The sequence below is a fragment of the Microtus pennsylvanicus genome, chromosome 1 (assembly GCF_037038515.1).
Source record: "Microtus pennsylvanicus isolate mMicPen1 chromosome 1, mMicPen1.hap1, whole genome shotgun sequence".
NCBI classification, from domain to species: Eukaryota; Metazoa; Chordata; class Mammalia; order Rodentia; family Cricetidae; genus Microtus; species Microtus pennsylvanicus.
This window is the reverse complement of record NC_134579.1, coordinates 35173418-35316165: the sequence shown is the minus strand read 5'-3', so window position 1 is coordinate 35316165 and position 142748 is coordinate 35173418. Positions and strand designations below refer to the sequence as shown.

At 46.5% G+C, this 142748-nt stretch overlaps 2 protein-coding genes across 4 annotated transcripts; one reads left to right on the top strand and one right to left on the bottom strand.

Annotated features, from left to right (window-relative positions):
• The first annotated feature begins 24661 nt into the window (after positions 1-24661).
• On the top strand, positions 24662-45042 carry LOC142843632 (integrin beta-2-like protein). 2 transcript variants are annotated; one of them, XM_075961295.1, is made up of 16 exons: positions 24662-24746; positions 29320-29380; positions 29560-29648; positions 30472-30652; positions 32137-32307; positions 32780-32937; positions 33824-33979; positions 34770-34865; positions 36764-36853; positions 38200-38340; positions 39513-39700; positions 40344-40588; positions 41075-41306; positions 42172-42359; positions 44255-44407; positions 44687-45042. In XM_075961295.1, the coding sequence occupies exons 2-16, from the start codon at positions 29323-29325 to the stop codon at positions 44752-44754; spliced, it is 2214 nt and encodes a 737-aa protein (XP_075817410.1). In that variant the 5' UTR covers positions 24662-24746; positions 29320-29322; the 3' UTR covers positions 44755-45042. The 2 variants fall into 2 exon arrangements, with proteins under 2 accessions (XP_075817410.1, XP_075817400.1); XM_075961285.1 differs by having other exon boundaries at positions 44684-45042.
• An 11347-nt stretch (positions 45043-56389) lies between these two features.
• Positions 56390-98401, bottom strand: Igsf5 (immunoglobulin superfamily member 5). Of its 2 annotated transcripts, XM_075954560.1 has the most exons (9): positions 98266-98401; positions 94657-94734; positions 86968-87285; positions 81851-82150; positions 72193-72333; positions 68751-68775; positions 64659-64759; positions 63372-63445; positions 56390-57158 (listed from the first exon to the last, which is right to left on the bottom strand). In XM_075954560.1, exons 2-9 carry the CDS (start codon positions 94712-94714, stop codon positions 57063-57065), a joined length of 1113 nt encoding a protein of 370 aa, XP_075810675.1. In that variant the 5' UTR covers positions 94715-94734; positions 98266-98401; the 3' UTR covers positions 56390-57062. The 2 variants fall into 2 exon arrangements, with proteins under 2 accessions (XP_075810675.1, XP_075810683.1); XM_075954568.1 differs by lacking the exon at positions 81851-82150.
• Positions 98402-142748: the final 44347 nt, after the last annotated feature.

The window sequence follows — 142748 nt, the reverse complement described above, 5'->3', positions numbered from 1 at the left end:
TCGATTTTATTCAGCCATAGAAGAAAAGGATTCTGACATTTGCAGGGAAATGGATGAAAAAATGGTAAGTGAGGTAGCCGAGACTCAGAAAAACAAATGTTCCTGCTCATATGGGTATCCTGATTTCAACTTTTTACATGTGTTTTTATTTGAATGAGGGAGGGTTCAAGGGATGGGGTAAGGATGGTAAAAATAAAATTATATGAAAGTGGACGGGGAATACTGGTAGGTGGGGGGGGGCATAAATGAGGAAAAGGAGCTAGGAAATGGGAGAGAAGAGAGGAGGGGAAGGCCAGCCAAAATTAAGGATTATGAGAAGGCCATAAGGAATACTGCTGCTTTGAAAGTTTTTTTTTAATTTAAAAGAATGATAAGCACAAGAGTCACGGCCACACAGGTGGCCACAGGACCCCACTGCTGATGACGTATTGGTGTATTGGGAGGTGTGGGAGTCACACTCTGGGGGAATAGATCTCACATGTAATTTACCAGTTTGGTTTTCCGATGAAGAGCAATGGGAAGTCCTCCTGAGCTTCCAGGAACTGCCTCCTACCTCCCTTTGGGGGCACCAGGCTCAGGCTTTAGAGTTTACCATTTCTGTCCACTGTCCCCCATCTGCCTGCTTGGACCCTAGGGTAGAAGGACATGAATAGGTGTGTGTTGTGACCTTTGGAGTCTAACAGTCCTGAATCCCACTTGGCAGTGGTGGGGTGGGGGCAGCTTCTTTCCCTGAGGATTCTCAAGCTCTCCCCCCCCCCAGCAAATGGGACCCCATGAAAGGGCTCCTCACCCTGATCTTGTCCAGCCTCATGGGTTAGAAGCTCTTCTTTTCCCTTCAGTCCTGACCTTGGGAGTCTTAATATCTACACTGGAGGTGTGGTGTCTGCCAGATGAGTAGCAATCGCAGGCTACATCCTAGCTAATCCCAGTGAGCAGCAACGTGACTAGAGAGACCAGGTCAAGAGCCCCCAAACCTTTCTTAGAATCCCAATACCTGCCCTAGTGCCTCCCTGCACCCAGAAGGGCCCACATTGCACCCCTGTCTACTGATTTCCTCTTTGCAGCTCAGCTGTGTCCTCCCCAAGTTGTCTGCCTTATGTTCCCACGATCATCTTCCATGTGTCCCCAGTTGGAAAGGAGCAAAGCCAGGCACTCTGTCTTAGCTCGAGTCCACGCGCGTGGGTGGGAATGGGATCAGAGAACAGCAGGCCAGAGTCTCAGCTACAGTTCCAACTGTTGCCCAGCCTAACTCAGAGTCATTGTCATGGGCATCATGTCTTCCAAGGGGAAGCATTGGTTGTTCACCAGGGTACGTATTTTAGAGTGAAAGCTGTGGACAGCATGGGGCACAGCATGTGTGTACACATAGGCTACTGTGTATATTATATACAAATTAGTCATGTATCCCAACCATATAAACATATAGACAGCATTGTCTTCATCCTCTTCATCCACCCCCCTATGAAGGCTCAGTATCATGACATCCTTAGGTATCCCCAGATCCTGGAAGCAGACCTGGGACCATAGTGCTATCTGCTCAGATAAAAGGCTACAAACAGCCCAGATAAAAGGAAGCTCACCCATCCTCAGAGGGGAACCAGAAATGCAAGCACTCCCTCCCTCCCAGCAGATACCGGACTTGGAAATCTGAACCCCGGGCACCATATGGTGATTCTGCAGATGGGGAGCCCATGGACAGTCAACCAGAGACTTCCCACAATAGCACGGCACATAGGAGATGCCATGTGGACCTTGGAACCTGAATCCAGGGTGTCAAATAGCCTCGTACACAACTTTATCAAAAGTCTGTCTGATCATCAGTGTCCACTCTCCTCCACTGGTTACAAGAAGATTAAGACTTTGTCTCTGAAGACTTAACCATGTGTGTGTGTGTGTGTGTGTGTGTGTGTGTGTGTGTGTGTGTCTTTCTGTCTGTCTGTCTGTGATCTGTGTGTACTGCATATATTGAGTTGAGCTGGTAAATAAATGCTGGAAGAACCTGAGGAGAGTGAAATTTATGGCTTCGTGTATTACATCTCAGTTCATGTTTCACTCTTGCTACATTAAAATATAGGCAGCTTTTGTAATTTATAATTTATGGAACTGTGTAGAGTGTGAGTGTGAGTGTGTGTGTGTGTGTGTACTCATGCAGTAGAGACATGCTTTTGCCTAAGGGGCAGAAGTGGGCCAAAAAATTGATGAAACCATAGGCACACTCTATTTTTGATTGGGGCTTTTAATCAGACATTTATGTCAAATGCATCGTTCTTCAGATATGGAGAAGAAGTTTTTTAAACCAGGCTAGTGTAATGCCAGCTACCCGAAGGCCTGTTGTCATCCCAGCTACCTGGGAGGCTGAGGTAGGAGAATGTCGATTTCAAAGCCAACCTGGACAACTTAGTGAGCCTCTGTCCCAAAATAAAAAGGGGGGGGGGAGGGAGGCAGATATTGCTCAGCAGTAGACACCTAGTCCGGCATTGCAGGGCTCCAGGTAAGATCCCCAGGGAGGAAAAAAGAATTGAAGGGAGGGAGGGAGAGTGGGATGGAGAGAGGAAGGGAGAGATGGAGGGAGGGAGGGAGGGAGGGAGGAAGAAAGAAAGGGAGAGGGGAAGGGGGAAGGGAGGGAGGGAAGGAAAAGGAGCCACCCCCAGCCTCCTTCCTGCTTCTTCTGATTCTGATGCCTGGCATCTTCATACTTTATGGTCCAGATGCCTCTATGTTTCCACCCAGCACACACAATCCCTGCACAGGAAGCTTTGGCACTGTCGAAGGGGCTGCAGCAGGGCTTGACTATGGCTTCCAGCTCCCAGGATACTCCTCCTTTCCCTACTTCAGCTGCCCTCCAGTCAGCATCCAGGACAGCCCTGTGCACCTCTGCCGTCCCTGGACCCCAGCAACCCCACCCTAACAGAGGCCCATGGCTCCCACCTGGTTTCTCATCTTTCTGCTGCTCTGAACATTACCAACCTGCTAGATGTCACTGAACTCTGAGTCAGGGGACTCTCTGGTTCTGATGACTCCGTGGTGTTCTACAAGCACGTGACTATGGTCTTGGCATACCAATGGGTGCCACTACCTATGAGTCTTGTCTTTCCATCTGGGCTTGGCACCCTTTGAAGGGGGAAAGGCCAGGCCCTCCCACCCTGCTCATGCTTCTGCTGCTCTTAGGAGTCTCATAGTCCAGCAAGGAATGGACACCGAAACTACACACAAACCTTCCAGCAGCCACCAGTGTGAAGCTATGCAAGAAAGAAAACTCTAGATGCGCTTGCTTCCCAAAGACATATAAGAATTCTCTCTTTTGCAAGTGGTAAAGTGTCTTTCAAAAGTCTCTACGCTGCCAGTTTCAACCTTGCTTTCTAAAACTTATTTAATTCTAGCATAGTGAACTTCTTCTAGATCACTGGGCTTTGCTGCCTTTGTGGGAGAAATGGATCAGCAAAAATAGAAGGTTGTGGCCTTGCCGAGGTTTAGCAGATGATGTGGTCCAGCCATCCTTCTGTCCTACCTTGCCCTCCATCTCCCTAGGCTATCGGTCCCCTTTACCTAGCTGGTCTGTATAATGGGTGTGTATGTCTTATTGTTCACTGATGCTATTAGGGTTTGTTGGGCTTCCCTTCCTTTGCTTCTGTCTTCTTCACCTCATCTCCCCACTCCCTCCATTCCCCCACCCCCACCCCATCTATCTTCTTCTTCCTTGTCCTCCTTTTTATCTGCCTCTTATTTGAAATCATGTGTGTTTTATGCCTTCGGCCTTCCATCCCACTTTGATGCTGGGTGGCGTCATTGTTTCTTTCCCAACTACCAGGTTCAGGGGAGAAGGGACTGGTGGAGCTGCTGAGGGGAGGACTGCGGCTTCTTGTCTAAGCTCTAGTGCAGCAAACTTGTCTGAAGCCGCTGTCTTCCTAAGCTTTGAATTATTTTTATCCCTGTTTATAGAGGGAAAGGTCATTTTATAACCTGCAGTCTCTTTCAGCCCAATTAGCAGAGTAAGCCTGTCCTGGGGACCAGGGCTGTCTGTGAAGCTCAGAGAACCAGCCTGTCACCCCTGTAGCTTTCTCTGTGACACAGAGGCCAGTGGCATTTGCCAAAGGCTGCACCGTGGGCCTGCTGGCAGGACTCTCAATCCCCAGTATCCCTGGCAGCTAACGAAAGTGTGCTTTGTTGTGTTCTTAATTATCTGCTTCGTCTCTGTTGTAGAGCAGGGAGAGCCTTCTGGTCTGCTCTTCACAGTGTCCCCAACCTGCTCGCCTGGGGCTGAGGACAGCACCTGCTTATATGTATTCCTCTAAATCTGACATGCCACAGCCCTGGCCCCCAGCCTGGTTTTGGAACCAAGACTTTAAAGAGATGAGCAAGATAGTCCTAATCCGGTGTGACTGCTGTCTTTACATGAGAGGACACTGCCATGTAGACATACCCAGAGTGACCAGGCCATCATGAGAAATGCTGTCTGCAAGCCAAGGAGGGGGCATCAAGAGAAACCAGCGCTGACTCCTTGACCGTGGACTCCCAGCTGTCAGGAAATGCCAGCTGTTTATCCCCCTCTCTGTGGAATCCTATTCCAGCCTCCCAAGCTGGCGATGCCACTTGGCCCACAGCCAAGGCTGGCTTCCGTTGTGGACTCTGGAGTAGGCACTCCAAACCCCAGCTCACATACCAAAAACCTGTTCTCTGGACTCTGTTCTCAGCCCAGGGTCCCCGAAGACTGTGCTCAGCAGCAGGTTGCTGCCTGCAAGCCACTACGCCATGCAGAGGAGGTGTCTCTCTCCTGAAAGCCTGGCTCTCTTGTTCCAGCTCAAGACAGCGTTATCATTCACCTCAGCTCCAAAACCGGAGCCAGCCTGTATGCTCTATTCCACCCTTACCTTCCCCCTGGCTGTGAGCCAAGGCCCCTGTGATATTATTCTGCAGTCTGGTGTCCACTTCATCTTGTCTTCCAGGCGAACTGACCAACACAGGGGTAACAAGAGCAGAGAGATGCCAAATCTGTGTTATCAGTCCAGTATCAGACCACATGGAGCCTTGGTGGCCACAGGTATAGAGTGTCGACCACGTGGACCCTCAGTGGTCACAGGTACAGTGCAAGCCACAGGGGCCTCTTGGGGGACACAGGTATAGTGTGCAGGCCACGTGGACCCCTTCAGTGGTCACAGGTATAGTGTGCAGGCCACGTGGACCCCTTCAGTGGCCACAGGTACAGAGTGCAGGCCACGTGGACCCTCAGTGGTCACAGGTACAGAGTGCAGGCCACGTGGACCCTCAGTGGTCACAGGTACAGAGTGCAGGCCACGTGGACCCTCAGTGGTCACAGGTACAGAGTGCAGGCCACGTGGACCCCTCAGTGGTCACAGGTACAGAGTGCAGGCCACGTGGACCCCTCAGTGGTCACAGGTACAGAGTGCAGGCCACGTGGACCCCTTCAGTGGTCACAGGTATAGAGTGCAGGCCACGTGGACCCCTTCAGTGGCCACAGGTACAGAGTGCAGGCCACGTGGACCCCTTCAGTGGCCACAGGTACAGAGTGCAGGCCACGTGGACCCCTCAGTGGTCACAGGTACAGAGTGCAGGCCACGTGGACCCTCAGTGGTCACAGGTACAGAATGCAGACCACGTGGACCCCTCAGTGGTCACAGGTACAGAATACAGACCACGAGGACCCTCAGTGGTCACAGGTACAGAGTGCAGGCCACGTGGACCCTCAGTGGTCACAGGTACAGAGTGCAGGCCACGTGGACCCTCAGTGGTCACAGGTACAGAGTGCAGGCCACGTGGACCCTCAGTGGTCACAGGTACAGAGTGCAGGCCACGTGGACCCCTCAGTGGTCACAGGTACAGAGTGCAGGCCACGTGGACCCTCAGTGGTCACAGGTACAGTGTGCAGGCCACGTGGACCCTCAGTGGTCACAGGTACAGAGTGCAGGCCATGTGGACCCTCAGTGGTCACAGGTACAGAGTACAGACCACGTGGACCCCTCAGTGGTCACAGGTACAGAGTACAGACCACGTGGACCCCTCAGTGGTCACAGGTACAGAGTGCAGGCCACGTGGACCCTCAGTGGTCACAGGTACAGAGTGCAGGCCACGTGGACCCTCAGTGGTCACAGGTACAGAGTGCAGGCCACGTGGACCCTCAGTGGTCACAGGTACAGTGTGCAGGCCACGTGGACCCTCAGTGGTCACAGGTACAGAGTGCAGGCCATGTGGACCCCTCAGTGGTCACAGGTACAGAGTGCAGGCCACGTGGACCCTCAGTGGTCACAGGTACAGAGTGCAGGCCATGTGGACCCCTCAGTGGTCACAGGTACAGAGTGCAGGCCATGTGGACCCCTTCAGTGGTCACAGGTACAGAGTGCAGGCCACGTGGACCCCTCAGTGGTCACAGGTACAGTGTGCAGGCCATGTGGACCCCCTCAGTAGTCACAGGTACAGTGTGCAGGCCACGTGGACCCTCAGTGGTCACAGGTACAGTGTGCAGGCCATGTGGACCCCCTCAGTAGTCACAGGTACAGAGTACAGACCACGTGGACCCCTCAGTGGTCAGGTACAGAGTACAGACCACGTGGACCCTCAGTGGTCACAGGTACAGAATACAGACCACGTGGACCCTCAGTGGTCACAGGTACAGTGTACAGACCACGTGGACCCTCAGTGGTCACAGGTACAGAATACAGACCACGTGGACCCTCAGTGGTCACAGGTACAGAGTGCAGGCCACGTGGACCCTCAGTAGTCACAGGTACAGAGTACAGACCACGTGGACCCTCAGTGGTCACAGGTACAGAGTGCAGGCCACGTGGACCCTCAGTGGTCACAGGTACAGAGTGCAGGCCACGTGGACCCTCAGTGGTCACAGGTACAGAGTGCAGGCCATGTGGACCCCTCAGTGGTCACAGGTACAGAGTGCAGGCCATGTGGACCCCTTCAGTGGTCACAGGTACAGTGTGCAGGCCACGTGGACCCTCAGTGGTCACAGGTACAGTGTGCAGGCCATGTGGACCCCCTCAGTAGTCACAGGTACAGAGTACAGACCACGTGGACCCCTCAGTGGTCAGGTACAGAGTACAGACCATGTGGACCCCCTCAGTGGTCACTGGTACAGAGTACAGACCATGTGGACCCTCAGTGGTCACAGGTACAGAGTGCAGGCCACGTGGACCCTCAGTGGTCACAGGTACAGAGTGCAGGCCACGTGGACCCCTCAGTGGTCACAGGTACAGTGTGCAGGCCACGTGGACCCTCAGTGGTCACAGGTACAGAGTGCAGGCCACGTGGACCCTCAGTGGTCACAGGTACAGAGTGCAGGCCATGTGGACCCCTCAGTGGTCACAGGTACAGAGTGCAGGCCACGTGGACCCTCAGTGGTCACAGGTACAGAATACAGACCACGTGGACCCTCAGTGGTCACAGGTACAGAATACAGACCACGTGGACCCTCAGTGGTCACAGGTACAGTGTACAGACCACGTGGACCCTCAGTGGTCACAGGTACAGAATACAGACCACGTGGACCCTCAGTGGTCACAGGTACAGAGTACAGACCACGTGGACCCTCAGTGGTCACAGGTACAGAATATAGACCACGTGGACCCTCAGTGGTCACAGGTACAGAATACAGACCACGTGGACCCTCAGTGGTCACAGGTACAGTGTACAGACCACGTGGACCCTCAGCAGTCACAGGTACAGAGTACAGACTACGTGGACCCCTCAGTGGTCACAGGTACAGAGTACAGACCACGTGGTCCCTCAGTGGTCACAGGTACAGAGTGCAGGCCACGTGGACCCTCAGTGGTCACAGGTATAGTGTGCAGGCCACGTGGACCCCTTCAGTGGTCACAGGTACAGAGTACAGACCATGTGGACCCTCAGTGGTCATAGGTATAGTGTGCAGGCCACGTAGACCCCTCAGTGGTCACAGGTACAGAGTACAGACCATGTGGACCCTCAGTGGTCACAGGTATAGTGTGCAGGCCACGTGGACCCTCAGTGGTCACAGGTACAGAGTGCAGGCCACGTGGACCCTCAGTGGTCACAGGTACAGAGTGCAGGCCACGTGGACCCCTTCAGTGGTCACAGGTACAGAGTGCAGGCCACGTAGACCCCTCAGTGGTCACAGGTACAGAGTGCAGGCCATGTGGACCCTCAGTGGTCACAGGTACAGTGGGCAGGCCACGTGGACCCTCAGTGGTCACAGGTACAGAATACAGACCACGTGGACCCCTCAGTGGTCACAGGTACAGAGTGCAGGCCACGTGGACCCTCAGTGGTCACGTAGAGTTGACATGGTCGTGTATCTATAATCCCAGCACTCTTAGAGCGTGGTGGGTAGAGACAGGAGAATTTAAAGAAGCTCATGTGTGGCAGTGAACAACAGCAAGAGATACTCTCTCAAACATGGGTGATGATGAGGACTACATTTGAGGTCATCCTCTGACCACATGCTTACCATGGCATGAAAGTGCCCACACTCAGGTTTGAACACACACAAACTGAAAACACACCAGAGAATAGGTGGTTTTGTGTGGTACACACAATGTCAGCATGCCATTCCCTAGATTCATCAACCCCACTATTTCCCCCCAGGAACATAATTTCTATGATTCGAAGTAACCATGTTTAATTTTGCTTTATTTTCTTAGTCTATGTTGTAAGAGCCACTGTCTCTCACAGCTGTGGTAGAGAATTAGTGGTTACACCAGGCAGATGTATTTATAGAGGCAAATATTTAGGAAAGGGTTTGTAATGTCTGATCCACAGACCTGTCCATGGGCCTCTGGAGCTGAGGAATAGAACAAGAGAGGCGCTTGAGAGAGACTAAACACTCTGAAGTGTCTGCAGGAACATGTCTGGTGATACTGCCCTGTGCAAGGGGACACGAGAGAAGAACGCATATACCAATGAAATGCTGGGAAACTATGCTAAAATCTTTCCCCAACAAAAGCAAATGTAATGTCTAAAAATTATGCCCCCAAAAAGAATTCATATCTTTTTCGCTATTTCAAGAATAAAAAAGTATTAGCATAAAGAATGATGGGTTTATTCCATTTTTCTGTGAATACCTGCTTTAAGCAGTTCTAGTTACTGAATTATGCTAATGAACATTATCACCAATATGGTAAAATTAGGGAAAAAAACAGTCAGTTAAATTCAGTGAACTAAGAGTCTTTAGAAAGATTCTAAATTGGGAGCATGGGGACCTTGGGAGAGGGTTGAAGGGGAGGGGAGAGGCAGGGAGGGGAGCAGAGAAAAATGTAGAGCTCAATAAAAATCAATAAAAAAAGATTCTATTTCCAATTAAGCAGCCAAGAAATGGGGACGAGGTCCCACCAGAGCAACAGCACACTGCGTCCCATCTGTGACAAGCTCCAGCTCACACACAGCCTGGAGAATGCTGTATAAAACCGTGTAAAATACATGAAAAAAATGTTAAATAAAATAAAATTTAAAAAATGAATTTCAGAAAAAAATCTTTAAAAAGACCCGCATAAACGCCGCTGCATATTTGGAACCCAACGGCTGTTTTCATCTTGTGTAGACAAGAGTCAGAACCGAAGCTCTTCCTTCCTCTCCTAAGAACGAAGAACGGAATTGCAGCCACGTGCAGTTGCGGTGATGACGGTCTATGCTGTGCCTGATTTTGACCTGAGCATTTCAAAGAACCAAATTCACCTGCGGCTTCACCTCTCCTGAGGACGATCAAATACAGGGAAGCACTCTGCCCACTCTGCCTGGGATGTGCATTCCCTAACAGACGCCGAAGCAAGGTCCACAGGGACGTTTATTTCTTTTTTTAATCTTTTATTTGTATGGGTGGTGTATGTGCATGCGTGTATGAAGAAATGTCTGCCCAGACAGGCACATGTGGAGGGCAGAGGTGGACACGAGGGTGTCTTTCCTCAACTGCTTGTCCATCTTACCTTTGGAAACAAAATCTCTCGTTGCGGTAAAGTCTCTCGTTGCGGTTTGGACCATCCTGTCTCTGTTCCCCAATGCCAGGATTATACTGCCCGGCATCCACAGTGTGCTGAGGATCCAAACTCAGGCCTCACGCTCGCATAGCCGGCGCCTTATCCACTGGGCCATATCCCCACCCCAGCATACATAATCGTTGGGGATTCTGTGTGCCTGCAGGTTTTTAAAAATCATGGACGAACCTGAAACTTCACAATGAGCTATGACTACTTAGGAGTGGGCCAGATCCATGTGAGAATAGGAGCCTGAAATGCCCAGATACAATTCGTAGCCTCTTCCACTCTTCCACCTCAGAGGAAGTAAGGCCCAGCAGCGGGGGAGGGGGATATACTGAAATCACTGCCTTTGCTGTATTTAACATGGGAGCCCTAAGCACAAGCAGAGACTGATGGGCGGGTGGGCCAAGATGAGGGAGGATGCACCAGCATAGCACACCAGACAGCTAGAGGGTGGCCCTGGATCCAGGATGGAGAAGCCTGGATGGACAAAGGCAAACACCACAGACATCACCTATGAGCCTCCGCCATGAATACTGTCTTATGAATCTAAAAGGCTCATCCCCAGTGGGATAGCTACCAACTTTCCCAGTAATATTTAGAGATTATTTTTCCTGTCAAAGCAACAGAGATTACAAAAGAAGATCTTTTATCTACAGGTGACCTGGGGGGATTGTGTACCCAAAGACTCCCAGATACAGACAGACAGAGAGATACACACACAGACACACACACACACACAGAGACAGACACAGAGAGAGAGGCAGATAGACACACACACACACACACACACACAGAGAGAGAGAGAGAGAGAGAGAGAGAGAGAGAGAGAGAGAGAGAGAGAGAGACCAGACCGACTCTCACACACATTGCCAATAAGCTTTAGGCTACAGTGTTATTGAGTTGGACTCCTCTTGGCCAAAGAAGGACAAGGAAAAATGAGGGAAGTTATTCTCATTTGCTTTCTGTTTCTGTGATAAACAACATCACCTAAGGCAACCTGGGAAGAAAGGATTTACTGTCATCCAAGAGTTTACAGTCCATCATGAAGGGAGGTCGGGATGAAACCTGGAGAGAGAAACTACGGAGGAAGGGTGCTTGCCGGCTCACTCTCCAGGCTCACATTCAGGAGCCTTTCTTACACCTCCCAGGACCAGCGGTGCCATCCCACAGGAAACTGGGCCCTTCCACATTAAGCATTAATTCAGAAAATACCCCTGACAGTCCTGCTTACAGACCAATCTGATGGAGGCATTTTCTACCAGATGACTCTAGCTTGTGCCAAGTATATAAAATTTAAAAAAATAAACTAAAACCAAAATAAACAAACGAACACGTCCAGCACAGAAGAGTAACAGCTGTGAATAAATTTGTAGGGACCAAGGCCAATGTAAGACCAGGACTACACAGGAGCAAAGAGCTTGAAGTCAACTCTAGTTTGAAATTTCTGGGAAATTCTCCTTCATTTCAAAGAATTTCCCCAAGAGTCTAATGAGTTGAGAATCTGATCCTCATTGTGTAACAGACATAATGCATTTTCTTTCTAATAATTTAAATGATAATGATAATATCTAACACTTATAAAAACAAAAGGACAGCAGCTGGATGTCTGTTGCTGCCATGGTTCCTTTCAGCTTTAGGAGCCGGGACTTCCTCTCAAGCCTAGTTCTGGTAGTCTAGGCTGAAGCAATTTTATCTTTGATGAAGATAAAACATTGACAATAATTCATCTAAAATAGTTCATCTTGGCAATTCAAACACAAGGAAAACAGCAATCTTCGTCACCCATGAACAACACGTAGGGTAAAAGCATTCACAAGGATGGGAATTTGGGACATCAGTCACCATGTCCACTATGATGGGAATTTGGGACAACAACCACCATGTTCTAACTTTAAAAGATAATGATGGTGTCATTTCAGCGTATTAAACTCAGATGTTCAATAAATAAGTAGATCCTGATGACGTTTCCAGGAAAACGATGAAGAAGAAATATTATAAATTAGGCTATCAGAGTCTGGTGATGCAAGCCTATAACCACCACTGCTTAGGAAGGAAGACGATTACAAAATCAGTACTATCCTGGGCCACAAAGTATGTTCAAAGTCAACCCCAGCTGTTGCAAGGAACTGCTTGTTCATCCTGGTCACCCAGAACTGAAATAATCACACAGAAACTGTATTAATTAAATCACTTCTTGGCCCATTCTCTCTAGCTTCTTATTGGCTATTACATCTTAATCTAACCCATTTTTATTAATCTGTATATCACCATGAGGTCGTATCCTACCAGCAAAATTTCAGCACCTCTACCTCCTGTGGTGGATCCATGGCATCCCTGTCTGCTTCTTCTTCCCAGCATTCTGTTTAGTTTTCCCCACCTAGCTCTATTCCTCCATAGCTCTGCTATAGGCCCAAAGTAGTTCCTTTATTAACCAACGAGAGCAACACATAGACAGAGGGATCTCCTACATCACCCAGCAAATTAGTGGTGCTCTGTCTCAACTTTTTAAAAAATTAGTAGTAACAAAAAAAGGGTAAAACGTTGCCTTGATGCTCTACCTCAGTTCCTAGTACTTATGGGGGTGACAGGGAGAAAAGGAGGAGGGGAGATGACGGGGAAGACAGAGGGAAAAGGGAAGAGGAGGGACAGATGGAGGGAAGAGGAAGAAATTTTAATTAACAACACTTTTGGCATCACTGATAATTTTCCTTGTTAATTATCAAAAATTGACCTTGAACAATAAAAGCTACATTTTCCTGCTTCAAACACACACACACCCACCCCAAAACTTTGTGGCTTCAAATTAAGAGGGGCAGCTTCGCATTTGTGTGAAGTGTCAAGTTTAACTTCATTTTCAAAAAGAGGTGCTCCACATTCTGCTGCATGTGAGCAAGAGCAAAGCACAAGGAATCGCCTCACCTAGGCTTGTTCTGACTTCAAACCAGGTAAACATTCACCTGACTTAAGCCAAGGAGAAGAAGGAGATGGCCAGTGGCCACAGAGAGGCAGGTCTGCCTGATAGGAGCCAAGGAGATGATGGCAGGAGACCACTAGGCTGTCTGGGCTTGGCCTAAATGTCGAGGGAGAGAATTTATGAAATGCCTGCATCCATGTCAGCAAAATGGTCATGTCAGGCACTTAGGTTTGATGAGATTTTGGGTGACGGTTTCTATATAACCATCTGGTAAGCTTTCCCAGAACTTAGGGTGGTGTGCTGAGCTGCCTGTCTGTGGCCAGTGGACTTTACCTAAGCCACAAAGACACACAGTAGGACTAAAGCCCCAGGAGTCAGTCCTGAGCCCCTAGAAGTTCATGGAGATCACTTCCCAGGCCTGGTGGGAGCTTAGTGGAGGCTCCTCACAATTCTTTTTTATTGTCTAAGGAAGTCTGGGTGTATGGAGATGTTTGCTAGAGAGGCAGCATTTCAGCACTGGGAACAGACAACAGCTCCTCAGTAGGGATGTCCCACACATTGCAGGATGCTTAGGGCTTCTACTCTACCCACTCACTACCTAAGCCTGTGGTCACCTGGCTTGATTGTGTTTAGGCCTGTGGTGGGCAGAAAGAACATGGTGGAAAGTATTGTGGAGGAAATGCACTTACCTCTAACTTAACTTTCTGCCTTTAATGCGTTTCTCCAGAACACCCATACTCTCCTCTGGCAACAAATTTTAATTAAAAGGGGGAAACGCATTAATGATCAGTTAACAAATTCCAATCTCTATGCAGATGAGAGAATTAATGAGTTTTTTTAAAGGCCTCAATAATTATTTTTTGGAGTTTAGAGAGGAAGTGAAGATGAAAGTATTGCCTCTTCCCTCCAATCTTTCTTGTTTGGGGAAGACCTTGGCAGAAGGACAGCCATGTCTCAGTACCAGTTTGCTTCATCCTGACTAAACAAAAAGCATTGATCCTGGCCCATATCCAAGGTGCTTGACTTGAGGTCAGACTCCCCTATAAGCTTTGGCAAGACCCTCCTGCATTTTGCCCCCTGTCTTCCTCTTGCTCAGTGCAACTTCCTAAACCCAGCTGGAAGCAGCTCTCCCTGTTCACCTCCAAGTCAGTTTGGTTTGCTCACGTTCACCATTTCAGTGAAGCAAGAGCTAGCTCAGTGATAGAGTACTTGCCTAACGTAGACAAGGCCTTCGAGACCATGTCCAGCTTCTAAAATTACAGATGAGGGAAGAAAAGAAGAAAAAAGAAGGAAAGGGGAGAGGGGCCGAGAGATCGAGATTATAAGAAAATCTCGAGCTGGAAGACAGGACTTTGAAAGTATTCACAATGCAGATAAAACGTTGAAGAAATGAATATGGAGATTTCCCTAGGAGGATCACTATATGTGTCAATCAAAGCAGACATTGCTCTGTAGATATCTGTGCAATAACTCTCTGTCAAGCAAAAACAATGAATAAAAATAAAATGAAAAGTCAACAGAGAGCAAAGAAAAAGTTTCCAAGGACTGTCACGGTGCCAGAAGTTCTTTGGTTTTTCCCTGCCCCCAATGTCTTGCTTGTGTATTCTGTCTATTCCCTGCTTTTATGGGTAGACATCTGACCATTTTCCAGTTTACACGGTTCCAAGGAACAACCCAGCACAGTGCCTGGTACACCCTGGGAACAAGAGGAACCCTACCAATGTGCAAATTAAAACTGGGCTGTGTAAACACACTTTAAGAGATAAACCTCCTTCTGAGATATCCTCAAATTCATTTTCAGAACAATCCTTTGCCTTCCTTCCTTTCTGATGGCGCCTGCTTGAATTATTCAGCCTCTGCAAGTGGAAAGTAGAATAGAATTGAAAGGCTTTTAGCCTCTCAGATTAAACATCGCTCAGAGACAGCAACTGGGTGGCATGCTGTGAGGTCACAGGCCTGAGGAACAGGCACCACCTGGGGCAAGAATTACAGGAAAAACAATAGGTTTTTCTCCTCCCATTTGAAAGACCTGCTATAAGGTTCCTCCTACAACAGAGGAACAAGCATGTCCTGAGGCCAGAGAATCAGAGACCAGCCTGGGCTAGAAGCTGACAGGACAGAGGACACAGACTGAAGTCTCAGAGCAAAGGATGTGCATAGGTGTGTGCTGTGTAGATATTCTTTACTGAAAAAAATATCTGAAAACCTTCAGACCTGCAGAAGTCTAAGACAATAATCTCCTGCAGACCCTTGATTGTTAACATCTTATATTCGCTTGTTAACTGTCTCCCGCCCCCCAGCCTCTTTCCCCCCTTCCCTTTGTTGGCTAAGTCATTGGAAGTTGATTGAAATCATTATAAATGACACCTTACCCCAAAACTGTTCTAAGAAAACTGACACTTTTAAATATTTTTATTTTATTTCACCCAAGAAAGTTAGCATGCGCAATAAATGGTCCTGTTGCATTTGTAAGTCTGTATTCAAATGCCAGTTATCCACGACTGTACCACATGTCCTTGATATGAGCCTGAATGATGCTCAGAGTCCTGAATATTTGATGCTGAGCCCATCTGGGTGCAACAGAGCAGGCAGCCCATGAGGTCAGAGTCTCCAATGATGGTCATGTGGACCGATGACTGCACTGACTATCACCCAAACCTCTCCACGGACACAGGAAAGTTCATACCGTGATCTGTTAGCAACGTGGGTGGGACAGGGATGCTCTAGGCTGTATGACTATTGTGTGCTGCGATAATTTTGCATCCCTGAAGTTTCACCTGCTTTAGTTATGTGCGGAGCAAAGAACGTCAGGATTAAACATGCATATACCTCTCTAGTTGCTGGTAAAAAAAGCCCTCCATTGAACAGTACCACAGAGGCTTTTATACCTAACACAGTCAGGTGGGCCAACAGGTGAAGACCTCATTGCCTGATCCTTAATCAAGGCCAGGGCAACACGTGCTCGTGAAGCAGAGCTGGTAAACAACTTTGACACAGCTCTCAAAAGCTCAAATCAGAAGGGCAAGAAAAGGTCACTAGCAGGGAAGAACAGCTGGGGGCCAGGACTCCAAAGGGTCCCAACAGTTATGGTGGTCCCCATAATGATTGTCTAGTCTATCACCATCCACCCGACTCCATCTTTTTCCTTCCCTGTGTTGTTTTCTTATTGTGTAAGCATTTGAGGACGGAAATGATCTCTAGCTGAGGTCATGAAGGATGCCTCAGGGAGGAAACAGCATTTAGAGATGGGAAATGAGACCCAAAGCTGAATTTGATGTTTTATATTAGGAAATATACCCTAAAAAATCTACATGGGTGGCCAGGCTTGGGTAGGCTTAGGTATAGGGTCTCACGCTCCTAATTTCTGTGGGTGCATGTGAGGTGCTGCAAGGAGCCAATGGGATTGGAGTTGCATCCATGACCCAACAAACTGTCAGTTCTGGATAGTCTGGTCTTTGCCCTCACAGGAGGAGCACTCAACTAGGCCTTGCTGACCCCTCCTCTTGATACTGTACTGGCCATCCAGGCTAAGGATCCCCATGTTTCTCAGAAACAAGCAAATCCCAGAGCCTCAACAATGCTTGGAAATTGGAGAATAAATATTTGATAACAAAACAGCTAGGAATATAATTAGAATTCAAATTACAAATGAAACATAATTAAAATATGCAGTTTCACGAAATTTTTTGTGTGCTTGGTCCACCATTCTACGAATCAACAAGAACCCAGCACTCCAGGGGCACACATCATCTGCTTTAAAGATAACCTTGAGAAGAGCTTTAGAGAAATACCACCCAGCATCTAACAAGGGTTGGGGTGTCCATGAAGGTCAGTGTAATGGAAGAAACAAAGCCCGTGGGCATTCTGCACACAATAAAGGGGCCAGAGGATGGTGGCTGGATATTGACTTCTTCAAAATCTTGGTTTAGATCTAAGCTGTTCTCAAAGGGCCATGTGTTGAAGGTTTGGTCTCCCAAAGCAACAGGCTTCAAAGGAGGCACTTTAGGGAAACTCTCCTCACCAATGGGTGCATCTTGGTAGGGTTGTATTCTGGAGGGTCTAGGGAAGTCGATGGGAATTTGGGAAATGGGATCTAATTCAGAGGAATGGGCTCTGAGTAGGCTAACTCATCATTGGCCGCCTTCCCCCTCCCTCCCTCTCTTTCCTTCTCCCTCTCTCTCTCATTCCCCCCCCCCCCCTTAGTAGCACTCTAGGAGGTAAGTGGTGTGGGGGAATATAGTTTTCAGGTGTGTGACTTTTGTTTACGCTGCATTTGTTTAACTCCACGAAGCTGTGTTACTGTGCCTGTTTAAAACACCTGAGAGTCCTAATAAAGAGACGAACGGCCAATAGTGAGGCAGGGATGGCAGGCTGAGTATAAATAAAAGAAAGGAGGCAGCGAAGAGAACAAGGAGAGGAGGACGTTAGGGGCCAGCCACCCAGCCACACAGCAAGCCATGGAGGAAGAAGGAAAGAAAGGCAGACAGAAATAGAGAAAGATAAAAAAAAAAAAAAAGCCCAGAGGCAAAAAGTGGTCAGGATAATTCAAGAAAAACGGTCAAGAAACAAGCCAGGCATTCATAACTAAGAATAAGCCTTCATGTGTGATTTATTTGGAAGCTTGGTGGTGTGCCCCCCAAAAAGCCAAAAAGTAAAACATCACAGGACAAAGTACCTTTCCAGCAGGTTCTGCCCACCACAGACCAGGTGACCACAGACCAAAACCTCTGAAAACACAAGCCAGAGTAAATCTTGTCTCATTTAAGTTGGGGTTTTCCCCAGTGTTTTTATCATAGCAAGACAAAGCTGATAACTTAGTTTGCTTCTAGTGCTATGGCAAAACACTGACTGAAAGCAACTAGGGTAGAGGGGTGGTGTTTCATCATATTCTTCAAATATTAGCCCATCGCTGAGGGAAGAAAAGACAGAAACATGGGAAAGGAACCGAGCAGAGACCGCAGAGGAATGTAGCATTGCACACCAAGGATCACTCAGCTTGCTTTTGTATACAGTCCGGTACCACTTGACTAGGGGCGGCACCAACCACAGTGGGCTGGGTCCTCACATGTCAATCATTAATCAAGAAAATACCTACAGGCAATCTGGTGGAAGTATTTTCTCATTGAGATTTCTTCTTCCCAGATGACTCTAGCTTGTGTCAAGTTGACAAAAAAAAAAGATCATAATTGACCTTTAGTCAACTTGAAACACAAATATATCATTTTAAAACCATAATTTTTTATTTCCCCAAGACCTCACATCAATACCACAATATAAAACATAGTCAATTTGAAAATTCCACACTTTTAAATTTTCAAACACTTTTAAAAGTTTACTATCTTTAAAATATCCAATATCTCTCAACTGTAACTCCAGCAAAATTAAAAATAAGTTGCAAACTTCTTATTTTAGTAGGGAAACATCAGGACACAGTTAGGATCAAACTGAAGCAAAACCAGAACCCAATGTTACAAATAGCTTCATCTTTGCTATCTGGTACTTCCTCAAGATCCTCAACGAGGGGGAAGGTTTTTTTATAATCCCACCTCTCTGGTTCTGCCATTCACAGCAAACACACCCCATATTGCAGGCTCAGGATGGTCAACTCCACAATGGCTGCTGTTCTCAGCAGTCATCCCACTGACCTGGCATCTCCAATCTCTGAGGTCATCGTCACAACTGAGGCTTCATCTTTACCATCTTTCCCTTACCCGGCTTGTCCTCAGGAGTCAGAACATGGTCCAGGAATGCAGCCATGCGAGAAGAATTCTGCATGCTTGTGAGAACACTCCAAGAAAACAAGAGTGTTGTGACCTCAGTTTCTTCAAAACTCAGAACTGTTCATATAATGAGCTTCCATGCTCCTGCCAGGGGCAGGGATAGAGGGTGTTTACTTGGTATTTATTACTTATTATTGCTTGCTGCCGTTATTCAGTTAAATGTTTATCCAGCCTTTATATGCATCTATGGAAAAGTATGCTTTGCCATGTGTGGCTTGTCCTTGTGACAGCTTGAACTCATGAGAACTATAGTCATATGACCTTCTTACCCCTCAGAGTATAAACTTTCTGAATCCTGAATAAAGTTGACTATTGCACGAGACTCTACTCTTTCTCATTGATCAGCTCCACTCTCCCAGGTCCCACTCTTTGTAAAGCGGTGACACTCTGAGAGACTCTAGCTCTGCCACACAGTGCCCGGCCTCAACTGTTCTCCATGACCCTTTCACGCCGTCAAAGCAAGTGCCATCTGGGAGACTTACATATGACCAAGGCTTGCTGCCAGCTCAAGACACAGCCGTGGCCTCTGCAGACTACAGCTTCTGTGTGCCAACCCCGAGAAAATGCCCATGAGAAGATTTCACACAGTGAGGCTGACGCCTTCTTAATCACTGCCAATATTAGCTCCAGGTGACCAACATCCACTGTCCCAGTAAAACAAAGATTTCACTTGAAATAATACTGGTCTCCTCTCAATCCCAGCTGATTCTCCGACTCCAGATGGCCAGAAACCACATTCTGAATTAGAAATATAAAATGAATGGCCCTGTAGAGTCTTTAAGGAACTCTCAAACTTCTCTCATACACTTCCCGAGCCAGGTCTCCACTGTCTAGACTGCTCACAATATTACTGTCCAGGTCTCCACTGTCTGGACTGCTCACAATATTACTGTCCAGGTCTCCACTGTCTGGACTGCTCGCAGCATTACCGTCCAGGTCTCCACTGTCTGGACTGCTCACAATATTACCGTCCAGGCCTCCACTGTCTGGACTGCTCACAATATTACTGTCCAGGTCTCCACTGTCTGGACTGCTCACAATATTACTGTCCAGGTCTCCACTGTCTAGACTGCTCGCAGCATTACCGTCCAGGTCTCCACTGTCTGGACTGCTCGCAGCATTACCGTCCAGGTCTCCACTGTCTGGACTGCTCGCAGCATTTCTGTCCAGGTCTCCACTGTCTGGACTGCTCACAATATTACCGTCCAGGTCTCCACTGTCTGGACTGCTCGCAGCATTTCTGTCCAGGTCTCCACTGTCTGGACTGCTCACAATATTACCGTCCAGGCCTCCACTGTCTGGACTGCTCGCAGCATTACCGTCCAGGCCTCCACTGTCTGGACTGCTCACAATATTACTGTCCAGGCCTCCACCATCTGGACTGCTCACAATATTACTGTCCAGGTCTCCACTGTCTAGACTGCTCACAATATTACTGTCCAGGCCTCCACCATCTGGACTGCTCACAATATTACTGTCCAGGTCTCCACTGTCTAGACTGCTCACAATATTACTGTCCAGGTCTCCACCATCTGGACTGCTCGCAGCATTACCGTCCAGGCCTCCACTGTCTAGACTGCTCACAATATTACTGTCCAGGTCTCCACTGTCTAGACTGCTCACAATATTACTGTCCAGGTCTCCACTGTCTGGACTGCTCACAATATTACTGTCCAGGTCTCCACCATCTGGACTGCTCGCAGCATTACCGTCCAGGCCTCCACTGTCTAGACTGCTCACAATATTACTGTCCAGGTCTCCACTGTCTGGACTGCTCACAATATTACTGTCAAGGTCTCCACTGTCTGGACTGCTCACAATATTACCGTCCAGGTCTCCACTGTCTGGACTGCTCACAATATTACTGTCCAGGTCTCCACTGTCTGGACTGCTCACAATATTACTGTCAAGGTCTCCACTGTCTGGACTGCTCACAATATTACTGTCCAGGTCTCCACTGTCTGGACTGCTCACAATATTACCGTCCAGGTCTCCACTGTCTAGACTGCTCACAATATTACTGTCCAGGTCTCCACTGTCTAGACTGCTCACAATATTACCGTCCAGGCCTCCACTGTCTAGACTGCTCACAATATTACCATCCAGGTCTCCACCATCTGGACTGCTCACAATATTACTGTCCAGGTCTCCACTGTCTAGACTGCTCACAATATTACTGTCCAGGTCTCCACTGTCTGGACTGCTCACAATATTACCGTCCAGGCCTCCACTGTCTGGACTGCTCACAATATTACTGTCCAGGCCTCCACTGTCTGGACTGCTCACAATATTACTGTCCAGGTCTCCACTGTCTGGACTGCTCACAATATTACTGTCCAGGTCTCCACTGTCTGGACTGCTCACAATATTACCATCCAGGCCTCCACTGTCTGGACTGCTCACAATATTACCGCCCAGGTCTCCACCATCTGGACTGCTCGCAGCATCTGTCCAGCCTCCAACAGAATATCCCATTAAACTTTGAGCGGTAATGAATTTTCCAGTCCCAAAACTCCAAATATTTCCAGAATTATCTGCAAAACAACAAGGCAGGTATATCACAGCAATAGTCTACTCCCTGGTACCATTTTTTATTCTACTTTGTTCTCTATTTCTGTGATCAGACACCGGCCAAAGGCAGCTTTGGGAGGAAAGGGTTTGTTTCAGCCCACAACTCTCAGGTCACACTCCATCACTGAGGAAAGTCAGGGCGAGAACAGACGACAGGAATCTGAAAGCAGGAACGGAGATAGGGGCCATGGAGGAGCTCTGCTTAGCTTAGGGCTTGCTCAGCCTTTCTTTTGCCGCTCAGGACCACCTGGCTACAGGTGGTACCAGCCATAGTGGGTTGGCCATCCACGTCAATCATTAATCAAGAAAATGCCTCCACAAACTTGTCTATGGGCATTCCCAAGGGAGCGTTTTCTCAGCTGAGATTCCCTCTTCCCCCTAACTCTAGCTGTGTCAAGTTTACCCAAAAAGAAAGAAAGAAAGACTAACAGAAGCCAACATTATAACCATGTGAAAAGAACTTCAATGAACCACACACTCTTCTTCCTGTAATACCCTTACTAGCAGAAAGGTATAAAGCAGGCTCCGTTACCATAGCTACAGAAGTCCAGAGTGCATGGAGGGCTGGGTTAGCAAAGAAAGGATAGAAGATAGATAGATAGATGATAGATAGATAGATAGATAGATAGATAGATAGACAGACAATAGATAGATAGACGATAGATAGATAGATAGATAGATAGATAGATAGACAGACAGACTATAGATAGATAGATAGATAGATAGACAGACAGACAATAGATAGACAGATAGATAGACAGACAGACAATAGATAGATAGATAGATAGATAGATAGACAGACAGACAATAGATAGACAGATAGATAGACAGACAGACAATAGATAGATAGATAGATAGATAGATAGATAGACAGACAGACAATAGATAGATAGATAGATAGATAGACAGACAATAGATAGATAGATAGACAGACAATAGATAGATAGATAGACAAACAATAGATAGATAGACAGACAGACAATAAATAGATAGATAGATAGACAGACAATAGATAGATAGACAATAGATAGATAGATAGATAGACAGACAGACAATAGATAGATAGATAGACAGACAATAGATAGATAGACAGACAATAGATAGATAGATAGATAGACAATAGATAGATAGATAGATAGATAGATAGACAGACAATAGATAGATAGAGAGACAGATAGATAGACAGACAGACAATAGATAGATAGATAGACAGACAATAGATAGATAGACGATAGATAGATAGATAGATAGACAGACAGACTATAGATAGATAGATAGATAGATAGATAGATAGACAGACAATAGATAGCTAGATAGATAGACAGACAATAGATAGATAGATAGACAGATAGATAGACAGACAGACAATAGATAGATAGATAGATAGATAGATAGACAGACAGACAATAGATAGATAGATAGACAGACAATAGATAGATAGACAGACAATAGATAGATAGATAGACAGACAATAGATAGATAGATAGATAGATAGACAGACAATAGATAGATAGATAGATAGACAAACAATAGATAGATAGATAGATAGACAGACAGACAATAGATAGATAGATAGACAGACAATAGATAGATAGACAATAGATAGATAGATAGATAGACAGACAGACAATAGATAGATAGATAGACAGACAGACAATAGATAGATAGATAGATAGATAGACAGACAATAGATAGATAGACAGATAGACAGACAGACAATAGATAGATAGATAGACAGACAATAGATAGATAGATAGATAGACAGACAATAGATAGATAGACAGACAATAGATAGATAGATAGATAAACAGACAGACAATAGATAGATAGATAGATAGATAGATAGACAGACAATAGATAGATAGATAGATAGACAGACAATAGATAGATAGACAATAGATAGATAGATAGACAGACAATAGATAGATAGATAGACAGACAATAGATAGATAGACAATAGATAGATAGATAGATAGACAGACAGACAATAGATAGATAGATAGATAGATAGATAGATAGACAGAAAATAGATAGATAGACAATAGATAGATAGATAGATAGATAGACAGACAATAGATAGATAGATAGATAGACAGACAGACAATAGATAGATAGACAGACAATAGATAATTAGACAGACAATAGATAGATAGACAGACAATAGATAGATAGATAGATAGATAGATAGATAGATAGATAGATAGATAGATAGATAGATAGATAGATGATAGAGATGAGAGTGAGAGATGGACAAATAGATGATAGATAGGCAGACAGCTTCCTTTTAAAGCTTACTTTTAGTGTCCTTATTTTAGAATTTAAATTTCCTATGTGAGCGTGCACATTCAACAACAACAACAATGAAATGTATTAGCATAAAAGTTCCAGAAGCGTATCAGGATTTGGGCTTTGGCCCATCATTTCATGAAGAATGGAAGAGAAATTAAAAGTTTTGAAAAAACTTAACCAAGTTACTGTTTATGGTTTTATAAGAATCAAAGCTCAAGGATTCAGGCTGAGTTAATTCATATCAATCTAGAAACAAGAAAGAGGAAACACATAAATCTTATAAGAGCATATGTTACAAAATGGAAACTGAGATCATGTTTATAACTGCAAGAAACGGACTCCTTTAGGTCCGATCATCAGTTTTAATTCTGGGGATCTCTTAAATACTGTGTTTATTGACTCTTTGGGACCAATGCCTTGGTAGCAAGAAATATAGTGATGTTTGAGAGTGTACTCCAGGACACCATATACTCTGCTGTGTCCGCCATGGTCTGGAGAGGAAAATAACCAAAGGGTGAATCTGTGCTATAAAAAGGAATTTACTAGATCAGTTTACACAGCGGGGGCTTGATCGCCATCTACACACTGGAGAACCTGAGAGGCGGGGAGCTGCTCAGTCCATGAGACTGGGTGCCCAGCAGTTCCAATCAGGCCTGAAGGTTTGGAGCATTCCTGGGAAGTTGCTGGTCTTTTATCCACATTGAAAGGCCAAGCTGCAGTCTGGTGTCAGAGGAGGGTGGAGGTGGGAAGCAAGGAGGGGACCTGCTGCTTCCTGCCTGAGTTGTGGCTCTGTGTCTGGTGCTCAGACCTAAGCCATACCTCCCCACATCTGGAGCATGAACCTGCCAAAACCAGCCCCTGCCCACTGACCCTTGGATCACGACCCATCCTTGGCATGCTGGGGAATCTTCCAGTGTCTCCAGACAGCTGTCCCAAGCAACTCCCCTACCTCCCCTGGTCTACTTCCCTCCATGAGAGCACTTCATCCCTGCCAGGTCCCCCCTGCCTTGTAGCTGCTGAGACTGTGTGACAAGGCATGGAGGACTGAGTAAGGCCCGTGTGTAGGGCAATCAGTCACAGATCACACCACTTCCTCCCAGGAGCTAAGTCAGAAGAGGAAGCACCAAGCTAAGGCGTGTCTGCCAGAGAAGACCCAGAACCAGCTGATTAGGAGCTGAAGAACCCCCAGCTGAGCCGAGGACTCTAAGGAGCCAAGCGGTGAGTGGGGGCCTGTCCCTGTGGCTCTTAGAGAGGATACCTCAGTGTTAATCTTCTCTAAGCAGCAGGAGACCTGACCCCAGCCCTGGTAAGGATCCTGTGGCCTCTCTATGACCCCAGACCAGGGAGTCAGAAAGAAAACTGTTCCAAGACTACCCGGTCAAGGCCCTGTAGTAGGAGAGGCCCCTTGCAACCTCCAGGAAGAACCATGAAGAAGGCTAGGAACACCCAGAGCTGAGAACATGAGGTCAGGCTGGTGAAGAATAAGCACAGATGCACAGGTCTCCTGCTTTGGTTCTAGGATCCCATACACTATCTGGGCCTCCAGAGACATAGTGGCTGCCAGACCCAGCAGAGACTGGATGATCCTCTTGTAGGGAGGGCTTCCTAACCCCAGGCTGGAAGTGGAGGGTCTAGGAAGGACTGGAGCTGTGGGGGAAGTTCCCAGGGCAATCGGCAGGAGCCAGTTGTGTCTGCCTCTTCCTGCCTCAGTTGGTCCCCCTCTCTTCGCACCTCTAGCCCCGATAAATCTACTTTCAGACTCACCTGTGTGAGGGACGGTGGGTCTGTTTGTGTGATATGTGTGTCTGTGCACGTGCGTACAGGTCTGTGTGAAGTGTGCTGGTATGCACATGCATGCCTGTATGTATGTACAATTATGTCTGTGTGATGCATGTGTGTGTGATATGTATCGTATGCAGGTACATGCCCATGTATGAGTATCTATTACATATATGTGTGTACAGTGTGTGCTTAGGTGTCCATGTTGTGTGTGTGTGTGTGTGTGTGTGTGTGTCTTCCTTAGTGATGTCATGTGAATCCCTGGTGCTCAGGCTTTAAAAGGCCTGGTCTGGTAGATGTCACACTTGGTAAGCATTGTGCTTAAGGGAACAATACTGGTGTGGGATTCTGGTTCTGGTAACCCTAACCTCTCCACCACGGTCAGGTTCATTCATAAGAGCTGTTCTCAAGGCCTCTGGCAGACGAGGGGGCAACTAAAGTCATGGCTCTGGATCCCAGGGCTCCCCTTGGATCTTCTAGGATCTGAACACTGTGGCCTGCCCCTTTCCCAGCCACCATCACCACCCCGAGCTTACCGACTGTAGGGCTGGGTCCCTGCACTGCTGTCCTTTGATACGTGGAAGGACAGCATGTATGGCCTCTGCTTCCTATAGCGCCTGAGGCAGCAGTCGTGACAGGAGAGGACTGGGGTGGTGAGAGCAGCAGGGAAGCCGTAGCACCAACCGCCTTCCTGGAACAGTGACTCCACGCTTGTGACATGGAGGCCAGCACCAGACTGGGAGCCATGCATGGAGAGAAGAGCTGCTGAGGACTCTGGGATGCTGTCATCAGGTCACCTCCCAGAGAGGATGCAGTGCAAACTGAGGCTGTGTGGGAACGGATGGCCAGCCGGCAGAGGGGACACCGTGGAAACGGGGAGCCCTGTTTCTACTGGATCAGTCACCAATACCCTGGGTTGGCCCTGACCCCACTGGGCCTTCCATAGCCTCACCCCTGCTCATAACTTGGCAGCATAGGTCTTATCATTTCCTGTGGGCAAGAGATGTAGACACGGGCTGGGGGCACGGCTCTGGGATGCTTAGACCTGGCCGGTATGAGATGCAGAGACCTCTGAGGCACGATGCTGCTGTTATAGAAGCTTCCAGGTATGGGGTTCTTCTGTCCCAGCCCTAGGCAGGGCTCTCTTGGTGCTCTAGAGTCTGAGAGTACAGTCAGCTCCAGGAAAGCAGTTCTTCCCAGCTGGATTTTAAGTGGCATCCATTGTGTTTGGAACATTTGGAGTGGAAACTCAGTAGAAGTGGGGGCAATGCAGACGCTGAAGGGACCGGTAGAGGCAGAATCCAGTAATCTTTAAGGATAGACTAGATACATCTAGTCTTTTACCAGGAGGGGCCGAAAAGCACTTGCTAGAGGGATGAGTGGGTGAAAGAGTGAACAAGAGCCATCCAGTGATTGATGGAGCATAGCTCCCGCCATGGTCTAATCCACTCCAGGATTGTATGTGTTGGGAACAACAGAGCCAGTGGGTTGTGGAATCTGCAGTCTCGGGCAGTGTGTTAGCTACTGCAGAACTGAGAGCTCTTCTAAGACCTGCCATGGATCAAGACAATGAAAGACTCCAGTGTGAAGGGGGAGGGGCTTCCAAGGCTCTGCCCAGCACTATTGGCAGTTGATGGCTGTCATGGGAGGGAGAGTCATTCTTCTTTGGGGGGAGCCCTGTTCCAACAGATGACAGCAAGGCCACATGCATGTAAGAAGCACAAGCTGAATTCAGCAGGCTCAAAATAATATTTAATTTTAATTTTTAATAATTATTTTAATTTTAAATAATTTGTTATTTATTTAACGATTATTTGATAATTTAAGAATTATTTAATAACTCTTAACAGCAGTTAAGAATGCTTGCTGCTCTTCCAGCAACCTCAGTTCAGTCTCCAAGGCAAACATGAGACAAACAATTTCTGTAATATCAGCTCCAGGGGATCAGACACCCACTTCTGGCTACCTCGAGCATCCACACACATGTGGAATAGATAGATAGATAGATAGATAGATAGATAGATAGATAGATAGATAGATAGATTAGATAAGCATGGACACATGAATTTAAAAATTAAGTAAATACTAAATAATGAAGGATGTAAAGTTGGGAGGGAGATGTGGGCGTTGGCTGAGAAGTGGAGGTGGATGTGATTAAGTTACATTGCACACATTATGAAATTCTCATAAAGAAAAAGCCTTATCCTTAAAAGATGTCACTATATACATTTATAGAGAAAACTGGAAGACATAGACAGGATTACTGGAGAAACTGGGAATACTGGTGATGGAGTAGCTTGTCCCTACCCGGAGCATTGGGTCTCAGAACAGTGTTTTGATGCCCTGGTTCTCATCTGCCCCCCTACCCCGGGTCTTTTGTGAGTGAACAGACAGAAGTGACTCCACCTTGGCACTGGACTTCCATGGAAACTATTGAGTGGGCTGTGGTCATCACGAGCCTTTAATTTTGTGTTCCCTAAGACACGGTGGCCATGGGTTGCCGCTTGCTCTTCCTCCAAACCCACCCTGGGCTTCTGCCAATTTCCCCCTGCTCGCTCCTGTAACTCTTGACACAGGGATCTCTCCCAGGGAGCCTGGGGCTTCTGAGGGCTGGGTGGAGGGTTTTGCAACTGGGACAACTTCACAACAGGAAGTCACCCACCTCTTCTTGCTGGTCTCAGCCACCTGCCCTCACTGGTATCTGCTTTTCATGGGAACATGTTACATAGATGGGATCCATTTTCCCTCCGAGGCATCCCTCAGGTCCCACGTGTTTGCAGATTGATTTAACCTAAAACAAGGTCTTCATTCGATGCCTGTGTTTGGTGCCAAGGGAGGGGACCCGGGTCCTCAACAGAATCTCCACAAAAGGAAACTTACCAAAGCCCAAAGCAGGGGCTGTGGTAAGCCTCACCACTTCCTGAGAGAGTGCTGGGCTGTGCCATCACTTCCCCAGGGAAAGAGCTGGCTTTGCTGTAGACTTCTGGTGAGTTGGTGGGTCCTGGGTTTCCTAGTGTGGTCACTTTTAGGGTTGTTTGGAGTGCCTGCCTGTCACCAGCCTGCGAGATGAGTCTCTCAGGCCATTCTTTGTAATAACCACAGGATTCTCATAAGCAAGGAGCGATGTGGGGGATGGGAGGTGGCAGCACCGCCACCCTGGCAGGCTACCTGTCACCAGGTCATTGAGACACTGCATCTGTGGGTTAGTCTTGCAGTAACCCGGGCCCCTTCCTGTTCTCTGGAGAGTGTAGGGTACACCGAGGTCTATATCCATCCTGTTCAAATTTCCCGATCAAAGGATACAAGAGTTTTCACGCTGCCACTGGCGTTTTGTTTGGTTTGGTTCGGTTTTTGTGGGGGGAAGGGGGAGTCCAGTCGGTACCCTTGGCAAGAGAACAAATCTAAGTTAGGAGATATTCACCCAGAGCTGGTGATCTACTCAGTAACTAAGTCTGGCCAGAGACAACTAGTCAACCCTGAAACTGTCCACTTTCAGACACCTTAAGGACAGGTTGAAGGCTGTGATAGAGAACAAGCAGCGGCCTACAGCCACACATGAATAGCTCCCAGCACTACCAGGACAAACAGAGTCTCAGCTTGCAACCCAGGTTCCATCTTTGAAGGCTCGGCCTCAGCAGCATGGAGCACATATAGCATTTGTAACATGTGGTGGGTGTGCAGTGTCTGTGTTGACATATAGCACATGGTGTGTGTGTGTGCGTGCGTGCATGTGTGTGTGTGTTGCATATGTCTGTATATATCACCTACGGTGAGTGCCCTGTCTTCTGCGCTTGGTGCCCCAGCCACGTCAATAGGCCTGTGGCTCTCCACTTCCTCCTTCCCTGAGCCTGGCGACATTGGTGACTGACTTTGCATGGACCCTATCTGATTCTTACACCCTGAGGTATCAGGGACTAGATCCTCTTCACCCTCAACAGCCTTGCATTTCAGACAATCCAGAAGAGGCTTTGTAGGAGGTCAGCCTTGACTCACCAGGTCCTTCCCTCCACAGGACATGCTGGGCCGGCACCCCCTGCTGCTCATTCTAACTGGACTGCTCTCCCTGGGATGTGGTGAGTTCTATGAAGTCAGCTCCTATGAGGTCTGCTGGGAAAAACAGACACACCCTGTGGGCATCACTCCACTCACAGAGCCAAACGGGGCTTCCAGTCCTGACCCCTTTCCTCCCCACCCCTATTGACTCTGGAGCAGCTGGGATGGGCAGAACCTACTCACCCAACTTTCTCCCCAGCCCTGACTCAGTGGTGTACCAAGGACAACGTGAACACCTGTCAGGACTGCATCAGGTCAGGGCCTCACTGTGCCTGGTGCCAGAAGCTGGTAAGAAACCCATGGGTTGACGGGTGGAGTATAACATCCATTCTCTCTGTCTCTCTCCATTTCTCTCTGTGTATGCGTGTGTGACTCTCTCTGGTCTCCACCCTCCCCCACGACTGTCTGCTTCATCTGTCTGTCTCTCCTTCCTTTCTTCCCCCCAATGCATACATGCATCTCTATCTTGCTTAATATTCTGTGACTATCATTGGCTCAATGATGCTTTAGTGTCTCAAGCCTGCCCAGGGGCCCCTCTGGATGTTCTGGATTCCCCCAGATGTGACTCTCCCCATTTTTTAAAAATACATTGAGGGTGGGGTGTGTGTGTGTCTGTCTGTCTGTGTGTCTCTTTCTGTATGTTTGTGTCTATGTGTGTGTGTATTTCTGTGTCTCTGTATGTGTGTCTATGTGCCTGTGTATGTGTGCGTGATATAGGTATATGTACTCATGCACACAAGTAGAGTACAGAAGAGGACATCAGTCTCTGCCTATTCCTTCTCAATTCCTAGAGCCGAGCTGGTGGCCAGAGTGCTTATGCTGGGTTACAGGCACATGCGGCATTTATTTGTGTGTAGATGCCGTGATTTGAACTCAAGTCCTCAGTGCTAGAGAGAGTAGTTCAAGGGCAGAAAGGGGCCTCGAGCTGCCTGATTTGAAGCTCTCAAGGAGACCGCGGTTGTCTCAAGGCCAGTTATTCCTTGGTAGGCTGCCCCCATTCACAGAGATTTCTATGCCAAAGTGTAATGGCAAGTGAAGAGGAGATAGGCTGGGATCTCTAGTCCCTATGGTCCATCAGCTTCCTTGTGACACAACCTGGTCCTTTCTCCAGAACTTCACAGGCCGAGGGCAGCCAGAGTCTCTCCGCTGTGACACCCCGGAGCAACTGTTGTTAAGGGGCTGCACATCTGAGTACCTCGTGGACCCCAAGAGCCTTGCTGAACCCCAGGAGGACAAGGACAGGGACCAGAAGCAGCTGTCCCCGCAAAATGTGACGCTTCACTTGAGACCAGGTAGGGTCGAACTTGCCTGGTGAGAACCGGGCACGTGGTGTTTACGGGAGCTCAGCCAGCATCCCTGTTGTCACTGTGGACAGGTAGACTGTGGTTTAGTTTCTTCTGACAGTGTTGAGATTCCTGACAGAGGCAGCTCAAATGGGAGAGGGTTTGACTCACAGTTCAGGGGTACAGCCCATCAAGATGAGGGCGCCATAGCAGCGGGAGCTTGAAGCAGCTGGGCACAGGACACCCACAGTCAGGAAGCAGAGGGTGATGGATGCATGCCGCTGCAAGTGCATGTCATAGAGCACAGGATCCCAGCCAGGGAGTGGTGCCGCCCACAGTGGGCGCGTCTACCCGCCTCAACTCACAGACTCAGGACAGTCGCGCACAGGCTGGCCCTGAGACCTTTCTCCCAGGTGATTCTAGATTGTGTAAGGTGGAAAGCCAACACTTGCCATTGTAGGGTGTGTGTCCAGGTTGGCCTGAAGGTTGCTGGGATCCTCATGACTGATGTCCACTCTCCAGACACCTGAGCTCCCAAATACTCTCAGTAAACTGAGGCAGGAGATGCACTTGAATTCAGGGATTGATTCAAGGGTAGACACACACACACACCCTTACCACACACCATGTTCATCATAATTGCATTTTTAATTTAAAAGACTGAGGTTCTCCATACATAGCTCTGCCTCTTGCTAACTCTCAGCAAGCAAATCTCCCCCAGCCTCCATTGTCTGCTGTCTACACTGGATGCCTGGTCTCCCTTTTAACCCTGTGCTATGTTTTTGTTCTGCTTTGCTTTGGTTTTGAGAAAGGAGAACAAACCATTTGGAAAATACTGTTGCATTCACTCTCAGAAGGCCAAGTGTTCTTGAGAGAAGAAGGGCACTGATGAGTCTTGGCACTGATGAGTCTTGCAACTGAGAAACTCTTTAAACCAGTCTGCCCAATAGATGATGTGACTGTGGCCACAGCAAGTGTTTCGGAGCACAGGTCCCAGTGTTGATACGAGGCCTGGCCCCAGGGAGCCAGGGTAGTAAATTGAGCCATGGGCAGAAGCAAATGGCTTGTGTGGGCTCACAAGACATCCTGCTCATGGATCTGGAGAATGGAAGCCCAAAATCAGGGTGCTGGGGTTGCTGGGTTCCTCAGAAGCCACTTCAGACATCTGTTTGGTGTTCCCACATGGCAGGAAGACGCAGGAAAGGTTTCAGTGCCCTCTCCCTTTTAAGCAGGGCCTCACTATGTAGCCCACACTGACTTCCAATTCACAGAGATTTTTCTGCTCTGCCTCCTTAGTGCTGAGGTTAAAGGTTGTGCACCACCAGGTACAGATAGCTATCGGTCCCTTTTAAAGGATGCTATCCCAGGCAGCAATGATGAAAGAAACTGAGAAGACCGAGGTGCTACTAGAGAGAACCGTTCATGTGCAACCCCTGCTCAGTACCAGTGTCCTAAGACAACACAGCCCAGCATGATACCCTTCTCCTTTACAGGTCAAGCGGCAGCATTCAACGTGAGCGTCCAGAGGACCCAGGACAACTCTGTTGACCTGTACATCTTGATGGCCATCTCTGACTCCACGCAAGACCATCTTTCCAATGTCCAGACACTGGGCAGTGACCTGCTCCAAGCCCTCAATGAGATCACCAGATCAGGCCATATTGGTGAGGTCCATAGCCACTGGCCTGGCTGCCCCCAAACAGCACTCTTTTACCTGAAGAGCGATGTCCTCCCTTACACTTGGACATCTGTGTTCACATTCATGCACTTGTATGTGTGTGCATAGCCACATGCACACCCACACGCAGGCTAACACATGTATTAGACCACATGTGCACACACATTCTCAAATACATACAGTGACACAGATGAATAATTTATTTTCACACCTGTACATGCTCACATTCATATAGGAACACACATATGTAAACTGTGTCCAGGTGTATACACGATTTTGAATGCTCACATGTATGCACAGGAACTCCCACAACATACATACTCAAACGCACACATCCACCATTCTGTTTTCTCCCTTGCTTTACTATAAGGCAGGGAAACTGAGGTTGTGTCCAGGTATCTCCCAGGCTCACCTCACTATCTTAGACCCAGCCTCCCAGCCTCATCTGTCCTCCTCAGGCTTCGGATTCATCAGGAACATGACCTTCCAGCACATCCTGAAGCTGACCGATGACTCCGGTCAGTTTCAGAAGGAACTGGTGAAACAACTGGTTTCTGGAAACCTGGAGACTCCCAAGGGACAACTGGATGCTATGATACAAGTCGCCACGTGCCTGGTGAGCCTACCAAGCCCTTCTAAGGCCTGAAGACTTCTCTGGTGCTGCAAGCTATTGTGCCAGCCATGTTCTCTCAAAGGGTCAAGTCACCCCTTTGCTGGCTGTCAGCCTGAGAGGAATAACCCTCACTAGACTTCTGGAAAGCCGCAGGAGGTGGCTGGGGGGTGAGAGGAGGAAGAGGGCAAAAGAACCTGCAAGATTACCTGCAGATTCACTATTATCTGTGATGCCTTCTGAAGAACCTGTCAAGTGACCATAGTAACCTGGGCCTCATCCTACACGTCCTGAGTCAGGGGCCCACTCTCACCTCCAAGGCAAGATAACAATCCCTGGCCAGAGTTTGCTCCTACTTCTCTTCTCTCACCCACACACCGTCCCACATCTGTCCCTGGCTGTCTCTTAATGTCACTGTTGCAGCAAGCTCACTCTGCGCCGGCTCAGCTCTTTTCTCTCAGCTCTCCGGCCTCCCTGGTGTCAGACTACAGCGTGCTGCAAGCACACACCCCTTTTCGGGGATTCTCCAGGAAGATGCAGTTCCCCTGTGGGCCCTGTATTCACACTTGGGATTTGCCTGTCATGATGGACACCACAGATTTGGGGGGGATGTTTTGGGGAGCCAGTCCTGGGTCTGGAGGGATGGACTGTAGAAGTTTTGCCTATTGGGAAGTAGATACACATTTCATGTCCCCTCACCTCACACTTCGGGCATCTTATTAGACACACCCCAGACTCAATCTCGACTCTCTTTCTGTTGTCTGGCTGCTGTGAAACCCCAGAGCCGGTGGGGGGGGGGCGGGGAGGGGCAGGCTTCAGGCTGCCACACCTGGCTCCTGAGGTGGCCAGCAGAAAAAGTACAGCGGGTAACCCCAGGCCATTCGTTTCTCAGGGAGAAATCGGTTGGCGCAATGGGACACGGTTTCTGGTGCTCGTCACGGACAACGATCTCCACTTGGCTAAAGACAAGAGTTCGGGTACCAGACTGAATCCCAGTGATAGTCATTGTCACTTGGAAGATGGCATGTTCAAGAGCAGAAGAGAACCTGTGAGCCCCTTCCTTCCCTGGTGTCATCTGAGGCTTAGCCCTGCATGACACAAGACAGGAACCCAAATGGGAGAAAAAACAGGACTCTTATAAACTTGCCCCCTCATAACAGCCAGGTCAGGATCACACAGGGTCACCTCTCCAGAGCCTTAAATACCTCTTTCCAACCTAAGAAACAAATTCAAGAAAAACTCAAAAGCTGTGACTGGTCCTATTAGGTCTCAGGTATCAGCCTCAGGCCGGAGCACAGCGGCAAGACACCAAGACATACCAAAGAGAGTCTTCCCTGTTCTTCAAGTCAGTGGGGGAGTCACAAAGAAATGGAGATGGGCTGGAGGGCTAAAAGGAGCCACTGAGAACAGTCCCTAGGGGATGGAGTGGGCTAGGAGGAAGGGCCCTGCAGGCAAGCTGCAGCAGGGTAACTTTGAAGAGTCTAGAAGGGAGGACAATGAAGACCCCCCCCCCTTCCTGAGTCCCAACCTAGCATGGCAGCCGTGGGTCCCTGTTAGAGTGGGGTCTAACAGAGCCACAAATGACTGGATGTGGGTTATAAGGAAGCCTGAGAGGTTGCCAGGATTAGAGGGATCCTGGGTCTACACCAAGAGACCAAGCACACTGCAACCTTTGGTATTTTCTTAACTGTCTTTCAACATCATTCATTTCTGCTGAATTCTGTTCACATATTTGTACACCTTGTTCAGATAAGGTGCTGCCACAGGACAAGGGTGATATCATAGTCCTCAGAGCCATAGTCCACTGGGTGGCCTGACGGGATGCCCCTTCTCCCCAGGACGACCATTCAGTGCTCCAGCTGGCAAGGAAACTGGCTGAAAACAACATCCAGCCCATTGTCATGGTGCCCTCGAGGATGGTGAAAACACATGAGGTAAGAGAGGTGGGTCTTGACCAAGAGTGGCAGGCATTTCAGTTGCAGCGTGAGGAAGCCCAGCATTCTTGCGGAATCACGGGAGTGGAGTCCTGCTTCCACTTGGGAAGGGCCTGAGACCAGAATGAGACACAAGTCCAGCAGTCTGAGACAAGGAAGATAGCCATGATCTATTTGCCTGATGACCAGTTCTTATGGGTCAGCAGGATCCCTACAGTAGAACCTCAGAGCTGCAGTCTGCAGTGGGACCATTTGGGACCTCCTCCTCTATGAGGACTGCTCTAGGGACTTCTGAGCTGATCCATCCGGTTAATTCAGAAAGCAGCTGCCCCCAGTAACAAATTCTCCCCATCTGACAGTGACATCAGTGTCCCCTGACATCATCCATCCTCAGAGACACACTCGTGTGACACATGAGAATTCAGGTTGACTCCCCTTGTGCCTGGACTCTCTAAAGCTGTGTGGCCTTGCACAACAGCCGGGTGCAGGGCTGGGTTGAATAAGAACATGAATCTTGGGGGAGGAAGCCCTACAATGGCCGGGGAGTTGACTGTGGCTGGATGTGCGTTGCTGAATGAGGACGCAGGGTTGTGTCACATCACAGGTCTCAGGCAGGCCTTGGTTGCCAGGACAACAGGAAAACCACACTTCTTGCTGTTAGGTTCCCAGGCTCCAGAGAAGGAAAGCTACCCTACAGAGATAGTAAGAGGAGAGGTGGCAGCCTGGAATACCGCCATCACAGCAGCCACGGGGAACAGTGGTTTGGCTCTGCACGGGTTGCCAGCTAGCGGAACAAAGAGGAGGCCACTCCATTGTCAGGATGTCACAGCCCCTATGTCCATCTGTGACTGGGCTATGACAATCCCTCCTCACAGAGCTGTAGTGGGTCAGGAGTCATACTCCCATAGACAGCATGGTGACAAGGGAGGAAGCCACAGATGGGAGACTTGAGGCCCACCACTTCCTTTGCCCTGAGAGGTCATAGGCCTCCATAAGGCTCTGTTCTCGGGAGGTTGGTCAATGCCACAGGGAGCACATGAGAATGTTACACACAAGACCCTTCCCGTGGATGCTTCTGGACTGAGGGGAAAGCAACTTTCATAAACAGGACAAGGCAGAGCCCGAATTTTCTGGTGGGCTGGTCCCATAGCCAAGACAAATGACATTGTTTGAGCTGACGAGCTCAGAGAGGTTTGGTGGCCTGGATGTAAAAAGCCTACTGTGCTCACAGAGAGGGCAGAGAAGTGTCTATCCTGACTGTCGGTAGGATTTGTCTGGAAAGGGTACCAACATTTCCTTTTCATGACATGTGACACGGTCCTTGAGTGACACTAGGCAATTGTGGGGAGGATGATGGTCTGTCAGCTATCCAGGGATTCAGGCTGAGCCACCTCCAGGGACACTCTGGGAAGCAGATCAGCTCTGCCAGGGCTGATTGTCACAGGGTTGTTTAACATGGTCCCCATTGAAATCAGATTGCTCAAACCCAGTGATGCTCAGTAAGGCTAACCTCTTCCTCCTCTTCCTGTAATTTTATCACTTTCTATTGCCATCCGTGCCCCTATGTATCATGGGTATGATTTCTGTCCACCGTGATGATATGGTGAAGATATTGTCCCGTGATAAGACAGGTGTGTGTTCCCCAGTCAGTGATATCAACAGCTTGAAAATGGAACTGCCTGCCAGGGGCACCTACACCACAGGCATGAGAGTACTAAGAGCCAGGTGTCGGCACTTGGCAGCATGTCACCGATGCTCCTTCTGCGACTCTGTGAAGTGGAGACTCAGTTGAGCATCATCCTAGCCACTTGGAGAGCTGGAGAGACCCCCTGGGTATCACAAGCCCTCACGAGCACGGAGGAGGTCCCAGGTGCCAGCTTGATCTTCTCTCTCAACAGAGACTCACCACGTTCATCTCCACGTTGGCCATCAGGGAACTTTCGGGTGACCCCAGCAGTGTGGCACAGTTCATTAAGGACACCTACAGGGTGAGTCTCCTGGAGTAGCTGCGTGAGATGGTCTGAACCTCACAGTTAGCAGAGCTGGCTTACGGAACCCTGCTTGTAACCTCCGGCAGCCCCGACCAGCACCCTACAGTCTTCTGGACAGACACAGAGGACAGGGCAGTTCCTCTTACTGGTGAATGAGTGTGTGGCTCACAGATCTCCTCTGGCTCTCTCTAAAACGTGAGTTCCAAGTCCTACCCAGATGGGGCTCTCTCCTGCCTACCGCCATGGAGATATTGGAGGGCAGGTGGCCATGGAAGAGCACATGCTGTCTCACAGGCTGGGGAGACCACAGACGTCGCCTTAGTAAATTCAGATGCTGTGTAGACAGTCTTGGGAAGAAGGGCCTGCCCTAGTTCCCTTTCTGTTACTGTGTTAAAGAGAAAGCACCCACAGTGAACTAGGCCCTCCTGTATCAAGTAGCAATTAAGAAAATGCCCATAGACGTGCCCACAGGCCAGTCTGATAGGCCAATTCCTCAACCGAGGTTGCCTCTTCCAAAGGGACTTCCAAAGGTTTGTATTAAGCTGACAGAAACCAACCAGCGCAGCACCTCCTGCATGCCGGTCCCACTCCTGCCCCAGGCAAACGCTGCAGACCTTCATTCCTCATCCCCCCCCCCCTGGTGTGTTGTCTATCCAGCTGCATCCAAATCCACTCCCTCGGGGTCCCAGGGTTCCGGTAGACACCAGCTTGCATGACATACTGCATTGCTCGGGGCTTACAGATACAGAAATGTACAAGTGACGGGTGTCCTTAAATTCTGAACTAGCCTTCTGTGACCAAACATCCTGGGATCCGCCAGCACAGTGTGTGGGGGCCCCGGTAACACTGCCGCCAGTGACCATGGAGAGGTTTCATCTCCTTCTCTAGCCTTGTGAACCCCAGATGCTCCCCAAAAGACTCTGTGCCAGGCCCTGCCAAGTCTAGCTCTGCCTTTCTAGGGATGACTCAGGTGACGCCATCCTTGCCCTCTTGCCAGATGCCACCTGTTCCCTTTCTCCTCCCATCTGTGCTCCGTCTCTCACATCTTCAACAGTCTGTGGCTCCTCCTCAGCTGGCCCTGGCGTTCAGCAGTGAGGGGACTGTCCTCAAAGGGCTCACAGCTGTGTCTATGCTGATCTCCTACCAATGGCCTGTCTCAGAGCAAGCCATGGCGTCGACCTGCTGGCCTGCCCTGACATGCTCACTGAGCTACCAATAGGTGTTTGTGTCATCAACTGGTGTGCAGGGGAGGAAGGGCATGAAAAGTGTAACAGTGCCACAGTACTGGGGGGCAGGGACAGCTGAACCTGTCACCCCTGAGCATGGCTTTTCTCTGCCCACAGAGACTCACCTCCAGAGTCTTCCTGGACCACACCACCATCCCCAACACCCTGAAAGTCACCTACGACTCCTTCTGCAGTAACGGGGCATCAAGTACAGGCAAATCCAGAGGGGAGTGTGACGGTGTACAGATCAACGACCAGGTGAGCCTGGGCTTCCCAACCCAGCATGCTAGAGGGCCCACCAGGTATTTCAATAACTCAATCTCAGGGACATTCAGGAGGAAACAGAGGCTCACCTGGAGCAAGCAAACGGGAAAGCAATTGGTGGCCAGCGGCCAGACGCTTCTCCCTTTAAACATCACTTGGCAGACTGGTGCTGTCTATACGGTAATGTTAAGGAGCAGGAAGGCACCAAATGCGCAGACCAGGAAACCCCACACCCCTCCTGGAATAACCCAGACACACTAACCAGTCATGCAATAACAGCACCCCCTAGGGGGCAATTGCTAGACATGAAGGGAGATTAAAAAATAAGGTATGGATTGGGTCAGCTTTTCTGACTTTTGTTTCATTTTACCTTTTGATGGAAACATCAAGTCTCAAGCCACACAGGTGAGCAGAAAAACAAGCTGACTTCTTTCCCTAACAAATATAAATTTGTTATCCAAGTTTTAATCTTTCTTTTAGCTCATGAACTAACATCACCACACACACACACACACACACACACACACACACACACCTACACACACCCCAAACAGAATACCATCCCTTCATGCTGGGTGATTCATATGAGAAACTGACAAATTTTATTCTAAATTTTAGATGGTGCGTTACTTATTTTTACTGACATTTCTTCTCTATCTTTAAGTACCATTGGCTTAAACTGATTTCAGATGTAGCCTGATTTTGCAAACCAGCACTCTCTGTCATCAGCCCTGCCATCTTTGCGGCACCTGTGTGTGCTGTCACAGCCTGGGACACTCACCTCTATTCTGGGTTGGATAAAGAACACCACACTCCCTGTGGCATTCTATTATCTTAGCACTCTGGACACAAGGGAAAACTGTGCTCCACACATTCACTGTTAAAAATCTCCTATTGTATGGATAATGAAAAACGCTACCTCCCTAGTCTGATTCACAGTAGGGCTTGGCTGCTGGTTAGTAAGGGCTGGGGTGGGGTAGAGTGGGGGTCTGGACTCCCTATAGCTTGATCCATAGTCTGTCCCAAGATCCTCTGCTTCAGAAAGAACCCATGCCACCCCTCCCCAGACATCACCCTGATCCCTCCCAGCACCCATGAGGGGAAGGAGTAGGACTATGACCCTGGTCACCCATGGCCCCTGTCTAAGCCCCATTACCCTCCTCCAGGTCACCTTCCAGGTCACTGTCATGGCTTCAAAGTGCATTCAGAAGCAGGTCTTTGTCATCCAGGCCCTAAGCTTCACTGATACGGTGACCGTGCGGGTCCTTCCCCGGTGTGAGTGCCAGTGCCGGGACCCGAGTCAGGAGCACGGCCTCTGTGGGGGAAAGGGTGTCATGGAGTGTGGCATCTGCAGGTGAGGCAGGTACATGCTGCCCTTGGCAGTCCAACCCATGGGAAGGGTATCTATGGATGAGGTGATCACAGACAGCCAACAGCACTTTCTTTCCCTAGATAGCTCCTAGGCTGCAGGTGTGAGGAGCTGGTGGGGAGCCTGGGGTTCACACTCCCAAAGTCCTTGCTATCACTCCCCAAGCCATGGTATTCCTCGACAATTCCGACTTCACTCTCCACTCTCTGGCCACGAAGGGTCCCAGGCAGAGAATTGGCTCACAGGAAACTCCTCTCACCAGAAGACAGATCTAGTAGCAGGCAAGGACTGAGACCAAGTCAAAGCTTAGGTCTGGTTTATCAGCTACCAGAGATCCAGGGACATTCAGAAGCCTCAAGTAGTGTACCATTTGCCCCATTGTCTGCGCGATGCCATCGTAGCCTGTCAGAGGGACTGTTCATGGGCCAAGGACAAGCTTATGCTTGGCCACCCTACCCAGGGCGGCCTTGGGTCTACCTCAGGTGCGCACTCAGAACACCACTGAGAAAGGAGTGGCCGTGGTGTGCCATACTTTCCAGGTGTTTGGATGTGTGCACTGGGCCCAAGGGCTGAAGGTGTAACCACTTCAGGGAAGAACCTGATCACTGCCCTTCCTGTATGGCCACAGGTGCAACTCTGGCTACACAGGGGAAAACTGTGAGTGCCAGACACAGGGCCAGAGCAGCCAGGAACTGCAGAGAAGCTGCCAGAAAGACAACAGCTCCCTTGTGTGCTCAGGATTGGGAGACTGCATCTGTGGGCGGTGTGAGTGCCATCGCAGTGACGACCCCAGCAAAGTGATCTTTGGGCAGTACTGCGAGTGTGACAGTGTAAACTGTGAAAGATACGATGGCCAAGTCTGCGGTGGTCCACGTGAGTGACAAGGGCCACCGCAACTGGGGGATGGACTTTCTTGTCAGTTTGCACCAGAAGATGTTGAGAGGGACACTGGGACCGATGGACAGATGATTGCTAGTCTTGCCGAGCTGCACAGCAGCAGCAAGGCTGGACAGGCCTTCCATGTCTGTGAGGGTCAGCCATTGTCCCTGGAGGACAACAGAAGTAACAGTCCTCACTCAAGAGATATTCAAACACGATGTGGAGGCCCAGTCCGGCTGAAAGGCAGATGTGTTGTCGGAGGGGTGGGGGAATCTCTCTGGTCCCTGTGTCTTTGCCCAGCTGTCCTTGTGTTGTAGGGCTGGGTGAGAAGTTACTGGTAGACGCAGGCAGCAAGGAGGCTGTAAGTTCAGTCCTTCCTGGCAGGCACTATCGGGCAAGGGCCCAGGGTGATGGGAGAGTGGTTCCTAGTTCCCACCCACCTCCAGGAAGGTGAGTTGTGTGACCTCGGCTGTTTTCCAGAGAGGGGCTCCTGCTCCTGTGGCCAGTGCGTTTGCAGGGAAGCCTATGAGGGTTCAGCCTGCCAGTGTCGGAGGTCCACTGAGGGCTGTCTGAGCAAAAACCTGGTGGTGTGCAATGGCCACGGCCGCTGCCGCTGCAACAGTTGTGAGTGTGACCCCGGCTACCATCCACCGCTGTGTGAGGAGAGCTCCGCTGTTTCTCCTGCTGCTTTCTCACGCTGCCACAAGTACATGTGAGTGTCCCCAACCACCCACGCTGCCCTCACAGCTAGGCTACCTGGGAGTCCCCAGGGGTGCCACTACACCACAGTTCTCAGCAAGATCCAGCAGACCCAGCAGGAGGTGTCATTTTGAGGGGGTCTGTACCTCCCTTGGATCCAATTTCCACTGGCTCTGCCCTTTGGTCTCCTCCCAGGATCACAGTCTGCTCTACCCTCACTTACACCACTGTGCTGACCTCTAAGGGAGGCTGGGATTCTCACTAAAGGGCCAACTTGTATGTGGAACACCCGCACATATTACACTCCATGAACCTTGACACTCCCACGTCCCCTGAGACACCTGCTCATCCTTGCTTATCTGTACACCCTAATTATCAGGGCACCCTTACACGGCAGTCTACGCTCACACAGTAATACACCTTGGCATCCCTGTGAAGTCTTGCACAGCTAGACAAACTGATCCACCAGTGCACCCTGACACACCAGTTTGCACTCACATAACACGCATCTTGACAAACTCACACAGCCTTGCACACAGTACTCTCTCATTCACCAGTGCTCCCGAACATACACGTACACAGTGACACTTCGTGCACCCTGACACACACACAGCCTTACACACCAGCACACCCTTATTGGCTGGGACATGCGCACACACCAGTATGCACTCACTCACCATTCACCCTGACACACCCATGCAGCCAGACACCCATAAAGTCTCGTACACTTATAAATCCTGACACACTCATGCATCTTGCATAGTGCTGCACCCAACACACTTGTGTACCCTCACACAGTGTGCACCTTGCCCATCCTTGTGCCCTTGACACCCCCTCGCCATCCTATTTCATCAAACTCATTCCCAACTTCTCCTCAGCTCCTGTGCCAAGTGCTTAAAACTCAGCAATGGAGCACCTTGCTTCTGGGAGTGTATGGATCTGTTGAGTTCAGAATTTCATCGCAAGAACTGCAGTGAACAGGATGCAGAGGGCTGCTGGACGACCTACACTGTGCGCCAGCGAGACCGGAGAAGCATCTATTCCATCTATGTAGAGGAGAGCCGAGGTAAGGCTGGACAGTGCCCAGATCTGGTGAGGTAGGACATGGTGACAAGAACTCTAACCCAAGAGCCTCTGCAGATAGCAAGAGGGCTGCAAAGGGAAGGGTCTCACTCCAGTGGGCAAGGATACCCAGTAGCAGAAGGAGAACTATCCAGGATACCTGGGCAGGTAAGCAGTACCCTCACCTGGCCCTACACCAGGAGATGGTTGGCAGACAGGTACCTCTGGTGGTAACTCCAGTCTGTGTTGAGCATGGCTCCATGGAAGCACCACACCTTACAGTTGGAGCATCTCCCATTTGATGGGAGGGCCCCAAGGACTGGTACCGGTTAGCTGTTTCAAGACACCTATCACGAGTCTCAAAGGAATGGAGTGAATGCCTCTCAAGCACTCTTTGCCCCACGCAGCTCAAGTCCTGGACAATAATATCTGTGAATGGAAGATTCTGACCTAGTCTTTGTGGGGTCCATGGCATGGTCCTGTTGCAACTACAGTTAAAATGAAACAAAGACCATGTGGTGAGCGGCCCATTCTCCTGGAGGGAAAAATGAGATCATTGAGACAAGGAGACCCAGTAGGTCAGTGGTCACAACAGTCATCAGCCCACGGGCACCATACATCCTCTACGGGTACAAGTTTGTTCCTGAGCATGCCAAAAAGCTATTAGAAGTTCCCAGAAGAAAAAATGGCAATACTCACATTGTCTTTTTTCTTTTTTAAATCTCATCTGGCAACCAGGAGGACAGTGTCCTCCTGGTGACCACACAGAACTGTTGAGTGTCCTATTCGACACAGTACTGTAAGAGGACACGGTGAACATGGTCTTCTTCGTGACCAAACAGACCCAGCACTATCAGAAATCAAGGTGCACATAGTCAGGAACCATATTAATACAATTCTAGCCACAGTTGGGTTAACACACACCTATCAGGGACCAGGTAGATATAGTAGTGGTATGGTCCCGTCAGGCATGAGGAAATAATCATCTCGGTGTATAAAGTGGTTGCTCCCTTGTCAGGTGGACACTGTCCAGTCATCAGTACAAGGTGTGTTTATACTGCCTGGGACCAAGTGGACATGGTCCTGTCTTGAACTGAGATAGGCATGATCCTGCCAAATATTGCTGTCCTGGTCAGGAGTAAGACTGGAGGTGGACAGGTTGAGCTGGGTTGAGTCCAGAAGTAGTATGGACAGATACCACCCTTGGATGGAAATGGCAGAAGAGATAGGGGACTAAGTGATAGTTTGAAGGTCCAGGGTTCTCCAACAGATGGATGAGACACAGTTTGGAGAAGTGAGGAGTGACAATGGCCAAAGATGTGGAAGATGGCGGATTTGGGCAGAAGGTAAGATGTCCTTACAGGTCATAGGCATGCAGCTCCAGAATTCTAGTTTCTCGTCCCATTCTTACTTAGCTGAAAGGACAAAGGCAGAGAGATTGCTTGAGCAACCCAAGAAATGTTGGCCAGCAGCACACTGGAACTCCTATAGGACAGAAACCTGAGCCTACTGTTCTCCAGCCCTTCTCAAGTTGAAACCCATGAGAGTAGGAGGGGCACAGACTCTGGGTGAGGACCTGTCCTCAAGCCATAATCATGAACTTCTCCTGGGGTCCCCATTCCCACTGTGCAGTAAGATGGCTTAGGGTCCCTCGGGAATGTCCATAACTTTCTCTGTGAATAAAATGCCAGGCCTAGTGGCCTTTAAGTATCATTTGGGACCACAGAGACTGGCCTTGCTTTCTGATGCTGACTGAGGCTGTGTTCTCTTGTCTACCCATGTTGTGTGGCAGAGAGCGAGTCTCTGGAGCAGGACCCTCTGGGAGAGTGGGTGGCATGCAGAGGCTGTGGACTTGTGGGTAGATACTCACATAATTCATGGCTTGTGCTTTTTCCTTAGAGTGTCCCAGTGTCACCACCATTGTGCTGGGCATTGCGGTGGGTGTCCTGCTGCTTGCTGTCCTCCTATTGGTCTTATGGATAATCCACCTGAAGGAAACCCAGAAGGTCAAGCTTTCCAGAATGGGTGGGGTTCAGCGCGCGCTGGACCAGCGTAAGTGACTAGACTATATGATCCTGCACCCTGCTATGCTCTGTAACTTCTCACACTGTAGGTCGTGGCTGTTTCTGGAGGTCAGCAAACACCCTGCCTCAGCAGCTCAGCTGAGCGCATACTATAAAAGCTTTGCTGCAAAGACTTAATTCATGGGAAGGCCTTCCATTTCTGCCTTGGTCCTCAAAGTGACATTTTTAAACTGACCTGGTAGCCTCCAAGAGAGTCCCAGAAGTCCTCCCCACACAAACAAAGTCATGTTTGGTTTCTCCCCAGAAGAGCCTCATCTTCAAGAACAGCACCATAAGGAATTACCATGGTGGCATCAAGAGAGACGGGAGACCTGATGAAGATAAGGCATCACCATGGTGGCATCAGGAGAGACAGGAGACCTGATGAAGATAAGGCATCGGGACCAACCAGAATGAACCCACCAACCACACCTCCACACTATAACCAACCAGGAAATGGCTTATACTCCCCAAAATCACCAACACAAAAGCTGGCTTTATTTGTTCCCATAGCGACCAAGATGCCAGATCTTCAGTGGACTTCTTTCCAAGGACAGCCCCCTCTTCAATCATTCATAAAACTTTGAGGAAAAAAATAAACTTCCTAAGTCTTAGGAGGCCAGACGCATGCTTTCTGTGTGAAAAGTAAGAAACCAGTTCAATTAAATGTAGGGCTAATTTACATGTTAAACATCTCTTTTGGGTTTGTGTTCCTGTGTACATACATGTCAGGAGGTGACATTAGGCGCCTTCTTCCATTACTCTCTACCTTATTTTTTGAGACAAGGTCTTTCCTTGATCTTGAAGCTCACCAGTTGGATAGACTGGCTAGCCAGTGAGTTCTAGGGTTTCCCCTTCCCAGAACTAGCCCAACGTTTATATTGTTTCTGGGAATACAGGTCACCATGGGCAGGAAGGCCATGATAACCAGAACATGAGGAAGCTGGTCCCTTTGCATCTGCAGTCAGGGATCAGAGAGAGATGAATGCTGGCATTCATACTTTCTCTCTTTTTATTTGGTCCTGGACCCTCGCTCACCTATAGGATGGTGCTGCCCATGTCTGGGGTGAATCTTCCTACCTCAGTTACACCTGCTTGGAAATGCCCTTCCTTCAGAGTGTCTCCTAGGTGATTCCAAATCGAGTCAAGTTGGCAATCAAGATTAACCACCACAGGCTATAGTCATGTTGTCAACAGATGACTGTGGACCTTGGGCTTTCTCAGCATCCGTCATTCCAGGAGTTGACTTCCTTTTCCTTCCTTCCTTCTTTCCTTCCTTCCTTCCTTCCTTCCTTCCTTCCTTCCTTCCTTCTTCCTTCTTTCTTTCCTTTTCTTTTCTCTGTGGTTTCTCTCCTTCTTCTTATAAAGTGAGCACAAGGATTGTGGAGGCTTCAATCTGATGACTTTGCCTAATCTAATAATTTTCCAAAGGCTCTGGTGTTAGCCACCACACTGAAATTAATCTTCTATCCCCTTACTACCATTAACATATAGTTTGGAAATATTAATCCCCTGCAGGAGTTTTGGGAAACAAACCAGCTTCAAACCACATCTGCACACCCATTTCCACAAAAAACAAACAAACAAACAAAAAGAAAAAAACCTTGGCTGGTTTTTAGGACCATCATCCATGAGCTTAGGAAGACTTGATGCCAGGGTAGGCATTCTTGTGATATTTCCTTCTATGTCCATTCTGCTTCACCTGCTCCTTGCTAGATCACTTGTCCACCGTTTGGCCTTTCTAGGGACCACCCTTTGCCCAGTGTAGGGTTTTCCTTTTCTCTTCTTTTCATGTCATTCTTCTTGATGATCTCCAGAACCCTTCCCTTCCATAGTGAACCAGGGTAGAGCCAGCACACAGAAAGTATTTCTCCAGTATTCTCTGGATTTTTTTTTTATTGTACACATCATCAATCTCCACTCATGAATTAGGCACTATAGAGAACCCAATGGCAAGTCCTTCTAGACTGCCAGCAAAATGTGTTCTTTCTGTTAAATATCCTTAGTCTACTCTTGCCCACAGCGTCCTCTCTGAGTCAGCTTGGCATCCCAGGATACCTATCTCTAAATTCCTGTCTTACCATGATTTTGTCTTAGATTTAAGCAATCCTGAAGGAAACAATTTTCCAAAGGACTTAGTACCCTATAGAAATAATGATAAAATCCCCCCCATCCCTCAGTCTTAGTCAGTGTTCTATACTATGAAGAAACACCATGACCACACAACAACTCCTATAAAGGAAAACATTTAATTGGAGCTTGCTTACAATATTTAATATTTAAGTCCCTTATTGCTATGGCAGGAACACATGGTATGTGCTGGCAGTCATTGGCTGGAGCAGCAGCTGAGAGTTCTACCTCCAGACCCATAGGAAGCAGGAAGAGAGAGCCACCCGACCTGGCTTGGGCCCTGGAAACCACAAAGCCCACCCATAATGACACACTTTCTCTAACAGGGTCACACCTCCTAATCCTTCTAAGTAGTGTCAGTTCCTGATGACTAAGCATTCAAATACATGAACCTATGGGGGCTATTCATATTCAAAGCACCACCACCCCCAGCAGTCAGTCTCATTGCCCCACCCACAATGTTGCTACTTGGCCTTCTTCTTAAAAGAGCTACTGGATGTGTGCTCTCCATCATACAGGGTCCTGCCTCTAAGCTGTTCCGCAATTTAGACTTTTATATGACATAAATTCCTGATTTATTTCAATATCCTACGCAGAAAACTGCCATTGGGTTTATTTTAATGATAAAATGAAACCTCAGGAATCTGCACTACGGCCAGCTCTAGCTCATGTTCTTACCATCATGTGCTTGGGACTTTCAAGTTAGGAGTTGTATATTTTCCAGGGCAGAGAATGAGATTTTGCATTTTTCAGGTCTCCACTGTGCTTGCTCCTATGTGTCCTGAGGGAGGTAAATGAAAAACACCCCACATTTTTATTTTAAGTACCATTGGACTTAAGCTCAGGCCATCTACAGCAACAGCTCTTAATAACTCACACACCCTTATGTCACCTTTCCTCCTCACTTTCCCTACCCTGAGCACTTACTTCCTGGGTTAACCTTCTGTGAAGGAGAAGAAACTCACACAGTTACCCCATCAATTTTGCTACCACTGGGTCACATGATCAGGACATTGGGTCATGAGGTAACTAACTTCAAGTGACAATTCTGAATCTCTAATAAATTTCACTAATATCTTTAAAAGTCCCAGCCTACACACAGGCTAACTATAGAGGGTATTTGAAAAGTCTATAGTCCACAAACCAGAGAAGCTACAGGTCAATCTGGCCCCTAACTGCTGAAATGGAAAAATTAAAAAATGCTGCAGGACCCCTTGTGGCTGCAGGGGCAGAAATGCTGCAGGTCTTCGAGCAGGGGCAGGCAGCAGGCCATGTGGCAGCAGGCAGTGGGCAGGGGGTCCCGAAAGCAGCCAGTCCCAGGTAGGGACAGTGTACAAGACCACAAGGAGAGACAGAAAGATGAGAATGCCACAAGACAACACCGCAGGTCTTCCAACATGGTCCTGGGCAGGGAGACATATGGTGGTGGGCAAGAGACAGAGACATGGATAGGCATGCCATACAGAGTGAGGTTGGATATTTATTTAGTGGGTTATAGAAGGGAAGAGGGGGGAGAAGGAAAGAAGAGCAGAGAGAGAGAGAGAGAGAAGGGGGAAGGAGAGAAGTGGAGAGAGGCAGGAGCTGCCTCTTGGAGAGGGAGATGGAAAAGCTGAAAATCAGCTTGTCTCAGGCTGGGGAGAGAGTGGGCATGGCTTGTCTCTTAAAGAGACAGGACAGACCATTACAAATGTAAGTTCAATGAGATGTGACTATAAACTACAGCCAAGCTTAAAACACCAACAAAACCAACAACTTGGAAATTCTACACAGACAGGAATATGTTTTATGTCCCAAAGGAAGCTCTGACAAAGAGGGCTTTTGGCAACCTTGAAGCTTTCATGGAAGCTCACTGAACAATGGTACTGAAACATGTCAGTTTTTTATCAGGGTGATGCTTCTGAGGTGCCAGAGAGACTGTACCCCAAGAGTCAAGAGTCATGCAAGCCAAGAGTCTATGTCAAAGAGCTGATCACCTGATTGTGGATACCTATGGTTGGCTTTTTCTGAACACAGTGCATTCAGGATGCTGTACACAATGTCACAGGCAGGGTGTCTTAAGGAGCATTTTGTAGAGCATGCTATTCCTCTCTTCTCTGCTATTAATTTCTAATTTTTATATAACCTTCACTTGCAGTATTCGTGGACTTGCAAGACAGAAACATATTTTATTGACGATTTCTGCTGCTTTCTAAAATAGTGCAGATCATGTCACCAGCAGACACTTAAGTCATGTATCTTGGATCGTGAGATACATACTCAATACTTGGAAAATATTTATAGGACTTGAGTGTGAATTTCTGTAAATTTTGAAAGTATTTCTGGTTTGGTTAGGGCTTCATTTGTTTTTCTTTAATCACTTCTGTGTTTCCTGACGCATGACAGGAGCAAGGGCGAGTACTCAGAATCCCTGATAGGTTTACAGATACAAATGCATGATTCTGAGTCATCGGGTGGATGCTAGTGTTGAGCTGTGGCAGATAGCTTCACAAGTATTTCAATGACAGAGGAGAGACAAATCCCCCATGTCCACAGATGACAGAGAAGCAAATTTATAAAGAAAAGACACAGCAAAGTTTGTACAATTATTTATGAAAAAAGCTGTCATCTAGTCAAAGGCAGGAAATAGAAGAGAGTCGGTAGATATCCCAAGGAGATCCCAGAGATACTCAGCTTGACTTCCATTAGCTGCAGTTTACCAAAAGGGTCCAACAGCTCATGCTGAGGCTCCTAATAAAGCCAAACTCAATTCCCAACACCCAAGGTTTTTTTTTTTAATGTAATTGCATTCATAGGCAATTCAACGTCTCTTACACTGTGACATTCTACACTTGTATACACAGTGAGGTATTTATGGTTATAAATAGGCTTATTGCCTTTGTAATGTTTGGGGGACATAGGAAGAGTTTGCAGTATTTCTAGGCATTGTGGGGCATCAGAAGCTTCCTTCCAAGCAACGTGGAATCCTAGCACATGATAATCATTGAGAAATCTGTTATGTCTAGCAGTACAAGCTTGCGGTCCTGGCCACTCGGAGGCTAGGGCAGGAAGATTGCAAGTTGAAGCCTTATCTGGGTTATTGTGTGAGCTCAAGGCCACTGAGCTACTTAGTGAGACTGTGTATCAAACTAAAAGTCAAAGGGGCTGGAGAGATGACTTGGAGATTAATGCACTTGCTGTTCTTGCAGAGGACCTGAGTTTGGATCCCAGCTACTGTATTGCGCAGCTCACAGTCACCTGTGACTCCAGTTCCAAAGGATCTGATATCCTTTTCTGGCCTCTATAGGTATCCATTGCACATGTATGGATACCACACACAGACATGCATACATATGGACAAATAAATAATAAAATAAATCTTTAAAGAAAAGTAAATAATGGCAAGTACAAAAGAGATAGGTGACTTATCTCAGAGGTCCAGTCTTGCCTAGTACATTGAGGGTTTTCAGTGTCATAATTCCAGACAAGAATGGAAGGGAGGGAAGGAGGGGAGAAGGAAGGAAATCAACCAAGTAAGAAATCTTGGATGCATGTGGAGATGAGCCAGACCTCTGTTCACATGAGTATGTGTCTCAGATGTTCAAACACCACCCCACAGGTCACACAGTAAGATACCCCCAGGCTCAGTCACTTCTCTCCCAGCTTCCTCTGCAATATACTTCTGTGGGCCTTTTGACTCCAAAAAGGGGTGCTCCAACCCTGCAATAACATATCACAATGATCACACTTAGCCCTGTCTGCCCCCTGGTTTGAGAGGCTTTGGTGGCTAAGAAGCCAGTGAGTGTGGGTAGCCACTTCTGAGCACGCACAGGGATTCCTAAAACAGCCTAGAAAGAAAACACATGTTTGCCTGCCTCCTAGCTTCTGATGCCACTACATTCCAAGGTGTGCTGGAGAGGCAGGAAAGAGGAGTGGAGGAGGAGGGGTGGAGGAGGAGGGGAGGGGAAGTGGAAGAGGAGAGGAGGAGGGGAGGAGGAGAGTTGGAAGGGTGGAGGAAGAGGGGAGGAGGAGAGGTGGAGGAGAGGAGGAGTAGGGAAGGAAAAGGGGAGGAGGAGAGGTAGAGGAGGGGAGGAGGGGGAGGCAGAGAAGGGAAGGAGGGAGTGGAGGAGGATTGGAGGAGGAGGGATGGAGGAGAAGAGGAGGAGGGGTGGAGGAGGAGGGGTGGAGGAGGATTGGAGGAGGAAGAGTGGAGGAGGAGGGGTGGAGGAGGATTGGAGGAGGAGGGGTGGAGGAGGATTGGAAGAGGAAGAGTGGAGGAGGAGGGGTGGAGGAGGAGGGGGGAGGAGGAGGGGTGGAGGAGGAGGGGTGGAGGAGGAGGATTGGAGGAGGAGGATTGGAGGAGGAGGGGTGGAGGAGGAGGGGTGGAGGAGGAGGGGTGGAGGAGGAGGGGTGGAGGAGGAGGGGTGGAGGAGGAGGGGTGGAGGAGGAGGGGTGGAGGGACAGAGGAACAGAGTAGACACATGTGGTGGAACTAGAGACATAACAGTTGTGGTTGGTGTGAGAAGGCTGAAAATGATAGAGGCCATTGCCCAGAGGGGTCAGCAAGATAGTTTGTTTTTATTGGAGTTTTGTGGGGTTATTTTTATTTTTTAATTTTTATCTTTTATTATCTTTTGGGGAAGAGGTTAAAGGGAGAGGTGGATGGATATGGAAGGACTGGATGATGAACAGTACTGGGGCCATGATGTGAAATTTCCAAAGAATTAATTTTTTAAAAGTTAAGGGGAAAAAACCTCCATCACCAATAAAAAAATTAGTTTTTTATTTAGAATTTTTTCTATTAGTTGAACTACCTCAGACTTTATTATCCATGAAACTGAAAAGCGTTACCCAGCTGCAAATGATGTTATCCTATAAAACGTGTGCATTCTTTAGGTTCCCAGAGAGACATAGAATCAACGCCTTCTGGGCTACATTCCCCTCAGATTTACTGGCTGGCGCCTTACCCAGCATTATCAGGAGGTGGGACACCAACCTCTAATCTGTTGGCCTGAGGTCACTGGCTGGGATCTCAGGATCTGCCTCGGACCCTAATGGGATACAATCCCACTGCAGTTTTAGAAGTGGTCTATGCTCCCAGCGTCACAAGACAGACAATGGGGCTGCTTAGGACTCGGTCTGCCACCAGACACCACAAACATGGTTGTCAGTCCCTGTCCAAGGTTTCCAGGTTGTGCTGGGAGGAATCAAACATGTGCAGCCTGCAGAAACACCCCCACCCCGTGCTTCAGGCTGAGGGTGCTAGGCGCTTCAGTTCCAACCACCGGGCCACGCTGGGTGAGCATAGGATAGGTGCCGGCACTGGCTTGCTGGCCTGTCTGCTGTCTAATGAAGGAAGCCAAATGGGGCCAAGCAGGAATCAAAGTACTGCACTCACTGGACAGAATGAAGCTTCCGCACAGGGCCGCCCAAGCCACTTTGTTCCAAAAGTAGATTAGAACCAAGCTGCCAGCCGTGTATGCTTCCGCGCCAGCTTGCATACACCCAAGAAACACCATCCTCCGCCCTCAATGACATTTCATTTGGGTATTCGGGTCACACACCCGTTAATGAGAATTCTGCCCTATGGGCCAAGGTGCTCCTGACAATTGACTAACGGACCAATGACAAAATTTCTGCATCCTGTGACGGTGAGGAGGAACCTCAGAGGCTCATCTCTCTGTCTCCTTGTCCTGTTGATGTGGACATGGGTACCAAAGGGCCTGAACTACTCAGCCGAGGAAGGTGCATGCCTGGAACATCCGGGTCATGTACACTTCCGGTAAGTGTCCTAGTCTGGGGGAGGAGGGGGAGTGAGCCATGGAGCTGCTGGGAAGACTGTATTTCCTTCTGACTTCACAAATGCACTCACTATTCCTTGATTTCTGCTTCCTGAACATTCCCCCTGTCCATCCACACCCTTTATACACTACCTTACCCAGCTCAGTCCCTCCCAGAGACTAACTTATCAATGAGCTCACAGGGCATCTGGCTTCTGGCCAAGGCTAGTCCAGGAAGGTTCCTAGGCTTGGCTGTCTTCCTCCACTTAAGGCCACAAAAACTATGGGGTCTGCTCTATACAGGTCTAGCCAGCCAACTCTACCACTGCTAGTCCTCTCAGGCCTTCTCAGTCTGTGCGCGTGTTCCAAAGCCACTGGAGTCCCTTCCCAAGGAAGGCCTTTGGCTTGCTCCATCTTCCTGAGCCTTCGCTTGCCATCTTCCCCTTGCCATCTTCCCCTTTCTTTTCTTTCTAAACTCTTCAGCTTCCAACTGTTTCACAGATGGGATTTTCCATTTCCAAACAGGATGGACGGTTCCTCTCCAAGGTGTCCTAAACACTTCAGTGCCGAGGGCAAGATATTGATGATGTGACTCTTATTGGTCATGGCCCCCATTCACTTTTGATGCCCTCTGATTGCTAGGAACATGCAAGGCAACCTTCACCTCCCTAACGATTTGCTGAGGTCAGAGCCACATGGAGCAGAGAAAATGCTTCCAGTTATCCTCAGGGTATTGTCATCACTTAGTTCAGTCCTGCTCTAAGTCAACAAGAGAAGGCCCTAAAAAGATCAGGCATGAGCAGTCAAGTTCAAAATCAGTCAGGAAGTCAAACGGGGGCATTTCTATGGCCAGGATTTGATGGCTCAAGGTTTTGAGGGGTACGTTTTTATCTATATTTGCAACCTCATCAGGCATTCCCCACCAGAGACCCTCATCTATATTCTGGATAAACAGCCTTGTCCTTGTCATTTGCTGATCGCCTCCTCACACCCTAGCCTCCTGAGCCTGCCTCAGCTGTCTGCACTGCAAAGTGAAAGACACTTTTACCACATCAGCAAAACACCATGTTGAGCTGAGAGCTGCCTTGGGGTTTGCGGAATCCATAAATAGACACCGGTCGACTGCAGGCTTTCACACTGAGGAAAACACAGATTGTGTTTGTGTGAAAGAGCCCATGACATGTCAAGGTCATCCCCAAGTCGCTCTCTGGAGATGAGTACTGTCCAACAGAGTTCTCCTCAACAGTGAAAACCTGTCATCTGACGGTCTACACACAGTAGCCCCTGGCCATGAGTGACTACTGGGCATTTGGAATGTGTTGGTATACTCGAAGGGAAAGATCTTGAATTCTATTTAGTTTAAATAACTTGAGTTTTAAGTAGTGCTATGTGAGTCTGTAGGAGTTCTGAGTGACAAGGAATGCATCTTGATCTTTTGCTTAACAATTCCACAGAATTGGCTGGAACCTAAGGTTGGGTAGCAGTTAAGGGTGAAACATTCCATCCTGCAGGGAAGCTTTTAAGACAGGAAGTAAATAACTTAAAACAGTTCCAAGGAGTCCCTGAAATCAACCAGACTCACTAGGTCCTTCCTTCCCATGAGTATATACACAGTAAAGACTTCCACCAGTCCTTCTCAGGTGAGACCAACTGAGAGACCTGGAAGGGACACTTTACAACCTATTGAGCTGTCTGCAGGTTGTACAGTATGCCCCAGGTTTCCAGATGTGTGGTCTGTCACCTACACTGAGGTGGGCTTTTGTGATGTAGCTGTCTTTGAGTGGTTTCTGCTACTGTAAGTATCCACAGTAAAACTTACGGTTCAACAAGTTGGACTTTAATGGTGTCCATACCTTGGGCTGTCTGGGGTGAATAAGCATTTGTTTGGGCTTCACAGAAATAGCCTTGACATATGCAAAAAGCCAAACTCTACCCTAGCAGTAGCATAGTTAAACATGAGATTAATTAACTGCTAACACAGAGAAACCTGAACTAACCAGTCTAGAGCTTGAGATAATAACGGCCATGCTTCTAGGTTAAATGTGAGTGCACCAGCTGCAGGAAGTGAAATTCACTGAGCGTAAACCTAGGTGTAGAAGGGATTTGGCAAGGGCAGAAATTTCATCCTGGATCCTAACAGCCACGTTGGTTTTACACAGGATGAGAAGACCCAGGAGAAGTTGAGCCACTCATGGGCGAAGTCTCCCGAACTCCTTCTTGGAAACAACTTCATTTTTAAGTACTACAATTTTTTTGGATTGCCACACAAATCTTAGCATGAATAAAGACAGCACCAGGGATGCAGAGATGGCCAATGGTTAAAAGCACTGACTGTTGTTTCAAAGGACCCACGTTCAATTCTCAGCATCCACAGGGTAGCTAATAGCCATCTTTAATTCCAGTTCCAGAAGATCCAATGTCCTCTTCTGCCATATATGGGCATTGTGAACACTGGTGCAATACATTAATGCAGGCAAAATACACACTAATAATAATAATAATAATAATAATAATAATAATAATAATAATAATAGCAGCACCAATGCTCAGCCCACAAGAGACACTTCCTCATGCAGTGGGCACAGTGGACAATGGGTCAAAGTGCAGGGCATACGTGACTGTGGAGGCCTCAGCCCTTAATGGACATTTGAATCAGCCTTTCTCCGACTAAGGCTCAGGAACCATTACAGAAAAGGGGGCAGAGACTGTAGGAGCCAGAGGTCAGGGAGGACTGTAAAAAGCAATGCCTTCTGGACACCACAGGACCACTGCACTCAAGAAGTCATAGCAGTCATTCCTGCCTGTGCAAGACCAAGTCAGTCAACATCCCAGCATGGCATGTGCTGGATAGTTTCATGTCAACTTAACACAAACTATAGTCATTTCCAAGAGAAAGATATCTTATCTAAGAAAGTATCTCCATAAGATCAGACCGTAGACAAGCCTGTAGGGCATTTTCTTAGTTGAGGATTGGTGTGGGTTGCAGGTGGCGCCATCCCTGGGCTGGTGGTCCTGGGTTCCGTAAGAAAGCAGGATGAGCAAAATCAAGCCAATAAGCAACACCCTTCCATGACTCTGCATCAGCTCCTGCCTCCTGGTTCCTGCCCTGTTTGAGTTCTTATCTAGACTCCTTTGATGATGAACTTTGTTATGAAAGTGTAATCAAAATAAACCCTTTCCTCCCCAAGTTGCTTTGGTCAAAGTGTTTCATCACAGCAGTAGCAGCTGTAACTAGGACAGAGCAGGATAGCTGCTGGGGGAGTGATGTGGAATCCCTCTGTATGCTGTGAATATGCTTTGTTACCATGTATTCATAAAGAAGCTGTTTCAGCCAATGGCTGAGCAGAGTAAAGCCAGGTGGGAAATCTGAACAGAGATATAAAGAGAGAGTAGGCGGAGTCAGAGAGAAGCCATGTAGCTGTTGAAGGAGAACGATACTGCCAGAAACCTTCCAGGAAGCCACAGCCTCGTGGTGATACACAGATTAATAGAAATGGGTTAATTTAAGATGTAAGAACTAGATAGAAATATACTTAAGCTGTTGGCCAAGCAGTGTTGTAATTAAAATATTTTCTGTGTGATTCAGGTCTGAGCAGCTGGGAACAAACTAGCAATCTCCATTTACAGGGGAGAAAGACAATCTTTTTATTTTCTTATGTGCTGTGGCCCCTGGTAGGTTGCTCATACCCATTCACATGTGGTAGCACTGACTGGAAAAGAAGAGGACATGAAGCTGGGGGGTGGTAGGTATTGGGGTCTGAGAGAAGTTGGAGGAGGTGTTGAGATCACAGAATGGATCAAAATGCATTGTTTGCATCTATGAAATTCTCAAAGAATAAATTATAGCACCACGAGCTGGCTTACCAGGAAAAATCTTAACCTGCGTCTGTCTGGAGTGGGAGAATCATGGTGACTGCCTGACTTGGCTTCTTTCTCCCAGCATTCTGTAGTCTATTCCACCTACCTAATTTTCTGTCCTATTAAAGGGCCAAGGCAGTCTCTTTATTTAACCAATGAAATTAACATAAAACAGAAGACTCTCCCCCATCAATAAATTAAAAACACAACAATAGAAAAAGATAGTATAAGGTGTTTTGTTTTCTCTTTGTTTATTAAATAGATATCTCTTTCCAGTTCTCCCATGATACTTGGATAATGCAAGCGTTGTGCCCTGTCAGGCAGAGTCCACCCCTAACTCACCCACAGACATAGGGACAAGGATAAGAGGGCATCCAGGATTGACTGTCGTCTGCACATGCGCCTGGCATTGCTTCTCCTTTTACTTAACCCGCTGAGCTCTGAAGTGCCAGTCCACCTAGAAAGATCCAGTTGATTCTCATTGTTATGCTCTCGGTTCAGTGACAATATACAGCAATGCCCCTAGCTATAAAACACACATAAATAGCATATTACCATGATATAGGACAACAAAAACATTTTGAAAGTTATGGCAGAATCCAGTCCTGTCTGCTTTTTGTTGAATTACCAAGCAGAAGTGTCAATCCACGAGGAATATCTCCATGACAGACCCTCAGGTTTCGCTCAGTCACTTTAAGGAATTCACCAAAACCATGAGACATTTCAAAACCAAATTCTTCTTGGTATGAGGAAAACGGACTCCTCCTGTCACGATAAAGCATCAGCTTCGGTGACTCCATGGTGGCCTCTTTGGCAAAGTTGAGGCCCAGTCTCAGGATGGAGAGGAAGACGGTATCAACTTGGTGGGTGTACACAAAGTACAGCCATGAGAAGTCTTTACTACACCAATGTTGCATTTCTGACCTTCCGAGGACTGGCAACGTCAAAGGAAACCCGTGGATGACTTGCTGGGCTGGGCTGGCATGTTTTGGGTTCCTGATAACAAAGGCAGAAAGGTCAGTGTGCTCACTGGCTGGGCCTGCTGCTCAGGGCTCACCTGAGCAGCAAGAGGGAACAGAGATGAACAACTGTATAAAGACACACCCTCTCCTCCTTTTCCTCCAGCAACACACGCTCTGGTGCTTTCCAAGCCCAAGAGCAAGCTCATTCCTATAATCCAAGACCCACTTTTAACAAATGATATGACAGATGCAAAGATTCGCTGTTTTGTTTTGTTTGCTAATTTTCCCATGGAAGTTCTTGCTTTACCTGGTAGGTTTTTTTTTTCCTCTCTCTCCTTTTAAAACATAAGACATTTGTGGAGATCTTCAAATAACACACATTCCTTCTAAAAGAGCGAAAGCAAAACCGAAGCCCTGACTGGAAATTTGCCACTCCATGTCTCCTGCGGCATTGTGTGGTGCTGGTTTCTCATTCAGAAACTTTTCAAATTTACCTGGGCTCCTCCACAAGGCCTGTGACACAAGCTTATTGTGTGCTGGTAAAACTAGCCCCAGGGAGACTGAGACACGAGTTCAAATTAGCCTGAGCCACACAGGGAGACCCTGTCTCAAAGGCAAAGAAGTTGCATGCAACCCATTTTCCCTTCCAGCCCCGAGAACCGCAGTTCAGACTGCAGGGCACGGCAAGCATATCGAATATCTTAAATAATGCAGGGGGAGGGCAGGATGAATTATTCAGCTACAATGGAACGTTGTGGGTCTGTGGGAAAAGTCTTGCAGCAGGGAAGGAAGCCTGCTTGGCGGATGGAGCTGTCCGTGCCAGGGTCTCTCTGGAGGGCGCCTTCTGCTGAGAGTGCTGGGGGTTTTTTGCAGTTGTTTGCTCTGTTTGCACTGCTGGGTTGCACAAATGTACTGCGCTTTCTAAATTTATCACAGTTTATTTCTGTTTATCTCAACAGGAGGAATGGATTAGCGGGCAAGGCACAAGCCAGGTTATGAAACATTCATATGCCCTCGAAAACTGAATGGTAAAGAGATGGAATTGCTAAAAACAACCAGAAAAATTGACTGACAGCAAGTGAAGGCCCCAGAAGAGAAGAAGGAAGGATGGCCATTTGTGTTAAATATTCATCTAAGTATAAAACATTCTTAAAGTCCATGGTTTTAGACCAAAATGGAAAGAGTTCACTTGTCCAATGAGCTGGTTGTGATTCATAGCAAAAAAAAAAAAATTTAAATCCTTGTGAGTTCTGTCCTAAGATGTGTCTACCATGTTACACCTGAGCTCTCTCTATTACCCAGCATGCTCTTTTCTAGTAATCAATGGCCTGTTCTATACCCTAATCACACACCCTATTGAGACAGAAGCCAGCAATGGAGAGCAGTCACACTTGGCATGTGCCCATTTTGACAATCTATCTTTTTTCCTGCTAACTTTCCTAGACATTTAATGCCTGAGCTGAGGTCTACAGCCTAAAATCTTAGTCTTCCACCTATATTGAATGTGGTCTGTCTTAGGATGTATCTAAAACACCGAAGACTAAAAAAAATGCTGCCACAGGTGGCGGGGTGTGTGAGCCTCATAACCTTACACTTGGTGCTGATCACAGCACCCCAGAACCATCTCAAGCTCCTCCTATGATGTAAGAAGCTCACCACAGTGGGCACACCAGGCACAGTTTAGGAAGCCTCCTGGAACTCAGAGTGGGCACTGCCTTAGAAACAGGCCTGAGTTTACAAAAACATTGTCCCCAGGCATACCACTTGGGGACATTTGAAAAGACTGGTTGTTAGACCTGATTTTGTCTAGATGGTCTGTAAGAGTCCCAAGAGCTTGTACAAGTACACCAAGTACTTCTGGAGTGTGCTGCACTGAGATCCCAGGGTACCAGACAGGTTTCTATAGGCTCCACGCATATTCAGCATGTATTCTTTAGGAATCCAGGAATCCAGCATCTGGAAGCGTACCTCAAGTGTCTATCAGGGTATGGCATGAATCAGGCTATACATTCCTGAGTCAAAAGCCCAATGAGGCGTTTGCTGCTCTCACAGCTGACCCAAGCCCCATTCCTAGCAACCACACAGCGGCTCAGAACCATTCATCTATAGATTCACTTCCAGAGTGCCTGACTCCTTCTCTGGTCTCTCACGGCACTGAACATACAAGAACATATCTATACATGTGGGCAAATCACTCATACACATGAAATAAGTGAAGCTTTAATACTCCAGTGCTCAGGGAAGACCCCATGAGGGGAAAGGCTGAAATGTGATTGAGCAAAAAAGAGCTCCAGGCATTGGAGGGTTAAGTAGTTCTGAAAGCCTGCATCTTACCCCATGGATAGAACTCACCATCTTCCGTGGTGACTGACCCACAGCAGCCCCTATCCTCCCACAGCTTCTAGTCACAATGCCTGGTCTTTTCTGTGCACACCTAGAACCACCGGTCCCCTAAGACTCTGTCCCTGTGACAATCCCTCACCCTTCTGAAGTTTTACAAGTCCATACTGAAACTATCAGAAGGTGAAGAAGGGTCTGACCCAAGAGCATCACCCCCACCCTCACAAGACATCACTACGGCAGCATGGACACCAGCACCCTGGAAAGACATGGAACAGAAAGAGTTATAGGAGATGGGGGGTCTCCTAGCCTTCCAAAACTGAGCTTTCCTGATCTAGGTCGTAACTAGAATCATGCCACATGGCCCGGGATGAAGATGCATAGGCAGCAGCTTTCACCAGCCTGGAGATGCATACTCGTGTGTAGATCTCAGAGGTACTAGAAGCTGTGGCAAAGACAGGAAACCTCTGAATAGTCCCATACACTACTGTTCCTTGAGCTGCACATAGCCCTGAGCTCCTAGTTGGCAGCTGCTGCGCTATTTACAGAATTAAGCTTTGCCCGTTCCAAGGCCTATTAGTGCCAAGCCGGAGCCTTTGTGGCTGTGGCACCCTGTGTCTCTATGGATAGGCCATTTATCTGGCCCATTGAGCTCCCCAGCAGCCCAGACTAGGAACGGTACTGGCTGCAGGCTGGCTCACAGCTAGAGAGCTCAGTTTAGACTGCAGGGTGGGAGGCGGGGGGGGGGGGGTCGGGTCTGCAAAGCAGCACAGATGTAGTCAACAGCCCTGAACTCTAACTGGCCAGCATCTCGAGCTGGAGAAGAGCTGGGAGCCAGCACTGACCTTAAGGGGCATGTGTGTACAGAAATGCCCCCATGTCAATGTAAGGTGGGCTTTGACAAATTGGAGCCACACTGAAGCAGCAAAAAGGGAGGATAAAAAGACAAAGGATAAGCTATCAGAAACCTGTCTTAGCGTTCCAGGAGCAGGGATCAGAGCGGGGTGGAAGAGAACTGGAGGGTGGAGGGCACACAGACGATAACAGCCTTGCAGGAGTCAAGAGTTCTGAGAACAGTGCCCATCACACCTTTAAGACTCCTAGACTAGACGGGCATGTGGGATCTGGCCTTCAAAGGAACCCCTGGGCTTAAAAGTCACCTTGACCATCACTGTAAGAAATGGATTGTTGTGGCCACACTGGGAACTTTCATGTGTCCAGGTGACCTCACAAAATCCTATGTCCACCTGGCTACAGCCCTTCCCTCCATCACCCCTCCAGCTCATTGGCTACTCAATGTGACTCCCAGAAAGCATAGCCCATGGCAATTCACACTCCAAATGGGCTACCTAGAGGCAGTGTTGGGACCACACCTGCACAGCCACCCTTTGGCTGAACGTGACCGCCCTGTCAAGTTTAGGGAATGCTTTCCCTAAAATCCCCCACTGGGAATGGAAAGAACCAGCCATTCAATATCTCCGCTAAGTTTCTAGCTAGGCAAAGACAGTTCTCTCTGGGGTCTGATTGGTGTTGCATGGACCTCAACACTCACTGCTGATGCTAAGGTCGCCTTGAAGCTTTGCAAACCCCCCAGGAAACACAGAATACACCATTACCGGTACATTCAGCACCAGGGCTACTATCTTATTTTTCCCCACCAACTGATCACATAACTGGCTATGCATGGCTTGAAACTGTCAAATTTCTCTCCCTGAATATTTTCAGAACAGCTTTGAGAAGCATCCTCTTGAAGTTCTGAAATGTCATCTTCCATTCTTTTGTTCAAGCACCAGCATTCCCATTCCTCACTCACACCAGATACATTCCAGGTGAAATTATCTAGTGAACCCTGTTTGGCTCTCTTCCTAGGCAAACATGTGGGCTTGTCTACAGGAAACTCTTGATAGAAAAGGCAGCCAGAAAGGCGTTGGGGAGATGGGGGCTTCTGAAGTGTGTTCTTGGGGTATCCATGTGGGATAGCTTCCCTTCACTGTCAACACAGCTAAACCTGAAATCACCTAAAAGACACACTTCTGAGCTTATTTATGAGGGTGTTTCCAAAGAGGTCTAAGAGAAGGGAAGACCCACCCTAAACGTAAGAGCACCACCCTGTGAGCTGGGGTCCCATACTGAACCGAAAGGAGGTGGTACAGCAGCACCCATCTCTCTGTACTTTGTGGGACCTTAATGGACTGTATCTCCAAACCGTGAGCCAAAAGAAACCATTCCTTCTTTATGTTGCCTTTGCCAGGCATCTTGTCACTGCAACAAGAAGTGTGACTTAGTCATAATGCTCATAGCTGGGTGGGAGTGAACTCCTTGGCAACCTGTGTCTTTATCAACCTGTGATTCCACCCAGATAGAGCTACCAAAACTGGATATACAATACATACGCATATAGTCTACCCATTGCTCCCTTTAACTTCCACTTCTTGGTCACCACACCAGTGCTTCTAAAGAAAGCCTGTCTCCTTTCCCCTGCTTCAAAAGTTCCAGGTCCATCCCAAGGCACACAAGCTAAGGATCTGCTTTACCGAGAAACACTGGCCTCTCTGTTCCCCTGCCACTTTGCTTGAGGGGGTGACTACAATGTGTACAATGTATACTAAGAGCTAGTAACCTTCATGCTTGCCACAGTTCCCCCATGTATCTCCTCAGCTGGCTCCCTGTGTTCCCCTAACACCACTTAAGTCCCGAAATTGCCTAACCTAGCATCAGGCAGTCTTGGGCCCACATAAAGCTTAAAAGCTCCATGTCACTGGCAGAACGTACGCAGGCAACTGAATCCCAGAGGGAGGGAGGAAACCACAGAGAAGAGCTCCCTGGAAATCTAAATCAATCCATGTGTTCAAAAAGAGCAATCAGGGACCACAACGGTGCATGTGCTAGGTGCCATCACCATAAGCCAAGAGCAATCATTATACAGATCAAACCACCCAGTGAGTGATTGGAAATCTAGAGGCAGCTTCTCCAAAAGGGATGAGAAGGTTGTCCACCCTTAATTGGGGCCCCCATAGTGGGATCCCCTGGAGTGGGTCTCTCTAGGCGTTTTACTTGTACAGGTCAGAGAAGGTTGTTGTCAATGCTTTGCCTACGATTTCAGATACAAACTGTTTTCTGCAACATTAACCCCAACTCCTACATGTATGATAACCAGTGTTGACTGTGTGTTAGAAAATGAACATGCTGTGTTTACAGTTGGCAGTTTTAACTGTCTTGTCCATCAAACACTGCAGACTTATGCATTCAATTGCATACTGAGCCTCCGATGACGTCTAATGGAGACCTCAGAAATGCTCATCATAAATATTGATCTTTGTACCCAAACCCTCTTGTCCCTCAGCAATTTCTGTCAATGGCAGCTCCAACCTCCAAACGGTTCTGGCCATATTCTTGACCAAGGACTCTTCCCATCTCCACCCAAACTCCAGTCCCAACAGGATCTTCCTCACTGTCAACCTCATGGCCATAGAACTCACATGCAGGGCAAACCACATTTATTCTCTGGCTTTTCAAACCCAGCACCGAGCATCCTTCCATGAGACAAGGAGCCCAAAGTAATAGTGTAAATGTGAATTCTACAGATCCCAGAAAGACAGAACAGCAAACGTCCTGGAGACCTTCATCAAAGAGAAAAAATAAGTTGCATGTTGTTCATGACTTTGTTGGTTCAGGTGACTATTTCCCTAGTCAGAGTACATCCTTCCAAACCATCTGCTGGACTTACAACCACTGCTATAGGAAAGCAAGAGATACTTCCTCTCTCCGCCCCACTTCAGAACGGCTGTCTGCTTGAAATAGAGATGGGGAAGAGAGCCCTTCTTCCGTCATGAATATTCAGGGTGTACCTATCACAAGGTATGCATTTTGAAATTATTTTAAAAATTTTCAAAATGTTCTACATTACCTGATAAGGAGAGCTGTAGTTGTGTTGTTTTGGAAGGCTGACTTCACCAGATTTAGGAGGAAGAGAAGCAATCTCTGCAATAGAATTTTTTTTCAGTGCAATATATGATTTTTTTAAGAAATCAGGTTGCATATTCCAATAATTAATTAGAATTTATATGTAAGCATATTTGCTCCTATGTAGTTCTGGCTTAAAATAATCTCTGCAGTTCAGATCTGGGATGTTCCTCGAAGTGCATGTACTAACGACTTGGGACTATTGGAAATGATGGGTCCTTTAAGGGGTGGAGCCCAGTGGGAAAAAGTTGGGTCATAAAGAAAGGTCAAACAGCGCACAGCTGTTTGTCTCTTTCCATCACATAAGCTTAAAACTTCATGGTCTATGTAAAAATCAATTCCTTTCTTCACACCGTGGTCTCATCTAGACACAAGATGACCCACGGCTTCAGTAGCTGACCGTGGAAAATAAACATAGGGCACATTGAGGGTAGGACAGAGAGGTTGGGTCTAAGCCACGATTTTCGTCAAGCTATTTGTAAAATGCTCAAAATACTAACGGGTAATACACAACAGCAAGAAACCCAGGAAGAGGCTGGGGGCTTCTCCAATACAGCAGCCCATGCTTTGTGGAACTTTTTAATGTGATGCATAGAATTTGTGATACACCAGGGAGGCAGCCTAGGTGAAGTCAAAGGATCGAGATACTGAAGGCTAGAACCCCAATCTTAGCAAAAGTCAACTGGCTGGGGGTCTAGGGGATTTTTTATTTTTTGCCAACCCATGTGGCTGACAACCCTTTCTAGTGCTAAGGATTGGTTTATGTGCCGCCTTCCCTTGGACCTCATCCTTTCAAATCCTACTGCTGTGGCCTTGCCTACAGAGAGTCCCTACCCCGTGTGACAACAGAAGATGAGACTCTGTGGACGACTTCTCACAGTAGTCTAGCCTTCTAACAACTGTCCTGTCTGGCTGATCAGGAACAGAGTTCTGTGTGTCAGTAGAACTTGAATCGAGTTACATTTGGAAGAAACTGCCAGCATGCAGTACATTAAAGGGTCGTCACATAGCTTTAAAGGGGAATAAAATCCTTGAAAGTTATTAACGTTATTTATGCTTTCAGCAGAAAGAGAGATTGATTGTTAAATCTATTCCTAATTCTAAAAATTCTCCTAAAAAGTTATCCAAACACGGATTGTTCTATGCATAGATTTTTCTACTGGAGAAGCTGGTGTCCAGGCAACCCACACATCTCCCTCTGGAGGTCTTCCTATGCCCGCCTGGTACTCACGTGCCCTCCTTGCTTCTTCCGAACTGTACCCATAGTTCTCCTTTCCACTTTTTAATCTTGTCTCAGGCTCTGCTTTGATTGTCTTCACGCTTGCCGTTTTCCTGAAATTAGAGCATTTCGGTTACAGCTTCTGGTCAGCAAAGGTAGATGGTCTGTGTGTTCCTGCATACCAGCGAGAGGGAGGGATGGGGCTCATCATGGAAGGTCTGTGGACTCAACTCCCCAATGCCCCTAAGTAAACACAGGGTCAGTAACCTATGAGCCTGAGCCCAACTATTCCACCCTCTGTTGCTAAAATCCGGGCACATCCACTTGTCATCATGGTTTCTGGGGCTGCCTTCATGTCACAGCAGAGCTAGGGGTTGTGGAAAACCAAAAGTATTACTGTGTATCCCTTTGTACAAAACAGTGGGTTTGATCCCCCGAAACAGAGCAGAGATGAGTGCAACTCCCCAGGGAGCAAAGTTGGATGATGGATAGCCAGAGAATGAAAAACGTTTATACTCAACTCCCAAGAGCATCTGCTAAGGAAACAATTGTGATATATGCCTGAAGATGGCTCACACATGAGCTACAGAGGACCCAAGGGGCTAACATAAGTAAGTGATAGACATCCGTGCTGCCGGGGACAGTGGACACGGGATTGCTCTTGGACAACAGTGGCAACAGTCACCTACTGTGTGTCCAGGCCCTCACTGCCATGGGGATGACACAGAACTCTGAACAAGGTTGGCACTCAAGTTCTTTACAGGGACACAAGAGAACACTGGGAGAATGATATTCCCTTCCTACTGGAGCAAGCGGAAAACTGTCAAAGTCCCACATAAAGCCGAGAAGAATAAAACCCACATACAGCTAAGAGCACAGCATTTTTTCATTAGAAAATATTTCCACCCACATGGCACAGTGTGCCTGGGCCTCACTGTAGAAAGCCCTGGAGAGCTGACACGTTTGAATGAAGATTTGTGACGATTCATTTACGTAGATCTAAGCTTAAGATGTGGGGAAAGATGTCAGAAGTATGTTACCGTTGGGGGCAAGGAGACAGTTATCTAAGGGAGGTCTGAGAGGAGCATGGTGGGGCTACCGACTCACTAGTGAATTTTGGCCAAGGCCACAGCACAGGTATCTAAGAACTTCATGCTGTGTACACCTTCCTCCACTTACATTTGCGAACAAAAATGTCATGAACCATCACCATGTAAAACAAATCTATACTGATAAAAATGTTTAAAGATGTTTTAAATTAAATATATATGTATGTGTCTGTGTGTGGTATGAACATGTGACTGCATATGCCCATAGGAGTTAAGGGGGGGTGTCCAATACCCTGGATCTGGAGTTAGAGGTGGCATGAGCTGCCTGGCATGGGCACTGAATTCAGGTCCTGCCCAAGAGCAGAAAATGCTCTTAACCTCTGAGCCATCTCTCCAGTCCCTCTAATAAAATTGCTTTATTTATAAAAATATCTATAGTGTTATCTGACATAGACAGTTGCTTGTGCTTCACAAGCAGAAAAGGCAGATACTAAAACTACATACATGCCTTTCATGAAACAATGAAATTAAAACCATCTGGAAAAAAAGAAACCTTCCAGACGAAAGTACTATTTGTTAGCAGAAAAAAAACCCTTCAGAATAGTGTCAGATAAAAAGAACATGCTATTAGATAACGGTTGTGAGGGCCCAGATTGTACAAAATGCCTGCATCCATATCTCTGCTTGTATACATGGTCTCACACACACATGCATACACTAACATATGTAACACTGATTACCTTTAGACAATGGATCTACAGGTAGTATTAACATTGTTTCTCAGAACTATTCATGTTTAATTTCTTTTCTACACTAAATATTTACTGAATCTTTAAGAAAAGTATGTGTGGTTATTTTAACATAAAAATGTAAGTGTCTGGAAACAGCAGTGTGGACAAATGGAAAGGAAAAGCCGGGAGATGTGGACAGGCAGGAAGTCATCATCATGCCCCCAGGATGAGGCAATCCCTTCTATATCAGGCCCTGCACATAGGTGAGGGACCTGGCTCTGGGAGATGCTGCCCTCTTTACAACCCTGACTCTTCTACAGGCAGGATGTTAGAAATATTTTTCTGCCTCAGTACCCTCAGCCACAAAATGGAAAAGATCTATACAACCATGGTAAGAAACCAGTAAGATTGAAACCTGTGCAGAGCTCAGAGCAGCATCCAACTGTTAAGGGTATGAGTGTAACAGAAAAGGGGGGTCTTAGCTGTTGTCATGGCTACCCATGTGTTGTATATGCCTATTGTTATTCTCCAGCATTTTGCTGAGTAACTATGGATTCCTTTACTGAGCGCTGAAATCCTCTAAGATCCTGAGAACAGAACCAAAGGTCATGGCAACCATCACCCTGCTCAGCCAAGGGGGAATCCAGGCTATGACTCCCTGGTAACCATGGTCAAGAGAAATGCTAAAATATGCACCAGGATCTGTTTCCTTGCTCTCCCTCATCTCACATCAGGCCCCAAAGAACAGTTTCAAGACTATTGCTGCATGGTGCCTCAGAATGGAGCTGCCTCTCTCAGAACCTATTTTTTATCAGGGCTGGAAGATGAATGGAAAGAACCTGTCGCTTGGTAACCATTACACATTCATTTATGGTACTGCACATAGCCAAAGAGGTTTTCAAATTTCAGAGCCTAGAAACTATATTATCCAATAAACACTGACTGCTGGATGTGGCTGCAGACATCTTCAACAAAACTGCTGTATCTGAAACACGCTGGGTGATTCTGTGACTCTGAAAGTAGAGATATTCACGCTGGCTATTTCTGTGAACATACTGGCTACCATGTATCTCTGTGAACATACCAGCTACTGTGTATTCCTGTGAACATACTGACTACCACTTATTCCTGTGAACATACCAGATACCATGTATACCTGTGAACACACTGGCTACCATGTATTCCTGTGAACATACCAGATACCATGTATTCCTGTGAACACACTGGCTACCATGTATTCTTGTGAATACACTGGCTACTATGTATCCCTGTGAACATACCAGCTACCATGTATTCCGGTGAACACACTGGTTACCATGTATTCCTGTGAATACACTGGTTTATCATGTATTCCTGTGAACATATCAACTACCATGTATTCCTGTGAACATACCAGCTACCATGTATTACTATGAACACACTGACCACCATGTATTTCTGTGAACATGCTGGCTATCAAGTACTCTTACGAACATCCTGGCTACTATGTATTCCTGTGAACATACTGACTACCATGTATTCCTGTGAACACACTGGCTATCACGCATTCAGTGAACACACCAGATACTATGTATTCCTAAGAATACGCTGTCTACTGTGTATTCTTGTGGAAATACCAGCTAGCATGTATTCCTGTGAATCTGGAATTATCTTCCTCAAAAGTGTTTGCAGTTGAGCAGTGGTGGCACACCTTTAATTCCAGCACTCAGGAGGCAAAGGCAGGTGGATCTCTGTGAGTTTGCGGCCAACCTGGTATACAAAGCTAGTTCCAGGACAGCTAGGGCGGTTACAGAGAAGCCCTGTCTCGAAAAACAATAAACAAACAAACAAACAAACAAACAAATAAATCTGCGGACACTCTGGATGGTGTATGAAACAGAGGAATTTTTCACTCTGTCTTCTTAGTGCTGGGTCGAGCTGCAGACAGTGTCTAATTTGTCTACCAGAGCAATGCCACATGCCTTATAGGCATCTGTCTGGCACGGCTTTCTGTCCTACAACATGCCTCAAGTCGTGGTGCAATCTGTGCAGTGCATGGCAGGACAACAGCCACCAACAGTCACAGGGCACCGCGCCCTCTTGTGGAGAGAGCTTCAAATGCCAGCTGCTCAGTCAACCTCCATCTTTTAGAGAGCCTCAGCGAGTCCTCTATAGATGGCCCACGGTTGGCTTATGAGTCTGCGATTGGATATGTTTTTCAGAGTGTCTGATTGCAGTACATACTGAGTAGCATAATTCCCCCAAACCCTATAGTCCCGTGCATGAGTGTTACCATGGTTACTTGGCTTTGTTTTGGCCAAAAGCTGAAGAGGTTTCCAACTTACCTTATTTCATTTTGATAGCTAGATTCTGAAAAACAAAAGAGGGTGTGGGAGAAAGAAAATCCCGTTAGCAAAATGGAGACAGTGGTTCTAAAAGCAGCTCTAATTTTTGTTGACCCTCTGACTTGATAAACTTCACTTTGACCCAGCCCGTATTCAGAGTAACCCTGCACTGAATTAGTAGACAACTAAAGCCCAAGGGAAAAAGACTCAGTATCAGAAAAGTAAATACTCTGTGGGAACCTGAAAGATAATGGATGCCCCTTGTGTACCCAGTGAATACTGATTGAATTTGATACCCAGTGTTGCGCAGGCTCCATGACCAAGAAGAGCTCTAAGTAGCCAAGCCAGTCACACAAGTCGTTGGTTGCCTACTGTGTGCCAGGCCATCAGAAGGTATATCCTCTTTTGACTAACAACAACAAATGAGTTCAGGTCTGGGCAACTGGGAAACTAAAGTGCAGTCTCCATTTACAGGACAAAATTTAAGATAAACATCTCAGAAATATTTTTTAACGCAGGGTCTTACTATGTAAACACACGGGTCTGCAATTCGCTGTGTAGGCCTGGCTACCCTCAAAATTGTGACAATCCTTCAGTCTCAGCTTCCAGAATATTAGAATTACAGCGAGCAAGGAACGGGTCTGCAGAACATGAGCAAATCCTTGGTCAAACCAAAGTCTCATCTTGAGTTCACAGGCTTTCACTGCTCTCCAGCTTCCCCTTGGCAAGGAATAAAATGAACCCCCCAAATCAAAGCCTGATCCATGAAGGAGCTACAGTCAGACCCTGTCCTTACGCTAGATCACGGGATTTACCAGGCATGTCTCGTTGAGAGAGAGATCAATGAAAAACAGTCAGTAGATCCACCTGGCGCACACACAAAGTGTTTGTGAATTTAACAACGCAAATCAAGTGACAGGCACCCAAACATCGCACCTCAGCTCTTGAAAAAAAATAGTTTAACTGTAGAAAGTGTTCAAATCAGAGAAAAGACAAGGATTCGGCACTTAGAAAGTTCTGGGCTGTCACATGTCAAATCATCCTTCCTCACTCAAGTTTCAGACTGTCAAACTCTGTAACAAGGCCCTTCATCCTAGACCCCCATCTCCAGACCACCAGCAGCTTCCGCATAGCTGGGAGTGCCCCGGCACATCTATTCATGAGACATGTGTGCCTTTTCCATTGACTTAGCGTGTGCCATGTTTGTCTTTTTAACTCTGCAGCCACCCTTGCCTGTACTGGGACATTTTAAACCCCACAGAACGGGGAAGGGCATGTCCCAACCAATGTTATTCTAGAAAAGCAATTGTATGTTATAGGGCATATCACCGTAGCTGTCTATCCTTGAAAATCAGTACAGAAGTCAAGTAACCCAGGCCTCTAGCAAGATCTCATCCTTCTCAGATGTGGGAACAGCCTGGTCCCTGGATAGGGTTTCCTGGGCCCTAGAGGAACAGCTCTCTCTTTCCTGTTGCGGGAGGTCCTCCCACTCCTCCAGCCAATAGCCGCTGAGATACCAGCCCATTGGGGCGTGGTCTCTCTCCCTTTAAAAAAGCAGCCACTTCCCTCTCCTCTCTCTCTTCACTTCCTCTTCCTCCCGGCATTCTCTTCTGTTTACTCCACCTACCTATGTCCTAACCAATAAAATGGGCCGAGGCAGTTCCTTTTTATTTAACCAATGACCTTCCTCCATCACTTTCCTGTACCCTTCCATGGTTCCTGTCAAAGACCAAAAGTCCTTGCCTCTTAGTTTCAATTTTGCTTTGCTCAGCATCCCTATTACCTCTGTCCCAGCTCATTAAGGCAGCACAGGGGTGAAAATATAAATATGTAAATTGGCAGGCACCGTGTGACAAGTTGATGTGAGTGGGCATTGGGAAATTAGATGGAGCCGATCCATACACCCATCATTCCATACATGAATCACTTTTAAAGGAAAACATTAAAGGTCTATTTTCAAGCCATGATTTATTATGACTGATACAGGTCTACAGAACACGTTCACTCTAAACAAAGCCTTGCATCCTTTAACTAGGATGTCCCAGTCCCTCATCCCTAACTCTGGAGACCACCACCCCACTTCTGTTGTGGAGTATGCCACAAACAAGCAGGATCACACCGCACTGGCCTTTCTGTAACTGACTCCTTTCTCTTAATGTCTTTAATTTCATTATGTTGTCCCAAATAACAGGATTTCTACATTTTTAAAGCTAAATGGTATCCCCTTGTGTGGATAAATGTTAAGTATATGTGTATATAAGTGTATGTTCACAAACATGCTTGTATGTGTACTCATGTGTGCCTATATATGTCTATTTGTGTGTATTCATGTATGTATGCATGTGTGTCTATGTATACATATTTGTAAGTGTGCTCATGTGTTTATATGCATTATGTGATTGTGTGTATACATCTGTATGCATGTGTGCGCGTTCACGTATGTATACATATATGAATGTGATGTGTGTGTTTGCTATGTATATCCAGATGTGTTCATGTGTGTATATGTATATGTATGCACATATGTGTACCTGTATACATGTATATATGTGTGTGCATGTGTGTAGCACTACCTTTAACAGTCATCTGTTGATGGGCATTCAGCCTGTTTTGATATCTTATCTATCATTGATGTGGGAGTGTCATATATCAATCTGTTGATTTCATTGGTTAAGCAATAAAGAAACTGCTTGGCCCTGATAGGTTAAAACATAGGTGGGAGGAGTAAACAGAACAGAATGCTGGGAGGAAGAGGAAGTGAGCTCAGACTCGACAGCTCTGCTCTCTGGAGCAGAGACGCCATGCTCCCCTCTCCCGGACAGACGTGAGAGCTCTGCTCTCTGAGGCAGATGCATGAAGCTCACACCCAGGATGGACGTAGGCTAGAATCTTTCCTGGTAAGATTGATGCTACACAGATTATTAGAGATGGGTTGATCGGGATATGAGAATTAGCCTGTAAGGGCTAGAATTAATGGGCCAAGCAGTGTTTAAATGAATACAGTTTGTGTGTTGTTATTTTGGGGCATAAGCTAGCGAGGCGGCCGGGATGCTGGGGACGCAGCCCCGCTGCTCAAATTACTACATATCATGAACTGCTCTGCAATAAACATGGGAAGGCATATGTGTGTCTGAAACACGTGTTTCATTTCCTATGCATATTCATCCCACAGTGGGAGTGCTGGATCACAAGTAATTCCATTTTCAGTCTCTGAAGAACCTCTATAGCATTTTCATGGTGGCCATACTTGTTCATATGCCAGCCAATAGTGTGTCTGTTTCCCTGTCAGCTCTTGTCCACTGCCTGTGTGATGACAGCCATCTGCCAGGTTGCTGTGACATCTCACTGTGGCGAAACTCATCTTTTGAATGATAAGCTCGCTCACTTCAATTGCGTGTACCACAAATTCAAAACCCCATAGAAATTTACATGAAAACAATACCTTCTTTTTCTCTCCTGGAGATACCACAGCAGCAGAATACTACAATCAGAACGATGATCAGGATCAGGAGCAAGGAAAAGCCCACTGCCAGAAGTACAATGGCCCAGGTCGGCAGCGATGAGCCTTCCTCGCCAATACTATCTGCAATGGCAAGAGGAAAAAGGGAGTTAGAAACATCTGTGCCTTGTAGGCTCAGTGATTCAAGTGGGATCTAAATTATCTTGTGTTATAGTGACACTTTATTTATGTTCTAAAAAATAACACTTGCCTGAAGATCAGAGGGTAAAACTAAGCCACTAGAGGCCAGGCAATGGTGTCACACACCTTTAATCCTGGGATTTGGAAGACAGAGGCATATGGATCTCTCTGTGAGCCAGCATCACCTGGATCTGTTTCTACATTGACCTTGTGTATCCCAGGTTGGCCCTAAACTCACACCACTGCCTGGCCTCTTGTGGCTTAGTTTTACCCTCTGATCACCAGGCAAGCTTTATTTATTAATACACAAATAAAATATTAAGCGGGGCAGCGGTGGCACACACCTTTAATCCCAGTACTCGGGAGGAGGCACAGGCAGCCAGATCTCTGTGAGTTCAAGGCCAGCCTGGTCTACAAGAGCTAGTTCCAGGACAGGCTCCAAAAGCTACGGAGAAACTCATCTCAAAAAAAAAATCATAAATAAAATATCACTATGTTGTATCTTGAATAAGAGCATAACACTTCAGCATTGTAATATTCAGCAATATCATACATTATAATGCAGCAGAGCATTCTTGGCCAACTGCCCTCCTCTGTTCAGTGACTCAGACCCCAAAAGTATCTCCCATGCCAGTATTTACTGATACAAGTAATCGCTTTGTAACCCAGGTCCAATTATCAGTTGGTCTTTGTAACCCAGGTACAATTATCAGTTGGTCGAACCTCCCACATTCCTTAGAGTTGCACAAGGGTGGGTCAGCAAGGCTAGTCCCAAGGGTTAGTGTTCTGATAACCATGCTAGGAAAGCCCTTGGTTAGCCAAACTGTGGGTTAGTCAAGAATAGTGGACTGTGTACTAGAGAATGGTAGGTCCTGGCATTTGTGTTCCCAGCTCTGTGATCCCACCCGCCAAAGGTAATAGGAGCACCCTATGGGAGGGCAAAAGACCCTGGGCACACAGCTCTCCTCAGGGACTCAGCAGAGTCCACCACTAAATGCATTTCTCCTGCAGTTGTGTAAGTTTTCCTAACCTCTTATGGAGCTGATACTATTAGTATCTTACTTTGCCCTCTTACTGTATCCAGTAGGCACGGAGTAAGGCAAAGGTAAGTGAGACAGAAAAAGCAGGGAATGAAAGGAAAATATGGAAGGAAATAAAAAGTAAGAGGAATGACCTAGGTATTTTTGTTGTTTTGTTTATTTGTTTGGTTTTTACAACCATGTCTTAGAGCTGACATGCTGGCTTTGGGTGGTCATGTAAATTCATTTTTCATTAAAATTAAATATACACTTCCTAAGTTATACTACCTACATCACAAGTGCTAAATCAGCCCAGATGGAGCATTTCCACAATCCTTGAAAGTCCTGGCTCATGGAAAGTACGTGGGTGATCCTGAGGGAGCCTTAAACATCATTTTATTCCTCTGTGCCTAAGCAGGAACCACACAAAAGTCAAAGGACAGACAACCACAATGATCTGGGAAACTGTGCATTGTATTCTACAAGGTCTGTCATCCTGTCTCACTGATATCTCAATGAAAATGGGGTAAAGGCTAGTCCCTAGAAATGTAAAACAACAGGCTTCCTCTGAAGGAACATGGGGTTTGCTTTGGAACCAGTGACCAGGGAGGAAAATGGTGAACATCTCTCTTGGGAGCTCTCCCCATATAGTGCTTTGCTTAAAATTGATCCTGCAGCTGTAGTTTGCTGTTCCTCTGCTAATGTTAAATGATCAGAATATGAGTAGCATGTTTAGAGAGGATCACTTTTGCCTCAGTTCTCAATCAAGAGTAAGCAAGAGTCCAACTGCATAAGAAGTCACAGGCAAGCAAGAACTCAACCGCACAAGAAGTCACCACAAACAAGACTCCAACTGCACAAAGAGCCACAATTAAGCAAGAACCCAAGTGCATAAAAAGCCACAGGCAAACAAGAATCCAACTGCATAAGAAACCACAGGTAAGCCTAGAGAAGTGGCTCAGCAACAAACAGGCCTGCTGCTCTTGCAAAGGACCAGAGTTCTGTCCCACATAGGGCAGCTCATAAAAGTGTGTAACTCTATATTCCATGGAATCTGGGGCCCTCTTCTGGCATCTGGGGGCATTGCATTCATGTGAGTACACACACACACACACACACACACACACACACACACACACACACAAATAACCTTTTAAAAAGATGCCAGGTGGTGGCAGCACATGCCTTAAGTTGCTGCACTTGGGAGGGAGGCAGGTGAATCTCTGTGAGTTCCAGGACAGCCTGATCTATATACAGTGAGTTTCAGGAGACCCAGGGCTACACAGTGAAACCATGTCTCAAAAAATTAAAAATAAAAGCAAAGATTTGTCTGAAAACAAATCAGGTAACTGTCTATGCTTTGAAGAATCATGTTATTTTAAAAGATACTTGGTTTTGCTCCTCATGAATTGCTCATATTTCTTTATTTCCTTCCAGAGAATTAGAAAGTGTTGGACAATTTTGATGGTTGCTTTATTTTTATTTTTAATGGCTTATATTTACTGTGGTTTTTTCCATTTCTTCTTATTTATCTTCTAAAATCTAAACTGGTCCTAACTCCTTTGAGCTCATATGTTGTGTATTATATTCCTTATACCCTACATACCTGGAATATGCTAGTCATAATGAATGGATAGATAAATGACAGATGGGTCAGGGGATGGATGAGTAGATGGATAACAGAGAGAGAGGGTTGGGTAGGTGGGTAGATGGTTAAATGGAAATACAGAAAGATGGGTGGCAGATGGATGAGTAGATGGATGGACAGATGGGTGGATGGATGATGGATGGATGATGGATGGGTGGATGGGTGAATGATGGATGGATGGACAGATGGGTGGATGGATGATGGATGGGTGGATGATGGATGGATGGATAGATGCATGGATGGGTGGATGATGGATGGATGGATAGATGCATGGATGGGTGGATGATGGATGGATGGGTGGATGATGAATGGATGGGTGGATGATGGATGGATGGATGGATGAATAGATGGATAGATGGTGGATGATGGATGGATGATGGATGGATGGGTGGATGATGGATGGATGATGGATGGGTGGATGGGTGGATGATGGATGGATGGATGGATGGGTGGATGATGGATGGATGGGTGGATGATGGATAGATGGGTGGATGATGGATGGATGGGTGGATGATGGATGGATGGATGGATGATGGATGGATGGATGGATGGTTGAAGAATGGATGGATGATGGATGGATTAAAGAGCTGAGTTCTTATCTGCCTCTTGCACTGGGCAGTCAGATACACTGAGACAGGTCTAGACCTCTCCTTTCTCATCATATAAGATATGCAGAGAAGAATTGCAGGATGTAGGAAGTCCAAACTACTTTTCTAATGCCATCTGTTGCCTCTTTCCCGGATATCTCTCTGAAGTAAGACAGGAAAGAGAGGGAGCCTTACCCTACACAAAGAACTATAGGCAACTGGCAAATACTGAGAGCAGAAAAAATACTCTTCTACAGGGAAGAACATCCAGATTGTATGTCCACAACCAAACAGCCCTGAGAACATGTAAATAAAAGTAGCATTATTCAAACTGAGCAGGTTGTATATATATATATATATATATATATATATATATATATATATATATAGAGAGAGAGAGAGAGAGAGAGAGAGAGAGAATCAAAGAAAAAGGGGCATGAATTTTAAAAAAGAACAAGAGGGAGTATATGAGAGAATTTAGAGGGAAGGAAGGGAAGGGGAAATAACATAATATAATCTCAGAAATGTTTAAATGTGTTTTAAAAAGATATTAGAGAGAGGATAGGATTGTGTCTTTTCCTTATCATACCTCCCCAACCCCCAAAACTGGGATGCTGTCACAAAGAAGTCCCATAGTTAGAGAGCACAACACTGGGAATCTCTTGTAATGCCCACTGATCAATCAGATTCAAAACCTGCTCCAGTGACAGAATCGAGAGGACTGCAAGGGCACTCCAAATGCTTCACATGCAAAAGGTTGGTGGCATACACTTTCAGAATATCATTCAGGCCACTGTAGTGGGATTCCCCTCTGTGTGCTACCATTCATTAGTAAAGAAGCTGTTTTGGCCTGTGACAGGGCAGACTATAGCTAGGATGGAAAACTAAACTGAATGCAGAGAGAAAGAAGGCAGTGTCAATCAGACTCTACATAGTCACCCAAGAAGTAAAATATGAGGTAACAAACCATGAGCTTCATGGTAAAATATAAAATAATAGAAATTGGTTAATTTAAGAAGTAAGAGCTAGCTAGGAATATGCCTGAGCCCTTGACCAAACAGTGTTGCAATTCATATAATTTTGTATGATTTTTTGGGTCTGGGTGGCAAGGAAATGAAAGCACAGTCTGTTCAGAGGCCACTCTGCCCCATTATGGGATATTCCCATGCTTCCCTTACCATGAACACAATAATGATATCATTAAGGTCTGAGCTACATTCTTGACTCTCACAGTTCAGAATAAAAGCAGACTTCTATCTGTGCGGAAGCCTCTTAACTCTCAGCCACGTTGGGCTTCCCACCAGAGAACCTAATCCCTTTTGTGGCCCCTGTTTACTTTCTGGGTTGCCTTTGGCCTCTGATTCACTTGCCAGTCACAAGTCTTGCTCTACCAGGTTGTTTAAACTCAAAAAAATGTGTGTGAAAGATTCTGAGGTAGAACTCATGTGTTTACAATCGCCATGGACACCCTACATCAAGTTAGATGGACTGCCTTTCTCAAACCTAAGTTTGCAAATGTCACACGTTTTCACGATAAGGGAACTGGCTGGGGCTAGAAAGGAGGCCTGGCTCCTGATGTAAGAGATAGGCTTGAATTCTCCCTACTTAGGATAGCATGTTTATTAACCACTCAAACATTCCCTGCCCATGGCCTCTTCTCCTTCTTAACATTCCAATCTTCTGTCGAACCAGGCTGGATTCCACAAGCTTCCTCGACTGAGTAGAGAGTGACTGCTTTCTCCTTGAGTGTGTGTGTGTACAGAGGAAAGGCCACCCCTTGGGGCTGATGACTGAGTCTAGAAGGGAATGGGAGACTCGTGGTATCACTCACTGTCATCTTAGTTCAGCCACCGTACCCAGCCTCATACAACAGCCCCACACTGACACTGTCTGGCTATTCACCTCTCCCTGGAAGTCCAGTCTTCCTCCAAGTCTCTCCCTTGAGACACATCTGCTCAAATCTCCTCTAATCAAGTCTACCATGTCTGGGGTCATCAGGAAACATAAGACACTACTGGAACTGTCCAGGTGTCTTATTTTAATAATGTTGTTCATTTACCTCCTGTGACATATATGTGTGCACTTGTGTGTGTGTGTGTGTGTGTGTGTGTGTGTAAAACATGGATAATCTTGTTTAGTAGAAAGTCATTTTGGAATAAATCATTCACAGCCCATTGAAAACAACAGTCTTATTGTTAAGCTAAAAAATGATAATAGGTAGAAAAACAGGTTCTTGGAATGATTCGTGATCCAATCTGTTCACAGTGTAGATAAGATAGGAAAGAGCCCTGGAAACCTACCCTATGGCTCAGCACAAAAAAGCCAGGTTCTTAACACACTTCCTACTCTGTCACAGACCCTGTCATTGTGGAACGATCCCTCCAGGAAGGCACCACCCAGGCCTTACCTTTTCAGGGCATCTGGAAAGGTATGGCTGCTGCTTTGTTCAGGGCAGTGAATATATGACTCAGGTGAGTGACAGAGCCTTTCAAGAGGGTGGATATCGGGCTGGAGAGATGGATGTTCACCTTCCTAGATATGGATGGAGGGGGGAGGACCTAGGACGTACCACAGGGCAGGGAACCCTGACAGCTCTTTGGACTGGAAAGGGAGGGGGAGAGGAGTGGGGGGAAGGGGAGAGGGGTGGGAGGAGGGGGAGAAGAGTGGGAGGAGGGGGAGAAGAGTGGGAGGAGGGGGAGGGAAATGGGAGGCGGGTGGGAGGAGGTGGAAATTTGTTTTTTTTCTTTTCTGTATCCTCCTTTTATCAATAAAAAAATTAAAAAAAAAAAAGAGGGTGGATACACTCTACCTGAGCAACCCACAGTGACTACTATGTTTATCTTCAGGTTTAAACTTCAAGCCCTGCTCCCTAAGCTCTTCCCACCCCTGTGTGCTCCTCAGGAACATGGAACTGACTTTATTGTGTTCTTGGTGACCATCCTTTCCCAATCTGTGAAGGAAAGAATCATTTCCCCAAATGTTCTGTCTGGAAAGAGTTAGCACAACATTAAAGTGGTTGCGTAGAATTTCTCAACGTAAGCTGCATTGCCATAAAATGTCATCACTGCATGCAAAACCCAAGCTGACCAGAGAGGACATGGGTGTGTGAGGCATTAATGTTTGTGAAAACTGCTCGCCCTTCTGTCCTTCCTGCTCTGGAGCAGGAATCACATTGAGAAACTGTCTTGGACATTCCAGTATACTCATTTCTTCCAAGGTAAGTGCTACGATTATTTCATCTTCACAGACAACAGAACTGGGGCTCAGAGGGGTAAATTAACTTCCTCCCAAGTCACATGGGCTAGATAGAGCATCCATCTATGGTCTGTTTAGATTGTGGGACCTGACCAGCTAAAGTAGAAAGCAGGGTTTAAGACTTTAGGCTAAGTACTCTCAAACCAGTTATTTAGGAACTTAATATCAAAGATATCATAGTCAATAAAAAACAATTAAATGAGAGCTTCTAAAAGGGGCTGAGCCTCAGCACAGGCATCCAGGTTCCTCCAGTCAATGATCCATAGCCAGGAGACAAAACAGCTTGTCTGCCCATCTCACATGTAGGAAAACTGAGCCTCAGAACTCCACATGACATGCCCAGAGTCATGTCATCATGGAGGCCATGCGGAAAAGAAGTCCAAGGAACATCAAAGATTGCCTGCAGTCACTGGAAAGAACAGAGACGCAGTACCACTCCTGCTGCGCAGACCCCAAAAGGACGCCTCCCTGTCTACCATGACTTCAGGGGGGGGGAGGATCATGCCTACCACATTTTCTGTCTGACTTTGTCACTTTTCATGGAAATGAATTGAAATAAAACTAGATCATTGCATCTGAGAAGATGCTCATGTGCCCTAGAATATGGTTTCACTTCACAACCTACACACGAGGACAACCAGTACTAAGTGGACACCCAAAGAGGGACATCTGGGGCCATACTGTTCACTGGAATATTTCTTTGTTGGGTTGTTGTGTAGCTCCTTCTTCCCAATGTAAGAGTCCCAAATGGAAGAGGATCAACACATTCAAAAAGGTAATGAAAGTCACAAAACTCACAGGTTCTTCCCAAAAGCTATATAAGCTGTAATAATTGCTGGAAGACCCTTCAGTGAAACTGCCTGCAAGTCGTGCAGGGTGTTCCATGAATACAGTGGTCCTGAATCATCAATCTGGTGATGTATTTGAGTCATTCATACTCCTGTAAGTGATCCCAATAAACTTCTTGGGTAACATGATTTCTTTGGTGCATCACTAGTCTCCTCCTATCTGGAGCGAGTAAGCACTCATTCACATCTCTCCCCAACACATAACCAAGGGTCTTTGCTTTCTAATGTGGTGTCTGCTGCCCACAGGTTTGTGGTTTCAGTAACTAAGAAAACTGGTTTTTTTAGAACTGAGAAACCAGCTCTGAAGACAAGCATTGGCTTCCCACACGCCTTCTTCAGGTGAGTGTTTGATCTCTGGGGCAGCACATACTCTGTGACCCAAGTCCATTAAACTTTCTGAGCTCACCTAAGGATAATCCCCCAGCCTTGTGGTACATATGGGGGTACAGAACTGGGGGTCCCCACCCCTAAGGAAGTCTGGCAACTATCACAGGTGGCTCACCTCTCTACTCTCCACGAACTTGATCCCAGCTCCTCTAGCTCCACAGGCAAGGTGGAAGGAGGTCTGCAGCTAATAAAACTTGCATAAAACACACAACACGGAGCCAGATACCAGCTGCTCTGATCTTGATGAATAATTTAGAAACGAATTACCCTTTTGCAAATGAGTCCAATAAAGCAAGGCTCATTGCTGCCCACCCGCAGAGCCTTCCTTCCCAGCCCTCTGGCCGACAGCTGCTGTAATTAAGGTGCAGTCCCAGTTAAGGAAGAGTTCCATTGATGGGAACGAAGTGGCCTTTCCTTCAGAAGAAAAGGATGGCAGAGAGCTAATCCGTAAGATTCATTTCTAGAAGGGGCCATCCATCAACCAGAGCTCTGGGCTGCCTCATTATCTTGGTGAAATGTGGGTTTTCAACTGTCAGTTCTTGTCTGTTTGGTGCCAACAGAATTTTGCCTTTCAGTCTTGCCTGTCAAAGCCTGGACCAGACTTCATTGTCTCTAAGTAGCTTGTGGGAGAGCTGGGTTGGACATGGGCAGACCGAAGTGAATAAGGAGCACCTGGTTGAGCGAGAGCCCAAAAGCTAATAAGAAAATGTCAGAAAGTCACCTGAGGGGGTGGGCAGTCCGAGACCAAGCTGAATACCAAGAAGAATAAGGACAGGAATAGACTATCATGGACAGAATAAAACTGAATTTTTATGAGAAAGGCCGACAGACAGAGATAAAGAGAGAGAGAAAGATATGTACAGACACATGCTCACGGAAGCCATGTGAAAATGAAGACTAGGGGTCAGAGAGCTACTTTGACAAGCCAAGAAATGCTGGAACAGGAAAAGAGATTGAAGAGATTCTTCCTGCTTTCTCCAGGACCCCCTTCCTCTTCTGTAAGATGAGGGGTTTACTGTGAGTCTCCAGGGCTCGTGTGACTGAAGTTGAAGTCAGAGGTAGATCCCTTACCTGGCACATATGAGGCCCTGGGTTTATGCCCAACAGCATCCCTTCTTCTAAATAAACTTCATGTCCTACCACATCACCCCTGTACCCTTGCCAGCTCAGAACTCACAGGCTCCACAGGGTCCCTTTAATGAACAAGGTTAGAGTTCCTGCTATGTCACAGTGTATTCCTCTGGAAGTTTTGTCACCTAGTCAAGTTAGACAATGAGACACTGTTTTGGTTGTTCAAGACAGAAACTCGCTTTATAAAACAGGCTTCTCTGGAACTCACTACATAGCCCAGGTTGGCCACAAACTCTCAGCCATCTTACTGCCTCAGTTCCCGAGTGCTAGGATTATAAATATTAGCCACCAGCTTCAGTTTTGAAAAACATTAAGCCAAGTATTTGTGTCTGAACCTGCTGTCTTCTTATCTAAGTAGTGGACAGGGTTTTGCAGTGGTTCATTTGCAGCTAGGAAAAAGAAAAACTTTCAAGAAGGAATAGTAAGAATAGGTAGATCATAGACTGAGCCCATGCCACTGGATTGACAACATCACTATCTCCAAGGTCACAGTCCAGGTTGGCCATGTATAGTGGCCAAGAGCCTGACCCTGCCATGAACTGGAAATGGTCGCTCATAGCTTTCTGGCTGGTGAGGCTCACTTACCAGGCGGGGGCTGAACCACAGTTAGGTTGACAGTTAAGGATTTGCTGGCCTGCAGGTTCTTCAGCTCTGCCACACAGGTCAAGGTCCCATTGCCCAGCGGTGTGAGAGCCAGGACACTCAAGGTCCTTGTAAAGTCACCCGGTTCCAGAACGGAATAGTAGCTGGACTGGCTTACTGGGACCTCAAGCTCCCAGGAAATATCTGGGAGTGGGGTCCAGCCCAGGGCAGAGCAAGTCACGTTACAGGGTTCACCCTCCGTGACTACAAGGCTGCTGTTGGGAATGTTCAGGGTCCCCATAACTAAAGAGAAGAAAGAAACAAGCCAAGGAATAACAGCATTCTGATTTTCCGCCATTTTAGCTGCAAATTACATATCAGGCCCCAGGAAGGCTGTGTCTGTCCCAGGAAACCACAGTTCAGGTCGTATCTACCATGTCTATATACACCTGCTGAGCTCTTACGGGAAGGTGAAGTGTCTCCTGAGAATACTGAGAAATACAAATCAAGGAGCACTGGTGTGGGGCTACAGGATTCTCTTAGGCAATCCTGGAAACAAGCAGGAAGGGGAACAATCTATATTTCTTTACCCAGAGACTCGTAAACAGCAAATCTCTTATGTTAAATCACCTTCATTTTATAATTTGGGGTCATAAACTTTTTTTGTTTTGTTTTGAGACACAGTCTCACGTAGCCCAGGCTGGCTCTCCAAACATCAATCTAAATTGGCTTTGGACTTGAGATCCTCTTGCCTCTACCTCCCAGGAGCACAGAAGACCGACAAGTGCCACCTCACTCAGCAGTAAACTTCAAAAAAGAACTGCCTGGCATATTCCTTTAAAAATAAGTTTTTAAATTATATCAAAATCAAATCTATTATAAACCGAATTAACCCAATTCAGTCTCAGAATCCTTGAACCCACTTGCCAGTGGCAGCCTTCACGCTGCCAGGAATCCAACTGAAAACAATGTTTACTTGTGCTGACATTACTGAACTAGCCTGAAGGATGGCCCCAGCAAAGACACAGCCTTAGTGACATACATATGCATTCAAATGTTCAAATCCCAATGTGCTACCAGGCACCACCCCAGCTGTTGATACAATGAAAAGAACACTGGACCAGGGATGGCAAACTCTGCTCTTATTCGAGGTTCTGCGGCACAACACGGCTCCATCACTCAGAGTCACTACTGAAATTTGGGGTCTTCCAGCCCCCCCTCTGCATTTTCTATTCCTAAAGGGGATAATTTGGCCAGAATACATGATCTTCAAACACGTTGGTTTCAGTTCCTTTTTAAAAGCCACAAGAGACTCCAAAGTTTATGGATAGTTCCTCCATAAACTATTCTAAAATATTTACTTAAAAATAACAAACGTAACTCATTACATGTTGATGTAAATGAACACATTTCTGCTAAGCTGCATTTTTAAACTAATAAAATAATTAATAAACCAAGTGGCAATGTTGGTCTACGCAAATCTCTGTGTGTTCAGCTAGGTTCCCAAGCTGGCAGCTTCATTCACAGGTTAGAAGACTGCTTTGTTGAAGAGCGCAGAAGGAAATCTGACATCCACAGATGAGCACAGTGTTGCGTAGCCTTTTTAAATAACCATGGCTATCCTTTGACATCATGCCAAAAGTCAAACAGGAGTGTCTTCTTGAAGGTGAGCTCACTATAGAACCTGAAACCACAAGGAGGGCTTTCCCTCTCTTTCCCTCTGGACCACAGCCCTATCAGGCGGTTGACTAGATTTTGCCCTTGTGTGGTTTTTATCATACTCAGTAATGTGGACGATGCTGGCCTATGGCTGAGAAGACCTTTTCAATGTGCAGCATGAAGCTCCCCTGCGCATTCGGGAGAATGGAATTGGAAGAGTCACGAGCGTGTTAGCCTTGTCTTCGGTCATGACGAGAAGTCATGCCCTGGAGTTGGAGAGGACCAGAGAAGCTCTGCCATATCTCTTTGCTCCGGGATGCTATACTTCCTGGATGCTCCCCTAGAATAAGATGTCTGTGCTAACCTTAAGCATTCCTGTAAATGAGCGAACGAGAGGCAGGTGACTTTAATATGAAGGGCTTGGGTTTTACATGGTCATTATTTTGTCAACTCCTCTGTTTTGTTTGATGGGAAGGAGATTTAAGATAGCAGATAATAAAGGCCCTCCAGACACCTCAGCAGATAGTCCCCTGCTGACAAAACTTATGGCATAAGTTTGAGCCCCAAGACTCACATGGTGGAAGGAGAGAACCAGCTCCCCCCAGCCCCTTTTTCCCCATTGGAGGAGGCTTTCACAAACATGACAAAGACATTATTCAAAAACAGTCTCAGGAATAGCCGTAGAGACGGGAGAGAACTCAAGCTGGAGTTGCGTCTGCTCTACTGAAACAAGGGATGGAAAAGGAAATGGGTCTTGGTGTTTCATGGGCGTTCCCTCTTTCTCCAAGGTTGTGTTCATGGGGAAAGCCCGTTGCTTAGTGTTCCTGTGACAACAGAGCAGCTCTGCCCCACTGCCGTGCCTGTGCAGGACCCTGGAGAAAGCTTCAGTGCCCTAGACACTTGTTCTTCTCCCCATATTAAAACCAAAAGCTTCAATAACCAATGCCTAAGGTACGTGCCAGAGGTTTTCAGGCAGATGTACAGGCTCAGCGCCTTGGGGACCACTTCAGAACTGTGTGCATTTTCTCAGAAGTACATGTCATGAGCACAGCAGTAAGGAGCCCCACTTTCCAATCTGTACTCACATGATGCATGACTACCCACTTCCTAGGTGTGGGCTGGGATCCCCACTTCTCTCAGTCCCCAGAGGACTAAGTGTAAACTGAGGTCCCCATTCCTATCAGCCCTCAGAGGACTGAGCATGGACTGGGGATCCAGTCCTACAGCCCTCATATGATCTATTTCTACTCTCTCAGAGATACTCCCACTCCAAGAAAACACTATCTGTGGGTCTTTAAAATGTCTTTGAAGGTCTTCTGTCCTGTATAATATGATATAATATAATATAATATAATATAATATAATATAATATAATATAATATAATATAATATAATATAAGTGTGTGTGTTTATGTCAGAGGCCAACATTAGGTGTCTTCCATAATCATTCTTCATCTTGTTTTTTAAGACAGAGTCTCCCTTCCCACTGAGCCTAGAGCTCACCAATTTCATTAGTCTGACTGTCCAGCAAGCCCCAAGGACCCTTCTGTCTCCACCAGTTGCAAATTACAGGCATGCACTACCACACCCAGCTTTCCCATGTGGGTTCTGAGGGAACCAAGCTCAGGCTCTCGTGTTTGCGTAGCGAGCACTTTACCAACTGAGCCTGCCCTCTAGATTAGTATTCTCTTTTCCAGGAATAAAAAAATGTTCTGTGAGTCAGACACTATGGTAAAGGCTTTCTATCGACCCACCCACCCCATGCTACAACAGCCTGATCATAAGCAACCCACAGCCAAAGTCACTGTGTGCTTTGTTAAGACCATATAGCTCTAAGCAACAAAGACAGAATGGGAACCCAGGCAGCCAGGTTCCCAAGCCTACATTTCTAACCACTAGGCCACTCTGGACACCCAGCTGGATGTACATCAAGCTACATGGGACAAAGTGATGGAGTCTCTTGTGGTTTTATCATCTGGTCCTCACAGCAGATGTGTGAGCTAAATAGAGGAGCCTCATCCCACCTTACAGAGGAAGGAAGGAGCCAGTGCAGGAGTCTCATTGGTTGACAAGTGAGGAAGGCAAAAGCAGAACCCATGTCCTGTGTTCTTTTCATTATAACCGAATTAAAATAGGAGAACCTCGGTGTGCAAACTAGACCGAGAGTTCTAGGTAACCCCGCAACAATCACTACTTAGAAAATATCACTATACCATTAATTGAACAAATTAAAGATACCCCGAAGTAAAGAATCCTGAATTTAATTAAATTTCTAAAGAAAAATTATTGTAAAATGCAAATACAAATTATATATTTTTACATGCTTTTTCACCAAATATTATCACATTTGATTTGACAACAGACAGAATCTGGGATTTCATTGGGGTGGGGGAATAAGTGGATATATATAAAAAAAAATCTCAAAGACACAGCTTGTTCTCATAAAAAATGCTTTCATAGAAATCAAAACTCTAGAAAACTGGGGACAAAGCTCAACTCAATGGGAGAGCCCTGGAGAGAGATCACAAGGACCTGAGTTTGGTCCTCAACACTGCCAAAAAATACCTGATAGAAATTTGTAATCCACTAATTACAACCTCTGTCAATAATATATAAACTTACTTTCAAAAAGTTTCAAAGGGTCTTGATTTGGGTAAAACTATCTAAAGCCCCATAAAACACATCCTTTTACCTTTATCAATTTATAGTGATCTTCAGGACACCAAATTACCTTTACATACGAAAATAAGTTATGGTAGTATAGACTAGTGTCTACCCTTTTCTCTTAAATACATGGTGTATTTGGAAAACACACACCTTTGACTTTAACATCTGTAGTCACTGGGGCAAGAAGAAAAATAGATCGGAGAAATTCAAAGTCATAAAGTAGTTAAAGCATTCTTCCACCTCGATAATGTATATAACAAAGTATATGCTGGTAGACAAAAAGCTGGAGAAGGGGCCGTGACCCCCAACTGTCCAAATCAGAGGAGCTGCAGCTACATGATGAAGAACTCCAGAAAATGGTTTCAGAAAAGCAGTTAGACACTGGAGTAGATTAGATGGGGAAGTGATAAACCCATCTCACGGCGGGAGGGGGGGCGCAGGGGGAGGAAAGGGTTAAACAAGGAAAGGGGGTCAATCAGGAAAGAGGGAGGGAGAACAGAGGAAAAGAAAGAGGCAACAAGAAAAAGGGAGGGAGGGAGGGAAGGAGAGCAGGAGGGAAGAAGAAGGAGAGGGAGGGAAAGAGAGAGACATAAGCTCAGCAAGCATTTGCTCAGATTATTCAGAACAATGAAGTCAGACTATGCATGAGAGGATGCAGGGATGGAGGGAGGTAAGGAATACACACAAGCAGTCATCAGTTCAGAATTACAGTATGCACCACCATAGCTGAGTGTGGACCCCACGCATCCCGACATCACGACTGTGAGCCTCAGAAGGCCCGCCAGCTGACTCACCTTCTACCGAGAGGAAGGCTGTTCCAACCACATCACTGTTCTGCAGGCTGCACTGCACAAGCCCCGAGTCGCTGGGCTGCACATCGTGGATGATCATCTCAGAAATGAAGCTGTCGCTCCTGTTGTAACTGGCAGAGGTGAAGCGGTCGTTGGTGATGATGGTTTCCTGGGAAGTGATACTCAGCATCACAACGTTTTTGAGAGTCCACATGATGAGCTTCCAGCCGTGGGTCACGGTGCAGTTGAAGCGTGCCTCTGAGCCCTTTAGAGCTGTTACATTCTGAGGACCTTCTATGATCTGATAACTGGATCCAGAAGCTAGAAGGAAATCAGTTTTTCAGGGCAGTAAAATGAATTATCTGACATAAGTCAACGATGTCATTTAACCTGTTTGTCCGCTGTCATTCTCTGAGTGTCCATCAGAAGGCTCAGCCTGTCTACCTTATTGACCCTGAGGCCAAGGACCAGGACTGCTGGTAGATCCATAGCCAATATGAGCCTCCAACTACACTCCCCTGGCAGCCTTGGCTTCACCACCATTCCCTAGAAGCTCTCAGTCACCAATGCCACAAAATGCAGCATTTAAGAGTTTTTGCAGATATACTTTGCCAAGGATCCTGATATGAAATCATCCTGGATGCAGGATGGACCTCAGCTTCAAGCCTAGGTTCTCTGTAAGAGAAAGGCAGAGGAGTCTGAGATACAGGAATATACAGAGAGGAACTCCATGTGAAGAGGGGAACTGACTCAAGTGATGTATTACACATGGAGCAAGGAATGCCAAGGGTTGCAATAACCAGCAAGCAGAGATGGGGAACCAGATTCTCCTCCACAGCCTCCAAAGGGGACCAGTCTTCTCCACAGGACACCCAGGACTTACAGTCACAGTAGTAGAACTGGGACTCTTCCCTGAATCCTGTCCCTCAGGAGACCACTGAAACAGCATATGCCCTGGTTTCTCTGCAGGCCAACCCATCAGTCAGGATGGGTTACCTTGGTGTTATATAATCCCTGTGGGTCGACAAGCTAGCCCTTCTCTTCATGCCTTGAAGGGCAAGGGTGAGGCAGTCCCTGAAGGAAACTAAGCAGAGCCCTGAACATCCCCGGGAATGACAGAGAGCCACACATTAGCACTTCATGATGACCCAGAATGTACCATGGGGCAGAGTTTCCTTGTTCGGGGACTCACAAATGGAGAAAAGGATTACACTCACATGAGGACCCACAGAGGGGAGGGTTCTGGGGAAGACAAGGCCAGGAGAGGCCAGCTGGCCTAGATGGGACAGAGCTAAATGAAGGTGAGAAGGCACCTGAACCAAGTCAGTGATTGAGTGCACACCACCATGCCCAGGGTATGACAGAAAGAAGAAAGAAAATGTGTTCCTAACAGACACTGCAGAGTAGATGTTCTCCGTGGCCACTGGACCCAGTCTGAGTGATCCAGTGTAGTGACATTTATCTGTATTTTAATAAATAAAGCTTGCCTGAAGATCAGAAAAGAAAAACAGCCATACTGGACAGTCTTACAGACCAGGCAGCAATGATACACACCTTCAATTCCAGTAGCCACAATGACACACACCTTTAATCCCAGTAGCCACACTAGTTTGCCATAGAAACCAGGCAGTAGTGGTACATGCCCTTAATCTTAGAACTAGAGAGGATTATAAAACAGCAGGAGACAGCTCTCAGTCTCAGTCTCATTCTGAGGTTTCCTGGAGGCAGGATCACCATTTGCAGAATGAGGTTGAGGTAGGAGCCAATAGCTGACTGTTTTGCTTTTCTGGTCTTCATGTTGAACCCCAATATATGTCTCTGAGTTTTTATTAATTGTGCTTCAATTCAGAACCATCTTGACCTTCAGCTAAAAACCAAATGAACTCAAGAAAAACAAACAAATTAGAAATGACTCTTTGCCTGCTTTCTATTGCTGGGATAAAACACTGACCAAAGGCAACTTGGAGAGGGAAGGGTTTATGTCAACTTGCATATCCTGGGTCACAGTCCATTAATGGAAGCCAAAGCAGGAATCTAGAGGCAGGAACTGCTGCAGAGGCCATGGAGAAACACTGTTCACTGACTTATACTCCACGGCTTGCTCAGCCTGCTTTCTTATACCAACAAGTACCACCTACCCAGAGGTTGCATTGTTCACCATAAAATGGGTCTTCCTACATCAATCATTAATCAAGAAAATGCCCTACAGACGTGCCTATAGGCCAATCAATGGAGGCATTTTCTCAATTGATGTTCCCTCTTTACAGACTCTGGTTAGTGCCAAGTAGACAAAAACCGACCAGAACAGACTCCAAGGAAGCTACAGACACTGAGTCAGCTCTAGCCATGAACCTGGAGTTGCACTGAAGAAAATAGACTAACTCACATGCCTTGGGAAAGAGGAAACCCCAGCCCCCATACATACACTTTCTGCCCCAATGTAAGAGGATGGGTGGAACCGCATAGAGCTTGCAAGGCCGAAAGAGAGGAGTGGGTGAGGGCCACAGAGCCTACAAAGTTGGAGGGTAGTATGAGTACACGCTACCTCATTTTGCTCCAAAAACAGTATGTAAAGGTACCACCCACTGTCTCAGGGACTGACGAACCACATGACACTCACAGACCAGCCTTCCACTGCAGCTGTACAGGTAGGAGCAAAGCCAGAGGAACCTAGGCCATGGGGAAATTCTTTTGAGTTTGAGGCTACCTGTTTTTGCTGCTTTTGCTTTGGGTTTTGGCTTTGGTTTGTTTTTGAGCTAGGATCTCAGGTCTCCCAAGCTGGCCTTAAATTTGTGAAGTAAGCAAGGACAACCTTGAACTTGTGATCCTCCTGCCTCCAGATCCTGAGTGCCAGAATTGCAAGCATGAGCCGTAATACCTGAATATATAGTACTGGGAGACAAACATGGGGCCATGTGCATGCTTGGAAGACAAACCTGGGGCCAGGTGACTGTTTGGAAGCGTCACCTCAGCTCCCTGGCACCCCCTTTATCCAAGGAGTCTGGAATGTTTGGTTGGAAGCATCACCCCAGCCCTCTGGCATATATATATATATATATGTATATATGGAGTCTGGAATGTTTGGTGAAAGTTCTAAGACCCTCTCCCCTGGGAGTTGCTGCAGTCCAGACCCCACCTCCAAGAAAGCTTGCCAAAAGGTGACCCCTCCCCAGGTATGGCCAAGACCACTCCCATAGACTATTTAAATGAACACATGGTCTCCCCGGTTCTCTGTTGTTCCCCCCACTCTGTGTTTTCCCACAGGGCATCCATTAAACCTGGGCTTCTTCTAATTTGTTTTGATTTGGTCTGATTTGAATTACTGTGATGGTGGAGAGGTTCATTGGGCCAGAAAAAACTTAACACTGACATTTAAACGAAATGGGTGACAGCAAAGCCTTAAGCACAATCCCTACAGCTGCAGCCCCCTCCGGACTCACCAGCTGCCCTCAGCTGCACCAGTAACAAAAATGTGCCGCCACAGTGCCTTGCTCCTTTCTCAGTGAATCACCTCATTGAGGCCTTGCCCCACACAAAGCAGACATGAGACCTCAGCTCTCACTTTCCCCTCCTCCACTCTCTCTCTTCCTGGAGGGCAAAGCTGGACAATGGAGCAGGAAGCTGAGAAAAGTCAGGGTCTCCCGTGCCTGAGAGCTTTCTGCAGGTATCACTCAACACACCTCGGGTGTCTGCTGTCGGCGGGAATCCATGGGGAGTTTCTTTTCCCAGAAGGTTTGTGGGATCCACACTCTTCAGTTGGCGGAGCTGGGCTTCTCTCGTGCCCTATGAGTATGTCTGGAACTGCCCTGCCACCTCTAGACTTGAGCAGGGCCCTCTTTCTTCCCACTGCCCATCCTGACATTAATACAGTTTAAATTGCTCCTGTGAGCAGGGGTTAGCTAACCCCTGCACCTCTTGCTGATTCTCCGAAACTGACTCCTGAGCCTAGGATGTGGCTCAATCAGGACACTGCATGAGGATTTGAGTTTAACACGCAGAAAAGATGGGTGTGGTGGTGTATGTTTGTACTTCCTGCATCGAGGAGGTAGAGACAGCAGGTGTCCCTGGGGCTCACTGGCCAGGCAGCCTGGCCAAAGCAGCAAGGTCCAGGTAAAAGTGAGACGCTCTGTCTCCAAAAAACAAGGTGCACAGCAACCTGAAGAACGATGCCCCAGCATGACCTCTGACCATTGCATGCATGCACCTACGCGCACACCTACACAAGTACACACGAGGGGGATGATCTTCTTGACATAAGAAACTTCACAGTCTGTCCTGACCCCATGTCCATTTTCCTAGTTCGGATCGGCTTCACACTCTACCGTCACATCATGATGCACACACACACACCCCATGCTGCCTCCTTCTTACCCGACCTTTGCAGCAAATGGGAAATCAGGCTGGCCGTGTGGCTAACAGCTGGGAAGAAGTGAGGGATGGAGGGCAGAGAGAACAACTTTGGCGATAGGCCTCAGAAGAAGAGCCAACCATGCTCTATGCTGGGCCCCACTGAGGAAGAACAGAATGGGGTCCTGCGAAGGCCCCAGGCAGGTCTAAACTGTCGACTGAGCTTCCGAGATGATTATACATATTTCTGATTATATGCCTTTCTGATCATATATATGTATATGAACATATATGATATTTATTCTGAAAAAATATGTATCAGAGAAACTAAGCCCACAGTTCATCCTATTCTTTCCAGTCTTTAAAGGACCTTTGTAACCTCAAAATGTCCCTAAAGTGTGGATTAAGGTGGTCTATTAGCCCCAGGCTCAGTCCCTAAACTGTTCCCAGACCTGGTTGTCCTCTCCACTGTACTGAAAATGTCCAGCAGGCCCCTTGCAGCCTGCTTCTCACTGTGTGCTGTTAGATGGGGGATTGTCACACCTTTGCCTCTGGACTCCTCAGCCAGCTAGCTGCTCCTAGACTTCACCTACAGAAACACTCCAAAGTGGAATTTCACAACCTGCTCGGTTTCCTACTTAGTTTCGCTCTGTTTTACTTCCTTTACCACGGCCGCGGCCAGCCTTTGAAAGCCCAGTGTCTACCCATCCAGAACGGAGCACACGAGCTTCTGAAGCACAAACAAGCACGGCTGCCCACACAGTTAGTAGAACTGGGGACATTTGGGGAGGGAAGGGGCAGCTGCTCATTGGGTGTTCTTGTCTCCAGGTTGATCACAAGGATGGCTCGGTTTGTGACACATCATCCAGGGTACCTTGGCCTACAAATGCCCCTGCATCATCTTCTTTTACATCAAGCCGTCAAGTTGCCATAATAGGAGACACAGAGAAATGAGAAGCCAGATCCCAGAGGCAGTGGACAAGGAATTAAGACCTAATCAGCCCAAAGCTGGGTACACAGACTCTAAAGGTTTTGAGACCTTCAGAGTCAGCCCAGCCCACTCTCCATGGGCCTTGGATCCAGCTGATGCCCCGAAGAACTCCGGTCAGCATGGCTGTGATCAGGGGTCAGAGAAGTGCCTGACTTATTATGAGGCTTGGGGATCCCACCCCAGATATCACAGAAGCCAAGAAGACACAGACAGGAGACACTTGAGCCAGCCTTCCCTTGAAAGCTACAAAGAGATTGAAGAATTGAGAAACAAGTGGGAAAAGTATCTCAAAAAGTGAAACAATTATGTCTAATGGGATAAGGGAAAGTCCTAATGGGGGCCAGGTGGGGTATCAGAGACACCAAGGGGATCTTCTTTGGGTAGAGTTACAATAACAGGAATGAGAGCTCCTGAGGGGCTGGCCATGAGACAGACATGCAGGGGGGGGGGTGTGTGTGCCTGAGGAGGACCACCTGGAGGGAGTGCCTGAGGAGGACCACCTGGAGGGAGTGCCTGAGGAGGACCACCTGGAGAGAGTGCCTGAGGAGGACCACCTGGAGGGAGTGCCTGAGGAGGACACCTGGGGGAAGTGCCTGAGGAGGACCACCTAAAGGGAGTGCCTGAGGAGGACCACCTAAAGGGAGTGCCTGAGGAGGACCACCTGGGGGAGTGCCTGAGGAGGACCACCTGGAGGGAGTGCCTGAGGAGGACACCTGGGGAAGTGCCTGAGGAGGACCACCTAAAGGGAGTGCCTGAGGAGGACCACCTGGGGGAGTGCCTGAGGAGGACACCTGGAGGGAGTGCCTGAGGAGGACACCTGGGGGAAGTGCCTGAGGAGGACACCTGGAGGGAGTGGCTGAGGAGGACCACCTGGAGGGAGTGGCTGAGGAGGATCACCTGGAGGGAGTGGCTGAGGAGGATCACCTGGGGGAAGTGCCTGAGGAGGACCACCTAAAGGGAGTGCCTGAGGAGGACCACCTGGGGGAGTGCCTGAGGAGGACACCTGGAGGGAGTGCCTGAGGAGGACACCTGGGGGAAGTGCCTGAGGAGGACACCTGGAGGGAGTGGCTGAGGAGGACCACCTGGAGGGAGTGGCTGAGGAGGATCACCTGGGGGGAGTGCCTGAGGAGGACACCTGGGGGAAGTGCCTGAGGAGGACCACCAGGGGGAGTGCCTGAGGAGGACACCTGGGGGAAGTGCCTGAGGAGGATCACCTGGAGGGAGTGCCTGAGGAGGACCACCTGGAGGGAGTGGCTGAGGAGGACACCTGGAGGGAGTGGCTGAGGAGGACACCTGGAGGGAGTGGCTGAGGAGGACCACCTGGAGGGAGTGCCTGAGGAGGACCACCTGGAGGGAGTGGCTGAGGAGGACCACCTAAAGGGAGTGCCTGAGGAGGACCACCTGGAGGGAGTGCCTGAGGAGGACCACCTGGGGGGAGTGCCTGAGGAGGACCACCTAAAGGGAGTGCCTGAGGAGGACCACCTGGGGGAGTGCCTGAGGAAGACCACCTGGGGGAAGTGCCTGAGGAGGACACCTGGGGGAAGTGCCTGAGGAGGACCACCTGGAGGGAGTGCCTGAGGAGGACCACCTGGGGGAAGTGCCTGAGGAGGACACCTGGGGAAGTGGCTGAGGAAGACCACCTGGAGGGAGTGGCTGAGGAGGACCACCTGGGGGAAGTGCCTGAGGAGGACCACCTGGAGGGAGTGGCTGAGGAGGACCACCTGGAGGGAGTGCCTGAGGAGGACCACCTGGGGGAGTGCCTGAGGAGGATCACCTAAAGGGAGTGCCTGAGGAAGACCACCTGGAGGGAGTGCCTGAGGAAGACCACCTGGAGGGAGTGGCTGAGGAGGATCACCTGGAGGGAGTGCCTTAGGAGGACCACCTGGGGGGAATGGCTGAGGAGGACCACCTGGAGGGAGTGCCTGAGGAGGATCACCTGGAGGGAGTGCCTGAGGAGGATCACCTGGGGGAAGTGCCTGAGGAGGATCACCTGGAGGGAGTGCCTGAGGAAGACCACCTGGGGGAGTGCCTGAGGAGGACACCTGGGGGAAGTGCCTGAGGAGGACCACCTGAGGGAAGTGCCTGAGGAAGACCACCTGGGGGAGTGCCTGAGGAGGACACCTGGGGGAAGTGCCTGAGGAGGATCACCTGGAGGGAGTGCCTGAGGAGGACCACCTGGAGGGAGTGCCTGAGGAGGACCACCTGGGGGAAGTGCCTGAGGAGGACACCTGGAGGAGTGCCTGAGGAGGACCACCTGAGGAGAATCAACTATAGCCAGTCCTACTGCATCTTCTGCTCACCCTCCCTCCCACCCTGCTTTTGAAGTAAACAGACCACCCACCCACTCCACCTACCTGTCAGCCCAGCCAGGATGACCAGCACAGCCAGGACTCCTCTCCACCTACCCTCCATCTCAGCATGATCCTTCTTCCCTGAAAAGTGAAAGGAGGAGGTGATGTTTAGAGCCCAAGGGATCTACCAACCCTTTGGATACCTCTGGGGCCTTGCCTATGAGGCAGGGCAGTATTCTCTCAGAAGACACATTTGGGGCTCACTGTGTTTACACAGACCTCCAAGAACTCTAGTGTGGCTCACCTTACAGAGTGAAGGACAAGACCTAACCTTAAGCCCATGTATAACTGATAAGACTCAGCAGGACAACCCGACTCGGAATTCCTGGCCAAAAAGTGCAATGTGGTTGGCTGCTCTTCATTTCCACCACCAAGGCAATTCCCTGTCCATCATGAGCTCAAGGGAAGACGGGACTTGGTGAACAGACAATTGTAGTGGCAATTCAAAGGCAGTGAGGCAGGGGAAGGGAAACAGAACCAGGTATTGGCGGTCACTTTAAGCAGGTGCTCATGAACAGGCTCCTGGCAGCACCACGTTCGTGCTAGCAGAGAAACAGAAGAAAGGACAGGTGCAAAGGGCCTGGGGTGGAGCCATGCTGGGCACCGTTGAGGCACTACAGAGAGGGTCCTGTGCAGAGTGAGGGGTTAGTGGGAAGAGTGAGGTCATACTCAGGAAGCCTGAGGCAGATGAAGTGAGCTCTGTGGACCCGTTTGGCAGCACCAGAGCTTCCCCTCGGGCTCACCCTCCTTCTGACGCCTGCTTCTTTGATGACCCGCCCATCCTTCAGTTTTTTTTCATTTCATTTTCCCTTCTCGCAGTATCGTGGGTCCCACTGGAGAGTCTGGCACTAACTAGCTGCACGGTAAACCATCATAAGCTGTCTGCAAAAGTATTGCTCCTGCCCTCGGGACAGGGCCTGTTTACCAAATCCCCCACACACACCCCCAGTTGCAGAGCGGAGACACAGGGAGTTTCCAGCGAGGCCTCCACGGACACCACTGCCTGCCGACACCTGGTCCCTCAAAACTGAGCAATGCTGGGTCCCCGCGGGACTCTGGGGGTGGGATTTTGTCACGTGAAAACACACCTGTTCAGTCCTCTGCTCTCTTTTCTTCTCTGCTGGGCCCTGAAGCACCACAGCCAGCGAGGTGTCCACACTGGCAGGGGAAATGACTACCACCTCTCGGGCTGTGCGTATCCCGGAAATGAGAGTGAGAGTTTCCATTCCCTGTGACTCTCCCTTTACACCTAAACTCATCCCCAGGTCTCTCCACTCAGGGAAAAGGATTAAGGTGGGGTTTTACCCCTTTGTCTCTCTGAGGCCAAACCTCAGCATGTGCACAGAATTTTAACCACCCACATTCCGACCTGAGGGCTGAAACACCTCCACTAAGGTACTGCCCCACTGTGGCCTGAAGTACTGGGCAGAACTGGAGAATATGCCTCCTCCACAGGGGTCAGCAGGCAGCCACACTGCTGCTGAAGTCACAACCTTTTGAGACTGAGCCCTGAGCCCAGAACCAGTTTTACAAAGTAGGTAATAAATCATTTGCTAATTTTCAAGCTTAGTTAATTAAAACACAAGCTCACAAAGGAATGGCTCCGTTGGTCAGCAGGAGAGGAGGGGGATTGAACTGCCCAGTTCTGAAAACTAAGCACGTTTTGTTGTTGATGTTCTGCTTGGTTGACTTGTTTTGTTTATTTTAGGATAGGGTCTTGTGTAGCCCAGGCTGGACTCAAAGATACTGTAGAGCAAAGGATGTCTCCTCAGATGACTGGTGTGTGCCACTACGCCCAGCCTGAAAGACAGCTACTGATCATTACCGAAACTGCAATAAAGGACGGGCAAAGATCATCAGGAAACGCTTCAACCACTGACAGATGAGTTATAGAATAAGGGCACAGTCGTCACAACCCAGGAAGAGCTCCCCTTGGGAGCTTCCTGCCAGCCAGTGTCACTGTGTCTGTCCCATAGACCTATCTCAGCTGCCTCATTGCTGTCCCAGGCCAGCAGCAGAATCCAGGAGTCAGCAGCGAGGCCACTGCACCAGGATGTGATGACTACAGACATAGCATTTGACAGTGTGTACAGCCGCTGACATCATCAAAAAAAAGGACATTTACAGGACACCCAAAATGACGTGTGTGACTTTAATTAAATATGGATCTAGGCCAGAAATCTTTAGCTAATACCTCTGGCAGGTGGTTGATCCAAATGTTGTGGAATATTATTTTGAGATGTGTTACATTTGTTTATGCTGTGTAATGTTTGTTTAATGATGCAAAGATGTGTTGCATTCTTTCATGTTGCATTTATTTAACTCTGTGAAGCTGTGCTACTTTGCCTGTCTAAAACACCTGATTGGTCTAACAAAGATCTGAATGCCAATACTAGGCAGGAGAGAGAGAGGCAGAGCTATCAGGCAGAGAATAAAGAGAAGAATGAGAACTGAGGAAGGAATGAGAAAAAGAGGAGAAGAGGATACCAGCCAGCTACAGAGTAGGAAGAAAAGAAAGTTATATAGAATAGAGAAATATAAAAGCCCAGAGACAAAGGAAGATGGCATAATTTAAAAAAAGCTGGCTAGAAACAAGCCATGCTAAGGCCTGGCATTTATAAGTAAGAATAAGTATCCATGTATTTATTTGGGAGCTGTGTGGTGGGCCCCCAAAGAGCAGAGAGTAAAAGAAAAAACCAATTACATCCAAACCTGAGACTCAACTTCCATTCATTTTGCTACAAAAAGCTTAGAATGACCTCCTTTTAGTTGAAAAAAAACCACACCTATCATCTTTTCAAAAACATAAGTCTTCTTAAGTTTTGTGAACATCCTACCCCTCCCTCACTGGCCTGACAAGGGAGGAAAACCACTCAGAAAACTTGACAGGTCTCCCAGCATCTTGAAAGACCATGAATCTGCTGCCTCAGAACTCTCACTCCTTGCTTCTAAACTGCTGAAAATATTTTATACTGGAAAGGGTCGAAACACGTTGTTTCAGGCTGAACAGAGGACCAAGGCTTCTCGGGGACAGCAGACTCCGTCAGAATAAAGCTGAGCAAGGGGCTCTCTCTGACTGACCTCCAGAGCAAGATCCCAGCATTTCTGCCTCACTTTGGAGCCTGGAACTGAGCTCCTGTCTTCAGAACTGCTTCCTTACTGCAGTGTCCCTCCTGATGGAGGCCTTTCACCTCCCTACGATTCTGCCTCCTTACTGACTGGGGCCTGTCTCTTCACTGGGCCCTGCCTTCCCTCCTGGAACCCCCAGTGGCAACAGCAGCGACCCACGAAGCTACTCATCAGGGAGATGGCAGTTCACAAGTTTGCCCAGGAATGAGACTGCTTTCCCTGCTTGTGAATCTGAGAGCCTCCTCTGAATTCCAACATAGCCCTAGCCTATCCCCAGAACTGATAAATCACTGGGATTTTTTTGAGCCCTAGAGCAGCCTCCCTGTTTAATTTTCAACCCCATGGAAGCTGGAAAGTAAACACTCTGGGCATTTTTGTGGGGAGCCCCAACAATGGCCTACCAGGCACCCACAGAGCCCCGAGAAGAAACGCACCGGAAAAACGCTCGTTACAGGATTGCCACACTGGCCTTCCCTGCCTTACCTCAGACAGGTAAATCTCTTGTATTCCGTTCACGCAGGGCTTCCTGGTTGTCGTCTTGCACTCCACACAAACACAGGAACACTTCTGACTGGACGCTCCTTACCCGGTAACAGGAAGTTTCTCGTGAGGTGGCCCTATCCCGTCTGTGACCCAAACTATAAACATGGAGGTGCAGAACGGTGTGGGTGCCCCTAGCTGCGGGGACATTCCCAGTTAACCATTAGCCAGTCCAAACACAGGAAGTCCAGACCCAGGCTAAGAAGCAGAGGCGGAGTCTCCACTCTTCCTCCTGGAGCCTTTTCCACTCCTTCTGGGTGAAGGCTGCCCTGTATCCTTGCTCGGTACTCCTTTGCCATGGAGTCTGACAGGCTCAGTCAGCCCCAAAGTCTGAGCCAAAACACTTTGGCCTGGCCATCCACTTGCCTTCAGCAGAGACCCAAGGTCTGGTGAAACCGGTTTCCTCCCCAAGCAAACAGGACAGCCAGAGGAGCTAAGCCTTGGAGAAAGACAAAGCCCTAGGAGTGGGTGAGCTGGGCCTGACAGCTGAAGTTCCCCGAGAACGCTGCCCCTTGAAGACTCTGCAGACTGACTGGCAGAGTAGGAATCCCTGATTGTAGGAAGTGATAATTTGGTAGATCAAAACTCAGCTTATCTTGGGGCTACCTTAATTCCCCATCTCTGTGTCTGTAGCATCCTTTCAGTTTATCAAGTAAAACCTTTGGGATTATTAACTTAGCAAACCATTGTATCCACCCAACTAAGACCTGGGAATGTGTCAGATAGGACCTGAAACCTGTAACAGAGACTTGAGTGTCTCAGGAACACACCTACCCAATGCCCCACCAATGTGTCTGACCCGTGATTGTCTTTAGTTCTGTGACGAAAAGTTCATGTAGCCAGTACGACCATAGACCTGCCATCCGAGGAAAACTGAGTCTGGTTTCCAGGGCCAGGGTCACACACTTTGGCTCAGAACAAACTATCCCTTACTCCCTTTGGAACTAGAGATGGTTTCCCTGTTTATCTTATTTTCCTGCGAAGCGTTTGTCTGAGAACCAAGTACAGATGAACACTGCCTGCAGGTTCCTCAGCAGCTCCTGGAGGAAGGAGCATGGACTGCTGCTCCAATTCCTTTCAGCCCCTAGTGGACTCAGGGCCCCCCACTCCTGCCAGCCCCCCGGAAGAATGAATGCGGACTGTGATCCCCATTCCTACAGCCCCAACATGACCTCTTTCTACCCTCTTGGAGATGCCCCCTCTTATCTTTAAACATAGGTCTCTGAAGGTCTGCTGTCCTGAGGCACTGTGTGTGTTTGGGAGATTTGCATCTTGTCTTAAGGGTGAGCCATAAGGAGAAACTTTAGTGATAATTTTAGCCCTTGCTATTTTAAATTCACAAAGTTCAAATCTGCATAACACATATTCATAAGGCAATTCAGATGGCAGGGAGCTTTGAAGGAAAATGAGGAGTAAGAGGAGGCCCTGGGAAGCCCCAGTAAACCAGGACTGGGTTCAGACAAATATGGATGTGTAGATGGTCACGGGAAGGAAGCTGGACTGAGGAGACAACCAGTCGGTCCTCATGCAGAGGGAACGATGTGATCGGACAGCAGGGACTCTGTGGACCCTGAAGAGGTTAGAAGGCCCTGGATGTGAAGAGGCAGAGTTGGAGTGGTGGTAGATGCACCCATAGAAGGTTCCAGAAGGTCTGGCCAGGCTTGGTTTCTATACTGGGCATTGTACAAAGGCACAGGGGGCAAAGTTGTGACAACCTGGGACTGAAGGATTGTAGAGGTCTGGGTTCTTAGGAAGTACTCATGACGCCTCAGCTGCGGACAGAGGCTGTATCTAGGATGGGATGAGCAAGAAGCATTCTTTGAGCTCTCTGGTGATTCTGCTCCAGCATCATGCTGGTCCCTCATTAAATGATGCATTAAATAAAATCTTCAGCACGTGTTACACTCTAGACTTTCAAGAAAACCATTTTATCTTTTTTTTTTTTTGAGAAATGCACACATATGGAGAGACTTTAGAAAACTGAAATAAGCGAATCAATATTCAACTCTATCCTATCTCTCCAGGAATATCATCTTTAATATTTTTAAATTTTATATACTTGAGTGTTTGCCTACGTGTGTGTATATGAGTGTTTGCCTACATGTATGTATATGAGTGTTTGCCAACATGCTTGCATGTGCACTGTATGCCTGCAGCACCCACAGAGGAGAGAGAAGGAGCCAGATCCTCTGCACTGGAATTATGGGTGGTTGCAGCTGCCTTGAGAATGCTGGGAACCAAATCCAGGTCCTCTACTAGAGCAGCAAGAGTTCTTAACCACGGAGTTATCTCTCCAGCACCCAGAAATAGCAATTTATATCAGATTCAACTTCACATATAGAAGTAAAAATGCATGATAATTTTACCATCCTGCATAAATATTATGAATGTTTAATGAGAAGCTTTAATCTTTTTCCTTGTTAAAGAGATGATACATATTTACTATAGAATATGAGAAAATAGCAGACAGTGGTGGTGCACACCCTTGATCCCAGCCCTCAGGAGGCAGAGGCAGGGGGATCTCTGAGTTCAAGCCAGCCTAATTTATAGAGAGTTCCAGGACATCCAGGGTCACACAGAGAAACTCTCTCTCTCTCTCTCTCTCTCTCTCTCTCTCTCTCTCTCTCTCTCTCTCTCTCTGTGTGTGTGTGTGTGTGTGTGTGTGTGTGTGTAGGTCAGAAGACAGCTTGCAGGAGTTGCTTCTTCTCTGCTTCTACTATATAGGTTCTGGGGCTTGAACTCAAGTCCTTGGGTTCAACAAAAGCCCCTTTACCCACTGAGCCATATCACTGGCCCAAAAAGGAGAAAATTTTTAAATAGAATGGGCTGAGACTACCACACCATGAATACCCCAACATTTTTTTAATATGTAATGTTTTAAAATGTATTGTTGTAGTGACTTAATAACCAGATTCTAATCCTTTATATATTATAATCCAGGAGCAGGAGAGATGGTTCAGCGGTTAGCACTGGCTGCTCTTCCAGAAGACCCAGATACCCAGGTTCAATTCTTGGCAGCTAACAACCATCTAGTCCCAAGGAGATCTGAAGCCACACTTCACTTTTATTTTGAAATAGATTCTAAGTTGCCCAGGCTGATTTACACTCATCCTGCAGGTCAGGTCAGGCCTTGGACTTGGATTCTTCCTGCCTCAGTCAGCTGAATAACTGAAATTATGGGCCTGTACCAGCTAGGCTCAAATGTGTTATTCTTAGTGGTTAAGCATACCCTGCCCTCTAGAGGCAGCAAGACTGATCTGTGTGGAATAGGTCCAGCCGCTGGCCTTTCTCCCAGCATCCTCTGTATGCTGACGTCATAGCAGAGTTCTACCACTTGGCACACCCAGCACACCCAGCTTGCATGCAGGTTTATCTGTGTAAGTGATGAACACTGTAAGGAATGAATCAAAGAGGAAGGTACATGGAGTGATTTCTGCAGGGTCAGTTCTGGGGAAAATGTAGTTGATGGTATAAGGTCCATAGAAAGCTCAGTGGTTGGCCGGAGCAGGTTGAGAGCTAAGCTTACACAGCACGGAGGGTTTGGGGACTGGGGCTCCATGTGAGGGTGCAATTAGAATGCGTGTCACAGTACATGTGTTTGCTCAGAGTGTCCCACGGTCAGAGAGAGCCCTGAAGTAAATCAGGTGGGTACGAGAGTCAACGCAGGGTCAACTCATGGTTCACACACAGACCCACTGCCCAGAGGGCAGTGGTGGGCAGCTGCCCATGGAGGGGACCAAGATAGATGACTCCCAGCGTTATCTGCTCCATTTGACGGTGACCCAAAGCCGGTCTAAAACGTAAAGTTATTATTATTATTCTGGTTTTCTTAGATAGGGTGCCATATAGTATCCTAAGCTAGCCTCAAACTATCTTAGTAGCCAAAAATAACCCTGAACTTCTGACCTTCCTTCTCCATCGCCCCACCCAGCTTTTATGTGTTTTGAGCACAGGCTTCACGCTTGCTAGGTAAGCACTGCACCAACGGAGCTACAGTTGCTGGTGAGCTCTGCAGTGTCAGCAGATGGCCTGGTCCTCAGCAGCCACCACCCAGCACATCACTGCTGGCTTAAGATGCAACACTAGTGGTGTTGTCCAGGACTGCTAACATACCCGGGTAGCCCAAGTTATGCAGAAGCTTTTGTTTCCTCATGATGCTATTTTTTTAGTAGCTAATCAGCATTTTTATAGCTATACCCATAGTTATTTAAAAAATTACTTATTCTAAAGTATTCAATTGCACCTACAGCTTAACTATTAGAAATATTTTAATTCAACAACTATACATTTCCACATATTATGTAGGAGGAATAGTGGTTGTATATACAGCTTTATAGCCTTTTTAATTTAAGGCTATTAAAACCATGGTTCCATATCATTAAAGGCTACTCACAAATGCTGTTTTAATGGCTCCATAATAATATGCTACATTATGATCACAATATCATTATAATATATCACAGCAACTATAAGAACACCCATCTGGTTAAGCATTATGCTGGGTCCAGTTTCCCAAAATAGCAAATACTACTGAGAAGAATGCACATATGCACAAGGGGGCCTTTGTTTCTTCTTTTATTTTGCATTTGGTCCTTTTAATCAGAATCATGTGTCAAAACATTGATCACTTTAAAACTGAGGATAGGGGCCATTTTGTTCCCAGCACCATGCCCCATTTCAGACCCACCTGAGTGGTTTGAGATGGTTCATCCCACTGCACCCTTGACAGAACTATTGCTTTTTTTTCTGAGTGTGGCACACTAGGTACCAGGCCCATAAATCTTCCTGTAGCCAAAAGTTTGAAAAATGGCCTCTGTCCATGCCTACAAGGTCCATGGACCAGGGCCGTGTGGCTGTGGGATTGCACAAACTGCATCTTGTACTAGGAAACTGGTCTTTATGGATGCAACCATCTTCAGCATCAACCAGGTCACCAGAGCATTGTTGGTAGCAACCAAGTCACCATCAGCATTGTTGGTGGCAAGCCCAGAAAATTCCATCCATGCCACTACCACAAACGTTAATGACTGCAGAAAAGAGCAGTCTGTTAACTCTGTAGCCCGGGAAGGTGCAGTAAGAACAGTCTGTTAACTCTGTAGCCCGGAAGGTGCAGTAGGAACAGTCTGTTAACTCTGTAGCCCGGGAAGGTGCAGTAAGAACAGTCTGTTAACTCTGTAGCCTGGGAAGGTGCAGTAAGAACAGTCTGTTAACTCTGTAGCCTGGGAAGGTGCAGTAAGAACAGTCTGTTAACTCTGTAGCCAGGGAAGGTGCAGTAAGAACAGTCTGTTAACTCTGTAGCCCGGAAGGTGCAGTAGGAACAGTCTGTTAACTCTGTAGCCCGGGAAGGGGCAGTAGGAACAGTCTGTTAACTCTGTAGCCTGGGAAGGTGCAGTAGGAACAGTCTGTTAACTCTGTAGCCCGGGAAGGTGCAGTAAGCAGAGTTCTCTAGAGGAGCAGACTGACAAAATGCGTATGCATGGGGCTTTACCCCCCCCCCCCCCGGAGCACACAACAGGGGTCAGGTAGTACCACCGTGGCCATCTGCACCCTGAGGAGGCTGAGCGCCCTGGTGCTGCTCAGTTCACGAAGATGTTGCCTCCCATAGTCACGATCCAGTGGCGAAGGCCTGGAACTCCCTGGGGAGTCTTTAGTCTTCAGTCCGTTTGGAAGGCCAAAGAAGATGATCTCTGATGGCAGCAGGGGAGATCAGCAGCAAGTTCAAGAGGAAACGCAGACAGTTAGACCCACGGTGCTCTCTAACTGGACCACTTTGTCTCTAGGTAGGCCATTCAAAGGCTCCTGTTTAGAGGGAGGGTCTAATCAGTTAATCTCTTAAAAGGCTTTTACAGAAAAATGCCTAGAGAGGGTGAGGAAGAAGTTCAGAGTAACTCTAAATTCTCCCAAGTTGGCAATCAAAACCAACCATCCAATACTCCTTAATGTCCTTTTGTGTCAGTTGGGGCCATTATTTAAAAAATGTTTTAATTGAGCTATATATTTCTCTCTGCTCCCTTCTCTTCCTCTCCTCTCCCCTTCTACCCTCTTCCATGATCCCCATGCTCCCAATTTACTTAGAAGATCTTGTCTTTTTCTACTTCCCATACAGATTAGATCCATGTATGTCTCTCTTAGGGTCCTCTTTGTTGTCTAGGTTCTCTGGGATTGTGAATTGTAGGCTGGTTTTTCTTTGCTTTATGTCTAAAAGCCATTTATGAGTGAATACATATTAGTTTGTCTTTCTGGGTTTGGGTTACCTCAATATGATGTTTTCTAGATCCATGCATTTGCCTGCAAATTTCAAGATGTCATTATTTTTTCCTGCTATGTAGTACTCCATGTACCACATTTTTCTTATCCATGTTTGACTCTGCCTACTCTCTCTATATATCTCTGCTCATATTTCCTACCTGGATTTATTCTGTTAAGTCATTGGTCGAAACAGGTTTATTAGTCAACTAATAAAAGCATCACACATACAGAAGGTGGTGGGCCCTCTAAGAGTAATGAGAAAAAGGGTCATCAGAAACTGTTCTAAGATCTCAGACACTCCCTCCTGCACCCCACCCCCACTTGTTCAGAATTCCACCCTAATCAGATGTGACCTTGTCGTATCACAAGGTAGAATATTCAGGCTGGGGACAGTTAAATGATGGGGCCCCACCTAAGCAGCTGTGAGAAAGCCATCATCCCTGCTGGTGAGAATTTTTGTGAGATTGCTTTGGAGTGAGTCACCCTGTGTGTAGGTGATCCTTCATCCATGCTCTGTAAGCTGCAAACTCACTGACTCCCCAGGTTGTACTTGGCACGATCACACCTCCTTCCTCACTGGTGCGGTGCGAAGAGGTGTTTCTTGTCTCCCCAGGAAAACATTCAAACAACAGTGGTGTTTTGTCCCAGGTCTTCCAAGAGAATGTATGACATTTGAGGACGTCTACAGTTCCCCAGGACCTACACCGGGAGTTCCCCCCATTGGGTAGTTAGATCCTTAAAGTTACACAGTCCATACACTAAAAATTGTCAAAAGGTAAAATGAGCATTGGCTTTGAGAGAAATCTTAGGTTTTCAAAGGCAAAATGTGTTTTGAAAACAAAGGAGAGGGAAGCATAGATTGCCTTTGGGACCTCCTAGTCTAGTTTATTCTGTTCTATTTTTACTGATGAATCCTGCCTCGGTTGTGACTTGATGCCTGCCATCGCTCAGGTATGCATGCCGAGAAATAAACACAACATCCTTTTATGGCCATGGGTACTTGCTCCAGAGCCGCTAGTTGCTGAGGAAACAAAACTCCCCAGATGTTTTCGTTAGCTTCAGAGGGACTCTCCTTGTTTCTGGGGAGGAGAATTGAATTTACTTTGGCTTCAGATAGGAACATCCATCAGACGAGCTATTATGGGTTGAAATACAACTCCTCAAAACAGACTGAATCTTAGCCTCCAGTACCTGTGGATGTCTCCTTATTTGGGAATGGAACCGTTCCTTACTAGCTGAGTTCAAGCAGGGTTAGTAGAGTAAGCCTCAGAGATAGAGATACAAGCAGGAAAGACCATGCGGGAAAACCCCAGAAAAGCCAGGCAGTGGCAGTTAGAGACTAGAAAGAAGATGCCATTCCCAAGAGAAGGTCTGTGGTCACCAGAAGCCTGAAGAAGCTTAGAATAACTCTTCCTCTGCATCTCTGGAGGGTGTGTGGCTGCTGACACTCAGACTCCTGACGAGCAGCTTCCTCACAAGACATTCCTTCTGTGCAAACTACTCAGTTAGGTCTCTCGGTTATAGCTCCCTCTTTATAATTGGACTGCTGGCTGGACAGTGCTGAACGTTCTAAGGGTAGCCTTCCCACCTCAACGCATCCTCTCTGTAAATATCCTCAGACCCACGCCTCGAGGTATGCCTCCTAGATGACTCCAAACCCCACCAGGCTGAGAAGTAGCCCCACACTTAGTGAATTATATGCTTTTTGTGACTGCAAATAAACACCACGATTAAAAGCAACTTATAGAGGACAGAGTTTATTTTGGCTTGTGGTTCCAGAGGGAGATTCCTTGGTGGGAGGCACGGCAGCAGATGGCCAGACCAGAAACTGAGAGGCCAATCGCAAATGCACAGCACAGAGATCAAACTGAAAACAGAATGAGGCTAGCAACTCCCAAAGCCCACTCCCAGTGACATAAGCCCTTCAGTGAGGCTCCACCTTCTAAAGGTTCCATAACCCATAACAGCCAACCAGGAGCCACAAATTCAAATACGTGAGGCTATAGATGGCATCGCTCATTCAAACTGCCATAATTAGTGTATCTGGGCTTGTCGCTACTTCACTCCAGTCCCTGCCTCTGCAATCACCTGACTTCTCCTCGTGGATTTTCCCATTTCCTTCTTATCAGGATGCCAGGCCCATAGGATTAAAAGCCAATCATCCCTCCTCTCGCACAGCCTCATCTTCACTAGCCTGAATCTGCAAAGTTCTTATTTCCAAACGAGGTCACATTCACAGGTGCAACCACTACCAGTAAGGCAGAAAATGAAGAAGAGCCAGTGTTGCCAAGGAAGCGGCTACGGATGGTGGGACTTAACATTCAGACCACCTGGGAGGCATACAAGATATTCTAGACCCTTCCCCCCGAAAATCGCTCACTCATTTAGCACCACTCCTTTCCGATGGTATAATCCACCCACAGTTTTAAGTTTCTTTATGCATGGCTTGTGTGAAGTCTACAGAAGAAAGTAAGATCCTGCAGCCCAGGTTTGCAGCAAGCAGCTGTACGCGTTGAATGACCCACCATGAAACACGGAGGCTGTCCTTACCCCTCCTGGATCATCCCGACTGCACATTAGTTCTGCTCTGTTACCATGACTACAAGGCCATGACGGGACACAACCTACAAACAAGGGCAGTGGGGTGAACATGTGTGTGGCAGTTCCAACTCTCATCACCAGGACAATATCTTAGGGGACTTAATTGGACTCGTGATTTGGGAGGTGTCAGTCCACTGTGGAGGGGAGAGCCCTGCACAGCAGCCGGTTCAAGGTGTGGCGGCAGGAAGCTGACAAAGGGGTCAGTAAGATATTACATGGTCATTTCCTCTAAAGTGAAACATTCCCTTCATTAAGGTGGTGGGATGCTCATGAGAGTGGGCCGTAGTAAATAGATTAAACAAACCTCTTGGGACTAGGAAAGCCAACTTTGTGCACTTCATGGGAGTCCCTCCCCAAGGTTACAGAAGCAGTAAACAGCAGCGGGAGTGGGTCCTCTGCCCAGCTGAGTTCCTGGAAGGAGAATGGCAGATCTGTGGAGCAGCTTGCAAGCCCTGAAGAGAGCTCCAGGAATGCAAATCTCCTGAGTCATCACCTATGGGTTTTCAGTGAGGCGGCTGCTTTGGAGTCATTGATGCGCCTGTAAGTAAGCTCTTACCCACACTCTTGTAGGTAGTCTCAATAAACTCATTGGTGCGCCTGTGACTTAGGGTCCAAGCTTGCTCCCCAGACACCCTATACATCTGTCTAAACTGAGCCCGAACTACCCTGGCCAGGATCCTGAGAGCTGCATTCCTGCCTCCCTCACCTTCCTGCTGTCCCTATCCTTTCTCTCGGCTCCCGGGTTTTGCCTGCAGGCAATCTCCTTGCTTCTCTTGCTGTCTGTATTTCATGCTTCGGTCTGATTGCTCTTCCTATTTCCCAGCTTTTTCCTTTCTTGGATGCTCACGCCAACTCTGCCCGGGCTTCCTGGGATTCACGCCCAGTACACGGCTGTTTGTCTCCTCCCCCAACAGCCCGGGAGATCCGCAGTTTAAGCCGCCACGGGCGGCCACGTGACTCCCGCCCCTCTGCCGCTGTTTATTCCTGCAGTGCCTTCTCGTGCTCTGGACCAGCGGGCTGTCCCAACCTGATAGGAGATGCCTTAACGCCATAAAATGTCTTTCATTCTTACGGTTTCTTTCTTACTTGAGGATTTTTAAGTTGGTCATCTCACACGGTTTCTCAGGAAGAGTTTTGTTCGTCCTTTTTTATTAAAGTTTTGTTTCTGTTAAAAGTTTTGTCTGTTCCTTACGTATGGATAAAAATGTGCAAATAATGCAGGCACGGTATGCTTGTTTATGCCTGTATGTGTAGGTATGCTTGTTTTAAAATCTATAAAACTCATAGTTCCAGACTACACATGCTCTAAAAACATCACATGGTCTGCCAATAACTTACAAGGGGTGGGGGCAGGCACCTTTTGGCTAAGCTCAGCTACAGAGATCATATAATTCCTGCCCTGTAACTGACTGAGTAAACTATATGCCCAAGATTAACTTAAATGTCTAATTTAGATATTCCTGACAGGTAATGGTACCCTGATTCTCAAGTGCCTTTACGGATCTGAGAGTATGACATTTAAAAAAAGATCTTCTTAGGAGAGATGTGCAATTCCTGCAGCATCCTATATCTCCAAGAAGATGAGTGACTGCAGAACTTCCTCGCGGAGGCTTGTGTCTGCTTATAGCAAAGCCACCCACACAGCAAAAGGCTGCCTTTCCCCTCACCAGCTGCCTGGACCCTGTCTAAAATGGACACTACACCAGGGAATCGATGGTCTCATTCTGCCGAGACAGTAGACTGACCCGACCGCCACAGGAAAATCTGTCAGGCCTTCTAAGCTCATCAGCTACCGGCAAGCACTGCTTCTGAGACTGGTGTTCGCTAAGGGCCACGGAGAGAGTGGGGACTGCCTGGGTAGCTGGAAAAAGCGGTCTCTCTTCTGCTCATTTATTTCTCCCTCTCAGATCTGTCTGACAGCTCGTTACTACATTAGTTAAGTTTCCTGCTAAAAGTACAGACAGGTGCTCCTGTTTCACTGGTTCCCCAAGGCTAGCAGCACAGGATGAAGCTGACAGACATCCAGTAGATGCAGAAGGTATGGCAGCCATGAAGAGGAATAACATATTACCCTCACTTCCTCGTGCCATCACGGCCATCCCTTCCCTAGCATTGCATGAGCAGTTGGAGGCCTGAGGATGAGGTCATTCACATTACAAACTCGCCTTCTATCTACTTGAGTCTTCTTTCGTTCCCCCCTGATGAGTCTTCTTTCGTTCCCCCCTGACTGGTATTCTCTTATTATTCATTAACTTGATTTCCCTTTCAAAACACAGTTGCCAACTTCAGCCTTATTCAAAGTGGAATGCGTTAGGACCAAAGTGCCCCTAACTCCCAACAGGCTCAGGCTTCACTCTCACCAGGTAAACAGAAAGATTGTTAGCGGATAAATAAAAGCTTATGCTCAACATTCCTCAGAAACTTGTGAGGCGGGTTTGCCTGTCAGCGAGAGCCACTACTTCCCTTATGTCTGGCAATAGGGCACCCAGTTCTCCGTTAGCCCAGACCTATAACATATCAAAGCCCCCACACGAGCTTCTGGGGTCTTCTGATCCATTGCTTCCCTATCTTAGTGTACAGGCTCCCTCTCATGCAGCTGCTTCTTTAGAGTCAGAAAGCCCTGCTCACACCTTTTTCTGTTCTCTCTGCCTCCAAAGGGTAGCCATAGCATCTTCCAGTTTCCCCCAAATGATCGCTCCTTCCATCGATGGAGTGGTTCCACTGTGTTCGCGCTTACAGTGAGATCTGTGAAGTCATGAACGGGGTGGCTGTGGCTCTCCCTCCCACTTTACACAGATGTGTGACTGAGACTGAGATTGTATGTCTGTGCTCCAGAGCGTGACTTGTGTCCACTTGGGAAAACAGTGAGCCTCTGTCTAGTCAGGTCCTAGGGACAGAGACCTGGTCTACCACTGAGGAGGAGACCTGTTCACTTCCAGATCTGTGGACGGGCATAAACGCCTAGATTCGTCCTTCCACTTGAAGCTGCCAGCATCCTCTTTATCTTAACCACATCAGGGAAGAAAGTGGTCCTGCTGCTCTCAAATGCTGAAACCCTACTGTGAGGCACCTGTGATGTTAGAAAAACAGGTCGTTTTGATCCCACACAGAACAAGAGAAACTATTTGGCTCCCTTAAAGTAGGGCTAGTGGCATCTGAAGTCTTTAACACTGACAGGGGTTAGGAACTGTCACCATTTCTTATAGTAGCTGTGTTTTATTGATTTTTCCAAGCAGGTTTAAACACATTGGCATGTTTACAGGGGCAAGGGATTAACAGTTCAGGGTTTCACATGCAGAAGTATAGCCCAGTGCCTTGGATCCCAAGGCAGTGACTCGTCAGCTCTCTTTAAAATTAGAGCGTATCACGAGAACAAAAGCTGTGTGGAGCAGAGGAAAGAGTAATGTCTGAGGACGTCAGTCAGGTAGAACCCATGTTTCATGTGCCATTGTCCCCCGTGACTCAGGATTAGCCTCAGCCGTGTGCAATTCAGACATAAGGAAATCTTCACTGTTCTTGCAGAGAACTTGAGTTCAGTTCCAACACCCACATCAGTGGCTCACACCCACCTGTTATTCCAGTTCCCAGAGATTTGGCTCCCTCTTCTGGCTTCCATGAGTGGCACATACATAAACACATAATTAATGATAAAAACTAATTTTTTGGCTGCACCCCCTATCTATTATGGCATTACTCATAATAGCTAAGGTATGGAATCAGGCACAAGAGGAGCAGTAGATGGGAGGTCTCCCACAGTCATGGAAAGAACTCGTGAGGTAAACAGACCTCTGTCACTTGGTAGGCGTGTCCACAGTCGCTTGCTTGTCGGCCTGCAGACATGAGCTTCAGGTTCTTCCTCACCCTGCTTCAAATCCCACATTTCTCAAGATCTTCTGAGCCTCCTGGTGTTCCTGTGAGTGATGCTGCTTCTTCCACAGTCCCCAGGAAAATGCCACGGACCACCTCTATTCTGGATGAATGTCTTCTCTTACACTAGCTGGCCACTAGGTGGTGACAGACCTCATCAAACAGAGTCTAAGACACCAGCCTGCGTGTCACACAGATACCCAAGACAGCTGGTGCATGTAAGGCAGGAAGCTACAGGCTCTTCTGGGAGTTAAAAGACAACTGATGACAGAAAGGGGAAGACCTGGGGAGGCAGCAGGGGACCTGCAGCCTCAGGGAGGGTGGGCTTGCCTGTGGAGGACATTTAAGGAGTTCTGAAGCCCAGTGACAGGACTTCATTCGTGGGGAGACTAGTGCTTGGAAAAAGTCTTAAGAAAACACGTCAGGGAACCCTGATTGCTCTTTGAGCTGATGAGGGAGGGGGAATTGATCGGGGGAGGGGGAGGGAAATGGGAGGCGGTGGCGGGGAGGAGGCAGAAATCTTAAATAAATAAATAAAAAGAAAGAAAGAAAGAAAACATGTTTAGGGTATTGTATGACAAGGCAGCAACAGGACAAAGTGCCATTTCACCAAAGGCCAACTTGGGGAGCCCATGAGTTTATTGGACTTACTTATATAGCACGAGCTAGGGATTACTTACAGGACATGGGGAACACCAAAGCAATCATGCAATGGAGACATATCACCCCAACATGATGTTCCCCACAAAAATTTGGTCTTATTGTAGTTACTATGCAATCAGGGCTGTGCCTTGAGGTTTCAGAAAGCTCATGGCAGGCTCGGTCTCTCTGCCTAAGGATCAGGTTGTAGCTCTCAGTTACCTCTCCAGCACCTGCCTGTACACTGCCATGTTCCCCACCATGATGAAAATGGGCTAAACCTCTGAAACTGTAGGCCAACCCCCAGTTAAATGCTTCTTTTCATGAGTTGGTCATGGTCTCTCTTCATAGCAATAGAACTGACTGCTATAGGGTTACAGGTCCACTCAGGCTGTGGATGCTGAAAGGCTGTAGGGCTGCGGGGCTGTGAAGGCTATGGGGTTGTGGGGCTGTAGGGTTGTGGGGCTATGGAGACATGCAGGCTATGGGAATGTAGGGCTGTGGGGTTATAGGGCTAAGGAGCTATGTAGGCTATGGGGCTGTAGGATTGTGGAACTATGGAGTCATGTAGGCTATGGGGCTGTAGGATTGTGGAACTATGGAGTCATGTAGGCTATGGGGCTGTAGGATTGTGGAACTATGGAGTCATGTAGGCTATGGGGCTGTAGGATTGTGGAACTATGGAGTCATGTAGGCTATGGGGCTGTAGGATTGTGGAACTATGGAGTCATGTAGGCTATGGGGCTGTAGGATTGTGAGGCTATGGAGCCATGTAGGCTATGGGACTGTAGGATTGTGAGGCTATGGAGCCATGTAGGCTATGGGGCTGTAGGACTGTGGAACTATGGAGTCATGTAGGCTGTGGGGCTGTAGGATTGTGAGGCTATGGAGCCATGTAGGCTATGGGGCTGTAGGGCTGTGGGGATGTGTGGCTGCTGAGCCATGCACTCTATGGAGATTTGGGTCTATGAGGCTACAGGTCATCCAAAGATTTCAGGAGCCCCCAAACTAGATTCAGTGATGGACAGAAGGTTCTAGAACACAGAGATTGGAGCCCTGGGATTCACATGTTGCTGGAGTCTTGGGGCCTCTGCATTTCCTTGTGAATCCTTAATGTTCTGTCACACACCCCTTCCTCAGACTCCTGCTCCTCTCTCCTATTCTCCTCATCCCTCTTCCTTCTCCTCCTCTCTCCTTCCCATCTCCCTGCTGGCAAGATTATTCCAAATCCCAGGATTTCTTTTCCACCTGTGACCAACACCTTAGATCTCAGTTTTTAAATTCCTGGAGTCTGAACTCCATCTGTTCCACCTTAGTTGGGTGTCCCCCAGACCGGCTGCTGTTGTAGTCACGAGGATAAGACACTGCTTCAGAAGTGGATTTCAGATTCTCTTATATGGGAAGACAGGTGTCAGAAAAGAGGTTTGATACCACAAAGTCCCTAAGATGAACATTCTAGAAGTGGATGGCTCCTGCTCAAACCCAGCACTTATACCCAGAGCCCAGCCTACTGTCTGCCCACCTCTGTCAGAGAAGCTGTCCCCACTTGGACTGCGGGGTACCTCAGTGACACAGTCTTGGCACATGAGCACAGGAGAGCCTCCCGAAGAGTCCAAAGTCACCATGCTCAAGTCACTGACACTGTGTGCCACTGTAGCCTTCTCTCCCACTACACAGTGTCCCCGGCTCTGTGTATTACAAGGCAGGTGAGACCCTACACACGCCATCATTCTGAGACCAGGCAGGTGAGGCACACTCCATCATTCTGAGACCAGGCAGGTGAGGCACACTCCATCATTCTGAGACCAGGCAGGTGAGGCACACTCCATCATTCTGAGACCAGGCAGGTGAGACACACTCCATCATTCTGAGACCAGGCAGGCGAGGCACACTCCATCATTTTAAGCAAAAGATGGTTTCAAACCTTAGAACTGTCTTTAAAAATGCTCTAGTCTTTAGTAAGTTACTGGACCTCTCTAACCTAAGATTCTACACTTGGGGTAAAGAAAAACAAACCCTGTAGGAATATCTCAGTTTCAAATAAGCAGCAAATCTTTAGTACGAATACATTCCATACATCGTGTGGGACCTATTTGCCCTAAAACTATTTGCTCCTTATCTGTTCATTTGAGACACCGTTAGGAAGTCCTTGATGACCTGTAATTTGCTGATGTACAGTTTACCTGCTAATACCACAATCCACACATGGCAATTAGTGATGTAAACCTCAGAGTCAAGCCATTTCCAACATCTGAAATGAGGTGTGTGTTCACTGATTCATTGTAATGGTCACTTTTTCCTCCAGAGTGAATTTGTTCCTGACAGGATTCATCCACGCTTGGCGCTCTAGAGAATTATTAATTGTTGCCCATTTTACATTCAAAACTCTTCAAGTTATTTTGATAAATTATGAGGCTAACCACAGGCAAGCATAAACAGGCATAGGTTCGAATGTAGTACTTTACTTCTGCCACCAGATGGCACTGCAGGATAAGAAACTATATTAAAATTACACTTAAAGATCTATATATAGATACATATACACTTAGTATATATATCCATGTTTGTGTGTGTGTGTGTGTGTGTGCGCGCGCGCACGCGCGCGCGCTCATAAAGGCCAGACAACAACTTTTTATGGCGTTATTGTTGATTGTGTCATCCTTTGAGACAGGCCCTCTCACTGACCCACTGACCCAGAGCCCACTGATTAAGCTAGGCTTGAGAACCAGTGAACCCTAGGAATCTGATTTCTGCCTTCCCAGAGCTAGGAATACGAGCATGTACCACACCTGGCATGTGTGTGTGTGTGTGTGTGTGTGTGTGTGTGTGTGTGTGTGTGAGAGAGAGAGAGAGAGAGAGAGAGAGAGAGAGAGAGAGAGAGAGAGACAGAGACAGAGACAGAGACAGAGAGAGAGACAGAAAGACTTCTGGGGGTGGGAGGTCAAACTCAGGTCCTCATACTGGCAAGACAAGAATCTCCCCAGCACTTAAATTTTAATTTACTAATCTCCCCAGACTGTTTCGCTCCCTGCCCACAACACATACACATTGTCGCATTCTGTTTTACTCTGTGAATGGGTGAGTCAGATGTTCTGTGAATGCTTACCCTAAAAATACAGGCTGTAGATCCCTCTGATATATAAAAACATGAATGACTATTCACCAGCTATGTTTTATTTTTGAATATGAAGAAGTGTGTTCCTGCTTTCTTTCATGGACTAGTCTAAGATTAGCTGGGACACTCTGTGTACTCTTCTGTAGCAAGTGCCTGTTTTGGTGACTGTGTGTGGTGTACCCTCAGCCCCTGGTTAAATGCACCATCAGTAGCAGCCCGGGTCCTCAGGACTGGTACCAGCAGGTGCTGTAGGGAAGGCCCACGGTCACTATGATATGTTCTTAAAAGGAAACATGGAACCCTGATCGCCACCCCCTTCTCTTCATGTCACAGTATGTACAACATGCAACCTTTGCCAGAAGACCAAGCAAATGAGACCCCCTGACTTTACATTTGAATCCCATAAATCCTAAGGCTCTTCTCAGCTCCACAGGAAGCCCACATCCTGGGTTTCACTGTAGTGACACAAGCTGGTTAGGATACTGACATTCCTAGCATGTGTCATGGTTAAATACATGCTTAGTAGAAAAGGAGTGAATGAGTGATTGCCAGGGATAAATGTTCCATGTTTGTCTGTGAAATGACATTTCAAGAACCCAATAACAGATAGTGATGTGAAGCCCTTTGTGAGGAAAAATGACTGAGCTATAATAATCACCTGACATCTGGATCTGTCTCTGTTGAGAAAACCTGCCACCTGCACTCCCATCACTGTAGAACAACTAATAATAGATCCAAAGACAGATATTGGGGTTCAAGCTGAGAGATCAGAGAAGCAAAGCAGCCAAGTCACTGGAGATGTCTTACCTCTAGAATTCTTCAGACTGAAAAGAGAAAGAGAGAGTTCTTTCTAAATCCTGCCTTATATTCCTCTCTAGTGCTGGTGTTAAAGGCATGCTCTTGATTAGGGTATTGTTTGTGCAGCTCATTTAAAATGTAATGTATAATTAAGAAATATAGGTTAATAGATAATCATCTATAATAGTCAAGCTTGTAGTCACGTTAGTTAGATTTTCTAGATTTACAGAGATGTAGTTCAGATGGATAGGCATTCTTCAAACCTTACAAAGACTACAGAATATGGCATCTAGAATGTTTAACAACTTAGGACTTTTCATGACAATGAGACACATCTGCTCCTGGCAGCACCAGCTTCTTCAAGAGGAAGATGGGCATCGAAGAGGCTCCTTATGGAGTTGGTTAGCCATTGGGGCAAGAAACTGCTCTTTCCTGGACTGTTTCATGAACTGGACATGCAGGACCCACAGAGGGAGGACTGCTGAACTTGCCTAAAGATGAGATGGTCCTTGGGGGTTCCTGCTTCATAAAAGAGTCTGCCAGACATTCTTCAGGACAGAGAAGAAAGTGACTGACAAACTGCTAATATAGGTGGAACTGTCTTTGAAATTTCCTGCTTTGAGGAAAAGCCTGCTGGATACTATGGGCCTGTAGGCTGAAGATGGATGCCCCAACATTACAGAAGAACTTTGGGTGACTGTCCAGACAGCGAGATGTCTCTGTCAATTTTAGAGTTTTGGAAGTTGCTTACCATGCACTTCCTGTTTACTAGTGCAGGCAAAGGAGATATCAGCCTGCCTGGGGGGTGGCAGGCTCAGTACATGTCATACTAATAATAAATAGATATTATTTATTTATAGATACAGATATGTGCTTAAGTCTCATATCTCATTTCTAAGACCCTTAATCTCCATGTGGCCACAGGCACCAGGGAAATGAATCTTCCCTGCTAGAACTCAGGAATAAACACCCCATATTTTTTATTATTTTAATTTTTATCTTTGCATGAGCATGTACAAGTGTAGAAGCAGACGTAAGCATCCCGCCACATGTGTGTGGAGGACAGAGGACAGCACTGGGAGCGCGTACTCTCCTTCTGGCTTGTCTGAGGAGGAGTCTCTTTCTGTTTGCCACTGTATTTGCAGGCTAATGTGGGAGTCCCCTCTGTGTGCTGTGGTTAACATTAATGAATAAAGAAACTGCCTGTCTATAGGACAGAACTTAGGTAGGTGGAGAGGATGGAACTGAATGCTGGGAGGAAGGAGGGCGAAGTCAGGGGACACCATGGAGCCACCACTGCCAGAGATAGATGTGCTGAAACTTTGCTGGTTGTCCACAACCTCGTGGTGATGCACAAACTAATAGAGATGGGTTAAATTAAGATGTAAAGCTAGCCAATAAGAACTGAGAGCTAATGGGCCAAACAGTGTTTTAATTAATACAGTTTCTGTGTGATTATTTCGGAGCTGGGCAGCTGGGAACAAACAAGCGTCTCATCCTACAGCAGGCTAGCTGGCCCACCAGCTCCCAGCATCCCCCTGGTCTCTGCTCTGATCTCATTGTAGAAAATTATGGATGCTTGCTAACATCCCTGGCTTTTGGGATCCTTGGGGAATCCAAACTCAGGCCCTTATGCCTGTCTGCCAAGCGATTTACCCACTGAGTCATCTCCTTAGCCCTATTTTTTTTTGATGGTTTTTATCCATAGTCCAGGCTGGCCTTGAACTTGGTGTCTCTTGCCTCAGCCTCCCATGTGTTGGGCTTATAGGTGTATACCACCTCATCTTGGAATATTTCACAGTTGTAAACATGCGGAGATGGCAGCGGTACAGGCTACTTGGGAGGATGCCCTAAGTGTCGCACATTTCACCATTAGCTAAGAAAGCCACCAGCTGCAGTCCGGTGTCCTTGGCTGAAACTTCAGGAGAACATGAGCTAGAGACTGGCCTGCAACTCTGTTTAGTGAGCCACATTTCTATTCTGTTACAATACTGTCGTATAATGTCCCTGCTGACCTGGTGCCAAAAGGGTAGCAAGCAACTTGTGCTAGCCATGAAACCCTGCTGGGTTATACCTGGCCCCGGACTTTTCATACAGCCCCTAGGCCTTTCTTTGGGTTACCTTTTGTTTTCCTATGTGAATCTTTGTGTGTGTGTGTGTGTGTGTGTGTGTGTGTGTGTGTGTGTGTGTGTGGCTTTTAAGACAAGGTTTCTCTGTAGCTTTGGAGCCTGCCCCAGTACTAACTCTTGTAGACCAGGTTTGACCTCGAACTCACTCTGCCTTCAGAGTTCTGGGATTAAAGGCACGTGCCACCACCATCCGCTGCCCTATGTGAATCTTGACAGAGAGTTTTCCATGAACACAAAGCCTATGCAAAACTTGATTTAGAGGAAAGCCAGAAAACCTTGGTACCTCATAAATCAGGTATTTGCATCTGGCGTTGTATTATTAGGAACTTCTATCAGTTTGTTTTGAGATATGGAAATCTACTAGCTAAAGTGTAAATACAGGAAAAAGTGAAGATGCTGGGAGGTGAAGGCAAGGCGCTGCAGTTTACCTAGACTGTGCCCCCTGCAGCCGCAGAAGCGAAGTTCATTCTCATGTGTCTCTGAGTTTTCATTTGTCTGACCCGCATGAACCCACACATCCACACCAAAATATTCCAGGCATTCTGGTGCCCAAAGCATGGCTTGAAGATCAGAGAAACTGCCACACTGAGAACTGGAAGGAAGACCCAGGTAGGAAGAGGACTCCAGAATCAGCAGGGTCATGGAAAATCTAAACTCCCCATGTCAGGAGCAACAAAATGTACAATTGCTAAAACGCTGGTCAAAAGAAAAAGCGATAACTGAGCAATTTTTAAAGATAGAAATACACGAGCTTTTGAGACAAAGAATAAAAAAGGAAAACGGAAACTTCCCAGTAGAGAAAGGGGAAAGTCAAGAAATCTTCTCTATAGAGAAGAGGAAAGGAAAGGAATTAAAAGGAAATTTCTCAAAGGACAAAGGAGAAATGATTAATCAAGGAAAAGGAATTTTCCTGGTAAAATACTGAATGAAGGTCTAGAAATTAAAAGGCCTGTAAAAGAAAAATAAAGGAAAGAAAACAAGTCTCTTCCCAGTAGATAAAGAGGCAAGAAACAAAGGCTATTTCTGATTATAAAAAAAAAATTGAGAATAGTTAAAAATCAGAGCTCCCTCTCTGTGACTGCAGGCTGCCCTCCAGCTCTTTCAGAGACCAGCACAGAGCCAAGACATCTAAATAACAGCAGGTGAGAGCTCAGCAAGCCCACAGCTTAGAATTCTGTTGTTTGCTTAACTTTGGTTAAAATTTTGTTGTTATTGTTTTTCCCGCAGAGTGGGAATAATTCAATATTAAATGTCCCTTTATGAAAAATGTTTATTTTTGCTTAATAGTGGGAATAACTCATTATCAATAGTCCCTCCATGGGAGAAAGGATTTAAAACAAACCTTGCTTCTCTAGTAAGAACAACTGAGGTCAGGGAATAAAGTACTAAGTCAATGCTGTTTTAATTTCCAAAGATATTAATCATTCATTGTATAGAGAATGTTCTCTTGATAGCCTAATTAATGTTTAGATGAATGTTTAATTTTCATAGTAAATGAACTAAGAGCAAAAGTTTTGATTTAAACTATAATATTGGGTATGATCTTGTCTGGTTATCATTACTGAAATTTGGCTCTGCTCAACTTGGTTTCAAAAAATTCTTGGTTAAATCCTATAAAAATGTAACACCTGAAACAGATTGGGTTGTTAGGTTATTAGATAATATGGCTAGTAAGTTAAAAGCTCGTAGAAGTCTTCTTTTACTGATAAGGAGCTCCTGGAATCGTTTCTCCATTAAATGAAATACGGGTGAGTTGTTTAATCCATAGTTAATAACTGCCGAGTTGCACTAACATGTCACTTGGGATCTGTAAAAAAGGATCCTCTTAAAGTTTTTGTAAAAATGCTCCACGAGTATTGCCTAAAGTTACCTCTTGAGATCCTATAGATTGTTTCAATGCTTTTATAGATGGCTTATGCACAGCAGACTATGCAGGGAGAAGTGGATGATAGAGTTGCTTAATTATTGTTATCTTAAAGGTAAAACAGCTCCAATTATAAAATAAAAGGTTTTTAAAATACTGGGGAAAAGGTGTTTTGTCAAACTGTTGTTAATGATGAGAGGCCAAAGCTAAAATTGCAATGACTAAGACATTAAGGCCTACTAGATACTAAAGCTAATTTATCTGTAATATTTCAAAATCCTAAAATCACAATTGGCCTTTGCAAGAGGTTTCCATTCAGCTCTTAGACATTGAAAGTGTTAGGAATATTTCTTAACACGATCTCCCTGCCAACGCAAAATTCCCAATCAAGCCAAATCAAAACAAGCCAAATTAAGAAATACCCAGGTTTAATGGGAGTTCTGCGTTCAGGTGGCTAGAGGGGAAACCAGGAAGCCTAGGGAATGTGACCCCCTGGAAGTAAGAAAGGGAGACCTCGTATCCCTCTTTCAGTAGATCACTTAAGTACCCTGGGGAGGGGTCAGGACCTGGCCTGCTGGGATTTGGAGTCCAGACCGGGCCTGGGGGCTGGGATAGATGCGAGGCGCTGGGGCCTATGCTCCCAACTGGACAGAAACCTTATGTCGGGTGGAGGTAAATGTGAGGTGGATTAAATGTATAGGAACTAAAGGACAAAAAAATGTTGAAGCCTGTGTGGGTAAAACCATGCACCTTATGTAAAGAAAAATCGCAGGCGCTTGAGGAACGTGTGACAGAGCAGTTAGTTAGAGGCTAAGCACACAGAAAAAAACCCCTAGTCCTTGGAATTCCCCAGTGTTTGTAATAAAAAAAGAAATCTGAAAAACGGAGAATGTTAACTGATCTAAGCGGCATCAATAAGATAATTCAACCTATGGGATCTTTACAGCTTGGGATTCCTTCACATAAACACGACAGAGAAGAATTTACCTTGTCAGAACCTTTTTACGATAATGCCCAGCCTGTAAAGAGATATCAATAAAAGTACTTCCTTAAAACATTGTTATACAGTCCAACTTCATGTCAATAGTTTGTAAACTAACCACTGAAAGTAGTATGTAAACAATTTCCTCAGTCTCTTATTTATCACTACAGGGGTGATATTTTATTGGCTGTTTCTGATACAAACACCTTGGAAAGAATGTTTAATGTAATACAAAAATTTACCCTATTGGGGATTACAGATTTGTCCTGAAAAAAAAAAATACAAAGAGGAGAGTCTCTTAACTATTTAGGATTTAAAGTAAGTAAACAGAAATTCAGTCACAACAAGGTACAGATTAGAAAAAAATCTAATCACACCCTAAGGGAGATGCTTGTTCAAGAGAAGGGAGCTATGAGGACCCCAGTAGATAGAATACATAATGTTTTATAACTTCTAATTTTAAAATCTGTTAAATGCCAATGAAACAGGGACAGCAGCTGCTAAAGACATTGGATTGTCGAAAAAAATGCTGAATTAGGTCAGCCAAGGAAAGTGTTATATTCTGGCGGAGCAGCTGCAGGGCGGGTGGGCGGGGCCAGAGGTAGTGACCACCGGGATCGCCCTGAGGCCCCGGACCAGCTGAGCACCAGGCTCACCCGGCGACCTCCTCCCTGACTGGACCCCTCCCACGGTATGACTACTCTCCCATATCAGTTATGCTTATGTTTCCACAGGAAATAAAAGATTGTGGATCCTATCAAAACTGGAATCCAGCACAGCCAAGAGGAATCTTTCTGATGCTGCAGCTGCTGAGGTGCCTGTGAGAAACAAAAGGCTTTTGGTGCTGACAGGGAATCCTCCCGCCTGGGGACAGCTAGAGTCTGCTTGACAAGGGAGGGAAAAGACTCAGAAACCTGAATGCTGCAGATCTGTTCCTTGATACACTTACTTGTGGTAATTATACACTTAACAGGGACAAACTATGCATACCGGGCCTTTATTCCCAATCCTCCAATTAACAGTAGCAGTGATTTGGGGAGATGGTTAATGAATCTTCATGGCTACCTGGTCCACATGACAACAGAGGTCCATCTCAGCCAATTGTGGAGGAGGGTGAGTGATTGATAATTACACTGCGGAAGCAAAAGAAATTCCTGTTTGCGTGGGAAATGGAACTCAGTGCCTGAAAATAACTTCTCAGCACGGCTATCCATAGTCAGTACTGCCCAGGATTATCGTAACAAGTTTTATATGCTTCGAGCATCTGGCTTCAGAGGGTAAGAGATTAATGCTACTAGTTCCATACATCTACCCTTCTGTGAGATGTGGGTTAGCAGCAAAGAATCTGATTGGCTGCAATGGTAACCGTGCAAGAGTGAGAAGCCTCGAGGGTTAATATCTCCCGAGCAGACGTCATAGATTGGAGCCCTTTTGGCTCCACTCAAGGAAAATATTCTGACTCAGAGCTAAGATGGAAACAGGATAACCTGAATGGTACTGCAGAAATTAACGCTTCTGTTAATGAGCTTATCCAATGGCACAAAGTTGGAATGGCAAGTCCTCTCGCGCAGTTTGGCAATACATTTCAAACTGACTTGTGGAAATTGGCAAGTGCCTTCCACCCTCTTAAGGCGTGGGAAGGAAAGTTAAACATTCAGCAAGATAAATATACTTTGTCTCTTAGACTCAGAGCCATCCTTTTCTGGCGTGTGTACCGTTACCATACTTACTACTGAAAGGACCTATACAACGGCACCCTAAAAATTACAGCATCGCTTGTGAACACTGGGCCATTCATTCACACCTGTGTTAACTTTAGTATGATTTTAAACGTGACCTTTGAAAGTTTACATATTCTTAGGGCAAGACCTGCAATCTGGATACCCGTGATGTTGCCAAGGCCATGGCCAGACTCTCCTGTGATGAGACTGTGCAGAAGCTCACTGAGAGAGTATTCAAAAGAACACGTCCAATGGTTGGCCTGGTTGTCGCAAGTATTTTGGGGGGGTCATTGCCTTGACGGCTACAGCAGCAACAGCTGGAGTGCCGCTTCATGAAGAAATCGAAACTGCTGAATTTGTTAGAGACTGGTGGTATAAACATTCATCAGAACTATGGACTGAACAAAATAAAAATTGATAATGAGATAGTGAATGAACTAACTGAGCTGAGGCAAGCTGTTATATTGTTAGGGGATCAGCTAGAAATCTTAAAGGAGTGGATGAAATTAAAATGTGATTGGAGCTGGGCGGTGGTGGCGCACGCCTTCAATCCCAGCACTCGGGAGGCAGAGGCAGGTGGATCTCTGTGAGTTCGAGACCAGCCTGGTCTACAAGAACTAGTTCCAGAACAGGTTCCAAAGCTACAGAGAAACCCTGTCTGGAAACACTCCCCCCCCCCCAAGTGTGATTGGAATGTTTCTTCCTATTGTATTACATCCTTAAGATTTAATGGAAGCAAGTATGACTGGGATAAAGTTAAGATGCATTTGATGGGTCACCCTAATTCTTCTCATCTGATTTACAGAAAGAAATCAAGGAGACTTTCACAAAAAAGTTACCTGATATGACAGGAATGGATTTTATGGAAAGTCTTATAGATACCATAATTTCATTCAACCTTTTGAATAATTTTAATAGAATTCTTACTGTAGCAGGCGTTGTTCATGTTCTATCAATAATAGACTTGTATGTTTTATTTCCTTTTTTTTTTTTTTGGTTTTTCGAGACAGGGTTTCTATGTGGTTTTGGAGCCTGTCCTGGAGCTAGCTCTTGTAGACCAGGCTGGTCTCGAACTCACAGAGATCTGCCTGCCTCTGCCTCCCAAGTGCTGGGATTAAAGGGGTGCGCCACCACCGCCCGGCTGCCTTGCATGTTTTAAGATGTTCTTTGGCCTACTTATGTAAGAATGTGAGTCAGATAGATAGAAAAAAAGTTATATATACGATGAGGCTGCAAAACTTCAAAAAAAAGTTTTGTATAGAAAAATGGGGAGTATCTGTGGTATAATACACATTGACCTGGCGCCAGAGGAAGAGCAAGCAACCTCCACTAGCCATGAAGCCCCGCTGGGTTATACCTGGCCTGGCTCCGGAATTTTCACACGGCCTCTAATCCGTCCTTTATGTTACAGATACCTTTTGTTGGCTTCTGTGAATCTTGATGGAGAGTTTCCCATGAATACAAAGCCTATGCAAAACTTGGTTTAGAGGAAGCCCAGAAAACCTTGGTACCTCATGAATCAGGTATTTGCACCTGGTATTGTATTATTAGAAGCTTCTATCTGTTTGTTATGGGATGTGGAAATCTACTAGTTAAAGTATAAATACAGGAAACAATAAAGATGCTGGACTCAAAGGCAAGGCACTGCAGTTCATCAAGACTGAGCCCCCTGCAGCCGCATGTGTCTCTATGGGTCTGAGTCTTCATTTCCTGGGCCCACGTGAACCCATACATCTGTGCCGAAATATTCATGACACAAAATTTCTCAATGAAATGTTTGCCTTATGAACACAAAGCCAGCCAGCTGTTCCTTTAGTGCCCACCAAGAGTGTTGTCTGATGTCACCATTCCACTTGACAGTGCTTCCAAATCCTGTTTTAAAAAGCCGCGAATACCTGGGGTTCTATCATCTTTGTACTCTCTTGATAAACTTCTCTCAAGTCAGCAACACTCAGGCCTCAAAGGTCAGCCTCCACCATCTCTCCAGGAGCTGGCAAAGTCTGCAGATGTAAGTTCTGAGGAGTGCTTTGACTTAACCACACAGCAACATGTGACAGGAACTCAAATGCATGCAAACAGCACAGGATCTGAATAAGTGCCCAGCACATCAATAAAAACACTGCTTCTCTTCCATGAGAGATTTTCCTTCTCCATTCAGCCTTAAACTCCCTGATAAACTTCTGCATTTTGACCTCTGATGTTTTATCTGACATTTTTTCTTTTAAATATTATTATTATATATTATATTATTGTATTATCTTAATATACTAGTTTGTTGAATAATTTTAACTGTCAGCCTGATACAGACTAGAATCAGCTGGAAAGGGAGATACTTGATTGTCCGTTGACCCAGGCCATTGTGGGTGGCACCATTCCCTAGGCAGAGGGTCCTGAACACTTTAAGAGCTCATAAATCGAGTTGAGTCTAACAGAGCAAGTGACCAGGGATCTCTGTGTGTGTTCTCTCTGTTCTTGAGTGCGGGTGTCATATTTGAAGCCCCTGATTTGACGTCCCCACAATAATAGACTGTAACCTGCAGCAGTAACGGGCTGCATGAGCCCTTTCCTCCCTGAGTCACTCTTGGTCAGGATACTGTATCCCAGTCACAGACACACGGATTGTGATCTTACGATTTAAAGTCTCCACTTCCTGTCACACTGACACCACTCTTCTCACTACCCCAGCACTTGGTTGGCCAACACTCATGAAGTTTCTACTGTACCCAGAACTTCATGCATATTGCACACATTTGCTTCCTTTGGTGGCTGTAGAGCACAGCAGTGATTTCATTGTATCCTTATAAAACAGATGAGAAGCTCAAGGCCCAGAGACATCAGGTGATCTTCCCAAAGTCCTACAGCTAATAGAAAGCAAAGCTTGGATTTGAGTCACGGTGGATTTTTTTCCTAGAAGTCATGTGCCAGCAGAGGATGTTTGACCTTTCCACATTTGATATCTTCCTTCGATTGCCACTTAGTAATCAATCACACAGCATGTGTTTATTCAGACCCGTTCTGCCACACTGACACATACTTAGGAATGCCTGTGAAAATATTGTGTTTATTACAATGTTTTTTTCTTAAGGACATTCCAACTCATTCATTGGAAACACCACAGAGCAGTAGCATGGTTATACTGGTGCATTCAGTCTTTGTCAACTGGTAAACCCTGAGAACTAAGACCCAGTAGATAGCTTGGTACTGCAGGGCTCTTTGTGTGCTATCTGGGTACACACCAGCAGGTGGCACTGCAAGGCTCTTTGTGTGCTATCTGGGTACACACCAGCAGGTGGCACTGCAAGGCTCTTTGTGTGCTATCTGGGTACACACCAGCAGGTGGCACTGCGGGGCTCTTTGTGTGCTATCTGGGTACACACCAGCAGGTGGCACTGCGGGGCTCTTTGTGTGCTATCTGGGTACACACCAGCAGGTGGCACTGCAGGGCTGCCCATCTGCAGTCTCACCTTAGTTCAGCCGTTCCCCTCACTCAGCAGTGTTGGGTCTTTTACCCCTCCCCTGACTGCTAAGTCAGCAGTGGCCTCCTGGTTGGTTATGGGTGACATTCTACTCTCTTCTCTCATACCCTATGACTCAGTGAAAGCCACAGCATCCTTCATGCTCTGCCATCAGCTTCCAGGACAGTGTAGTTTTCTGCTCCCCCTGAATGCTGACAAACATCTTTAGAACCTCTCTTGCCCAGTTTGGGTTTGGGGAGCACAAAGTCACCAGTGGGTCTTAAGAACTACAGACCCCAGGCCTCTACCCTGTAGAAAATGCAATCTATCAGGTCTTGGTGGGAATACATGTGTGTTTTAAGACGCTCAGAAGAAATCCTGTGCAGAATCAGATGATTCTGCCATGGGTTGTAAACCATAAAATGTTTAAGTGGATCACTAGACCAAATGTGGATCCCAAGAAGAGTGTGACATGTGACTCAGTAGAGATTGCTGCTCCCACACTGAACTCAGCTCACCAGCAGGCATGAGCACTGGGACCCAGCCCGGTGAGCACGTGTTCCCTTCCCCTTTCTAGATCTCATGTACATGAGCAAGAGAGGTCACCTCATCCGCATCCCTAACATTCATTGTCCAGCCAAGAATCCCGAGTGGGAAAATGTAAGAGCCATGTCAAGTACTCTGTAGGCTTTACGCCCTTGGTGGCCACAGCCATAGTCAAGAGTGCAGCCAGCTTCCCAGCCAATAACCCTCCCTTTGAATCTGTCATTATTCTCTTACCCCAGGGTGAATCAGACCTAGGGTGGTGAGGGTGGAGTGGAACTTGGGAGTTGATGAGGTTTTGATATAAAGTTGATGCAACTTACTGAAAACAATGAGGATTAGAGTAACTGTTTTCTCATAACCTTCTGTTTAAAATACATTTTAATTGTTTGGGAATTTTATACCATGTATTTGACCATAGTCACCCCTAACTCTAACCCCTTCCAGATCCACCCGGCTTCCCTGTGCCCAGCCCCCAAGATTTCTCATAACTTATGGCAATTTCCTTCTAAGATTTAAACCATTTAGTTCTTTAAAAAAATCTTACTGACACTATGGCAAGGAATAATCACTCTACTTCTTTCTCCTCAAAAACTAAATTTATTGATGGATACATTTGTGCTGTGTATCAGTTCCCTCCAGGAGGGAAACATTCCATCTTACAGGGAAGCTCATTAATACAGGAATTGATCACCTCAAAATGCTTCAGGAAGTCCCTGTAACTGACCTGATTCCCGAGGCCTTTCCTTCCCTACGCATATGAACAGTAAAGAGTGCTGAGAGTCACTCTCAGACAGGCCAAGCAGCCTGGAAGAAGCAAGCTCCAGGTGAGATGCCTGAAAGGGGCTCAGCCCAGCTGAGACACCTGGAAAGGATACCTCCAACCTCTGAAATCCCGCAAAGTCCTGGCTAAGGCTCTGCAGTCTCCCCATTTTCTGTCTTTGGTGCAGGTTCTAAAGCACACCATTTCCACTGGATTTATCTGGGAGGGCAAATTTAACAGCATCCCCACTTTCCTCTCTCCTGAGACTAATTCTCAGGTAGTTAAGTTTGAACACCAAGCTCAATCAGTGTGATCAGAACTAAGATTTCTGCTTTTATTGCACACCAATCCTTTCTCTGAAGTTTGTCTTTAAAACCTCCTCCCAGGGAACACGTCCTTAGAAGAAGCCTGTCACTCAGTGCTGTGACACTGAACATCAGCCTCTGCTCCCATGGGCTCACTTAGCATCTTAGGGACTTGCTGCTCCTCATGGGCTGAGTTACCGGGGTCTGAATTCTACTCACATTAAGTCACAGCTTCATTAATTGGCCTCATCAGCCAGGAATCTGTTATGTCTCCATTGTTTTGCTCACACTTCCTGTAAGGAAATGTTTGCTAAGCAATTTAGTTGTTGGCCAAGATCCAACGGAGGATGCTTAAGGGATTAGAGCTTGCAGTAAATTATAGCAAAGTATAATGGTCTACTCAGACAAATGCCAAGGACTTCTGCCTAGAAACACCTTAGACAAACAAGTTGCCATCTGATGTACCTAGAAATCAGAAAATGTGTTCCCTCATACATCACACTTCAATCCAGGCTGATGTAGCTCATCTGAGCCATGTGAACGAGAGCTTTGCAGGCACTTCAAGAATATTTACAAAAACACCAATTATATTTTATAAGGTTATATTCATTTAGTCTCAAGGATTCATAATCTTCGTGCACAATTCCAACAAGGAATCGAAGTGGAAACCCTGCTTCTATGTGGTTCCGTTTTCTGAACCTTAAATATCCACCCACACAGGATGAGAACCTGAATGAGTCATGTCAGCTTTTATTTAAAACAGCTTAAACCAGAAAATATTTTAATGTCTACACCGTGTAGAACAAATTAACACTTTTGGGCATTTTCATAACATGTAGCACTGTTTAACAGCAGAAAAAGAATAAAATACGTTATACACTGACAGAGAACACAAGACCAGCACAAGTTCAAACCAGGCAAAATGGCAGCACCAAAAGGGGATGTGAACATAAAGTCCCACCCCTAACCAGGAAGTTATCTGTTTTCTTTAGTGGCGTGTCACTGGGAACATCAACTCACTGCAGGGCAGGCCCCACACCCAGTAGAAGCAAAACAGATTCCGCAGTGTTTGCTGTTGCTTGTTTGGCCTTACCGGGTTTCCTGTTTGTTTGTTTTCTTATTTGGTGTGTGTGTGTGTGTGCGTGTAAAGAGAGAGAAGATGAATTTGGCTAGGTAGAAAGGTGGGGGGAGGAACTGGGAAGAGTTGGAAGAAAGAAAATAATCTGATCAAAACATAATGCATGGGAAAAAGTCCGTAATTTTTAAAGAAACAAGTCACTGGAGACACAGCAGGAGTGTTCACAGCACCTAGGCACAAAGTGCTGGATCTATCAGCGATGGGGAGGTCTCATTTGGTCGATCCAGAGAGAAATAAACTATCTTCATGTTCTCTGTGGCTATTAAGCTAAAAAGAAAACCAGACAAACCAGCCGTTCTGCTTGGAAGCTCAGTCCAGCCCACACAAATTCAAAGACAAGGCACTGATTGTCAGATGTACATCCTGAGTTTCCTCATAACTATTCAACCAACAAACTACTTACTCTTCACGTTTCCTGTATATTTCACTTTTTCGCGTGCAAACATAGATTAAAAAGCATGCTGCAAAAGTCAGTTTGAGAATAATTTAGCACACATTACTTTAGTCAGTAGAAATAAAATCCAAAAAAATACCAGTTCAGGACTAGTTAAATCCACCTTTTAGAATGGCATAATTCAGAACAGCAACAACATTGAGACCTGGAGACTCTGTGGAGCAACACAATTGTTTCTCTGCGCTGGTGGGAGGCGAATGGCATGGCCACTTTGGAAGGCAATCTGCCGACCATTCTCAGACCCGATGCACCCTTCCCTTATAGTCCAGCAGTCAGCCGTGCTCTTCAGCATTGACACCAAGGATTTAACCTCATACAACACAAAGGCGTATGTGTTTATAACAGCTGTACATTTGTAAAAACTGAGATGAACTGTATATCCTCCAATAGATGAATAAAATCATCTAGACAATGGAAGACTCTTCAACACTAATAAAAGCAAGAAACGAACTAGAACAGGTCTTTCCTCCCTTGAGTTGTTCACTCTGGGACTTTTCACCAGATGCAAAAATAACAAATACAGTAGCTAAATCTGACTGCATACGTAGAATTCCAGGAGAGAATGGCTAAGATGCTGGGGTAATAATCAAGGTGTCTTCTTCAGAAACACCGCTGTGTCATGAAATGACATTTCAGTCAAGGACAGAATGTCCCAGTAAGACTGTAATGAAGCTGAAAATGTATTTCCCAGAGACACCACACCAACACCACAGCCCACACAAGGATCACAAACCTAAAATGATCCCTCTCTCTCACACACACACGGTTACGTTAAAAGTACGTGAATAGTTCATGATACCTGACATCAATCATCCATAAACATGAACTGATTCTTCCATGTCCCTACTGCCTACACTGTCCTTGTCTTAGAGCCTACTCTTTCTTATAGAAGATGAGCACCATCAAAAGCTATGCCTTATCATGCCATAACATGTAATGCATCCAGCATGAGCCACATTTTCCTACCGTAGAAAAGTGTGAAGAAGCTGACCAACCCCATCATGGTAAGATCTCATGACAGCACACATCTCAGAGCAGAGTCCTTGTTGGGGACATTAGTGTGAATGTCATAAACCCCAGCAGCAGCAGGCAGGGCCCCAGCAGCAGCAGGAAAGGGAGGGATAGGCTATTGTGGGCATTCCCTGTGGGTCTTAAAGCCCAGAGGCATTGAGTCTGTGGATGGGTAATATTTGGTAATCATCTTTAAACATTATTCCTATAAGAAAACTGATATAAGCCTCTAAATTTAAAACCCCACCTGTGGGTATCTAAACATTTTACACTCAAAGTCTTCAAGAGTGTTTTGCAACCCAATTTCAGTGCTAACCATTCTGGAAACCTCGGCAGATGCCTCTTTAGGACACAGTTATAATCCCTGGATAACAAGCAATGCTAGGAGAGAGCTGGGGCAATTTCTGAGCACACTGAAAAGAAGGCCTGGCGTTGCAGTAGCCTGACACAGTTGGACTCATTTTCACTTATGATAAGTCTGACAGAAAGTAGACCATGCCACAGTTGGGGACTCATGGCCCCCAGTGTCTCCTCAGCACAGAAGAAGACAGAAGAGGCTCCACCGGCTCTCATTGGCCTTCTGTCCTGGGTCACAGACCAGAAGGATTTGCTCCTGGACTAATTGTAGGGAATCCACAGGAGTGTGGGGATCATTGGGCAGTCAGTCAGTGGCACACGCTGCCTTAGCACAGCTCATAGCTGGTCAACAGGCACCAAGGAGGAAAATCTGAGGGAAGAAAGGAAGGGCTCACAGGAAATCATACCCACTACCTGAGAACATAGGGATCTTAACCTTATGCCTCATCTGAGACACCATGAGGCACAAAGGGCACAATGATTAACAATGATTAATGTTAATCATTGATGGTATGCACATGTATAATGGTGTACCATCTGAAGGAAGAGCCGTGTCTCTGACCGAAACTCACCCTGTATTGCCTGTATATTGCCTTATTGCCTGGAGAAATCTTCCTTATCACTTAACTTGTTTTCAAAGGTATTAACCTGAAGGTTATAAACCAAGTGACTTACTACTGTAAAGATAGCTCCTAAGAGGCAGTATCAGAAGGTTATCACCACAGAGGGGACCCACCTGTCATTACCCTCACTATAGGAAGGACTCCAGTTTCCCTGAGGCAAATGTCATCCCTGTCTTTACAATTCTCCAGAGCTACAGGTGTAGATCCACTTTCATTCATGTTCATCTTTGAAGACATTCATCTTTAACAGCCATGTTATTCATATTTAATAGCTCTAAGGGAGGAAACGCCACACTGGAAGCACAAGAACTGCTCTGACTGACAGGACATTACAGAAGAACTGCACAGGCTCTCATGTGCAGGGACTGTTGGCTTTTGCTCTCTCAGAGGTCAGCATTCCATAGTCCTCTGAGACCTAAGCCAGGTCCAACTGAAGCTCTAATGTATCAGCAAGGGTCTCAGAAATCACCACCAAGGATATGAAGAAAAAACTTGGGGAGCTCACATATTCTGTGTGTTGTGCCCAGAAGACATAGTGGGGTATGACCTACTTGGCTATAACTGATAACATGATCTTAATCCTGATGCAAAGAAGGCTGGGAGATGTCATCTAGCATACAGGAGTTAGGCAATGCTATTTCCTTGTGTTTGTATATTCATGCATGAATATGTGTGCATGCTGACACCTGTGCACAGATGTGCACACACACGCAGAAGTCAGAGGACGATGCCAGGTGTGTTACTCCATCGCTCTTCACCTTATTTTTTGAGGCAGAATCCTTCACTGAACCTGTAAGTCATTAATTCAGCCAGACTGGCCAGCCAGCAAGCATCAGGGATCCTCCTGCCTCTGCTTGCCCAGGGCTGAAATTCCAAGCTCATGCCACAAAGCCAGCTGTGTTATGGAGATGCTGGGTTCACACTCATGTTCTCATGCTTGCACAACAGACACTTTTCTGACTGAGTACCCTCCCCAGCTCTCGTGATGCCATGTCTGTATTGATTACGTGATACAGAGGCACCTGGGAACTGGCAGCCAGGGGTCCTAGGTGGACATGAAGGGTTATTAGGAGAACTTCCTGGAAGAACTCCAGAGCCAAGGCTGTAAAGCAGACAGCTTGCACTACTCTGGGTGTGTCGTGCCATAAAGATACTTCTTGTGAGGTCCCATGACCACCTCAATGGTCTCCTGAGCCCAATTTCTCTTTTCCCTACAGCTTGCAAAGGCTCCATGGGCTCAGAAGAGCTGGGCATCTTTCCCCATCATGCCAATAAACTTGGAAACCTTAAAACAGACCACAGGCTCTGACCCTCATTACAGAAGGAGAAACGGCTTTGTTGTCCAAGCTCAAAGGCTTCTGGGAGCTTGTTCACCACGGGTCCATACTTCCCTTCACTGTCACAAAACACCAAGCAAGGCAGCTTAAGGCAGAGCTGACTCACAGAGCTTCTGCTGCTGTCCCATGTCACAGCAGCCATGATAGAGACCTGAGAAGGCAGGTTAACACCACAGGAAAACCCTGCCTTGACATCCTATCTCCATACATCCAGACTGACAGGACTGGAACAAGGGAAGTCAGTCCTTCTGGGGCTCAGTCTTGCCCCTCTGCCCAGGTGATGACAGCCACATTCGGAGACTCTGTGCTTCTCTCTCTTTCCTTCCTTGTACTCTTCCCTGTTCTCCGGATATCTGGGTCTAGTTAGCGGCTGCCTACATTAACCCTGTGATACTCCAGTTACCACCTGGACATTAAAGTCAATGAGAACAAACAAGTCATTAACTATACGCTAGGCTACTGATAATCTATTCATGCTGTGTCCTTTCTAAACTATGATGCAAAAGTGTCCCTATGGGCTCCAACCTCAAAAGGAAAGAGGATTTATTTGGGGCTTCCAGCTTCAGAGGTTTTAATCCATGTCATCTGGTTTCTGCTGGGTGATAACACAGCCTGAAGGACTTCAGTAGGTGCTGGTGGTAACATCTTGAACTCCCCCATCTTCAGAGCAGCTCCTTGCTGTTGGCCTGAGTCCTTCTGCCACATTTCCAGCATGCATGTTGTCTGGTCTCACATCTGAAATGAGGCACCTCTCTAGAGAACTCTAGCCCCTTTGCTCTGAGTGACCATGGAAGTGTCTGCAAAGGTCTACACTGCTGAAGGATCATTCGTGGTGTCTAGGTTTGTAGCCTAGATGAAAGTGGGGGAATGTTTTAAAGAGAGAATGTGCCATGCAATAAACCTAGTCTCCCCCATGTTCAATTCTGGACAAAGCATCCAGCCGACCAACAGACCCTGTGTCTCATCTCCTCTCAGCAGATCCGAATCTCTGGTTCTATACCCCATTGCTCAAGTGTTTCACCTCACACTACAGCCGCCACAGCGAGTGGAGACCCCTATGATAGACTTAAGGTCACTATCTGGTGTAATTATTACTGTCCATGGATGGCTGTAGAGTGGGCATCTCACTATACTACAAAATCAATACACAGCAGAGTCTGTTTGTTTCATTTTGTTCTTGGAATTTTGGAAATGAATTTTTTAAAGTTTTTATTGTATTTGTTGAGCTAAATATTTTTCTATGGTTCCCTCCCTTCTTCCCCCTCCCCTTCTAGCCTGTCCCATGATCCTCATTCTTCCCATTTACTCAGGAGATTGATCTTGACTTTTTTTCTACTTCCCATGTAGACTATTAGATCCATGTATGTCTCTCTTAGGGTCCTCTTTGTTGTCTAGGTTCTCTGAGATTGTGAGTCTAAGCTGGGTTTTCTTTGCTTTATGTCTAAAAGTCATTTATGAGTGAGTACATATTATGTTTGTCTTTCTGGGTCAATGTCTTGTCTTTCCTCACTCAATATGATATTTTCTAGATCTATCCTTTTACCCACAGATTTCAAGATATCATTTTCTCCTTCTGTGTAGTACTCCATTGTGTAAATGTACCACATCTTCTTCATCTATTCTTTAGTCAAGGGGCATTTAGGTTGTATCCAGGTTCTGGCTATGACACATAATGCTTCAATGAACATAGTTGAGCTTGTCCTTGTGGTACGATTGAGCATCCTTTGGATATATACCCAAAAGTGATATTGCTGGGTCTTGGGGAAAGTTGTTTCCTCCTTTTTCTGAGAAATTGTCATACTGATATTCAAAGGGGCTCTACCAGTTTGCACTCCCTCTACACCACATCCTCTCAAGCATAAACTGCTGTCGGTGTTTTTGATCTTGGCCATTCTGACAGGTATAACATGGAATCTCAGAGTTGTTTTGATTTGCATTTCTCTAATGGTTAAAGATGTTGACCATTTTCTTAAGTGTCTTCAATCATTTTAGATTCATCTGTTAAAACTTCTCTGTTTATGTCTGTACCTCATTTTTTATTGGATTATTTGCTTTTTAGATGGCCAATTTCTTGAGTTTTTGTATATTTTGGATATCAGCCTTCTGTCTGATGTGGGGTTGATGAAGATCTTTTCCTGTTCTGTAGGCAGTTTTGTCTTGTTGACTGGGTCCTTTGCTTTACAAAAGCTTCTCAGTTTTAGGAGGTCCTATTTGTTTCTCTCAGTGTCTGTGCTACTGGGGTTATATTTAGGAAATGGTCTCCTGTGCCAATGAGTCCAAGTGTACTTCCCACTTTCTCTTTTATGAGGTTCAGTGTGGTTATTTTCATGTTGAGGTCTTTGATCCATTTGGAGTTGAGTTTTGTACATGGTGATAGATATGGATCTATTTTCATGGAAATACCTTTTAAAGTTAATTTTTGTGTGTGACCATGAAACCTATTCCTTGACTACAAAGTCAAATTTAGACCCAAGGGCTATGGGTGAAGCTGAAGCTTGAACTCTCTAACTGCCCCGTGCTTGGTCCATGCACAACTGGTTCCCACTGAGCAGTACGTCTAAGTCTACACACATCTTGTACTCCACACCTGTGCGTGTTCTTCCTGGACCAGTGCACAATTTTCCATTGTTTATTGCATATTTTTCCTTGAATGTGAGCATTGTTTCAATATTTTGCTAAGGTAAGCAATGTTCCCGTTAACAGCCCTTTTGCATTAGCTCTGTGGTTTGTGGGACACCACACTGGGGTCTTTAGCTGAAAGGATGACAAGTGTGTGTAAGATTTTTGCTGGCTGTTGCTAATGCCCTACACAGTCTTCCTAGAAGAACACTTAGAGTGGTTTCCATTACACCATGTTGATCAAATAAGATCCATTTTCCTATAATCTCTTTCTCTGTATGATTCCAAAGAAGAGGTGGCAAATCTGGAATTTGCACAAAACTGGAAGAACAAACAGAACAGGACATTTGACTCTCTGAAGGTTGCCATGGCCACCAGAGGCAGCACAACCATAGACCAGACAGTAGGTTCCCACCCCAGCTTCTCCCCTCTTCCTTCTTCTCTCCCATTGTTAAACCCACTGCCTCAGCCACACATAGAGCTCCATAGCTGAAATGAAATGGCACCTACACCGCGGCCCTGGCTCCCCCTTGCAGCTGGACCACATGGCTCCTCAGCCTGGTGACTGCCGACCACCTCAGATCCACTAGTTCTGCCTCCTCTGCTCCTGTGAGGTGGGAGAGGACCTCTTCACCCACCTTGGGTCTGTCTCTCCCCAGAAAAGAGAAGTGCGTTATGAAAAACGACTCAGCTCTCAGCTGCAGGAGGCTGGGCTGGTTCCTTGAAGCATGGGAGTAAGGCGACCTGTCAAACCATGACCTCTGACACTGTAAACTCAGCCGACCTTCACCCTCTCACTGCTTGTGTACCAGCCAGCACCTGCACACTGCTTTGTACACAAGGCGTGCTGTGAGAAATCACCCACACAAAGCAGGAATGCCTGCCTTGTCTGTCTACACTGGAAAGCTGTGACAGCAGCTGTTTCCATGATTAGCTTGGGGGTGGGAAGTAGTTTGATTGCTTTTTCTGTTTTTTGTTTGCTTGTTTTTCTTTTTCTTTCTTTCCTTCTTTCTTTCTTTCTTTTTCTTTCTTTTTTTTTTTTTTAGCTCAAATCAAACCAACTCATTTCTGAAGATACAAACACAGTGTCTATAAACACTTTTGGGCCATATTTTTAAGATGCTCAAACAAAATCTTGTGATGTCTAGGGCAAGCTAATACCTAACATTATATACAATAAAACCCACAATAAAGCCCTCAGTCACAAAGAACCACCAGCAACTAAAGTATATTAAGAGCCGGAGAGATAATCTCCCCCAAGGAAGAGAGCACCAGTTGACTATCTAATACAAAATTGTCAACCCTGAAAATATAAAAATACAAGTCATGTTATATGGACTGAGCTGGTTTTATTTTTTGGTTTTAGGAATAATGTATGTATAAATACACACACACACAACTGAAGAAATAGAAGCTGTAAATTTTGAAGCAAGCAGAGAGGAGAAAGAAGGGAGATATGATAGAATCCTACTAAAATTTTAAAAATATATACAACAGACAGAGTTATGACACAAAGTAAATCTGGAACCATTAATCCCACTGTTCCTCTCTCTGCTTTTTCCAGCTTTAGCTGCCATCTGTCTGAGCTTCTACACATCTGCCCCCACCAAATTAAAACTCATTCCTTGCCCTATCACTCCTCTGTTTGATGACAACCACTTACATTAGATAAGGTGTCTTGGTAGGTGGTAAGGGGAACTCTGGCAATGGTCGTTTCTTGTGGTTCTAGCTAACACACATGCTGGTACACACAGTTGTCTCACTGATCTCAGCTACTTTCTCTGTGAGGTCACACCTATGCTCCTGGCTCTTGTGTGAGCTGCTGAGCAGAATCCCAAGATGACAGCTGTCACTTTAGAGATGCAGGGTGAAAAGGGCTGTGGCTCAGGCCTTGCTTGGGCTCCGCAGTAGTTGAGGTCAGTGGACCCTTTTGAAGGCGGGATTCTGGCCTTTCCCCATGAGGTCTGATTTTTGCTGTAGGCTTTCTGTACACACTAATTAGGGTTTCCAGTTACAGTCAACAGAAACCGACTCCCATCACACTCACAACATCCCCACAGCAGCAGAGCAGTATCCGGTGGCAGAGAATCAATGCACAGCCTGACAGAATGGCTCAGAGTGTACCTGAGGCAGTAGAGGCCATAACTAAGCCCCGAGAACAAGGAACATTCCAGAACATCCTAGGAAAAACACTAGAAGATGCTTCTGCCCCTGCAGTCAGAGATAGCCCCAGACCTGACTGCTACCTCGTGTAGCCCACCAGCTTAAACTCAGGGTTTGGGTTGATGAAACTCAGGTCACTGGTTGACCAGAAGCCTGACAAGTCCTTGGTCTTGGGCTGCTCGGCATTTACAACTATGAGAAACACATGACTGTTCTGTATAAATTTTCTAGCCCCAGGTATTCTGTTATAACAACACAAGAGGACTTTGACACATCTCATAGAAACCCTTGTTCCTAGATAAACCAGGTGACAGAGTTCAGATTACTATCCTTGGAGGAGCAGGTGGTTCACCCGATCATTTTGTCTTTCTGGCTTATGGAAACATATCATGAAGATTCTTTTTCTTTGTCATTTTCTTGATTTCTAGCTTCTCTTTCTGTGTTCTGTTTTTTTTTTAATTTGATGGAGGAGGGTGTCTGTCTATCTGTTGCTTTCATTGGTTAATTAATAAAGAAACTGCTTGGCCTGATAGGTCAGAACATAGGTGGGTGGAGTAGACAGAACAAAATGCTGGGAAGAAAGGATAGTTGGTCAGCCGCCATAGAGCCAGCCGCCAGGTCAGATATGCTGAATCTTTCCCGGTAAGCCACCACCTCATGGTGCTACACAGATTATTAGAAATGGGTTAATCAAGATGTGAGAGTTAGCCAGTAAGAGGCTAGAGATAATGGGCTAGGCAGTGTTTAAATGAATACAATTTGTGTGTTGTTATTTCGGGTGTAAAGCTAACCATGCAGGAGCCAGGCAGGACAAAAAGCAGGCCTGCCCACAGCTCCTTCTACATAAATTATTATCTTTGTGTAGTTCTTCTGTCTCTAAGAGTATTAACTGATATTTTCTGGGGTTTTTAATGCTTTATTTATTATTGTTGTGCATGTGTGATGTATGAGAGTGTGAGGACAAGTGTGCCATAGTACACATTTGGAAGTCAGAGGACATTTATTAAACACATTGTGTCTCATTTAGAGGTCTTTTTCATCTGAATGTGTCTTTATTGTGTATCTGAAATTCTTTTCTGACTAGGACTTCTTAAATACTTAAACTGCAGCATTGTTAGAGCAGTTATGGCCTTGTCTGCTTGCTCTGCCCAGTCCAACATGGTGGAAGAGGTATGCTCACTGCCTCTGAGCCATGCACACTGGCCAAGTTCCAAGTATGCAGCCATTAAGCAAGTTGTAGTACTCAGTTCACAAATCTCATTCAAATGCTCCATAGCCGAAACTCCAGAAAGAGTCAGAGTTCACACTGTCAGCATGGCCCAGAAAGCCGGCATTTCAAAACCGTGGCTTTTTTTTTTGTTACCGCTGAATCAGGAAAACCTCTCTTAAAGGAGCTGTGGTGGTAAGCCTTGCTTAACTCTGTTTTTTCTTTCTTGCTCTTTCTTTCTTTCTTTCTTTTTTTCTTTCTCCTTTTTTTTTGTGCCCAGAATTCCTTCCCAAACCCTCCCAAGTTTTAAGTGGAGTTTAGTTGGACATGTGGGCACCAATTTGTTGCATTAAGGCGGCTAGTCAGTTCCAAGCTGCCTGGCAGCTCAGACCCAAAATAATCACATAGAAACTATATTATTTAAATCACTGCTTGGCCCATTAGCTCTGGCTTCTTATTGGCTAACTTTTCCATATTGATTAAACCCATTTCTATGAATCTGTGTATCACCACATTGCTGTGGCTTACTGGCTAAAGTTCCATCCAGCGTCTGTCTCTGGCAGGGCTACATGGCTTTTCCCTGATTCTACCTTCCTTCTCCCAGCATTCAGTTTAGTTTTACCTATCTAGTTATGTTCGGCCCTGCTAGAGGTTCAAAACAGTTTCTTTATTAATCAATGGTAATCACAGCACACAGAAGGGAATCTCACATCATTACTCACTTTCCCTTCTTTCCATTGTAGGGTCCCAGGGATCAAACTCAAGGGTCAGGCTTATGTACCAAGCACCCTTACCCCCTAGGCAATGTTTCCAGCCCTAGTTCTCAGTCTTAAACATGTCCTCTGCTCCCACTCTCCAGATCCTTCCATCACTGTGATGAACACCATGACCAAAAGCAGCCCAGGAAAAGTTTATTTCAGCCTAGATCTCTCAGGTCACACTCCATCACTGGGGACGGCAGGGCAGGGAACTGGGGACAGGAAATGAAGCAGAGGCTGCAGAGAAGTGCTGCTTACTGGCTTGCTCCTCATGGTGTGCTCAGTTTGCTTTCTTACATGACTCAGGATCACCCTCCAGGGTTAGCGCTGCCCACAGTGAGCTGAACTCTCCCATGTCAATTATTAATAAAGAAAAGAACACAAGGATTTTCCCACAGGCAAATCTGATGGAGTTAACTCCTCAGATCCCTCATCCTAGATGACCTAGCTTGTGCCAGGTTGACAAAAAAAAAAAAAACTCAGCAGCACAATTGGCCCCTTGTCAACTCAACATACAAATACATCCCTCTTAAGCCATAGCCTTTCTTCTTGATTTATCTCCAAGATCTCTTGTGAATAATACAATATAAAACATAATGTATAGAGTCAGTCAGTGGTACTGCATGCCTTTAATTCCAGAACTCAGGAGGCAGAATCAGGCAGATCTTTATGAGTTCGAGGCATCCTGGTCTGTAAGAGTTAGTTCCAGGACTGACTTCAAAGCTACAGAGAAACCCTGTCTCAAAAAACCAAAAAAAGAACAACAACAACAACAACAACAAAAACCCATAGTGTACAAAATTCATCCATTACTTCTTCCTGGACAAAGAGGTCATATGCTAATCTTAGCTACCTTTGTGTAGGCACATGACTTAATTCTAACCAATAAAGGGAGGCAGAAATGACTCATTAAAATGTATCTCTCTTTCTCTTTTTCTTTTTTTTAAAAAACTTTTGTTTCTGTATTGGGAGGGAGTTCCAGTGAATACTGAACTCACCTTTGCTAGAACAAAACAAGTCATGCTCACACCCTAGACCATAACACTTTGTAGGCAAACCACTCCCTTAGTTGGATCCTTAGACTTTTGTTTGAGGTAGAAACATATCTTCTTCTCTATTCCTGAAATACAAGGCCTGGCTATTAGCCACCCCTGTTGACAATAATCTTGAGAAAGCAGAACTCTCTGATCCAGATCTAGGTAGGACCTTCATTTGAGGTAGAAACACAATAACCTTGAAGGAATAGAGGTAAGTTCCAACTCTCTGACCTTTGGTCAAGGTGGAAATAGGCTCAAATTTTTGGGTCTCAACACCAGGTGAGATGGCTCTGGATTTTAGAGCACCCCACACCTTTGTCTCTGCATCCCCATGTGACTCCTTAAAGGAACCTGGCTTGCATATCATGGCAGCACTCCCAGGAACACATGAAAGAGATGTTTTGTGAATGCCAAGCTGCCAAGCATCCCCTAGATGCTGAGGACAATCAGCTTCCTTTTCATTTGGCAATGAAATCCTCAACGGATTGTAATGTGTGTCTCAGAATATGGTGGACTACTGCCAAAGGAAGACCCAGGCCTTCTTTCTTAATTTGTTGGAGGGTTGAAAAATAAGCTCTCACCCCATAAGTGAATCCATGGAATGGAAGTGTGTTCTGTGTGCTTATGGTTCCTGTGGAAACTCCCCCCCCATTGTCTCTCTCCCCTCTCTTTTCTCTCCCCTATTTGTCTCTTCTTTTTCCAGTGAACTTCTTGTTTTTTTCTTTTTTTAATTGATTTTTATTGAGATCTTCATTTTTCTCTGCTCCACTCCCTGACTCTTCCCTCCCCTTCAACCCCTCTCCCATGTCCCCCTGCTCCCAATGTACTCATGAGATCTTATCTTTTTCTACTTCCCATGTAAATTAGATCAATGTATGTCTCTTTTAGGGTACTCCTTGTTGTCTAGGTTCTCTGGGATTGTGATTTGTAGGCTGGTTTTCTTTGCTTTATGTTTAACAACCACATATGAGTGAAAACATATGATAATTATCTTTCTGGGTCTGGGTTACCTCACTTAATATGATGTTTTCTAGATCCATCTATTTGCCTGCAAATTTTAAGATGTTATTTTTTTTCTGCTTTGTAGTACTTCATTGTGTAAATGTATCACATTTTTCTTATCCATTTTTTGGTTGAGGGACATTTAGGTTGTTTCCAGGTTCTGGCTATGATGAACAATGCTGCTATGAACAGCTGAGCACAAATCCTTGTGGCACAATTGAGCATGCTTTGTATATATACCCAAAAGTGATATTGCTGGGTCTTGAGGAAGGTTGTTTCCCAATTTTCTGAGAAATCACCATACTGATATCCAAAAGGGCTACACCAGCTTATACTCCTATCAGCAATGCAGGAGTGTTCCCTTTACCCCACAATCTCTTCAGCATAAGTTGCTATCAGTGTTTTTGATCTTGGCTAGTCTTATAGATGTAAAGTGGAATCTCAGAGTTGTTTTGTTTTGCATTCCTCTGATGGCTAAGGATGTTGAGCATTTCCTTAAGTATCTTTCAGCCATTTTAAATTCTTCTGTTGAGAGTTCTCTATTTAGGTCCCTACCTCATTTTTTATGGGATTATTTGTTCTTTTCATGACTGTTTTCTTGAGTTCTTTATATATTTTGGAGATCAGCCCTCTGTCTGATGTGGGATTGGTGAAGATTTTTTCCCATTCTGTAGGCTGTGGTTGTGTCTTGTTGACTGTGCATTAAACTTGTAGAAAAAGTAATAGAATAAAGAAAAATAAGCCACATAAAGAAGGAATATACACAAAGATTCTGGATTATGTATATTATTGTGTTATTTTTGAATTTTTGAATGTGAAAGAGCTAAATACCAAGAGACATTTCATTCTATGGACTGCTTAGTTAAACAAATATAAAGGTATTTTGACTTGAGAATTTGGGTCTAAGAATAAGTTGCTTTAGAGAAGAGGTTCTTCTTTTGTTTCTACAGAAGATGAGAATTTGTGGATTTCTTCCAGACTAATGTGGTTTGATGAACCAAGAACCCCCAAAAGGTCATTGTGAACACCCCCAAAAATTACTTCACCAAACTAAAAGCAGGATGCAGTTTGGAAAGAGCTATGCCCAAATTCCCATATATTGTTTATAAATGTTTGTTTACATTTAAAGGGGGATACACCATAGAGATTTGCATGGGTCTTGGTTTACTGATACAAATTTTAGGTCAATTTTGTTATATGTATATTTCTGCTCTTGATTAAGGTATTGTGTTTGTACTGTTTATTTAAACATGTAATGTGTAATTAATATGTGTTAATAGATAATCATCTATAATAGCCAACCTTGTAGTCATATTAGTTAGATTTTCTAGATGTAGAGAGATGTATTTCAGATGGATAGGTATTCTTCAAATCTTTCAGAGACCTTTAAAATATGGCATTTAAAATGTTTAAGAACTTAGGACTTTTCATGACAGTGAGACACATCTATGCCTGGCAGCACCAATTGCTTCAAGAGTAGGATGAGCATTGAAGAGGCTCCTTAAGGAGTTTGCTAGCCATTTGGGCAAGAAACTGCTCTTGCCTGGAGTGCTTGATGCTATGCTATATGAACTGGACATGCAAGACCGACAGAGAAATGACTGCTGAATTTGCCTTAAAGTTGAGACCATTCTTTTGGGTTCCTGTTTCATGAAGGAGTCTGCTAAATATTCTACAAGACACAGAGGA

Bases quoted from the DNA above. Each gene is read 5' to 3' on its own strand.
- LOC142843632 (XM_075961285.1), top strand. From the start codon at position 29,323: ATGCTGGGCCGGCACCCCCTGCTGCTCATTCTAACTGGACTGCTCTCC. The intron at 34,866-36,763 runs GTAAGAGAGGTG...CTCTCTCAACAG, and splicing joins GGATGGTGAAAACACATGAG to AGACTCACCACGTTCATCTC. The intron at 38,341-39,512 runs GTGAGCCTGGGC...ACCCTCCTCCAG, and splicing joins GTGTACAGATCAACGACCAG to GTCACCTTCCAGGTCACTGT.
- Igsf5 (XM_075954560.1), bottom strand. From the start codon at position 94,714: ATGGAGGGTAGGTGGAGAGGAGTCCTGGCTGTGCTGGTCATCCTGGCT. The intron at 63,446-64,658 runs GTGAGTACCAGG...ATTCTATTGCAG, and splicing joins GGAAGAAGCAAGGAGGGCAC to AGATTGCTTCTCTTCCTCCT. The intron at 57,159-63,371 runs GTAATGTAGAAC...CTTTGTTATCAG, and splicing joins ACTACAGCTCTCCTTATCAG to GAACCCAAAACATGCCAGCC.